Below are 132,906 nucleotides of genomic sequence, written 5' to 3' on the forward strand. Positions count from 1 at the left end.
TTGAGGCCAGAACTCCAAGATCAAGGTGTTGGCAGGATTGGTTTTTCCGCAAAGCTGCTCTCCTTTGCTTGCAGAGAGCCACCTTCTCCCTGGGTCCTCCTAGGGTCATCCCTCTGTACCTGTCTCGTAATAAGGATACTACTAGTCAGTGGATTAGGGCCCAGTATAATGACCTCATTTTAAATTAATTACCTCTTTAAGCACCCTATCTCTATAAATAGTCACATTCAGAGGTATTAGGGGTTAGAGCTTCAACACAGGTATTTAGAGGGAGTGGGGAACAACACAATTCAGCCCATAACAGTGAAGGTCCAGTGAGCAAATACAGCCATTTCTCCTAGTGACTTGCATTGCTACCTCAGAAAGGGTTTGGGTTTTTCGCTGCCTTAGTGCAGATAAACCAGGGAAACATTTCATTTGAGGAAGAATTCAGATTGTTTTCCTGGTGTGTGGTTCACTTTTGGTTTAAAAACTTACTAGATAAACATTTTTACTGGATAAAAATGCTGCCTAAGGATTCTAAGTTCTTTAACTCTACCTCTGAGACAAATACTGAATCTGGCCACTTTTCACCACCTCACTGCTATCTTGAGGTCCACACCATTGCCACATTTTGCCTGTTCCACTGCAGCAGCCAACTGATCTCTCCAGGTGGACACTCCCCCCAACCCCTGTAGCTCCTCTGCACAGCAACCAGAGGGTTCCGTGAAGCACAAGCCAGGGCAGGCATTTGGCTGTTCACCACCCCTGATCACACCTTACAGACCCCCCTCCGCCTTCTGCCCAACCCCCCCCCCCCCACCCCCGGTCAGCACACGGCACTTAATTGTTCCTTGTGGACTATGTGCTCCTTCCCCTACAAGGCTCAGGCTTCTTCATCCAGGTCTGGGCTCAGATGCTGAGGCCTACCCCACCTCCCTGCCCCCATTGCTGGTGCTTTGTTTTGTTTTTTAATTTTATTTGTCAGAGCACAAGCAGGGGGAGCAGCAGGCAGAAGGAGAAGCAGGCTCCCCGCTGAGCACGGAGCCTGATGTGGGGCTTGATCCCAGGTCCCTCGGATCACGACCCAAGCCGAAGGCAGACGCTTAACCGACTGAGCCACCCAGGCATCCCTGCAAGTGCTTTGTAGTAGTGCTTTTCAAACAGTACGTGTCATCCATTAGGTTGTATAATCAATTCACGGGGTCAGGGCCAGCAGTTTTAACTTTTTATTTTGAAGTAGTTACAGATTTACAGGAGGTTGGAAATAAAGATGCAAGGAGGGTCTGTGTGTGGTTCTCCCAGCCTCCCCAAGTATTAACATCTTACACACCATGTACAGTCAGTGTGAAAGAGACTAGAGACTGACACAGGCACAGCCCAGAATGCATTCGGGTTTCCCATTATGTCTGCACTCATCTGTGTGTACATCTAACAGTACACAATTTCATCACACATGCAGCTCTGTAGAGGTCGAGGTTCCAGTACCACAGGATACCCTTATGTACCCTAGCCACATCCACACCCTCCTTCCATCCCTACCCTTGGCACCATTAGCCATTCTCCATCTCTATTATTACATCATCTCACCAATGTTACATAAATGGAACTACGTCATATGCACCCATTTAAGATTTTTTAACTCGGCATAATTTGAGTTTCACCCAAGTTGCTGCATATACAGCAGTTTATTTTCAGTCGCACAGAACCGCAAATGTCAGTGTATCACACATCGTTCAGATAAGGACTGTTTTGTGAGGCTTGTTTCAACCATATATGCAGTATATAAAGTATATACCAGATCATAAAACTTGTTACGGGTTTTGTGCAAAAAATGTGAGAGCTGCTGCTCTATCTTCCCACTGCCCATTTTCTTCACAGCACTTACCATTATTTTATACTTACTTAATGAGGTTTCAATGTTTATGTCTGTCCCCTAAACTCAACTGGAACTCTTTGAAGGCAGCTTGCCCATTTCAAGACTGCAATCCCAGAGCCTCAACCCCCACCTGGCCATGTAGCGGTGCTCAGATGTTGTGACGGGTGAACACGAGCAGATGTAGGAACATTCTGTGCAGCAATGATTATCTGTCAGTGTGGAACTCATTGAGCAGCAGAGAAGGAATAAGACTTCCTAACACATCATTCAGCGGCGGGCAGCCTCCAGCCTTAAACAAGCACACAGAGAATGTGGATCCCTTGAGGTGAGCCCCTCAGGACTGCTGTGCTGGCTGCTACCACAGCCCCAGCCCGGGAACCCCAAGGGATCATATGCAGATTGCAAAATTCAAATGTCCCTTCCTGTGTTTCGAAGAGAATGCCTGTAGATTCCCAGCAGCCTTCCCTCTCTCCTTGGCCGGAAATGCTCCAGAAAGTAGCCACAGACACAAGGCAGTTACCCTGGCTGACTTAGATATCAAGGCACCCACCCTGGGATAGGTTCTTCTTTATACTCACCTCTGCTCCTGGGCTCCTATGTGCACACCTCCCACTACTCAGGTACACGCAGTCACAGGGAAGGACCTTTGGGGACCTGTGTGCAAACGCTCCCACCACTCAACAGGTACACACACACACACACACACACACAGGGAGAGGCTACTGGGGACTTATGTGCACACCCCTCACCACTCCTAGGGACAGAGTCACAGGGAAGGATCACTGGGGACCTGTGTGCACAACCCCATCTCCCCCCATTGACAGGTACACACAGTCACAGGGAAGGACCACTGGGGACCTGTGTGCACCCACCCCCTCTCCCCCATTGACAGGTACACACAGTCACAGGGAAGGATCATTGGGGACCTGTGTGCACACACCCCTACCACTCACAGGTACATACACAGGGAGAGGTTATTGGGGTCCTATGTGCAGATCCCCCAGCACTTAGAGGTATGCACAGTCACAGGGACTCTTGGGGTAACACAGGAGAAAATGCACACAGGAGAGGGCAACGTCTATTCTTTAATGTACGCCCTTCTGAAGTGATGGGATTATTTTGCCCCAAAGAATGAGTTAAAAGATGTCTGACCCACTGCCTGTGGCCAGGTTGGGGCCCAGTTGTGAGGGAGGTACTAAAATGGCAGTTGGAGGGCGCCTGGGTGGCTCAGTTGGTTAAGCGACTGCCTTCGGCTCAGGTCATGGTCCCAGGGTCCTCCGCGGGAAGCCTGCTTCTCCCTCTCCCACTCCCCCCGCTTGTGTTCCTGCTCTCGCTGTCTCTGTCAAATAAATAAATAAAATCTAAAAAAATAAATAAATAAAAATAAAATGGCAGTTGGTCCAGGAAGGAGCAGTGAGGCTTCAGGGCACACAGCCAGCCTTGCCCTTGGCCCCACACCACAGGGCCTGCTCTGCAGCCATGAGATGCTAAATCATTTTATTAGTGATAAAAAAAGACCTCTTCAAGAACTAGAGTTCTTGTTGGTTCATAAACATATATTTTAAAAACATCTACAAGAGTATAAGTATACAAAATTCCAATACTGTCCGAGCACAATAATGTCAGGTGCTAAATCTAACAATCTCAACTATTAAATTGTGGATTTAATTTTCAGCTTCTATTTGAAATCAAACGTGCGAAATGGCATTTGATATAATCTACATTTTCTAAAACTGACCAAGGGAAGTTTTAAAGGAAAGAGACTAAAATTCCACGTGTCTTGGGCTTGGGTTTCTTAAGCCAAGGGTCTATGAACCCTTTTATTTTTTTTTGTTTTTGTTTTTGTTTTTCTATGAACCCTTTTAACGTGAGGTTGTGTATTCTGTAGCTGTGTGCGTTTCTTAAAAGCCAGAGTCTTCAAGAGGGCCTGTATCCTACAAGGAGCAACACCCTGTCTGTGTCCACAGAGGAACTTAGTGAGTGGGCTAATAGCTCCGTGTAAGCACCAGGGGCTGGCAATGCACAGTGTCACCAAACCAGGACCAGGACAGGTGTTCACCACAGCACAACCATTTAGTTACCTCGTTCTGACCGCCCTATGTATCCACTTGGATCAGGGCTATCACTCAAGAGTTTACCTGAGAGTGCTGTTGTCCCCAGCGGGGAGCATGAACCAGCCTGACCTGGCTGCTCACCGGGCTCTGCAATGGTGTTTGGCATCCTGGAAGCTGTGCAGTGGGTGAAACTGTGTCAGAGCAAGGCAGCAGCAGGAGTGGGCAATTAGGGCTGGAGACCTCAGGCTCTGTGTTCTAAGCCGAGTGGAAGCTTCAGGGACCCACTAGACTGTTTGGGCCCGTCACCGTCCTCAGGGTCTTGCGACAGCCCCATTTAAAACAGATCAGAGGAAGCCGTTCAGGAGTGCTCATCACTGGTCTTTCTCGTCCTGTGGCAGAGGGAGGTGCCAGTCTGCAGGAGGGCTCTGCCTTAGGGCCCACACCAGGGCATGCTTCCGTGTAGCCTGGACTCTTGCACGCTCGCTCTCACAGAGGGACTGCTGTACAAAGGAGACCCCAGTCACTTCGGCTCACGTGGCCCCTGTACCTCCCTCCTCCTCAGCACCCTCCCAAACAAGCTGGACAACAAAGCGTATGGCACATACCACTCCAGAACTTGGCTGCTTCTACCTAATAAACCTTGGCGACTATTCCATACTAAAACACACAGATCTGTATCATTCTTTCTCCCAAGCTATTGTGAAAAACTATTGTGCAGATACCAGAATTTGAGTAAAGTTTAAAATGTCCTCTTCTGGGCCTCAGGACTTGATGTCTTCAGTTGACCTAACCAGATTTACCTGCTGGAACCAGCATGAGGCTGAGCTGAGAGAAGACAAGAATCTGATTTTAGTATATGTGCTGCCAAAGCGAGCACGAGACAGGAGTCTGAAAGAGTGGCCACAGTGGGGAGGATGAGGCAAGAGACACATGCCCAGGGAGCCCTGGACAGGCGAGGAATCCAGAGGAAAGACACAATAAGTGCCACTCAACCTGCGGGCTTTTCTCTGCCACTCTCCTCCCACAATAAACACTGGGCAGTACCTTATGACCATGAAAGGTGCACTTAGTAGGTGCCAAGCACTATGCTGGCCTTTTTACATATATAATTTCATCTTCTCTCTCTCATCTCGCTGTGTCTCTCTCTTTCAAATAAATAAATAAAATCTTAAAAAAAAAAAGATTTTATTTATTTATTTGACGGAGAGAGAGACAGCGAGAGCAGGAACACAAGCAGGGGGAGTGGGAGAGGGAGAAGCAGGCTTCCTGCCGCGCAGGGAGCCCAATGCGGGCTCGATTCCAGGACCCTGGGATCATGACCTGAGCTGAAGGCAGACGCTTAACTGACTGAGCCACCCAGGTGCCCCAGATATTTTGAACTTTTAACTGCACTGTTACCCAGTTACTTTCCTAGGATGGACTTTCAGAAGTAGAACTAGGGGGTCAAAAGGTATCCTTTTGACAGATAATCAGAACACGTAACACTCCATCAACACTGCACAAGTACCCCTGACTCTCCAAACCCTTATCGGCACTTCTGATATTTCACAGGGCAGAAAGCGCTTGTCATTTGACCTTGTATACCAGATCATTTGATTTTCTTTTTGAATGAATTCTTTCTTTGTGCCCTTTGCCCACTTTTCTTTACTTTTTTTTTTTTTTTAAGATTTTTAAAAAATTTATTTATTTCAGAGAGAGAAAGCAGGAGCAGGGGGAAAGGGAGGGGAAGAGGGAGAAGTACGCTCTCAGCTGAGCAGGGAGCCTGACACGGGGCTCCATCCCAGGACCCTAGGATCATGACCTGACCTGAAGGCAGACACTCAACCGACTGAGCCACCCAGGCACCCCTTTGCCCACTTTTCTATTCTGAAATCATCCCCATTTTTCTGATATGAGGTCTCTCTAAAAAACGTTATTAATCTCTTGCTATATAGGCTACAAGCTATCTTTCCCAATTTTTTGATTTCCACTTATAATGGACCTGTCATCATTTTCTTTTATACAGCAGCTTGCTTTCCACATCTGTTTGTTTGATAATCACATACATTTAACCATGCTGAAGCAGTTGCCAGTCCTGCTGGGTCCCCTTCCCCCTTCCCCATGAGCACTGCACCCTCAAGCTTCTCTTCATGTCCCCATCCACAACAGTTCCAAGGCACCACTGCCTATTCTAGACTAGAATGAAGGTGCCAGAAGGGCAGGGGCTCTGTTCTCATCACTCCTGTATCTTTAAGAGCTCCCAACATGATAAGTATTTGCTGAATGAATGGAAAACCAGAACCACCTCCTCACTGGTCTCTTTGGTCCTTCATAATACACTCTCCCACCCTGGCAGTCAAACTGATAAATATCTATATCTATATATTTTTAAGAGAGGTGGGGAGGAGTGGAGTGGGGGGAGAGGGAGAAAGAGAGAGAGAGAGAGAAAGAAAATGAATCCCAAGCAGGCTCCCTCACCAGCGTGGAGCCTGATCCCACAATCCAGAAATCACGACCTGAGCCCAAATCAAGAGTCAGTTGCCCAACCAACTGAGCCACCCAGGCACTCCCGGCACGGCCCCCCCCCCCCCTTTTTTTAACCATGCCCAGCCTGGCGCCCAATGCGGGCTTGAACTCATGACCTTGGGATCAAGACCTGAGCTGGTATCAAAGAGTCAGACGCTTAACTAACTGAGCTACCCAGGACCCCCAGACTGATCTTTTAAAGATATAAATCAAGTCATGCTTCCCAGCACACGTTTAGGCTGAATCTAAACCCTTCTTTAAGGCCCACCAGGTCCCTGGTACCTCTCCAGCCTAACCCCCTACCCCTCTACAGCCCACCCTCCTGCTCCAAGCACTTGACCCTTCTTTGTGTTCCTCAGATGCGCCCCGCCTTGGGCCGGGTGAAGGCTGTTAAGGCTGGTTCCTGGTCTTTCAGGCCTCAGCAATATCACCCCCTCCGCAGGCCTGCTGAGGACACTGTCACTGTTAGGGGATCTCTCCTTTCTCTCCAAACCACTCTACGTTCTCCTTTCTTTGTCCCTCAGTGTCTGAAAGCCCCGCTGATATACTAATTTTTGATATTTCTCAAGAGAAAGGAAGCACAGCAAAAGGAGGGACCCAGGCAGTACTCCTCTCCCAGTGTCCCGGGGCCTGGAATGTGGGGGAGGGTGTGGTCCGCGCACTCGAACGCCGGGGCAATGCACCCCCGCGGCCCAAGGGCCACCCCCGGCTCCCCCGTGCACCTGGGCCTCCGCGCTTCGGCGCTCCTCCCACTCCCGGCAGCTGGCCAGGTCGCGCCGCCACTGCTCGCAGGCCGGCCGTTCGCCGTGGACGTAGTAGTGGTGCAGGAAGTGTCTGGCGCTGCGGCAGAGTTTCCACTCGGCGCGGTAGGCCTCGCAGGGGCGCGGCGGCTGCAGCGAGAAGCACGCCTGAGCCGGAGGCCGCTGCACTGCCCGCCTAGGGAGCCCCATCCCGTCCCCTCCTTGGGAGAAGGCTCGGGTAACCCGGCCGTCGGGCCCAAGGAGGTTCCTGCACGTCCCGGGCGCCCCCCGCGCTTACCCGCCAGGCGCCGCCGTCCGCCATGTCCGGGCGACTGCGGAACCCCACCTCTGAGCTCGCTGGCCAGTGAAGATTGCAGACAGACGCACCGCGTGTTTGACGGAGAGGAGCCAATGAACTCCGAGATGTGACGCTTGACTCGGCACCCACCGTGACACGCGCCGATAAACAAGACATCCGGGCTGAGCCGCCAATAACAGCCGGGGGGCGGTGACAAGCGGAGGAGACGCCCAGGAGGGCCTAGGGACCGTGCGGGCGGGGGCGTGTCCGGAGGTAGAACGCCGGGCGTGCAGCCTGCCAGGCCAAATGGATGACAGCGGCCCTTCGCCTGGTGCCCGGCGGGCGTCCCGGGCTGCACAGCCACCTGAAGTTAGCTATTTCTGAAACCACGGGGTCCAGGCCGGTTTTCAGCAGTTTAATGAAATCTCAAAAGATAGGGTTCGCTTTCATAAGCACATACTGAGCATCAACGCCCTGTGGCAAAGCTGCCAAGTCTGCGGCTGCAGCGGACTCGGTGAGGGTGGCTGGGCGTGACCAGTAGGTAGTTGGCGGTCTAGGGCGCCGGATGATTTCCCGAGGGAACGCAGGATGGTAGTGGAGGCGAGCGAAGGGTTTTCTGAGCACAGCGGTGGGCTGGTCAAAGGCGTGGAGGCTGTGTGTGTCACGGGGTAGAGGAGAGAACCTTGCAAGTGTGGGGCGCCTTGCATGTCTGATTAGGAGTGAAGGCTTTACTCTGAGGCGTGGGAAGACACGGAACGTTTATAAACAGGAGAGGTGCACAAGAGGCAATAAAAAGCAAAGTGCCTGGTAATCTGCAGAGTAGCCCTGCAATACCTATGCAGAGGTTCTCCAACTTACGCAAACTTAATCCTCCACGGGGGAGTCCCTTACAACGCGGTTGCTGGGCCCACCCCAGTAACGAGACTGGGTCAGACTCCCTCAAGGTGGGCCAGAAAGATGCAATTTTACCAGGGCTCCTGCTAAGCTGGCTCACAGACCAAGCTTGAAGACAGAGAAGGCTGCAGGCCAGGGTGCAGCAGTAATGACCAGGATTTTTGCTCTGGGTTACCCCTCCCCGCTTGTTACCAGAAGCTGGCCCAGGCAGGGAAGTGTGGCTCAAGCAAAGGACCATGAGTGATTTCATTGCTTACACAGTAGGTGTTGCTTAGGGAAGACAAAAACCCAAGGCCAGTTAGTGCCTTCCTGTAAAATTCATTATGCATCAAATGACACATTAGCCAATGTGATCCTGCAAATGGAGGCTGCCCACCCACCAAGGAGGACTTCTGCCTTGGCTAGTGAAACAGATGTGCCTTAAGTGGAGGATCACGGGTCACAGCAGTGCTTCATGCCTCTTGAAACCTTGTCCATCATCAGTGGTGACTGTTTGGGCCATAGCCCAGCCCTCATCTTCATGACAATCACCTATGATCTTGATCTGATGACATGTGGGTGGACCCTGGGCCACCATCCTGAAGGGAACATCCTCTCTTGTGTGTTGAAGGAGCTCTATCCAGAGATGGACCCCTCTACCTTCAAGCAGGAGTCCTCCTACAAGAGGAGACCCTGCTCAGGCTGACCATCCCCAGTGCAGGGGTCAGAGAGCCTCATTTCTCCATACATTCTCCAGAAGCCCCCCAGAGGAGCTCTTTTCTAATGGCAGGATGGAACAAGGGACACCTGCAAGCAAGTCTTCCTCCAACTCCTGGCTGGTGGCCCAACCACCAACCCATGTTGATACCTAATCAAACATTTAGAGGCAATCCAGGTTTAATCATTGCCTGTTTTTATTTGAAATTCTTGATGTAAAATTCTTTTCAAGGAACAAAAGAGATTAAATTAGATTAACATGTCAAAAGATCTCACATTATAGAAAGTGATCTGAGACCAAATTAATGCTAATAAAAAAGGTAGGCCAGCAGAACCTTGGATAATTTAATACATTAACTGGGAGTGGGGGGTAGGGAAGGAGAAATTATCTTTAGCACTTATTTATTCTAATATTCATATTTGTGCTTCATCATGAAGTTGTTTCACTGTAGAACCGATTCATTAACGAGCAAGTTATTTCCATATGAAATCAAATTACAAGATGAAGTGTATTCAGATCAGGAATCCACCTTCTGAAGAATGGTTCTTTTGGAAAAAAAAAATATCAATATGTAAAATAAAAACACCCTTCCTCATACACTTAAATTGCAGCCAGAGTAATGGGATAACCACTATTTATAGAGCATGTCTCTATTTAAGCCACTTTTTTCTAGGCCAAAGGTAACGCTCTAAGCTATCGACCTGGAAAAACAAAGGATAAGTGAAAAAAAGGGAAACAACACCTCAAGTTAGAGCAATTCAATCCCTTCCATTGATTTTTATCAGGAATTAGGGAACTCTGCTTTGGCTAAGGCATTGGGAGCACCCCTCAAGGGCTGAAAGCAAGAAGGGGCAAGGAGGAGGCTGCCTGCAGGATCTCAGAGTAAGGTTTCTCCTTCCCAAAATCATCCACCAAGTCTGAATGTTCCACTTACAGGTCACACGCGGTAATTCTTAGGTAACTCTAAACAAAACCTAAAGTGACAGAGCATCCACTGCAACAGTCTCATCTCCATCAGAGCCAGTAACTAAAAGCCATTATGTTGCAATTGATTATTTTATTTTCCAATCAGCCAACAGTCCCAACTTATGGCTTTCTTCCCTTTTTACGCAACGACTGTCCTTCTCCAGAGAAAGCGACGAATCTGCCTCCAGCTTCATCCTGAGTATGAAGATAAAATACTATTTTCAGAAACTCCTTGGAGGCTTAGAATAAATGCTTGATTCTGTTGACTCATGTGCCAGCCACCAATTTACCTTACTTCCCCATTATTCATAATAAGAAATGGCTTTGAAATAGAAATCATAATCTATTGAATTGAGAAACAAAACCAGAGAATCACAACTATGCCTCTACCACAGCCTTTATTCTCAGATTGAATGTACATCCTTTTGCAGAAGTATCACGTTTTCAAAATGTAAAAAATATAAAATACACCTCTAAAAGAAAAATCATCTATAACTCCACCACCCAAAAATATTTCTAGCCACTTTACTATATATGCTTATGTAAATCTTTCTCATACTTCCTGAGTCTCAAGTCGATGAATTTCTTTTCTAGTACACTCTAAAGGCTACAGAGAATTCCATCATTGGGAGAGGCAATCTTCCACCATTGGACGTTACTTCCAGGTTTGTGATATTTTAAGCTGCTGTGGTGAGCAGCTTAATGTGTTTGCACACAACTCTGATCTTTTTCTTAGAAGTGTTATTCTACCATAAAAGGATTGCACAGTTGTTTTTATTTTTGGTGGTTTTTTTTTAGAATTGTACATATTTTTAAGGCTTTTAATGTTATGGTCACTAACCAGCCCTCAGAAACATTCTATCAAGCTATTTTCCCACCAACAGAAAGAGGGCCTGTTTTTTCTCAACTGAAAACAGCAGGTATCTTTAACGAGCTTGTATTGCTAATCAGTTGGAGGCACTCTACGGAAGAGGATTTCACACTCCCTGATACATAGCCCTGCACCTGCCCCTCCCCACCCCACGCAGGAGTGTATTGCTGGCGGGGGCCTGTACAGGGCTTATGTGGTGGCGACCATGTACATTTGGGTCATAGCTGAGCCATTCAGTCTTCCTTTCCTGCAGAGCCTTCGCTTTGTCCTGCTGTCCCTGTATCTGGCTTCTCTCTTCTGCACACTTTCAATCACAGCAGGCATCCTGCTGGTTTTGTCTACTTGAAGGTGTATATTGTAGGCCCTTTAAGCTGCCCTGCTTAGACTGGCCATCCTCTTGGTGCTGCGAATAGTTTCAGGGCTCCCTGTTTCCTGGATCTAGGGCTTTCTTATTTCTACTTTATGCCTTCATTTTAGTAGGGTATATCCTCCAAACGCTTCCTGAGAAAGGGTACTTGAGGAATATCCTTTTGTGAGATCCTACATGTCTGAAAATCGCTTTTTCTACTCTCACATTTCCCTGATACGTTGACTATTGTTAGCATGCTAGGGCTGCCATAACAAAATACCACAGACTGGGCGGCTGAAACTACAGACATTAGGTTTCTCATAGTTCTGGGGAATGGAAGCCCAAGATCAGGGTGCTGACAGGGTTGGTTTCTTCTGAGGCCTCGCTCCTTGGCTTGCAGATGGCTGCCTTCTTGTGATGTGCTTGCATGGTCTTTCCTCTGTACATCCAATTTTCCTCTTCTTATAGGAAGAGTCAGACTGGATTAGGGGCCACCCTACTGGCCTCATTTTAACTTAATCACCTCTGTAAAGGCCTTACCTCCAAACACAGTCACATCCTGAGGTGCTGGGGGTTAAAGCTTCAACAAAGGATTTGGGGGAACACAATTCAGCCCATAAGAGCTGAGTACAGATTTTTTTGTGAAAGTTTCCTCTCAGAATTTTAGAGACGCTGCTCCATTATCTCCTAGCTTCCTGTGTCTTGCGCTAAGATGATGCCATTCTTAATCTGGGCATAACCTCTTTCCTCCTTCTGGAAGCTTTAGGATCTTTGCCTTGATAGGGGGCTGTTTTCATTCATGGTGCTGGATGCTCAGGGGGCCCTCTTGGCTGCAAACTCATGCCTTTCCATTTGGGGAAATTATTTCCCTGATGGTTCCTGACCCTTTGGTTTCTCTAATCTCTTTTCAGAACTCTTCAGAAAGTAGAAACTTTCTGACTCCAGTCTCCACACTGGGGTGAGCTGTCTAGGACATTCCTCAGGGCTCGCCAGACTGTCCAGAGAAAGCTCCTCCAACTGCAGTGAGCAACCCTGGCAGCCAGTGTGGGAGCCAAGGGAAGGACACCAAGGGTGACAACATTCAGGATGCAAACTGTCACTCATTCTTTTAGTTCAGTCCTGCTATCCACTCTGCTGATGGCCCCAGTCTAGGGACCTGCCATGATGCCTCTTCCAGAAGACGAGCCACCAGCTTTTTTGGGGGTCAGGCAGGCACAGCCCCAACGGGGCCGGGGAGGGGGCGGGGGCGGTGCTGTGGTTCTAAGTTCTTTGTGACACACATTCCATCTTTAGCCCCCCATTTCCAGAGGTGCCTTTCAGAGCTCTATCTAAACCACAAGCAGCTCAGGATGCAGCTTCCCACGGCCTATGCGGTCTGTTACCACTTGTCCTTCTGTTCTGGGGCTTTCAAAGTTTTGTAGCAGTTGCCTCCTCTTCTCGTCAATGTCTTTATTACCTTATTACCTTGTGCCACAGCTTTGTGGGGGTTCAGGATGGGGTGGAGCTAAGCATGTACCCTCAGTCCCATCATTAGCCATGCATTTCTTCTTGAATACTTATGGATTAAACAGCTCCAGCTATGCCTGCCAGCCTCGCGCTCCCTCTCCAGTACTCAGGTCACAAGTCAGCCTGGAGGAAGCCCCTGCTGAGGCCTCTAGGCCCAAGGCAGCAAGCCCCAGCCTGTAGCTGGCAAAGGCCTGGAAAGGCACTCAAGGAGGAATCAGAGGCTGAGGTCTCATTGGGAACCACACTTGTTCCTCTGAGCCTGGAAGTTCCCCAACCACCGCACAGGTAGAGGGGAAGAGTTCAGTGGTCAAGAGGCTGATGATGGCCCTGCAGCCAGGAGCTAGCCAGTAACTGGTCCTAGCTAGCAGTCTATCCTGAATGTGCTCACAGAACATCTGCCTTCTAGCCTACTCTAGATCCCCAAGAGACTGAGCCTTTGAGAAAAGGAACCAGGAGAGCGGTGGGTCTAAAGTGTTGGTGTTCTAGAAATACACAGCACAATGGCCATGGCTGCCAGGTGGGGTGGGTGATCTGCAGTAGGGTGTGCTGGGTTTTCTGAGCTGGTTTCCAACACTTGAAAGAAGTGCCCACAAGGTGGGAACCTACCCTTTGCCAACACCTGCCCCCACCTGCAGCCTTCCCTTCCTGTTACAGGGGAACTCCTGGGCCGGGGGAGGCCCTTCCCCCTCAGGTCTCAGTGGAGACCACTTCTAGAGGGTGGTGGCACAAAGGCGGCCATGTATTGGTCAGGAGCTTACCCCTGCACCCTGGGTGCCCTCGCCTCCACACATCTTCATGCTCAAATCTGTAAAATGCAGACAATCACAACAGCCACCGCAAGGGACTGGCTGGGCATTAAATAGTTAAGTATAAAGCACCAACATGGGGCCTGGCACTTGGGTCAGGGCTCTGTGAGCTGGTATGGTGCTGATCACCACTACCAGGTGACACCAGAGCTATGGCCTGCACACACCCCACACAGCCTCAGCAGGATAATCAGGGTACCAGCGAGAGGAGCGCCCCGGGCATGGGGGGAAATAGGACAGAAACGGCCTCATTCAGAATGGAAAGTCGTCACTAACAAAAACACTTCTCCTTACCAGTGAAATAAACTCACCTCTTCAACCTTTTTGACCAGTGGACGTGAATTTCTTATGAAAGTGATCTTACCAAGTTTAAACTCATAATTGGGAATTCCTCTGTGGAAGGAAAGAGAGGAAGAAAAATGTTAGTTGCAGGAGAAAAGCATTAAAGTTCATTCCTGGCAATCAAGAGAAAAGCAAGCAGAGCAGACAAGCGTCATCCTGGCGACTCACTCTAGGGTATACCACTGTACCCATTCTGGCCTTGGGCCAGCCCTCTGGTGTTCCCCAGCATCCTTCCTGAAGTAATCAGAAGGCAACTGGGGCAGAGGCCTGTAGACCTGGTGCCTGGCCTGAAGTGAGGGGCCACCTGGAGGCTTGGGGGGCCCTCACCATCTCTGTCCTCTAGCCTCACAGACCCTGCAAGGGCTACATTCTCACTAAACTCTTTACACTCTCTCAAGACTGGGTAAAAATCACACTTCCAGGGGTACCTGGCTGGCTCAGTCGGTTGGGCGTCTGCCTTTAGCTCAGGCCATGATCCCAGAGTCCTGGGATCGAGCCCCACGTCAGGATCCCTGTTCAGCGGGAAGCCTGCTTCTCCCTCTCCCCCTGCTCATGTTCTCTCTCTCAAATAAATAAAATCTTAAAAAAACACCACACTTCCAGCATTCTCCTTTTGCTCTAACACACACAGTAGACAGGTGACATATCTCATCCCCACCACCTCAATGACGGCCACCAGAGCAGGAACCTGCTCTGATAGTCCTTGAGCCAAACGACAAAAACACATTAAGTAAGGCAGCTCCGGCCTCCTGTTTGAGGAAAGTTGACATAAGGGGACTTGATCAATTATTAGAAGTCACAAAACAGGAAAATGGAAAGATGACTAAACAGGAACCAGAAAGATCTGAAACAGGAGAGGAAGCTGATCAGGTACCACTTGGAGGCAGGCGGAGGCTGAACTGCGGGCACCGAGGGAGGCTGGACTGCAGTGGGAGAGGCTTGGCGGATGAGGCAGGGCACCAATATCCTCCCCCCTCAACCCCCACCAGGAAACATGGGCTTTGGTGGTGCTCCAGCCCACTGAGGAGAGCAGGCAGGGGCCATCCATCCACACCGCCAGCCTCCTTGGTCCAGGCTTTGTCTCTGGAGCTCGAGTGAGGTAGACCCACCCCAGGAATCTGGCACAGAGCCTCCCTGGAGGATGACAAAGCATCAGGGTGGAAGCAGAGCCAGAGCAGACCCACCTTTTAATGTCTCCAGGCTTGATTGGGGAGGGGCTGGGTTCTACACCTTTCTTCTTCCCATCCAGTCTATTCCCGGAGCCGGAGAAGGCCTGGATGAGGGAGCAGGAGAGTGCGCAAGAACTAGTGAGCACACATGTGCCCTGTGGCCAGAGACTGCTGCCAGGATGTGTGTGGGAGGTGCTGCTCAGAACCCTTAAGGACTGAAGCCCTCACTCCCCAGCTGCTGGTGGACAGACAGCCAAGAACTTTCCGCCGAGCCCCTCAGGGGACTGCTGTGAGATGAAAGGAACCTCCTGGCCCAAACAAAGCCACCCTACAAGGGCAGCCAGTAGCTAAGGATAGGTTGAAAGTTCTGCCCCAGCCTCTGCAGGGCCACCCAGCTTGCCCCCCCCCCCCACATCCCGGGGTGGGCTAAGCCTCTGTTGCAGCTGCCCCACACAGCTCAGCTCCACTTTCCAGTCCTAACTCCTCTGCTGCCAACACCCTGGACATCTCCACCTGCTTCCCAGGGAGGCTGGCGGGCCGCAGTGCTGGGAGGTCACGCTGCAACTTCCTTTTTTTTTTTTTTTTCCGTTTATATATATATTTTTATTAATATGTTAATCCCCATACATTACATCATTAGTTTTAGATGTAGTGTTCCATGACTCATTGTTTGTGCATAACACCCAGTGCTCCATGCAGAATGTGCCCTCCTCAATACCCACCACCAGGCTAACCCATCCTCCCAACCCCCCTCCCCTCTAGAACCCTCAGTTTGTTTTTCAGAGTCCATCATCTCTCATGGTTCGTCCACCCCTCCGATTTCCCCCGCTTCATTCTTCCCCTCCCTCTACCTTCTTCTTCTTTTTTTTCTTAACATATATTGCATTATTTGTTTCAGAGGTACAGATCTGAGATTCAACAGTCTTGCACAATTCACAGCACTTACCAGAGCACATACCCTCCCCAGTGTCTATCACCCAGTCACCCCATCCCTCCCATCCCACCACCCACTCCAGCAACCCTCAGTTTGTTTCCTGCGAATAAAAATACCTCATATCAGTGAGGTCATATGATACATGTCTTTCTCTGATTGACTTATTTCACTCAACATAATACCCTCCAGTTCCATCCATGTCGTTGCAAATGGCAAGATCTCATTCCTTTTGATGGCTGCATAATATTCCATTGTATATATATACCACCTCTTCTTTATCCATTCATCTGTCGATGGACATCTTGGCTCTTTCCACAGTTTGGCTATTGTGGACATTGCTGCTATAAACATCGGGGTGCACGTACCCTTTCGGATCCCTACTTTTGTATCTTTGGGGTAAATACCCAGTAGTGCAATTGCTGGATCATATGGTAGCTCTATTTTCAACTTTTTGAGGAACCTCCATACTGTTTTCCAGAGTGGCTGCACGAGCTTGCATTCCCACCAACAGTATAGGAGGGTTCACCTTTCTCCGCATCCCCGCCAACATCTGTTGTTTCCTGACTTGTTAATTTTAGCCATTCTGACTGGTGTGAGGTGGTATCTCATTGAGGTTTTGATTTGGATTTCCCTGATGCCGAGGGATATTGAGCACTTTTTCATGGGTCTGTTGGCCATTTGGATGTCTTCTTTGGGAAAATGTCTGTTCATGTCTTCTGCCCATTTCTTGATTGGATTCTTTGTTCTTTGGGTGTTGAGTTTGATGAGTTCATTATAGATTTTGGATACTAGCCCTTTATCTGATATGTCATTTGCAAATATCTTCTCCCATTCTGTCGGTTGTCTTTTGGTTTTGTTGACTATTTCCTTTGCTGTGCAAAAGCTTTTTATCTTGATGAAGTCCCAATAGTTCATTTTTGCCCTTGCTTCCCTTGCTTTGGCGATGTTTCTAGGAAGAAGTTGCTTCGGCTGAGGTCAAAGAGGTTGCTGCCTGTGTTCTCCTTTAGGATTTTGATGGACTCCTGTCTCACACTGAGGTCTTTCAACCATTTGGAGTCTATTTTTGTGTGTGGTGTAAGGAAATGGTCCAGTTTCATTCTTCTGCATGTGGCTATCCAATTTTCCCAACACCATTTGTTGAAGAGACTTTGTTCCATTGGACATTCTTTCCTGCTTTGTCGAAGATGAGTTGACCATAGAGTCGAGGGTCCATTTCTGGGCTCTCTATTCTGTTCCATTGATCTATGTGTCTGTTTTTGTGCCAGTACCACACTGTTTTGATGATGACAGCTTTGTAATAGAGCTGGAGTCCGGAATTGTGATGCCGCCAGCTTTGCTTTTCTTTTTCAACATTCCTCTAGCTATGCGGGGTCTTTTCTGGTTCCATACAAATTTTAGGATTATTTGTTCCATTTCTTTGAAAAAAGTGGATGGTATTTTGATGGGGATTGCATTGAATGTGTAGATTGCTCTAGGTAGCATTAACATCTTCACAATATTTGTTCTTCCAATCCATGAGCATGGAACGTTTTTCCATTTCTTTGTGTCTTCCCCAATTTCTTTCATGAGTATTTTTATAGTTTTCTGCATACAGATCCTTTGTCTCTTTGGTTAGATTTATTCCTAGGTATCTTATGGTTTTGGGTGCAATTGTAAATGGGATCGACTCCTTCATTTCTCTTTCTTCTGTCTTGTTGTTGGTGTATAGGAATGCCACCAATTTCTGTGCATTGATTTTATATCCTGCCACTTTACTGAATTCCTGTATGAGTTCTAGCAGTTTTGGGGTGGAGTCTTTGGGGTTTTCCACATAAAGTATCATATCATCTGCAAAGAGTGAGAGTTTGACTTCTTCTTTGCTGATATGGATGCCTTTTATTTCTTTTTGTTGTCTGTGCTGTGGCTAGGACTTCCAATACTATGCTGAATAGCAGTGGTGATAGTGGACATCCCTGCCGTGTTCGTGACCTTAGGGGGAGAGCTCTGTTTTTCCCCATTGAGAATGATATTCGCTGTAGGTTTTTCATAGATGGCTTTTATGATATTGAGGTATGTACCCTCTATGCCTATACTCCGAAGAGTTTTGATCAAGAAAGGATGCTGTACTTTGTCAAAAGCTTTTTCTGCATCTATTGAGAGGATCATATGATTCTTGTTCTTTCTTTTGTTAATGTATTGTATCACACTGATTGATTTGCGGATGTTGAACCAACCTTGCACCCCAGGGATAAATCCCACTTGGTCATGGTGAATAATCCTTTTAATGTACTGTTGGATCCTATTGGCTAGTATTTTGGTGAGAATTCTTACATCCATGTTCATCAGGGATATTGGTCTGTAATTCTCCTTTTTGATGGGGTCTTTGTCTGGTTTTGGGATCAAGGTAATGCTGGCCTCATAAAAGGAGTTTGGAAGTTTTCCTTCCATTTCTATTTTCTGGAACAGTTTCAGAAGAATAGGTATTAATTCTTCTTTAAATGTTTGGTAGACGGGCGCCTGGGTGGCTCAGTTGGTTGAGCGACTGTCTTCGGCTCAGGTCATGATCCTGGAGTCCCTGGATCGAGTCCCGCATCGGGCTCCCTGCTCAGCTCTGCTTCTCCCTCTGCCCTCCCCCCTCTTGTGCTCTCTCTCTCTCATTCTCTCTCAAATAAATAAATAAAAATCTTTAAAAAAATAAAATAAAATAAATGTTTGGTAGAATTCCCCTGGGAAGCCATCTGGCCCTGGGCTTTTGTTTGTTGGGAGATTTTTGATGACTGCTTCAATTTCCTTAGTGGTTATAGGTCTGTTCAGGTTTTCTATTTCTTCCTGGTTCAGTTTTGGTAGTTGACACATCTCTAGGAATGCATCCATTTCTTCCAGGTTATCGAATTTGCTGGCACAGAGTTGCTCATAATATGTTCTTATAATTGTTTGTATTTCTTTGGTGTTGGTTGGGATCTCTCCTCTTTCATTCATGATTTTGTTGATTTGGGTCATTTCTCTTTTCTTTTTGATAAGTCTGGCCAGGGGTTTATCAATCTTGTTAATTCTTTCAAAGAACCAGCTCCTAGTTTCATTGATCTGTTCTACTGTTCTTTTAGTTTCTATTTCATTGATTTCTGCTCTGATCTTTATTATTTCTCTTCTCCTGCTGCGTTTAGGCTTTATTTGCTGTTCTTTCTCCAGCTCCTTTAGGTGTAGGGTTAGGTTGTGTACTTGAGACCTTTCTTGTTTCTTGAGAAAGGCTTGTATTGCTATATACTTTCCTCTTAGGACTGCCTTTGCTGCATCCCAAAGATTTTGAATAGTTGTGTTTTCATTTTCATTGGTTTCCATGTATTTTTTTAATTCTTAATTTCCTGGTTGACCCATTCATTCTTCAGTAGGATGCTCTTTAGCCTCCATGTATTTGAGTTCTTTCCGACTTTCCTCTTGTGATTGAGTTCCAGTTTCAAAGCATTGTGGTCTGAAAATAGGCAGGGAATGATCCCAATCTTTTGGTACTGGTTGAGACCTGATTTATGACCTAGGATGTGATCAATTCTGGAGAATGTTCCATGGGCACTAGAGAAGAATGTGTATTCCGTTGCTTTGGGATGGAATGTTCTGAATAGGTCTGTGAAGTCCATTTGGTCCAGTGTGTCATTTAAAGTCTTTACTTCCTTGTTGATCTTTTGCTTAGACGACCTGTCCATTTCAGTGAGGGGGGTGTTAAAGTCCCCCACTATTATTGTATTGTTGTCGATGTGTTTCTTTGCTTTTGTTATTAATTGCCTTATATAATTGGCTGCTCCCATGTTAGGGGCATAGATATTTACAATTGTTAAATCTTCTTGTTGGATAGATCCTTTAAGTATGATATAGTGTCCTTCCTCATCTCTTATTACAGTCTTTGGTTTCAAATCTAATTTGTCTGATATAAGGATTGCCACCCCATCTTTCTTTTGGTGTCCATTAGCATGGTAAATGGTTTTCCACCCCCTCACTTTCAATCTGGGGGTGTCTTTGGGTCTAAAATGAGTCTCTTGCAGACAGCATATCGATGGGTCTTGTTTTTTAATCCAGTCTGATAGCCTGTGTCTTTTGATTGGGGCATTTAGCCCATTTACATTCAGGGTAACTACTGAAAGATAGGAATTTAGTGCCACTGTATTGCCTGTAAGGTGACTGTTACCGTATATTGTCTGTGTTCCTTTCTGGTCTATGTTGCTTTTAGGCTCTCTCTTTGCTTAGAGGACCCCTTTCATGATTTCTTGTAGGGCTGGTTTTGTGTTTGCAAATTCCTTTAGTTTTTGTTTGTCCTGGAAGCTTTTGATCTCTCCTTCAATTTTCAATGACAGCCTAGCTGGATAGAGTATTCTTGGCTGCATATTTTTCTCATTTAGTGCTCTGAATAGATCCTGCCAGTCCTTTCTGGCCTGCCAGGTCTCTGTGGATAGGTCTGTTGCCAATCTAATGTTTCTACCATTGTAGGTTACATATCTCTTCTCCCGAGCTGCTTTCAGGATTTTCTCTTTGTCTCTGAGACTCATAAGTTTTACTATTAGATGTCGGGGTGTTGACCTATTTTTATTGATTTTGAGAGGGGTTCTCTGTACTTCCTGGATTTTGATGCCTGTTTCCTTCCCCAAATTAGGGAAGTTCTCTGCTATAATTTGCTCCATTATACCTTCTGCCCCTCTCGCTCTTTTTTCTTCTTCTGGGATCCCAATTATTCTAATGTTGTTTCGTCTTATGGTATCGCTTATCTCTCGAATTCTGCCCTCGTGATCCAGTAGTTGTTTATCTCTTTTTCTCAGGTTCTTTATTTTCCATCATTTGGTCTTCTATATTACTGATTCTATCTTCTGCCTCATTTATCCTAGCAGTTAGCGCCCCCATATTTGATTGCTCCTCATTAATAGCCTTTTTGATTTCTACTTGGTTAGATTTTAGTTCTTTTACTTCTCCAGAAAGGGTTTCTCTAATAACTTCCATATTTTTTCAAGCCCAGCTAGTATCTTTAGAGTGATGATTCTGAACTGTAGATCCGACATGGTACTAATGTCCGTATTGAGTAGGTCCCTGGCAGTCGGTACTACCTCTTTTTCTTTTTGTTGAGGTGATTTTTTTCCGTCTTGTCATTTTGTCCAGAGGAGAATAGATTAATGAGAGAACAAAATGCTAGCAGAATAACAACGTCCCCAGAAAATATACTCTAAAGAAATCAGAAAAGACCTGAAGCAGTGGAAAAAGAAAGGGAAAGAGAGAAAAAAGAAAAAGAAAAAAAAGAAAAAGATAAAGATAAAAACAAACAAAAACAAACAAAAAACAACAACAACAACAACAAAAACCAGAATGTGATCAAATATGATCAGGCTGGTATATAGATCAGTGCCACGCACTAGATTTGGGGTGTATTTTGGTTTGTTAGTGACTCCCAAAATTTTAAAGAAAGAAAAACTTATATATGTACAAAAATAAGGGTTGATATGATGAAGGAATGGAATATGAGTGTAAAGATGGGAATTATAAAAAATTTTATAAAAGGAATTGATAAGAAGTTGTTTGAAAAAAGAAAGAAGAGGATTTAAAAAAAAAAGGGAGAGAACGTGATCAGGCAGGGGAGAAGAAAAAACCATATACTAGAGATTTAGGGTATATTTTAATCTGTTAGAAGAAACTATCTCAAAATTTTAAAGAGAGAACAACTTATATATATATGCCAAAAATACAGGTAACTACTATGAAGGGATAGAATATGACTCTAAAAATGAAAAATAGAAATGTTTTTTAAAAAAGGGATTGATGTTGGTTGAAAAAGGGAAGAAGAAAAATTCAAAAAAAAGAAAAAAGACAGTTAAAAAAAAAATTTAACTTTGAAAGACTAAAGAATCACGGTAAAAAAGCCATGAATTCTATGTGCAGTATTCCCCTAGCGCTGGAGTTCTGCTGTTCTCATTTATCGGTAAACTCGGTTTTGGCTGGCTGTTCTTGCTGATCTTCTGGGGGAGGGGCCTGTTGCCGTGGTTTCCAAATGTCTTTGCCGGAGGCGGAATTGCCCCGCCCTTGCCCGATCCAGGCTAAGTAATCTGCTCGGGTTTGCTCTCGGGAGCTTTTGTTCCCTGCGAGCTTTCCGTACAGCTTTGGAGGCGGAGAGTGAAAATGGCGGCCTCGCAATCTCTGCCCTGGAGGAGCCGAGAACTCGGGGCCCCGCTCCTCAGTGAGCCCCCAGAGAAAAGCCGTCAGTCACTCCCGTCTCCCCGGTCTCCAGCCGCACTCCGTGCTCACCCGGCCTGTGACCGTGCGTTTCTATCTCTGGCACCTGACCCCAGGTGGAGTCTCCAAACCCAGCAGATCCCTGCGGTGCACTCCCGCACCTCTCCTCCCGGGGCGAAGAAGGTGAGTCTCCCCGGATCTGCCGCTTGTTGGGTCCCTGCTGGAGGAGCAGTGGCCCGACTGTGCCCTGAATCACGGTTTATGGCAACCCCTGAGCTGAGAGCCCGCGCCTCGGCTCCGTCTCTGCAGCCGGCTTCCCCGCTCCGATACCTGGGAGCTCTGCCACACTCAGGCACCCCTGGTCTTTCTGTGACCCCGAGGGTCCTGAGACCCCACTGTCCCGGAGGGTTCCACCCCCCGCTTAGCCACCAGAGTGACGTCCCTCAGCGGAGCAGACTTCTAAAAGTTCCGATTTTGTGCTCTGCGGCTCTATCACTTGCCAGAAGCGGCCGATGGAGGCCCCTCCCCCGCCGTCTATCCTCCCGAATATCGCCTCGGATTCACTTCTCCGCACGTCCTACCTTCCAGAAAGTGGTCGCTTTTCTGATGAGAGAGTTGTTGCTATTTTTTTCTTCGATCTCCTGTTGAGTTTGTAGGTGTTCAGAATGCTTTGATCCTTATCCAGCTGAATTCCTGAGAGGAGACGAAATTCAGGTCTCCTACTCCTCCGCCATCTTGCTCCGCTCCCCCCAATGTATTTTAAACTGGACACTTCCTGTGTCTAAAGTGCTTTTTGAAAGATTTTTATGGTTCTTGTATTCTTAAGAAGGCACAGCTCCTTAGCCAGTTTCCAGAGGTTCCCAGCATAGCAGGCAGCTGCTTCCCAAATTCAGCTCTGCTCCCCTCCTCGGCAACTTCCTTTCAAAGAGTCACGTTCTCAGAGATAAAGCAAATGTGGTCACATCTGGTAAATCTAAGAGAAGGGTACACGCGTGTCCTATTTTAACTTTTTGGTAGGTTAGAAATTTTGAAAAAAAGAAGAAAAATTGAATTGAATTGTTTGCAGGATTCCAGGAGAAAGTGGATGTAAAGGACCATGTAACTGAGAAAAGTGCCAGATACATGCGTGCACAAAAACCGCAGGCCCAATCCCTGCAGAGGCCCCCAGATGGCACGGCGGGAGCACAGAAAGTAAAACTGTGGCCTGGTACTCACACGGAAGCCCAGGTCTCCAGCATAGCCGCTGTGGTCAGCTTCGCCCTCCTGATGGGGACAGAAAAACGGGTGATGAGCCTCTCAGCAGGGACACCCCAGCTTTTCTCTTAGGCCTCTCATTGCTACTGCTTTCCCTGCGCCCCCAACAGCTGGGACACACTGTGCCCCCGGGAGCAAGGCACGTGGCAGTGTCAGCATCAGCAGAGGCCAATCTCGACGTGTCCTCTGCCATGACACATACAGGACACCCTCCCACAGAAGCCCCGTTACTGAAGAGGGCAAACAGCATGGGGCTGCAGAGGGATGCTAGACAAACAACTTACGGCGGACTCCTCATGCTGGACTTGTCTTTCAGGCTCCTTATAGCCCAGGGGGGCATCGAAGTCCACCTGTGGTTCCAAGAGGAACAGTACAATTTTGGGATGTACTTAGACTTCCTTAGCTTTTCTGTTTTGACTTGAGACAACCGTAGGTTCATATGTGGTTGCAAAAAATGCAACAGAAAGCTGCTCCTGTATACTTGGCCCAGTTTTCCCAATGGTAACATTTTATAAAATTACAGAGTATCACCATCAGGATAGCAGCAGTGGCACCATCCCGCCCTCCTATTCAGATTTCCCAGTTAAGTTCTCACAATTTTATCATGAGTATAGGTCAATGTCTCCACCCCCACAGTCGAGATACTGGACTGTTCCAACCTCAAAGGGACCCCTTAAGTTGTCCTGTTATAACCACACCTGCCTCTCTTCTGGCCTTCTCCTAACTCCTGGTGACCACTATCCTGTCTTCCACTAAAAGCTCACCGATTTCAAGAATGTAGTAACAAATGGAACCAGACAGAATATAACCTTTTGGGATTGGCCCCTCTTGCTCAGCAGCATTCCCTGGAGACCCACCAGGCTGCGGTGGGTACCAGTAGTTGCTTCCTACAAAGGAGCTGAATAAGCTTCCTTAGCTTTCCAGAATATCCACGCTGTGGCCTGTCTGCAATGCTGGTGAGTGCAGCCACCTCAGAATCGGCTACAACTAACTGTGCCACCTCTCGGCCGGAGATGGGTCACCAGGTCAGCAGCCTCCTCACGGCGTTCTGGCATCACCTTCCTCCTTTCTCACCCACACAGTCCTAGGGGCTGCATGACACCCTGGTGGGGCAATGGCTTGCAGGGGTCATCAACTGCCCCTCTCCCCCCGGCCCAAGCGCACTGTAAGCAGCAGAGGTACTCACGTTCATGTCACACTCAATGATGGACACGGCCTTATCAGGCTTCGTCTCCATCACCCGTAGTTCATAGATCTGTGGGAAAACCACAAACATCAGCTGCATGGTTTCGTGGCAGCATCGGGGGCTGTCACCACTCATGTGACTGTGGCTCCCCACCTAGCTCCTGCAGACATACTGTTCACCCCCAGGACACCGTCCCCCAGCCGCACCTCTTGCTGTGACAAGGGGGCTGCCTTTTGCGGGTTTCGGCTGCTTTGATGCCTGCCCAGCACTCAACAGAGGCTGTTCCCTATAAGCGGTTCAAATCAGACAGGGTAGTTATACATCAAATTGCAAAAGACACAACCTTTATCCCAGGAAGTTCACTTCTAGGAATTTATTCTAAGTAAATAATTAGCTAAACACCCGAAGAGAAAATTCTGAGAAGGCTCTCTCCAACATTGCTAATAATAGTGCGTGCTCAAAATATCCACCGATAGATTGGTTAAACGAGTGATATTTGTCCACATATAAAGAAATTACAGTCACCAGGGGAATACTATGCAGCCAACAGGAAAATAAGTTAAAAAGTCAGTTATACTGCTGTGTTCCAAGATAATCTCAAGTATGTAACAAACATAGAAAAGTCCAGAAGGATAAGAGCTAAAAGTAGCGGAATCTGCTTTTTCCTGCACTGTTTTTGGTTCTTTTTACCTAGGGTATGTCTTGCTTTTGTAAAGAATAGTCCAGAGAGTCCCACCATGAAAAAAAGCCTAAGCATTAGTAAAGTGAGAGGGCTTCGTGTGCCCAGGCTGCTTTCTAAAGTTTTCTCATAGCAGCAAGGCATGCATGCCACTGTGTGGATGTAACCCAGTTTCTCCACTCAACATCCAGGCTGGCTCCACTAGTTTTGCCATCCCGTCTACACCACCACCCACACTGCCATGATATCTGTCAATGCTGGGGCCACATGTTCTCATTTTGTTGCAGTCGTGCTTTCAAACTGCAGGTCACAACTGATTAGTGGGCCATAAAACCAACTGTGTCATAACCAGAGCTGGGAAAGAAAAATCACGGAAGGAGCACAACAGAAATACTAGACTATGTTGCATGTGGTAACAAGAAATACTTCTGTGACTTTTTTTTAGTTTTTTGTATTGTCACACTGCATCTAAAACAGTAATTTTAAACTGTCTTTAAACACTCAACATGTACGTAGAATTCCCAGTTATTTTTACTGATTGAACATTTTCCCGGATTGCAAATAGAGAACACTTTCATTCTGAACAACTCTTTATTTCTTATTTTTTTAAAAGATTTTATTTCTTTATTTGACAGAGACACAGCGAGAGAGGGAACACAAGCAGGGGGAATGGGAGAGGGAGAAGCAGGCTTCCCGCGGAGCAGGGAGCCCAATGCGGGGCTCGATCCCAGGACCCTGAGACCATGACCTGAGCTGAAGGCAGACGCTTAACGACTGAGCCACCCAGGCGCCCCGTGAACAACTCTTTAGACTTCTTCTTTTCCAATATTTGAGATGTCCTCGTTTCAGGCTTACATGTTAAATACTATTACCGCTTTATGTGGCGATGTTTACCAATATTCACTTCGTATTTGCTAGTTTATTTGTTCACTGTTCCTTCTGGCATGCTGGTCTTTCCTTCTAGGATACTGCTTACTCCTGAAGCACATGCTTTTAAAGTTCCATTCGGTAAATAAACTCTCTCTGATTTTGCTAATCTGAAAGTATTTTGATTGCATTCTCTAAAGATGAAGATGACTTTGGTGACAGTTCCTGTCATCCTTTGAAGATACACTCGATCCTTGAACAACACAGGTTTGAACTGCACTGGTCCACTTACATGGGGAGTTTTCACAGTCTATTTTCTCTCGCTTGTTGACTCTTAGTAACATTTTCTTTTCTCCAGCTTACTCTACTGCAACAGCCCAGTTTATGACACACATAACATCACTATGTGTGTTCATCAGCTGTTCCTGTTCGTGGTAAGGCTCCTGGTCAACAGTAGACAATAGTGAAGTTTTGGAGAGTGAGACGTTATACACGGAGTTTTCACTGTGCAGGGCTGGGTGACCCTAACCCCATATTCTGCAAGGGTCAACTGTTTTCTGCTATTTGGGGCTGTAATGGCTGCCGTCCCTTTCTAAGTACCTGCTCTCTGCTTACCTCTCGGTATCTGGTATTTGCTGTCTGCAACTCACCCTGTGTGATATACCCTATACTCCCTGTAACTGTGGGCTGAAGGCCAGCTCTAAAACAATTTCACTTACTGTCTCTTCACAATATCACCACTCCTCTGCTCTCTCCTGCTGGCATTTTCACCGAGCATGTGTGATTTTCTCAGGATCCCCAATACCCTAGTCTCCCCTGTGCTCATGAACTTGATTCTCTGTGTAGATTTCTAAAGTACTTCTCCAAATTTAGCTTTCATTTCATGAATTCTTTGTCAGCTGTTATTTAACTCTTTGACTGTTTTTCAGATCTTCCTAGTTATTTTTGGTAGTCTTTTGCTGACTGCTAAATTTTATGATTCCATTTTTAAAATGTTTTTGAATATTTTATACATAATTACTTTATATTTGTATCTGAAAATGCCAATACTGGGGCCCCTGGGTGGCTCAGTTGGTTAAGCATCTGCCTTCGGTTCAGGTCATGATCTCAGGGTCCTGGGATTGAGCCCTGAGTCTGGCTCCCTGCTCAGTGGGGGAGTCTGCTTCCCCCTCTCCTTCTGCCCTTCCACGGCCCCCACCCCCACCCAGCTCATGCTCTCTCTCAATAAATCAAATCTTAAAAAAACCAAACCAAACCAAACCAAAAAAAAAAATCCAACGAAAATGCCAATACTGATTTCCTTAAGGGTCTATGTCTGCTTTTCTTGTCTCTGCTTGGGTGTCTGGTGGTTTTATTATGAATTCTTGTTTGCTTGTTCCATCTACAGCAGTCCTGAGGGCTTAAATAAACTGGGGCTGCTTTTCCCAGAGAGTATTTGGGTTCCTTCTCCTGGGATGAGGACAACATCCACCTCTGGATCTGTTTAAGCTCCTTTAAGGGTCTTACTTTAATGTGGAAGCCTCCAGTTCAGATCTCCCACTAAAGCACTGACATGGTCATTTGCACGCAGGACAACACTGTGAGAGATTCTTTAAAACCTCCTATGTTTTTAGCAAGACCAACAATGCATTCATAATCTAGACTTTATCGTAAATTAATCGGGTTTTATGAGAAGGGCCCTTTAGAGTACCTAGCCTTCCATACTTCCAGAAGTAGAAGTCCAAGCATTTCAATTCTATGTAACTCACCTTCCCTTTCAGTGCAAAAATTTCAATATTATCTTTTATCATCAATTTCGATTGTATTTAGCATTACTCACTTAATATTAAGAACACTAACATTAAGGCGGCCCATAATTAATTATGAAAGTCTCAAGTATTCAGTTAAGGTAGAGAGTACCTAAAATGTCCCCCACAAAGCTAAAGGGAATAAGATTACTTCTTAGTTGAGGAGAAAATATAAAAGTGTGATTCAAAACCCACAGAATGACAAATAAGGATTCTCAGCAACAGATGCCTCAAACAGAAGGAAACTCAAAGAACACACTGGATCCCTACATTGACATGGAAGGAGCAACTGGCTGAACCACAGGCACCTCTTCTCAGTTGTGAGCGCCCGAGTCCCCGATGGGATGGGAGAGTGTGTGAAGGAGCAGGGAGCTGGCTCAGGGAAAGGCAGGCAGGGGCTGTGGTCACTCCTGAGCACCGGGAGGTCTGCTCTAGCGGCAGCTCCACAAAGGTCACCATCCACTGTCACAGTGGGCGAGGCTATCCACGTGGCTGTGCTCCATGCCTGCGGCAGGATGGATTATCAGCCGGCTTGCCATCTATGACATTTTGCCTCAGCTTCTTGCCACAGATAACGGGGATGTGGATAATGTCTTGAATTTTGTGTCACTTAAACAGGACATGAATGAGAAATGGGAGGGTGAGAGATGACGTTAGCTTACGGCTAAACTGTCTAGATCCAGACAGCTGGGCAAGCATTGAATCACAGATGAACATATATGGCGTTCAGACCCAAAAGACTCATGTCCCAGAGGAGCTACTAAGGGAAAACCAGAGCTGAAGAAAACAGGAGGAAGAGGACATGTGCTCCCATGAGGAGAGGGCACGTGACCGCAGGCGACACCGTCCCTCGGCAGAGCCAGGCTCTGCTCTCCCTGTGCCCCACAGCACTTGGAGCACGTTGTAGGGCCAGCTCCTTGAGGGCCTGTCCAAGGGAATCACAAGGATGAGGACCCAGGCTGCTTTGTTTCTGTGTCCCCACAGACCAGCAAAGGGATTAGCTCAGATTACAGGTACAGTGGAGAGCTTCCTGAAAGAGGCACAATCGGCACCCTTGGCATCATGGGATACAGGCATATGATTAATAATGTTAAGCTCACGCACCTGTAAATGCAATCCATCAATTCTCCACACAGAGCTGCTGAATGAATTACTATACGACTCTAAACACGAATCCACGGAGACTTAAAAAAGCAAGCAAACAGTAGGCAGCCATCATGATAAAAGCCAGGCATACCCTGCCTAAAAAGAACCCCCATTCAAACCCCAGAATGGAGACACTCACACTGCTGGCCCCACGGTGGAAACGCTCACCTTCTCATTGTAGTTGATGGCAATCACATCCCCTGTGGTCAGACAGGCAAAGTTTCTCAAGGCGTTTTCTAATCTGCAGACACACACTGTCAAGGCAACGTGGCAACATGGGTACCTTAAATCTGAAACAAGTTCCATGAGGGGTTTAGATCACCTCCATCATAAAGTATACCAGACAGACATGTACCAAGCTGGTGCTAAAACACACGACTTTGACACAGTGGGATGATACTAAGCAATAATTATGGAAGGGTAAACTCATAGCATGCATGAATCTCGCAAACGCCGCTGAGGGAAAGAACCCGCCACAAAGTGTTCCCTCAAGAAAGCTCTCTGAGGGCTGGGAGGCACGGGGAGGCTCCTAGGGCTGGAGGTCAGGTGAGGACGGGCAGGCAAGGCCACAGAAGGACCTTTTGGAAAGATGGAAATGTTCTGGTTACACGGGTGTTCACATTTGCCAACTCATCAAACCGTGCATTTTATTGTATGTAAACTACATCTGAACAAGTTGATCTTAAAAATCCCATGGAAGCACAGAAGAAAAAAAGACTGAGTGAATGATAAATAGGCCCCCTTAAAAATCAAAGATGTTCTCTTTGACACTTTTGTTGTTTCTGTCTTTTGGGTGGTAACCCAACTTTAGGGGTATGTTTCAAAAGAAAAACTAAAAAAATAAAAATTAAAAAGGAAAAAGGAACCTGTAAACTTTTTTTCTAATAGTAAATAATAACTTCTTAAAAACTGAATAACCCAAATGCCCAGGCAAGGGAGTAACGCCTAATCACATGGAAGATTTTAACCACATCATCCTCATCAACTCAGAGAATTATTTAAATAGAACGGTCAAACATACAACGTGGCTCCAGAACCCAGCAACAGGACACGGCATAGCAGGTGAGGCTCTCAGAGTCTGAGGGTGCAAGACTCAGCCTGTCTAGGATCCCTTCTCTTACTCTTACTCTGTGTCTTACTCAGACAGCCTTCCGAGATGAGAAAAGCTTTGTGAAAAGGGTATTCTGTGCATACTGTCTTTGTCCCCTTGCATAAAATGCCCGGCTGTTGGGGTGCCCTCCCTTAACTCCTCCAGTGGCCCTTCAAGGCGAGAGGCGCTAAGCTGTCAAAGCCAGCCCACATGGCCTCTGCGGGTGGAGCCGGCTTCTGCCTCACAGCCCTGCGTGCTCCCCCTTCTCCCTGCTGTGCTGAGTCTGGCTTTACTAAGACTGCCTCTATTCTGTCAGCCAGACTCGGGAGCACCAGACTGCCTCTCAGCTGACAAAAGGGACACTCTTTCTCCGCGGGCTAAAAAGTTAACCATGCCTATAGAAACAGCCTCTGAAAACAATCTGGTAAGTCTGTACCACAACACACATGAAAATCCAGAGAAAGACCAGAAGGGGCTGCAGTCATGGAGGCAGACACCCCTGGGCACTGCCAGCCAGACAAGCACCTCCAAGGCAGAGCTCTGAGGCACCGGGCAAGCAGATCTTGCCAGAGGATGTCACCCTGCCTGTAAGATGGAAAGCATCCAACAATGAGAGCTGTGAGCACAGCTCCCCAGACGCCCACTGTGTCCAGGGCCCAGTCATAGGGGACTCAACAGGCTTGTCCACAGACATGGTCAGCAAAAGACTCAACACAGCCCACCCACATCCAGGACATGGCCAGCAGCAAGCTTGCTCCCTGGTTTGGGGTGGGGACAGGGGTGTGCAACCAGAGGGGGGTGGAAGCAGGGTTTTTTTTGTTTTGTTTTTAAACTGTCTACCTATCTGTATTGTTCAATTGTGTTTTTTTCAAGCCTTTTAAAAACAGGCGGTGGAGTGACCACTGTGTAACACGATCTGAACAAGCCAAGCTGGGGCCTCCAAGCCAGAGGTCTAGACCACAGACCACACACAACGTTCTCCTTGCCCACACCAGTTACTCCTTAAATTATCAACACACATGTCTGGCTTACGTTCAGAGAACATATCAAAACCCACTAAAACCTAAAATCTTTTCTTTGCTCTTGCTGACAGAAAATGTACTCTGTCAATGCTCCCCACTGGTTTGGAGTGCAAAGCGCTAACCCTGGGTAAAAGGTGAGGCTGAGTAGTGCTCATGGCTGAGCTGGGGCACCAGGGGCTCACTGGGGTAGGGTCCAGAGGGAGACCAGCCAACCTCTTTCCACCAGAACACACTGAGCTTTGTGCCAGGTGCCCCAGTCCACCTGGAGGAAGGGTTCCATTTTGCCCTCAAGGAAGTGCCTGGAGAGCATCCAAAAGCATCCCATAGAGTGCCCAGGGTGTTTGTCCAGGGCCACGCTGGGGTGGACGTGCTGGCCAAACGCCATTCTTCTCCATTCACTACTTCAATCACAAACCAATGTGTGGTCCTCAAAGTAGGCACATGCTCAACAAAGAGCTCGGTAGTTTATAGAATACCGGCACACCTCTCCTTTGTCCAAAGAACCCTTCTTATCTCAAAAGGATACACTGCTTTGGGGTTGGTGATGTCCAGGAAGTCAGGGCTCTGAGGCTGGAATTTGGAGTACGTGGCCACTTGAAGGTTGACACTCTCCACCTGAACCAAGCCCCCTTCTTCCAACAGCAAATTCTGCATCATCTAAAGGAAGAAGAAGGCTACATGAGGCTCCTGGAAATTAAGTGGCCAGCATTGAGCGCCATCTAACCACACACTCGGCAGGCCCAGGTCCGACATTCAGATGTCCTCTTCCTTGGGTCCCTGGAAGAGGAACCTGAGATGAGGTCCCCAAGTGATTTGATGTCAGGAAGGAGGAAAAAGCAAGCCAGCAAACAAGTCAAAGACATGAAAGGAAAGCCTTGGGGTGCTACCGGGAGGCTGCAGCTGGCAATGTGAGTGTCTCTGCCAGCCTCTGAGAAAAGATGGTCCACTGGGAGGGTCACCTGGAAGTGTGAGGTGCCAGCAGTGCCAGGTCTCCTAGGGGCACAGTGTTTCCCCAGGGGAGCTCACCCCCTCCCCCATACCTCTGCGCTGTCCCACACCCAACTTACAAGGCCTTGGGGCAAACAGGGCTGCAATGGAGGCAGGATAATGACACTAGGTGGGCTCACCTCACATGGAAGGGCCCTATAGCTAAGGCGCAGGGTGGTGACAAGTCCCCACAGGGGTCTGCTACAGGGGTCATATAAAACTGACAAAGACACCCCACACCTCTATGAAATCACCCTGCATGGTGGACACTGGCTGAGGAACAAGGCGGAGAAAGAAGAACATAGGCATGTGAGTACCTGGTGTGCAGCAAGTCAAGACACCACAATAAGGCTGACACTCGGGGGTCTGAGACAAGGAGGGTGGGCCAGAAATGAGAAACCCTGCACACCTTGGAATGGTTTTTTGCTTTTCTTGTTTTAGAGTTGTTGTTGTTGTTGTTTTAAGATTTATTTGAGAGAGCGAGCATGAGCACTCATGTGAGTATGAGCAGGGGGCGGGGAAAGGGAGAGGGAGAGAGAATCTCAAGCAGACTGCGTGCTGAGCGCGGAGCCTGACGAGGGGCTTGATCTTAGGACCCTGAGATCATGACTTGAGCCGAAACCAAGAGTCAGCCAACTAACCGACTGAGCCACCCAGGCGCCCCTTAAGAGTTTCTTTTTTTAAAGATTTTATTTATTTGACAGAGAGAGACGCAGCGAGAGAGGGAACACAAGCAGGGGGAGCAGGAGAGGGAGAAGCAGGCTTCCTGCGTAGCAGGGAGCCCGATGCAGGGCTCGATCCCAGGACCCTGGGATCATGACCTGAGCCGAAGGCCGACGCTTAATGACTGAGCCACACAGGCGCCACCCCCCCCCAGAGTTTCTTAAAGAGAACTTCAAACATAAAAGCAGACAGAACAGGGAGGGTGTCTACCTGGCTCAGTCGGTAGGGCATGAGACTCTGGATCTAGGGGTTGTAAGTTCGAGCCCCACGCTGGGGGTAGATTACTAAAAACAAACAAACAAAAACTTAAAAAAAAAAAAGGGCAGAGAGAACTGCACGAGTGAGCCTCTATACACCCACCCCTGGTTTCAACCATGATCAGGTCACAGCTGACCTCTACTCCTCAGTCACCGCCCCACTCCCTGGCCCCATCCCACACTGGGCTGCCCTGAAGCTGGTCCCAGGCACATCCCTTCAAGAACACTTCCCCCAGGTGACACTATTGAACAGTGCTGCTGACCACCTCTGTGCTGTCCACAGGGGTAGTTAGGAGGTGACTCTAAAAGCCCAAGGACAAGATGCATGTAAAAGGAAGGCAGGCCAGGACCAAGGTGGGCAGAGGTCATGAGCAAGGCTGGAGAGTGAGCAGGGCCCCACGGACAAGCCTGTTGAGGTCCCCACACACTCTTGTTGAAGGGTGCTCGCCAGGCTGGGGTGGCCGCTCCGACAAATGCTACAGGCAGGCTGAGTAGGATGGAAAGGCAACGGGCTTGGTAACTGGGATGTTCAGTGACCCTGGAGAGGGACGGTTTCATGGGAAGTGCTCTAAGGACTGGCAGTCAGTCTGCTGCAGCCCAAGCTCACAGTCCCTTAGGGATTTCCTTGGGAAATCTGCCAGAGAAGACGGAGGGTAACTGATGGCTAGAGGAAGGACACAGCCACTGGCAGCTCGAGGAGGAAAGGCAGGATCCCAGTCCCCCTGCTTGTGGTTGAATCAGCAGGCTCAGGCTCAGACAGGACTTGGGGAGAGAAGTGGCTGGTGGAAGAGCCCGAGGGCAAGGAGGAGGCTTGCTCCAGGTCTGGTCCACTCCTTGTGTGCACAAGCCCCTGGAGGGCCTTGGCCACCATGGGGCACAGGCAGTATGACAGGCACCCCGCAGGCAGGCATCCACACACTCCCAGTGGTCCTGGGCAGGGATCTCGATCTAGGCCAGTAGAGGAGCCCGCAGGTACTAGAAGAGAGGCCAGCATCTGTTCCAGCTGACTCGCCCTGAAGAAGCCTGGGAGCTCCGGGTGGGATGAAGCCTGCCAAGCAGCTAATGGAAGGCACCTGCTCACATACCCGCTGGGGGTGGAAAAGATCCTCAGGCCGGCTCTGCAGCAGCGTCTGGGAAACCCCAGGCAACCACCCACTCTAGTCAAGAGCTGGAAGACCGGCCCAGAAAGAAGCAGGTCCACGTTACCTAAAGAAGCTTCCCAGGGAATATGCTATTTCTCAGCAAAAGGGATCCAACTAGTTTTCTGATCCAAAATGGTCTGAGAGCCTGGACAAGGGGCCACCCAAACTCAATGTCTGTGGGTTAGAGAGAGAACCTTTGAGGTATGGTTTTCCCCAGGGTTACTATCTCCTCTTTTATCTCTTTGTAAGAGTCACAGAGGGCCTCTGAGGATCCAGAATGGCCCTGGGAAGTTGTCAGTGCCCAACACTTCAGCCACCCACAGCACTCTATCTGATGAATAGGACAAGGCCTTGGACCCATGAGTGGCACCTGTAAACCCACACGACAATAAGGTGCTGAGCAGGGCAAGTGAGCAGGGAAGCAAGTGGAGTCTGGGCTTTGAGGCACGAGTAAGAGCTCCCTGGGGGACTGAGGCTAGAAAACAACATAGGAGAGGCCAGGCAGGAGTGAGATGGGTGAGGTGGGGGAAGAGGCTGGCCCAAAGTAAGGGCCTAGTACTCAGGAAGGACCCAGGCTCAAGAGAAAGTCTGAAGGCAAAAAGAGAGGCTTTGTTTCCATGGCAAGGAAGTGACGTGCTTTGGAAAGACTCAGCAGCCAGCCTGAGGATCTTTCCCACCCCCAGCGGGTATGTGAGCAGGTGCCTTCCATTAGCTGCTTGGCAGGCTCCATCCCACCCGGAGCTCCCAGGCTTCTTCAGGGCGAGTCAGCCTGGAACAGATGCTGGCCTCTCTTCTAGTACCTGAGGCCTCGTCTACTGGCCTAGATCGAGATCCCTGCCCAGGACCACTGGGAGTGTGTGGATGCCTGCCGCGGGGTGCCTGTGATACTAGACAAGCATCTAAGTGCACTCGCATGCACACACACACGTGACAGAACTGGGGAGAAATTAGTAAAATTGGGGAGCAGATGTATTAAAACCTAAAATCCTATACTCAGACCACTTCAAAAATACTCCTGCTTTATTATTTTTACAAAAGCCTTACCCAGGAGATGGCAGGTAAATAACATGGCTGTGGTTTCTGGGCTACCGGGTGATCGACTGTCAAAGAAAAGGCCACCCCTCCGAGTACACAGAGCCTTGTTCCGAATCCCATCCTTGTAGCCATGACACACGCTGAGGGCTGCCCTTCTATGGGGCCCCAAACCTGAGACAGGCCCACAGACTCTCCAAGACCGGCGCGGCCCCACTCACCCAGTGTGGGAGGTAGCAGATGCCCTCATCGGCCACAAACTCCAGCACACCGCAGTGCGTCATGCGGTCCGAGTTCTTGTTGGTCAGTTTGAACAGCATGGGGTACGTAATGTTGAGTCGGCCTAAAAAGGGGAGAGGCTGAGGCACAGCTTCTGTGAGGGAGAAGTTCTATTCCCCAAATGCGCTCCTCTGAAAATCAGCCTCCCTGGGTGCCCATCATGGCTCCACACAGCCCCGCTCCTCAGAGCAGGCCCTCAGACCCATGAGGTGCTTCGGCCCCTGGGTGCCTGCCCATGCGCCCCCCCATGCATATCACTTGGCCCATAGCTCAGGAATGTTTGGTGACCCAGGGACCAGTACTGGCTTACACTTGAGGCTCTCTGAAATCCCAGTTTTAAAAGGTTGTATGTTAACTCATTTATTCATAAATAATTAATTGCCAACCACATGCTGGACAAAATCCCTGCCTGCAAAGGTTTCTTTCTTTTTTTTTTTTTCATTTTTTTATTCTTATGTTAATCCCCATACATTACAACATTAGTTTTAGATGAAGTGTTCCATGATTCATTGTTTGTGCACAACACCCAGTGCTCCATGCAGAATGTGCCCTCCTCAATACCCACCACCAGGCTAACCCATCCTCCCACCCCCCTCCCCTCTAGAACCCTGTTTGTTTTTCAGAGTCCATCGTCTCTCATGGTTCGTCTACCCCTCCGATTTCCCCCGCTTCATTCTTCCCCTCCTGCTACCTTCTTCTTCTTCTTTTTTTTTTTCCTTAACATATATTGCATTATTTGTTTCAGAGGTACAGATCTGAGATTCAACAGTCTTGCACAATTCACAGCACTTACCAGAGCACATACCCTCCCCAGTGTCCTGCAAAGGTTTCTAGTTAGAAAGGTGGGGACAAAAGAAACACGTGCACTGAGATGTTGCAGTGCTGTGGGAAGGGTGGTATGGGGGAGGCAGCATTCCTGTAGTCGTTCATGCCAGTCCTGGGCAGGCCAGCCAGGAAGGGAAGGCCAGAGAGGAAGCAGCCTGAACAAAGGCATGGAAGGAAGGGGAGCTCAGCCAGTTTGGGAATGGCTGGCCATCAGGTGAAACTGGGGCACAGGGAAAGGGTGAGAGTGTGGTCAGGAGGAGAGGGAGGCTGGGCCAGACACTATGCTGGGTGGGAGCATTCAGCAATGTGGGCTCTCAGCAAGGTCATGACACAGTACGCCCCCTCACTCTAGTGGTCCTGAGAGCAGGCGGCATGGACAGCCAGAAGCAGGCAAACAGGACTACTGGCAAGCTGACCCAGGAGGGCGGGAGGTGCAGGCAGTGTGAAGCAGGAGACCCAAGAGAGTCAGGGACCTGGGGGATGGGTCTGGGACAGACTGATGCAGTGACAAGTAAGTGTTTGCCATTTTCCAGGCTCTCGCTTACTCTTTCCAGACCAGTGAGGCAAGCACTATCATTACTACTTTTATCTACGGGGAACTAACATGCCCAGTCAGTGAGAAGCCCAGGATCACAAAGCCCAGGAGTGACAGATGCTGGGATTCAACCCAGGCTGACAGCCCAGGTCTGAGGCTTAACCACCAAAGCTCACTTTAGCCTGTCGGCTTAAGCAGACATGGCCACAAAAGCTCCATTCAGTGGCAGAAGGTATGGCAGACTCCACCTGGGATCTTCCTGGAAATTATGATGATGCAGATCAATAAGAAGCTTGGGCAGGAAGCCACAAATGGGGGAGAAGAGCCTGCAGAAGTGACAGCAGTGGGTATGGGTGTTCTCGCCCCATCGCCAAGGGTGACTTGGCTGCTGGAAGCCAGGCCCTCTGTCCCTAGCACATCTCTCAGCTGTGGAGTCGTGAGGCAGAATGGTGGTCAGTCAGGGTAAAGCAGATCAGGCTCCAGCCAAGGATCCAAGATTCTTGTGGTTGGAAGAAACCCTGTGCTCCTCAGTCTGGTGGTTTTCACACTGCATTTTCGGATTTAGAGAAGAGTCTCGGGGCTCCTGAGCCCTCTGCACCATCTCACCTCCTCCAAACTGAGCAGTGACCCTTTTATAAATTAAGACTCTTTGTAAGATTTCATTTGGACAAAGTTTCTTCCATAACTTAAAAGATTTGAACACTGTGATCTAAGCCCCCTGTCCCAATCCGAGTCTCTTCTCAGACACCTGTACCAAGGGTCACACCTGGCACTCAGTGCCTGGGTCAGCTCAAATGGAAAGGCAGGCTCTCTTGGGGGGAAGGGGGGGCTTGTCTCCTCCTCGATGTTGGGGCTATGAACCCCATGGGTCTGTTAACCCACTGGCTGTGCAGAGGCTAGAATTGCAGGCCGCTACCGGGTGTGGCCACTGCTGCTGCTGGCACTGGTTTAGCCCTGCTGGCTGAAGGCCACCTCCTGCCTTGACTGGTGTCACATGGGCTTGGGCTATTTACATACATACCACAGGGCACCATCTAGGAGGTACTCCTGCCACATAGCAGCTTTGATGGATGGGTGCTGTGTTTCCCTGTTTAAAGATGAGGACACTGAAGTTCAGAGGCCAAGTCACCAGTCTATAGCCAGGCCAGGTGCAAAGCCCAAGCTGGAATGATACCAGACCCACGCCCCTTCCCTATGGTGCTGCCCGACATGTACCAGACACTGAGTGTGGACCCGCCCTCCAGTGGCCGCCACGTCTCCTGCCTCAGATAGGAGGAACTCACACCAGAAACACTACTGAATCTCGAAAGGAACTGATTGTGCCTGTGGCTGGGGGCATGAGGTCTCCATGGGTTGTTCTCATGGGATGAAGGCTTGAGGAAAGAGGAAGTACGGCTGCTCTCACAACCCATGGGACTTTCTGGCTCCTGCTATAAGAGAAAGGACCTGATGAGAGAGGCAGCTTCTGGGGCAGAAGACAACAGCTCAGTTTTTGATGTGCTTTTCAATGCAATGGGGCAGACAGGGCCTGGAGCTGAGGAAACATGTTTGGGGAAGAGATGAGAAGCCTGCTACATAGCATCCTCCTTGGAGTCCACTGCCTCCTTTAGGAGAAAACCTAGTGAACCCAGCCAGTAGCATCAGAGTGATGCCCCAGCAGGGTGAAAAGCATTGGTGCTCGAACTTTCCTTTAGTCCTGATGGGATCTGAATAAGGTGTGTATGTGTGCTGGGGGTGGGGATTCAGAAGAGCAGAACCCCCTTCACAGGGGAGGGACCTAGAGCTGAGAACTTGCTGGCCCCAGCCTGGACAGCTGGCCACCACCAGCCACCACCTCACCAGGGCATCTGCAGGCCCAGCCAGCCCTCCAGTCCAGCACACATCCTCCAAGGACAATTCCCAACCAGACATGATGAAGGTTGCCTATGTCCGAACATACTGAAGAGCATGTGCCAAGTTTCTGATGTCCATACTTAAATGACCTCAGTTCCCTAGTCATGGAGAAAATACTTACTGAGTTGATCGAGGGCTGAGGGCGGCATAATTACTATGGAAAGAATATTTAAGAAACATTAAAAAAATAAAATTAAAAAGGCAGAACAAAAGCCAAAGTTTAGTTTCTGTCATATCTTTAAAACATACAAAACGATACTTATGAGGTAGCCAGAATTTCATAATGATCTTTCATAAGGAATTTTACTTGCTGTAATTCATTGTGGGGAACCAAATGGCTATTAGCCATAAATCTAATCATAATTAGGACTCTCCCTCCCACCCCCAGGCCCCCTTAACAAGTCTAGGACAAGTAAGATTTTCACTGTAACTAGCTTCTGGTTACACATGCAAAACAAGGGCTACTGAAGACTATAAGCACTGCAGGCTGAGGGCAGGAAAGGTTACTATTCAAAATAAAAACGAGCACATACTCTTCCCTCCTTTCTCCACATCTGACCTGTCATTAGGCCCTGCGAGCATGGACACGGAGAAGCAGCGGTACTGCGTAGAGAAGCGGTTCTGGAAGACCCGGGGAATTGGGTGGTCGAACATGTTGAAGGAGAACTGCAAGGAAGGAAAGAAATGCTGGAGTTAGTACAGAACAAAGGTCCATTTCTTCATGTTGAAAGCCCAAACAAGTCAGGGCAGTTAATGCTGCTGAATGTCCTGGAAGAACAAGATGCTCCGAAATCCTGATAGAGCAGAGCAATCTGCCCGAAGCACTTCCTGGGAGCCCGAGGAATCTCAGATCTGTTTCTACACACTTGGCCCTGCCCAGTCTCATCCCTCCTGTCTAGATTCCACTGCTTTTAGACGGTGCAATCTTACTAAAATACACAGTTGGCCACGTCAAGCCTGTCATTAACCACTTTCAGTCTCTCGCCCCTCGCCCAAGGACCCAGGACAGACCTCACACATACCTCAGAGACTTGTTACTGATGGCCCTGCAATCTCCTACACCTGCCACACCTGGTTCCTCCAACTGGAACACTTTCCCTCTTCTCATTAATTAAAAAAACAAAAACAAACTATTGAGTGCCCACTATCTGCTAGGCTCTGATCTAAGCACTAGCAAAACATCACTCTAGGATGTTTGCTCAGTAACAGGTACAACATCTGCCTCGGAGGAGCTGACATTCAAGACAAGGGAAACAAATAAGAGAAAACAGCTGCATGTCTGGTGCTGATAAATGCGCTGAGGACAACACAGGGTAAGGGACAGAGAACTCCTGGGAATGCTGTTTTATTTATTTTTTAAGATTTTATTTACTGATTTGAGAGAAGAGTAAGCGAGAGAGAGCAGAGCACAAGCCAGGGGCGGGGCAGAGGGACAGGGAGGAGCAGACTCCCCGTGGAGCAGGGAGCCCAACGTGGGACTCAGACCTGAATTGAAGGCAGATGCTTAACTAAATGAGCCACCCAGGCTATTTTAAATGGGTGGTCAGGAAGGGACTCTGCAGAGACTTGAATGCCAGGAGGGAGCCAAGCAAAAAACAGGGAATGGCATTCCAAGCAGCAGGAAGAGCAGGCACGAGGTGTTTGCACTCCTTCCCCTGGCTCCCATGACCATCCTTTCCTTGTTCCAGAAACCTTCCCTGCTTTGCCCAGGTTTTGGACTGGTGTCCCTCCAAGGTGCTCTCATGTTACACTGTGGTACTCCATCATGTTAATAAGTCAAGACATGGTGCCACCAAAAAGGTGATATCCCAGCTTTTAACATGAGGCTTAGAAAACTTGTGACACAGTAATCTGGAGTCTTCTCAAAGTATTGCAATGATGTCCCTCCTACCCGCCTCCAATGTAAAACTGCACAACAGGGTACATATCCAAAAGAACTGAAAGCAGGCTCTTGAAAAGATATTTGTCTGATGTTCGAATGTTCACAGAGCACTATTCATAATAGCTAAGAGGTGGAAACAATCCAAGGGTCCATCAACAGATGAAAGGCGAAAAAAATGTGGTCTACCCAAAGGAATATTATTCAGCCTTTAAAAGGGAGGAAAATCTTATCACATCCTACAATGTGGATGAACCTTGAGGACGTTATGCTCAGTGAAATAAGCCCATCACAAAAAGACAAATACTATTTGATTTCACTTATATGAGATCCCTAGAGTTGTCAAATTCATAGAGACAAAAAGTAACATGTTGGTTGCAGGGAACAGGTGAGGGGAAATGGGGGAATTATTGTTTAATGGGTACAGAGTTTCAGTTTTAAAGGATGAAAAAATTCTGGACATCCAATATACAACAATGTGAATATACTTAACATTACAGAATCTACGCTTAAAAATGGTTAAGATGATAAATTTATGTATTTTTTACAAGTTTTAAAAAATATCTCACAATGGACAAGTATTTCCTGACTTCATTCCAAATATACATTAAGTAGAGAGAAAGCCATCTACTGATAAGGTCCTTTACCAGCAATTCCAAAATTAGCAAGATGAATCTGCGGTCTTCTACAATACAAACACAGCGTGTTCTTGCTTAAAATTTCAAATGGCTCCTCAATCCCTGGGAGCTTCAGCATAGTAGTTTTCAAGCCTTTGTCTGTCCTTTTTTTAAGCAGAACTCTGTTCCACAGTCTTGGCCAGAAGGGTAACAAATGTGAAGGTAGAGCAGTGGGGGTTTCTCTAAGCCTTTCACTACACCACCCCATCCAAGCCATTTTTTCTCTTTGCTTTCATTCCTCCTTAAATCAGAAAATCCCCACAAAGTATTTAACACCCTTAACAATTTGCCTTCAGTCCACCCATATACCTGACCTTCTGCCCCTCTCTGCTGCTCCCAACCCCAAGTCCTACTTTCTTTTATAATCCCAATGCCTAACATATTGCCTAGACCTCTTCAGATATTCAACGTCTTTAAGTGGATGAACTTGAGAATGGAAACATGATTCAACAATGACATACTTCGGATAAAACCTAATAACCATTATTTCTTTTTGCTAAAATAAACAAGTGACACTGAGGCAATGCCGAACAATGGTAATGAGACTAAGCTTCGCGGCCAGACTTGGCTTCAAATTTGCACTCCCCACTTCTCTGACCTCGAGTAAACTACTTACTTCTTTAAATCTTGGGTTTTTTCATGGTTAAAATGATTCATCCTTGCCTCCAACGGCATTGTAGGGATTAAATGGGATATGGTGTAATAAGGGACGGTGGATGTTAAAAACTGTGTAACAGAAAAAGCGCCAGCAAAAACTAGCTACTACTGTTATCCTTAATGAATCGCTTAAACAGCCAAAGGCATCATTACAACGGAGGTATGACCCAGAAGTACCGCGCTGGAGGAACTGGGGCAAGGCCTGAGTGTTCCCTTCCATGGGAATGGCCCCCAAGTATTCTCGCTGGGGGGCCCCTGACTCGACTTCTCACCCCCAGCAACTTTTCAATTAATTTGGTGTTATGGAAACCTGTTACGTGCCTAGCACTTGTGAGACCCGTGGGTGGACCCAAACGTAGAAGATTCCTTTTCACCCTGAAGTAGTTTAAGTCCAACTGAGAGGAAAGTCGAACTATGCCCGGAACCAGCGAAGAGGAGCCAAGGCCGTTCGCGGTCAAGGGTCCGGCTCTTGCCCGGCCGGAGTGACTCGGCATCTCCGCGGCGGTCCAGTCAGCCCTGCCGGACCCGGCCTCGGCCCCTGGCCCCAGCCGCCAGCCCCAGCTCCCAGCCCCTGCCAGGCCGCGCTCACCATGGTGGACACCCCTGCCTCGCAGATGCCGCTTCGCCAAGAGAACGTTAGGATGGGAACCAGCCAACCCTCTCTGCTCACAGGAGCCACCGCCGCCGCTTCCGCTCCGACGCCCTGGGAGGCTCACCGGAAGTGCCGGACCTGCGACCCGGGGGGAGATGAGGAAGACAGGGGTAGGCTGCAAATGAGAAAAAGCCAGGCAAGGACGCTAGGGTCTAAAATTTCCCTGTAGTATAAACTAAAATACCATTTCCTAACTTTTTGTCCGCTCTAAAGTATTTTTTATAATTATTTTAAATTACATTTTTTTAGTACTCCCCTCTAGACGAATTTAGTGAGGCCCACTCTCCTTGTCGACTACACTACCCAGAATGCAGTAGACCTTCCGGCTTTTGCGGCAGCCATCGAGGATGCTGGCGGAAGTAAGCTACACATCCGCCTTCGAACTACGCCGAGAGCTTTTTGAAAATCGTAAACTGACGACTTCGTTCGATGTATAAGTGAATTTAATTTATGGCGAGGTTTCTTTTTCCTGGAGTTCCCAGTGGGAGGCAATAGGCTTCTCTTCCCAAACTAAAGATGTCCACCAAGTGTTGGATTTGTGGGTAAATGGGAGTCAGGATTGAAATGGGCGAACGTGCTTGCGTCCCGCCTGTGGATGACGCTCCTCTTGGAGCGGGCCTGACTTTTCCAGCCAGAATGGCCGAGTGCTAGTGCCCGCCTCCAATGTGACCCAATCAGAAAGAGGGAAAGGCTGGGAACTAAGTAGCGATTGGTTGGATCCTGGGCCAATCGGAAGAGTCCTGATTTGGCGGGAGTGTTGACCGCCGCAGCAGCTCTTGGAATCTCTGCCCTAGCTCTCGGGGTCCGGCCGCCGTGGCCATGTTCGTGTCCGATTTCCGCAAGGAGTTCTACGAGGTGGTCCAGAGCCAGGTGACCCCTTTTCTTGGACCTCGTGGCCTTGTCGGGGGGAAGGGATGAGAGGGAGCGGCCGTGGGAGGGCACCAGGGGCCAGTGTTCGGGTCTCTGCCTTCAACAGGCCCGCTCTTCTCCCGACAGAGGGTTCTTCTCTTCGTGGCCTCGGACGTGGACGCTCTGTGCGCTTGCAAGATCCTTCAGGTGAGCCTTGCGTACTTTGGAAGGGAAGGGCCGGGGCGAAAGGTGAGGATGCAAGCGGGGCCTCAGGAGGAATTGGGTGCGGTGGGCTGGGAGTCGGGGCTGGAGGTGAGGAGCAGGGAAGGGAACCGCCCCTCTCCCCACCCCCCACGGTGCGAGCGCAAGCTACCTTAGTGGCTGGAGCAGAGGAGAGCTGGGGAGGGGCACTCTGAGAGATCGTCTCGCTGGCAGGAGCATTGGGTGGGTTAAAGAAGTATTCGGCAAAAGATAGGGATACTAGTTAGTATTTTTGCAATAACCTGGGCCAAAAAAAATGGTTGCATTGGAAAGACCCTTAGACCTGCATGGAGTGGCTTTGCAAGTGTGGGGTTTCAGACAGAAGAGTCTGTGACAACTGAGGGCACAGTGGTGTCATAAGCAATACCGGAAATTCAGATTCCTTCGTCTATTAGGGAAGATCACTGGTTCTGTTTTGAATATAATGCAGTGTTTACATGACCTTTGTTCAGTCCCTTGGGTCAGGAACTACTTCTCAGAAGACCTAGAAATAAGATCAGCCCCCCCCCCCCACTTCCCCGCCGATGTTTTCCTTTGGTAATTTTCAAAAATTAGGCAAAGTTGACAGAATGATACAGTGAACAGTCATATCACCATAACCTAGTTTTTCCCATTAACGTTTTACCATTCTTACCTTATCACATGTCATTTGTTTCTCAATCCATCTTTTTTTTTAAAGTGCATTTCAAAGTAAATTGAAAATGTCCTAAATTTGATAGGTTTGAAATTAATCTCTCTCAGGCCCTGTTCCAGTGCGATCACGTGCAGTATACCCTGGTTCCAGTTTCTGGGTGGCAAGAACTTGAAACTGCATTTCTTGAGCATAAAGAACAGGTATGAAAGAAGTATTTTAGAATAATTAGTCTTATTTTATTCAGTTGCAATTTCTTAATTCTTAGTATTCTTTCTATGTCCACAATACGTTGCATGTATATTTAAGTATCAGCTATATTAGACAGCATGGAAGGAAAAAATGAGCTATACAGGGTGACTTATCCTCAAGTTGTGGAGACAAAATTGACAACCAAAATAAAGAGAGTGAATGTGAACACCCTCTAACTTTGAATTTGTGTTGCGGACCCTTCATTGTAAGGTGCTTAGAGCTTAGCAGTTAGTTTTTGATATGGCCTAGTTACAATTATGTTAGACTACACCGTTATTATACATTCTCTCTCCAAGAAAAAGTATCCCAGTTTCCAAATGTTAATCCAGGAATATATTTTCTCCCTTTGCAATTTAAACAGTAGAGGCCAGGACTTCTAGTACCTCTGCATGGGGCTATATTGAGAGATGGGACATTTTAGATCCCACAGGGTAGGGCTGGAGTAGGGAAGAGGGTTTTGGGGGGTCTGGAGCCACATTTAGGACTGTATGGCAGAGATAAATCCTTGCCTGGAGCTGCTGTCATCACGGAAGGAGCGTACTGGTGCCAACTTGGTATTTATAAGGAAGGCATTCTCTATAGTGATAGGACATAATAAGACTTAATTTAATATTACGTTCCCATTAAGTATGGGCTGCCCAAAACTTGCTACCAATTTAAACCTGTATAATGCTGTTAGTACAGAGAGACAGCACAGTCCTGTAGGGGACTGAGATCTGAAGAGGCTCTATTATGCATTTGAAGTCTTGGTCTGCTGCTCGTCAGCTTCTTGGCCCTTTGCATGAGATTGAGTCATGCTGAGCCTCCATGTGCTGTCTCTGCAAAGCACAGACAGCCACAGGGCCAGCCATGGGCCTGTCTCATGGTGTCATCATGGAAAGGGAAGAGCCTGTGGAGTACAAGCACTAACACAGGCCAGCGCTTGCCATTTTTGGAGCCTCTCACTGGCGGGGCCTTGTCTGGTGTCAGGGGCTCGATGTGTCTCAGCAGAAGGACTCAGGGGCCTAGTATGCTGAAGTGAAGGACCTCCTCAAGGCACTTACTTCACAATGTCTCTCTCTTTTTTCCAGTTCTGTTATTTTATCCTCATAAACTGCGGAGCTAACGTAGACCTATTGGATATCCTTCAGCCTGATGAAGATGCCATATTTTTTGTGTGTGACACCCACAGGCCAGTCAATGTCGTGAATGTATACAATGATGCCCAGGTAACTCAGCCTTTGGGGCCCATGTCTTCCCTGAGTTCTCCTGTCCATCTTTCTGTACCTTTTACGCCATGAACAACATCGCACCTGATGTTCTAAGCAAGGCATGTATCCACCTCCGCTACGGGAGGTGGATATCTCTGCTTATCTCTGGTGAGAAACATGGTGCCTAAGTCTTGGAGGCGCTCAGAATACATTTTGGAATTCACTTAACCTGGGAAGTGTAGGGACCAGAACCCTGCACTGAGCCTGCCCTCAGAGCTCAGGCCCAGCTGGCATCATTGAATAAAAGGATCTAGAGGCATTAGCCCTATGAGTGGGGCTAGCACTCTCCCTGCCCATCCGAAGGGTGGTGTGAGGACCAGAAGACGATAGTGTAAGAGGCCACTGTTAGCCTAAAATGGCCATGCTGTGCTTCCTCCTTGAACTCCAGCAGTAAGCATGGAGCCTGGCACAGGGCAGCCACCTAACCATTCTGAGTTGACCCCCCCGCCAACCCTCCCACCATGTTATCAAACTGTTGGCCCTGAAGTTCTCTCTCTAAGCGAAATAAGCTTGGAACTGCTTTTAGAGACAGCAGTATTATTCACTTAGGTGTCACACATCTTCATGTCTTCTGTCAGAGTCCAGGTTGCGGGATATTCATTTTGTTTGTGTGGTGTGTGGCATAAGAGGGAGCTTTTTTTCTCAGACTTAAGTGACTATGGATACTTTTTAAAGTTTTGGAATTTTTGCATATCATGCGGTACAACTCCAGTGCCTCAGTGAGTGGAAAGGAAAACAAGAAAATGCTTGAGAAGTCTGAAATTCTTCTCTCAAACAGGAGACCCTTTGTACAGAAAACTGAACGAGTCAGCTCATTGGGAAATAAGATTCTACAAGAGAAAAACATGTGGTGGAAAATTTTCTGTCAATGAGAGAGGAGAGTCTTGATTGCTTTTTGTTTTAATCGTAGATCAAACTACTCATTAAACAAGATGATGACCTTGAAGTTCCTGCCTATGATGATATCTTCAGAGATGAAGAAGAGGATGAAGAGCATTCAGGAAGTGAAAGTGACAATGGGTCAGAGCCTTCTGAGAAGCGCACACGGTTGGAAGAGGTGGGTTTGGGCTTCCCCACAGTCTTGAGGGACTTATGTTCCCAGAGGTCAGAGCTCAGACTGGAGCCTGTGGGGCCCAGGGTTAGCTGGGATTCAGCAGGCATGGGGTGTTGACCCTGGGCTCTGCCATCCCCTGGCTGTGTGGCCTCAGGCAGGTTACTGAACTTCTCTGAGCTTTGACATCCTTCTCTGTATTGTAGAATTTTGTCAGAGGAGATGAAACTTAGGATGGCCCCGCTCTTCGCTTAGAGAGCATACATTTTTAAAAAGTGATACAGAGGGGTGGCTGAGTGGCTCAGTCGGTTAAGCGTCCTACTCTTCATTTTGGCTCAGGTTATGATCTTAGGACCCCCCCTGCGTCAGGCTCCACACTGAGCGCAGAGTCTGCTCAAGATTCTCTCTCCCTCTCCTTCCCACTCTGCTCTTCCCCCTGCTCTCTCCCTCTTTCTCTCTAAAATAAATAAAAATAAAGTCTTAAAATAAAAGCGATACAGAGAAACAATAAATAGCATCGGCTCCCTTCCCCCCTTTCTCAAGACTCGCTCTCTGCAGTCACCGTGGAGGAACAACATGGGTCTGTGGCGCTCAGCCAGGCTCAGTCCCCCATGGTCACTCCAGGGGAAGCATCTTGTGTGCAAAGGTAAGAGTGGTTTCAGCCTCGTGAGTTTTGGATCCGAGATGCTTGCCCAATCTGGGGCCTGGCCAACAGGAAGTGGCCTACCCAATGCAGTGGCTTCTGCTCCATGGAAAATTAAAGGTGGCAGGTGGTTGTTCCTTTTATTTATTTATTTATTTATTTATTTATTTATTTATTTATTTGAGAGAGAGAATGAGATAGAGAGAGCACATGAGAGGAGGGAGGATCAGAGGGAGAAGCAGACTCCCCGCTGAGCAGGGAGCCCGATGCGGGACTCGATCCCGGGACTCCAGGATCATGACCTGAGCCGAAGGCAGTCGCCCAACTAACTGAGCCACCCAGGTGCCCTGGTTGTTCCTTTAACAGGAGGGCCATGTTTATTCTAGTGTTCAGTGTTGTGGAAGAGGCTGATGCCCTTTGGCTCCCATTCCTTGGTGTGCGTGCTGAAATTTGCCTCTGAAATGTTTTGGGGTCTTCCCTTCATCCTTGGCCTGACGTTTTCCAATAAGGTGCTTTAGCAGAGCTCTTTTGAGCCATTTTGGGGACATTCAGGACATTCTGTCCTTCTAGGGGGCATGTCCTACAAAGGTAGGAATGTTTTCTCATTGCCTTCCCTGCCTTTGACCAGTCCCTTCTCTAGAGTTTTGGGTGGTCTGATCAAGAACCTCAGGCACATTCTTAGATTCTCTTTCCTCTTGTCCAACTCTTTATCTGCTCCACTCTCTAGCCAACTTCTGGTCTTCATCTTCTAATCTTTGATTTCTAAGAGCTCTTTTTTTGTTATCTGATGCTCCTTTTTTTAATAGCATTCTTTTACCTATTAATGAGCTGCTTTCCATCGGGCCCCAAATATCAGTATTTGGTGGGATTTTCTCTGGGAACATTCATGTTCTGCAGATTAGGGTCTTGGAATTCTCCATCCTGATTAATAAGTATATTTCAGCACCTAATACATACCGGGTATCAATTAGGCTCTAGGGTCCCCAGGGGAGAACAAAGTCCTGCCTTCACAAAGCTTCCTTTCCAGTGGGTCAGACATATGGAAAGTGTAAATGAGCACAGTTCAAGGATGGTTTCAGGTGGAGAGCTGTGTCAAATGAGGAAAACTAAAGCAAGGTAAGGGGCTAGAGAGGGAATGGGCTGCTTTTATGAATGTGGCCGTGGACACTTGACCTGATTGAGGAAGGGAAGAGCTAGGAAGATCCTTAGGATCTTCTCTGCATCCAGTGCAGTGTCCGCAGATGCAAGGGCTCTGTGCGGGGAACAGGCAAGCGAGAACTGACCAGCGGGTTTGGCAGTAAAGAGAATGTCGATTGTTCATGATGAGATGTCAGAACATGTCAGAGCTCCCATTAACATTTTTAGTGCATCTATTTGGAATCTGAGTTTGTGAATGCTTTCTATAATACTCATAAAATATACATAATTTCCCACCAGCTTTTTTTTCTTTTAGAAGTTTTATAATTTTAGTGTTTTTTTTTTTAATTCTTTATTTAAATTCAATTTAGTTAACATATACTGTATTATTAGTTTCAGGGGTAGAATTTAGTGATTCATCATTTGCATATAACCGCCAGTGCTCATTGCTTCAAGCACCCTCCTTAATGCCCATCACCCAGTTACCCCATTCCCCACCCACCTCCCCTCCAGCAACCCTCAGTTTGTTTCCTAGAGATCAGCGTCTCTAATGTTTGTCTCCCTATTTTTATCTTATTTTATTTTTCCTTCCCTTCCCCTATGTTCATCTGTTTTATTTCTTAAATTCCACATATGAGTGAAATTGTATGGCATTTGTCTTTGACTGACTTATTTTGCTTAGCATAATACCCTCTAGTTCCATCCACATCATTGCAAAATGGCAAAATTTCATTCTTTTTGATGGTTGAGTAATAATTCCATTGTGTGTGTATATATATATTTACATATATATATCTTACATCTCCTTTATGCATTTATCTGTCGATGGACATCTGGGCTCTTTGCATATTTTGGCTATTGTGGACATAGCTGCTATAAACATTGGGATGCAGATGCCCCTTCAAATCAATATATTTGAATCCTTTGGATAAATACCTAGTAGTGCAATTGTTGGGTTGTAGGGGAGCTCTATTTTTAACTTTTTGAGGAACCTCCATATGTTTTCCAGAGTTTTTATTCTGATATTTTTCTAACGTATACAACATTTAAAAAGATAGTAGAGTGAATACCCATATACATTTCATCGGGATTCAGCAATTTTTCATATTTTCCACACTTTTGCCAGTTTGCCTTCTTTCTATATATGCTTTTTTTTTTTTGCTAGTTCATTTGAGAATAAGTTGCAGACACCATGATGCTCCCTGACAAATTCTTCCATATCCATCTCCTAAGAACATTCTCCTCTATAAACACAGTACCATTATCATACATAAGAAATTGGTAATGTCATCTAGTCAACCCATATTTCAATTTCTTTAATTGTCCCCAAAATAGATTTTGTAGATGTTTTTGTGTACAGGGTTGGCACATTTGCATTTAGCTATTCTCTTAATTGTCTTTTAACCTAGACCAGGACCCCATCTCTTTTTTTTCTGTTTTGTTTTGAATGACATTGGAGGCCAGTCCAGTTTTCTAGTATTTATCACTTGTTCATGGAATACTTTTACTTGCTCCCCTAACTTTGCATTTGCTGTCGTCCAAGTTTAGGCCTACATACCTGATTTTAATAAAAGTTAACACTTTTTTTTTTTAAGATTTTATTTATTTGAGAGAGAGAGAGGGAGGGAGAGCAAAAACGGAGAGTGAGAGTGAGAAGCAGACTCCCCGCTGAGCAGAGAGCCCGAAGTGGGACTCGATCCCAGGACCCTGAGATCATGACCTTAGCTGAAGGCAGACGCTTTAACCGACTGAGCCACCCAGGCACCCAAAAGTTAACACTTTGGAGAATACTTCAAATGTAATTAAATCTGTATGATTTGTAAATACACTTGTATCAAAGATATATTCTCAGAAATATTTTTATTGATACGGGTGCACACTCAGAGATTTAGAGAAAACAGACTATAAATATAGAAATCTTAGCTTCCTTTACTTCCCTTACTCTCCTCTATTTATAATGTAAGTTTCTTAAAAATAGACTCTGTACATTTAGATTCACACTATATAGTGGGATAAATTTTGCTTCAACAACAGAACATAATTATAAAACTCAAGAGGATAAGGGAAGCCTATTATCTTTACCCAGTTTCTACTCAGTATGTTCTTTCTTCCATCCTGATATTCCAGCGTTTTTTCTTTTGTCATTTTCTTTCTGTTTTTAGAAATGCCTTTAACTATTTTTTTTTCTTTTTTTAGAGGAAATCTGCTGGCAGTAAATTCACTAGTTTTCCTTTTTCTGAGAATTTCTTGATTTTTCTCTTCTTTCCTGAAAGATATTTTCCCTCTGTGTGGGATTCAGAGTTAACAGTTCTTTTTTGTCTGCACTTGAAAACGTTACACTCCTTCTTCTGGCCTCTGTGGTTTCTAGTGAGAAATCTGCTGCCATTCAGATTGTTTTATCCTATAGGTAAGACATCATTTTTCTTTTGCTCTTTTTGAGATTTAAAAAAAATTGGGGGCTCTAATGGTCAGAAGTTTAATTACAGTGTGTTTTGGTGTGGATTTCTTTGGGTTTAACCTATTGGGATTCAGTCAGCTTTTTGAATCTGTAGGTTTCTCTCCCTTGCCAAATTTTGAGCCATATTTCTTCATTTCAGCCATTATTTCTTCAAGTGTGTTTTCAGCCAATCCTCTTTCTCCTCTCCTTCCAGGACACCAGTGACATGAAGGGTAGGTCTTTTGTTGTAGGCTCACATGTTACTGAGGTTCTGTTTGTTTTTCCAGTCTGTTTTCCCTCTCTTGATCAGACTTGGATAATTTCTATCATTGTCTCTGCTGGTTCTTTCCTCTGTTCCTTCATTCTGCTCTTGAGCCCAACCACTGAGTTTCTATGTCAGTTATTGTACTTTACAGTTGTAAATTTCTCTTTGTTTCTTCTCTGTTTTTCTACTTATTTGCGAAAGCTTCCTTTTTTTTATGTGTTTCAGCTGTTTCTAATTGCCCATTGAGGCATTTTTGTGGTGGCTGCTTTAAAATCTTTGTCAGATAACTCTAACATCTTTTTATCTTGGTGTTGGCATTTATGGGTTTCCTTTTTTTGTGTTCAGTTGAGATCTTCCTGGTTCCTGTGGTATGATGAGTGCTTTTCACATGAAACCTGGACATTTTTATATTATGTTTTGAGATTCTGGGTCTTATATAAGCCTTCTGTTTTATCTGCTTTCTCTGACATCACTCTGGCAAAGGAGGGGGCGGGCAGCCTGGTCCCTTTATAGCCAGGTGGAGGTAGAAGTTCAAGGTTCCCTACTTGACCTCCATTAGCCAGTGAAAGGAGTGACTCTCTGTTACCACTGGGCAAGGAAGGTCCAGGCTCCCTACTTGGCCGCCTCTGATACCACCCCATTGAGCATGTTGAGAGGTGTTGCAAGTGAAAGGTGGAGGTGTTACATTACAGCTGGGAGGTGTTCACCAGGGTGGGAGTCTGGCCTCCCACTTGGTCTTTGCTGGGTGCGCAGGCGTGGGGCCACACTGTTTTTGGTGGTGGTGGCTAGAGTAGACCAATTATTGTCTAAAAGTTTTCTGTCTTTCAAGGCTGCTTCTCTGGGTCCTTGGCTTTTGTTGGGGATTTTTTCCTCTGTGCCTGTTGGTGTTTCCAGGTTGCCGGCTTCTTCACCTTTAAGTCTGGGATATATAAGCCAAAACGAAAACCCAGGGAACTCATCTGCATGTCAGTCCTCAGGTCCTAGGATCCCCAGCTGGTTGGCCTTTCTCTCTACCTTCCAGAGTCTTACTTTGTTTGTTTTATATATATCGACAGGGTTTTCAGATATATTTAGTGGACATATAGGGAGAATTGGATGGAAAATTTCCATCTTTCTGGAAGCAGAAGTCTTGGGACCATAGATCTGTAAACCCGCCGTACTACCTCATGCCTTTCCTGTGAGAAATAAAGGGATTGTGCCTATAAAATTAGAATAGTGGCTGGCACGTGGAGGGACATAGGAAATATTAGTGTTTATTAATCTGGTGGGGAAGCCAGTACGACGTGATGATGCACTTATCCTGGATCACACAGTGGTGGGGGCAATGGAAGGCTGGACTGGACAGGTGGAGCGCATAGATGGTGTAGCCAGAGCAGGCACTGGGGAAGCATCTGCTCCCGTCCACAATCTGGTGTCCTCAGTGCCAGAGGGGTCCTGGCCATTCCCTACCTCAGTTCCTCCCTCCTCCAGGACCAGCCTGAGCTCAGGACATGGGAATGAATGACCCATGTTTTCCCTGGTGGGTTCTGTGCCCAGTGGTTTCTGCCTCATCAGAACCTTCTCGGGCTACAGGGATAAATTCCTGGCTTCTTTGTTCAACCCTTTGTTCTCTTTGTCCCACCTCAGGAGATAGTGGCACAAACCATGAAGAGGAGGCAGCGAAGAGAGTGGGAGGCCCGGAGGTGAGTATGCACTTCAAGCAATACCCTGTGCCACGAAGCCCGCAATCCCTGTGGGATACCTGTGTTTTCCATGGGGCCTGGATACATTTTTTTTTTTCCATTTGAGGAGAATTTGTTTAGTTTAGAAACTTCAGGGTCGGTGGCTCCAGGAGTGAGCATGTGGCCCCTGCAATGGAGAAGAGCTCTAGGTCCCCTCTGTATCACCCTGTGGTCTCACAAGTGGCAGGACTGGGCCCAGAGGTCACCCAAATACATGCTGTTAGGGGTGAGAGCCCCTTGTCTTTTATTTTTGTAGTTTTCCAGATGTACTTTTATTTGTAAGTTCTTTATAAATGAGATAGATGCTAATTGTGTAAAGGTTTTCATAGAAAAAAAGTATGTGAAAAGGAAACCGAATTATTCATAATTCCTCTCCATATTGCAAATTTAAAAAGTAAAGTACTCTAGGGGCACATGGGTGGCTCAGTTGGTTGAGCATCCAACTCTTGGTTTTGGCTCAGGTCATGATCTCACGGTCATGGATCAAGCCCTGCATCTGGTTCTGTGCTTGGTAGGAGTCTGCTTCAGATTCTCTCTCCCTCTCCCTCCTGCTCACTCTTTCTCAAATGAATAAATGAAATCTTAAAAAAAAAAAAAGTGAAATGCTTAAAAAAAAAAAAAAAAGGGCTCCTGGGTGGCTCAGTTGTTGGGTGTCTGCCTTCGGCTCGGGTCATGATCTCTGGGTCCTGGGATCGAGCCCCGCATCGGGCTCCCTGCTTGGCAGGGAGCCTGCTTCTCCCTCTTCCCCCTGCCTGTGCTCTCTCTCACTATCTCTGTCTCTCTCTCTTGAATAAATAAAATCTTTATTTTTTTTTTTTAAGAATTTATTTATTTATTTGACAGAGAGAGACAGAGCGAGAGAGGGAACACAAGCAGGGGGAATGGGAGAGGGAGAAGCAGGCTTCCTGCTGAGCAGAGCCTAATGCAGGGCTCGATCCCAGGACCCTGGGATCATGACCTGAGCCAAAGGCAGACGCTTAACAACTGAGCCACCCAGGCACCCCGAATAAATAAAATCTTTTTTTTTTTTTTTAAAGATTTTATTTATTTATTTGACGGAGAGAGACACAGCGAGAGCAGGAACACAAGCGAGGGGAGTAGGAGAAGGAGAAGCAGGCTTCCCGCGGAGCAGGGAGCCTGATGCGGGGCTCGATCCCAGGACCCTGGGATCATGACCTGAGCCGAAGGCAGACGCTTAACGACTGAGCCACCCAGGCGCCCCTAAATAAAATCTTAAAAAAAAAAAAACAACTGGAAAGGTTAGTGTAGCTTGAGGTGACCATGCAACAGTGCTGTTGAGCTGAGAATTCCTTGCTGGATCCAGTCCTTGAAGGTCTCAGCTGTTCCAGCTGAGGGTGTTGTGCTCAGCCACCCCCTCATGGAAGGACAATGAAATACCATTTTGGGAAGTATAAGGAAAGAAAAATGAATATAATCCACATTCACCGACTGGAAGAGATTCTGACTTTGGATCAATCTTCCTGGGGTATCCATACTTGTGCATATTTTATATGATCATAATAGGCACCTAGTTTTGCATTTTTTCACTTAATATAACCATTTTTGATAGTTCCAAATAATCTGCACTGTGCTTACTTGGCCAGTTCTCTTCTTTTTTGAACTAGAGTTTACTTCCAGTATTTTGCCATGACAAGTAGAGCTGCAGTGAACAACCTTGTACACACAGTGCTTTCTTTCTTGTCCCTTTGAACTGTTGTCTTAGAATAATTTCTTAGAAGTGGGATTCTGGGACTGTTCTATGCTGTTTTATGTCTTTTATTGCCACAAGCCTTTTATGTCAACATTACTCCCTTCCCTGCCCTGTACACGTACACTCTGTGAAAGAGTCCTTAAGTGGATGACTTAATCTGTCTCTGAGTACTGTCAAGTTTTAGCATTTTCCAAATGTTGGTCTTCCTTACACTGCTTCCTGTTGAGGACCTGCCTTTTATGTCGTTACAGAAGAGACATCCTCTTTGACTATGAACAGTATGAATATCACGGGACGTCGGTACGTACGGATAGGTGTACTTCACCATAGAATTCTGGTTCTAGGGGTCAGTGTGCTAAAACATGAGGAGGAATGAGCATAGGTTTTAGAACCATGAAAGCCTGGTTTGAATCTGCGCCCCACAACTTTCACTGTGTGACCTAGGGCAGATGGGGCAGCCTCTCTGAGACTTAAGCTTCTCCTCCGTAAAAGGAAGAGAACTACCCTCATTTCCAAGGCAGTTCTTAGGCTGGTCCTGCACACCCAATAGGTGCCCATAGGACAGCAGCTATTATTTTTGTTCATCATCAAAAATACAGAACAAGTCTGTTTCAGTCTCTGTGCAAGAAGATAAAGCTCTAGAATTACAGAGGCCCATCACTGTGTGTTACAGAACAGAATTTCACATGGGAAACAGGTGTTGACTCTGGTAGTGTTGAGCAGAGCTCAGGGCTTTAAGGAGCCCTAGAAAATAAGTTTCCAGTAAAACATCATGTGTTTAGTACTAGCATTTGGCCCTGGGACCTTGAATTCTGAACACCATATTTCCAGTATCCCTTTTACTGTCAAGGTCCCACCATCCTTTGAAGGATCGTCTTTTGCCCTCTCTGTTCTGCCCCAGGACATGGAAAATTCTAAGCAGTGGGTGAGGCGGGTGGGGAGGCAGATGCCTGGCTCCCACCAGATTTGTGGACCATTCCCTTGGAAATCCTCTCTGGTGGGCAGCCCAGTGTCACACAGCTAATGGGACTTTAGAGTCTTCTGGTTGGGCACCGATCCCCCTTGTTGTCTCCTACCAAAACCCGGACTCTGCTCACAGGGAGCTAGATGCTTCTGCCTACAGACAGGCCTGTTAGAAAGATCTTCCTCACAGAGGTCCTGAGGCATCCTCCCTCTTTAATGTCCAGGTAATGGGAACCAAGGCCCTGCCTCACCCAGCCTTCCTGGGAGTGTGTGTGTGTGTAAGGCCACCAGCCAACTGGGAAGAGCATGTGGACATAGGCCCCAACCTCCTGGCTTCAGTGCCTCCCCACGTATCACCGAGGCACCCGGTGAGATGTATAGAGGCTCTAGCACAGTGCTGTACCCAGATGTTCTCCCTTGCATGATGAAGTGTGCACACAGGAATGACTAGTTAGCAGAGGAGACCGTGCAAGTCACCTGAGTTACTCTGTCTTCTATCCTCAGTTTGGCCTTCCCTATCCACCCATGCTTCCTTCCTAGCTGGGAAGACCTTCAGTCTGAAGGGGCTTGGCTGGGATCCTAGACAGCTCAGGTCTGGCCCAGCTGTGCAGCCCAGCGCCCCCTCTCCCCACCCTTCCGTGAGCACAGCTGCCTCGGACCTCAGGCTTCTTTCTTTCTTGCAGTCAGCCATGGTGATGTTCGACTTGGCGTGGATGATGTCCAAGGACTTGAATGATATGCTGTGGTATGTAGGCCCCATCAAGACCAGTGCTATGTAGAGCTTTCCTTCTCCAAGTAGCTCTGTCCTCCCACAGTGAGAACAGGCTCTGGAGGAAGACATCACTGTGCGGTTCCCACCAGGAATATCAGATACAGCCCATTTCCAGGAATTTGCATAGCTCTGGTTTTCTTTCTATGAGACTCTTGGCTGCATACGAACTCCTGGGGGAAATGGGAGGGAGCACTGTTGGGTGCAGAGGGTCAAGGGTGGGGCCTGACTACAGCTCTGCCTTTCCCACCCTACCACTCAGCTTTGCTGCCTGGTAAATTTGGGTAACAGAAGAAGCATGAGATTTGAACAAGACAGCCTTTGCTAGGCATCTTTGCACCCCTGATGTACGGTGAAATCTGGTACAGGAATACCCATTAGCCCACCTCTGAGTTTGCTACATGGGCCGTAAGCACAAGTGCTCAACACAACCTAGGTTGGTTTAGAAACTAAAACCAGGGTCTGAGCAAAGGAAGTCGAGATCTGGCCTGCTCCACCCCCTCAGCCCTCTGCTCCAGTCCTGGTTTTCTCCTCCAGGAGATAAGGAGAAATCTCCTGGCCCTGAGCCCCCGGTGGGAATTGTAATGGTATTTGCTGAATCAGGGTTTTAGGACAGCCCGGGGCTGGGGCAGGACCGAGGCACTGGCCACACCTAAGCCCAGAGGTGCTCTGTACTCACCCTGAGCTGGTGCCCAGCTGTGGGCCCACTTGTCATCCTTGGACACCTGGCTCAGCTCTCTTTGCCTCAGGTCCTTCTCCATGGTGTGGACTGACAATCCCATACCCTGGCACAGGGGCCAGCTTGTGCATCAAGAGATCTTGCAGTAAGGTCAAGTGGGAGCCCTGTACTGTGTCCTGTAGCCACAGCATGTGACTGCCACGTCGGCATTGGGGAGCCTTTGGTGAGCACCTGCTGTATGCTCAGGTGCCCACTCACGACAGCCCACTCACAACAAGCACCCCCAGTTTAGCATTGATGTCAGAATATGCCCCTGTGAAATGTCTCCAGAAAACTCCAGAAACAGCACAAGGACAAATGCAAAGTAACCTGGTACAAAATGTATGCGTGGAAAGGTTGGAAGGAGGAAGGGTGGGTCGGGGAAGACATAGCAGGGTGGCATTTTTTTAAGAGGACCCTCTGAGGAGGGGCTCACTGCACTGAGAGATATGGTGCTTAGACACCCTGCCCCCAGGCGAACCTTCCAGGGCCTCTCCTGCCTCACTTGCACCCAGCATCTCTGGCTATTCTCAGCTCTGGCCCCAGAGGAGGGTCTTGAAGGACGCGGCCTGGGGACTGACCTAGGGTACACACCTGAGGTCCTGGTCCCTCCTGCCATGGGCTGGCCGTGACCCAGGTCAAGCCAACATGGGTCTCCATTATCATCTCATGCACAACAGATGAACTAAGAGACAGGACCTTGGAAGGGTCTTAAGAGGCCTAAATGCTGTTACTCTGTGTGCCATCATTTCAAGACAGGGAGACATGGGCGTGATGAGGTCTGCTGTGCTGCAGGGCACATTGCAGAGAGGGCAGGTGGCACGAGGGGCTTGGAGGTAGAATGACACGCCAGGACCCACCAGCGCCTGAATATGGTGTCTGCTATAGTCCCACTCCAGCAGGATGAGGGTGGAGAGTGGTGGGGTCAGCCAGGACACAGTGACAGCGTCAGACCTGCCGTCCTTGCCCTGGGAGATCTTCCTCCTGGGTCCCGCAAGCTCCCACGGCAGTGACACTGTGCTGGGAGCCCAGAGTTGGCCCTGTGACCTTTTTACCCTGCAGAGGAGAGACTGCCTATCCGACGGTGGGCCTGGGCCGGATACTCCTATGAGCTTTGTTGCTCTCTTCTCTTCCAGGTGGGCCATCGTTGGACTAACAGACCAGTGGGTACAAGACAAGATCACCCAGTAAGGATGTGCTCCCTCGGGCTGTCCGAGGTTGGCCTGTGCTATGGCCATGTGCATGGCCTGGCTGCAGCCCCAGTTTGCAGTGGGAAGATGGGTGGCAGAGCCCTGTTGAGGAGAGAGCTGGCCTTGGGCCTAGGTCCTCGTCACTGAGGAAGGGCTTAGGACCTGTGGTGGAGTGGTGTGTGGCCTGGTGTGGATGCTTTGTCCACCCTTGGGGCGCCCAGCAGATGGAGCCAGAGGTGAGAGGAGGGAGCTCGGTCTCCTGGCTCTCCATAATGCCCTTGCACAGGGCTGGGAGGAGGAGGTGAGGGCCCCAGGAATCCTGCCAGGGAGGGTGGATGTGATCTCAAAGGCAGGGGAAGGTTGGCAAGGACAGCCAGGAGGACTGGCATGGAGCTGAATCCTCTTTTGCCTCTCGGTGGGCAGGCTTTGGTGCTCCCTGTCAACCCTGATGGAGAGCTGAAGGGCTACCCCAGAATGTAGACACTGGGGAGGCATGGGGTACCGGCACCCCCTCTCATCCCCATTCTGGTGGCCATCAGGTGGGAACTCCAAGGGAATCAACAGGGATCCATACCCTAACCCTGTCTAAGGGCACCCTAGCCTGTCACCTGGCACAGCTTCTGTGCATACTGGACTCCTTGTGCAGTTTGCAGAGGCCCCTGTGTCCCCATTTCCTGCCTCTCCCATCCCACTCTGCCCACCTGAGTCCTGCAGTATAGCCCAGGGACCAGGAGGGTTCTGAGTCTCACAGGCCTGGACACGTTGCTGGGCCTTGCTCCCCCTTCTGTGTTAAGGATGGCATGGGGTATGTGCAGTGACGGGCACCATCCTTGACCTGTGGCAGCCCCTCAGGTGAGGCTCTACTGTCACTGTCCTGCTCAGTGGCCACCTGCAGGTGGACCTGGACTGGGGTTCTGCCCTCCCCTGCTGTGCTCCGGAGCACTTCCTGTGCAGGATCCACACCTTCTGCTGGGATTGCTGACACTATGTGATCTGTCCACTTGACCGTGGCTGGTAGACGAGGCCATGGCCTCCACAGTGCCCGCCCTTAGGAGGCCTCAAAAAAGTAAGGACAGCTGCCGCCCAGAGGAGACTGCAAAGGGGACAAGGACACAGCCAGAGCCCACCCCTCCCAGCTCTGTCGCCTCACACCCCCGGCCGCCAGGCCGTGGTGCTAGAGCCACACTTGGCTTCTCCACAGTGGTGGTGGAGCTCCGTCAGTCCTGGCAGGAACAGCCCATGTGGTGGGCCAGCCCCTGAGCCTGGGAGGGGGGGCCCCACCCCCCGAGGGAAGGAGGGAAGCCGCGTGGCCGGCTGTGAGAGGAAGGCGCCCACCTAGGCGGCTGGCGGGTCTTTCTTTCCAGGATGAAGTACGTGACCGATGTCGGCGTCCTGCAGCGCCACGTGTCCCGGCACAACCACCGGAATGAGGACGAGGAGAACGCCCTCTCTGTGGACTGTACGCGGATCTCCTTCGAGTATGAGTATCCTTGCAGCTCAGGCCTCGGTTTTGCTCAGCAGTGCACCCGTTTGCTGTGTCACGGGTCTGTGGGCCCAGCCCACGTCCCCCTGTGGGTGGTGTGGATTATGCTGCTAGGGCTGCCACGAGAGAGGGGCACTGGTGTGCCCTCCAGGCTGGGCAGAGTACCAGGGACTGGGGAGCAGCCTCTGTCCTGGCTTTTCTGTGGGGCTTTGGCTCCTAAATGCCAGTGCTGGGCTTGGGAGCATCATCTATTTATTTAGGGCTCATTGTGGGCCCGGTGTGTGTGGGCAGGTGCATATGCAGGGCAGGTGGTTTAGCAATGAGCGCAGACTCTTGCCAAGCCAATCAGGAAGAAGTAAGCCAGCAGATGATCACAGAGCATAAATGTTTCATGAGAAGAAGGTAGGGCATTGATAGAATAACCAGGGGCTTGTTGGGTGGCAGTGCTCAGGAAAGACCTCTGGGAGGCCACTTCTCAGACTGAGACTTAGCCATACTCCATGGGAGGGAGGACAGCCTGGGCCAAGGCTTTGGCTGTGCAAAGGCCCTGAGGTAAGCTTGAAGAAGTGGCTGGAAAAATGGGTGAGGTCTGAGGGTCAGAGAGCCTAGGGCAGTGGGTGGTTGAGGGGGTTGGGGAGTTCAGTTCTTTGTGCTTAAAAGGTCCCTGGGCTGCTGGTTGTTGGGGAGACAGACTGTGGGAGCCACAGGTGCAGGGCATGGCTGGGGCCTGGTGGCTTCAGTGGTGAGAAGTGATGGCAGGGATGATGCTGCCCTGTGCCTGCTGCGATGGATAGGGACCAATAAACATGGGTTTGGACAGGCCAAGTAGGAGGTGGCCATGACACGTCTAGGAAGAGGTGCCAGTTGTGAGCCGAGCTCACAGGAAGGGGGACCCACCAGGACCTGACATAGCGACGTCTGGGGATCAGGGCCTGGCCATCAGGAGGGGTAGCCCAGGGCATCAGATGCAGGCAGAGCCAGCCGGGCCTCCTGCTGAGACCCTTGGAGTAGGAGACGAGAGGCATGCGGGGGACAGGACTATCCTCACACACAGCCTCCCTCGCAGCCCCACCAGCAGTAAACAGCACGTTTGGGGTGAGGATGGGCTTTGCTCAGGGGGTCCCGGCAGAGGGACGGGTGTGGGGGAGGGCCGAGCTAGTTGTAGCATGCAGGGAGCAGAGGGGATGACAGCCTGGAGGCCATGAGGACTCTTCTGTGTTACCACAGTACATAGACTCTCAGAACCCCTCCGCCTCGGTTTCCCTGTCAGTCCACGGGGGATAATGGTGTGTGCGCACCCCCTTCCAAGCTCTCTCTATGGGTCAAATGAAGCTAAGAAAGTCAAAGAACGCCAGCTTACCCGTGTGGTGAGTGGCTGTGTAGGCAGGCTGCCCCGGGACGGGTGGGGCCGCGCACTGTGAGCTGCGGGGTGCCACCCAGCCACAGCCTCCTTGACTGGCCGCAGCCTCCGCCTGGCGCTCTACCAACACTGGTCCCTCCATGACAGCCTGTGTAACACGTGCTACACCGCGGCCCGGTTCAAGCTCTGGTCTGTGCACGGGCAGAAGCGGCTCCAGGAGTTCCTCGCCGACGTGGGGTGAGTGACCCCCAAGGCCCCCAAGGGAAAGGTCCCTCCCCTTCCTTGTGACCGATATCCAGCGGCTACCTGTTTTGACCAGAAGCGCCTCACCTGGAGACCCAGGATATCATCCGAATATCATCCCTTGTTTGCATGTGCTGGGTCCCCTCAGGGTGCTTTTCGTGCTGCTGGCGTTTAGTGATCTCCCATCTGAAGCCAGGTCGCCTGTGTAACCAGTGCTTGTCATCTTTCCAGCCTCCCCCTGAAACAGGTGAAGCAGAAGTTCCAGTCCATGGACATCTCCTTGAAGGAGAATTTGCGGGAGATGATCGAAGAGTCTGCAAATAAATTTGGGTAAACATGTTTTTCTGGTTAAGCTTCGTTCAGGCTTCAGCTTTAGCCACACTGCTAAAATAATGCAAAAACAAGAATGCACAAATGAGTGTGACCTGTCTAGCCTTTCCCAAAGTTTTGAGTTCTCTTTGGGTTAAAAGTAGGTCCAGGGCTAGAGAAGTCCAGGTCCTTAAATCCTGGGGCTGAGGTGCAGAACCTCTAGTTTGACCTGGTCACTGAACACAGGAAATGGCCCTGGGAAGGGCCTACTGGGGCCAAGTTCAGGCAAGCTCTGCCTAGAGGGTTCTGTGCCTGCTCCTAGCGTCCTGGGACATGGGAGGGGGCCACACACATATCCCTGCTTACCCCCCAACCAGTGGAACAGCTTTGGACAAGGCACTCAGTGCCCTGGGTTACAGTGCTGGGATGTCAGGTCTTCTGACCCCCTGCATTCTGGGACCAGCATAGTCTTGCCATGAGCATTAGCAGGGGCCAGGGAGGGACAGTAGTACATCGCCTGGCCTGGCAGTGAGAGCTCACCCACAACTTGAGAGTAGGGATGACAGCCGTGTTGCTTCCTCCCACTGCAGGATGAAGGACATGCGTGTGCAGACTTTCAGCATTCACTTTGGGTTCAAGCATAAGTTCCTGGCCAGCGATGTGGTCTTTGCCACCATGTCGCTGATGGAGAGTCCCGAGAAGGACGGCTCAGGGACCGATAACTTCATCCAGGCTCTGGACAGTCTCTCCAGGTACTGGGTGTGGCTATGGGCTGCTGTCCCCCCCCCCCCCAACAAGCCATGTCTGGCCCTCAACCGAACACTCTTCAGGGAGGCAGGTCACAGGGACCCCAGGGTGTGGTGGTAACTGTGTCCTGCAGAAACTGAATCACAGTCCACCAGAACTAGGGGTGCATGTGACACATTTCCTATCTATCTTCAGTGTGCCGTCATTTCCTCTTGAATCCTTTTAATCTTCTTTCTTTTTGATTTAAAAAAATTTTTTTTCACCTCCTTTTCCCTCTTCAGTCATTATTTGTGACGTTTATTCATCCTTGTGTTTTTTCTAATTTAATCTTCATTTATCAATTATTTTCCTTTTATTTCTAATTTTTTCTTATCTCATTCCCTGAGATATCTTGTTTTATTATTATTATTTTTTAAAGTCTCTTAGCTTGCTTTGAAATAGAACAATACAATGTTGACCTTTTGGGGACGTATCTTTCTAGAGTACTTTCGTTGTCGATAGAGATGCTCTTCTGCTCCTTAGTCCCTTTTTTCTGATAGTAACTTTGAGAGGATTTGACCTTGGTCCATTGCTCGTTTTTGTGTGTGAATTTCACTTCCCTGACTTTTTCAGAGGAGGCATGACTCAGACAGCTTTTCTAACTTCAGAGAATTGCCACTCTGTCCCTTTTGTGCAGTGTTAAAAAATGTAGGGGTCTGCTCTCTGGGGGTTCCTGGCCCTGTTCCCTAGCATACTTTTTTTAAGTAGCTTTACTGAGCTATAATTCATACACTATATAATTCGCCCATTTAAAGTGTACAATTCAATGGCTTTTAGTATGTTTACAAGGTTGTGAAATATCACCACTACCTAATTTTAGAACATTTTCATTGCCTCAGAAAGAAACCCTGTTCCCCTTAGCCATCGCCTCCCAAATCCCCCATCTCTCCCAACCCCAGACAACCACCAATCGACTTTCTGTCTTCATAGATTTGCTATTTTGGACATTTCATATAAATGGAATCAGACAATACGTGGTCCTTTATAGTGATAAATTTGAGGCTCCTTTCCCTTGAGGGAAAGGGAAATGTTCTCAAGGTTCCTCAAGGTTCATCCATGATGCAACATGAAGGAATTTCCTTTTTATTGCAAATAAGATTCTCTTGTCTGGACATATACCATATTTTATTCATCCAATGATCAGTGAACAGATATTTGGTGGTTTCTACCTTTTGACTGTTAACGAATAATGCTGCCATAAATACACATAGATGCATTGTGTGGACATATGTTTTCGTTGCTCTTGGATATATGCTTAGGAGTGGAATTGCTGGGTCATATGATGAGTCTGTTTAACCTTTTGAATAACAGTGAGACTGTTTTCCAAAGGGACTGCGTCTTTTTTTTTTTTTTTTTTTTTTTTGACAGAGAGAGACACAGTGAGAGAGGGAACACAAGCAGGGGGAGTGGGAGAGGGAGAAGCAGACTCCCCGCAGAGCAGGGAGCCTGATGCGGGGCTCGATCCCAGGACCCTGGGATCATGACCTGAGCCGAAGGCAGACGCTTTAACGACTGAGCCACCCAGGCACCCCATGACTGCATCATTTTACATTCCCATCAACAGTGTATGAGAGTTTGAATTTCTCCACATCCTCAACAATGCTTGTTATTGTCGGTCTTTTTCATTGACAGCCATCCTGGTGTGAAGTGGTATGAAGTGGTGTGAAGTGGGAGCTCGTGGTTTTCATCTGCATTTCCCTCATGGCTTAATGATATTAAATAGCTTTTCATGTGCTTATTGGCCATTTGTAGGTCTCATTTGGAGAATTGTCTATTCAAGCCCTTTGTCCATTTTTATTTTTATTTTTATTTTTTAAAGATTTTATTTATTTATTTGAGACAGAGAGAATGAGAGACAGAGAGCATGAGAGGGAGGAGGGTCAGAGGGAGAAGCAGACTCCCTGCCAAGCAGGGAGCCCGATGCGGGACTCGATCCTGGGACTCCAGGATCATGACCTGAGCCGAAGGCAGTTGCTTAACCAACTGAGCTACCCAGGCGCCCTGTCCATTTTTAAATTGAGTTGTCTTTTTATTATTGAGTTAAAAGAATTGCTTCATATATTCTAAATATAAATCCCTTATCAAACATATGATTTGCAAATAGTTCCTCCCATCCTGTGGGTTATCTTTTCAATTTTCTTGATGCTATTCTTTGAAGCCCAAGTTTTTGGTTTTTTTTATTAACATACTATGTATTATTTGTTTCAGGGGCACAGGTCTGTGATTCATCAGTCTTACACAATTTACATCACTCACCATAGCACATACCCTCCCCAGTGTCCATCACCCAGCCACTCCATCCCTCCCCACCCCTCCAGCAACCCTCAGTTTGTTTCCTGAGATTAAGAGTCTCTTAGGGTTTGTCTCCCTCTCTGGTTTCATCTTGTTTCATTTTTCCCTCCCTTCCCCTATGATCCTCTGTCTTGTTTTTCAAATTCCTCATATCAGTGAGATCATATGATAATTGCCTTTCTCTGATTGACTTATTTCGCTTAGCATAACACCCTCCAGTTCCATCCACATCGTTGCAAATGGCAAGATTTCAATTTTTTGATGGCTGCATAATATTCCATTGTATATATATACCACATCTTCTTTATCCATTTATCTGTTGATGGACATCTAGGCTCTTTCCATAGTTTGGCTATAGCATAATACCCTCTAGTTCCATCCACGTCATTGCAAATGGCAAGATTTCATTTTTTTTTTACGGAAGCCCAAGTTTTTAATTTCGATCATGACCAAGTTATCTTTATTCTTTCATTTCTTATGGTTTTGATGTCATATCTGAGAAGCCATTTAAGAGTTTTATAGTTTGGGCCTTTACATTAGATATGATTCATTTGAAGTAAATTTTTGTGTCTGGTGCAAGGAACAGGTTCAGCTTAATTCTTCTGCATGTGGACATCCAAGTTGTTCTAACACCATTTGTTGAAAAGACTTCTTTCCCCCACGGAATCATTTTGGCACCCATGTTGAAAATCAAAATTGTGGGAATTTATTTCCAGACTCTCAACTATGTTCCATCAATTGGTATATCTACCCTTGTGGCAATACCACACTGTTTTGATTACCGTCGCTTTATAGCAAGTTTTAATTATTCTGTGTTCCTTGAATTTCCATATGCATTTTAGGATCAGCTTGTCAATTTCTGCAAAGAAGTCAGATTGCATTGAACCTATAGATAAATTTGGGGAGTATTGCTGTCTTAACAATATTAAATCTTCCAGTCCATGAACATGGGCTATTTTCCCATTAACTCAGATCCTCTTTAATTTCTCTCAACAATGTTTTATAGTTTTTAGAGAATGAACTCTTCTTGTACTTCTGTGTTAAATTTATTCTTAAATATTTTATTCTTTTTGATGCTCTTGTAAATGGACTTGCTTTCTTAATTTTATTTTTGCCTGCTCATTGCTATTGCATAGAAATACAGTTGATCTTTGTATATTGATCTTTATCCTGCAACATTACTGAATTTGTTTAATAGCTCTAATAGTGTTTTAGTGTATTCCTTGGGATTTCATGTATACAAGATTACGTTATCTGCAAATAGAAATGGTTTTACTTCTTCCTTTCCAGTCTAGCTGCTAGAACCTCCACTACTAACCCAGTGCATTTTTATCTATACCTTCTTTTTCCCTTTGTATATTGTCTCTGTCTTACTCAATTTTTATTCCATTCTCAGCACTTTTTCCTCACTGTGGAAAGGAGCCCTGGCTGGCCAGGTGGGACGCTGGAGCTAGACTGCTCTGGCCCCCTCATCTTTACCATGGCCCCTTGCACTGTACCACAGCTCCTTGCACTCACCTCCTCTTGGACAGGGCAAAACTCTCACTTTGGGCTGCTGTTTCCCAGTTGCCTGGAGTTTTTCATCGTTCTTAGATCTTGCTGCTTCTCAGCTCCCTCCCACACTGACTCCAGTGATACACCAGTCTTGTGGCTAGTGGTGGTCTGTTCCCCCTGCTTATATTTATTTTGGGGTCTGTAGTGTTCCTTTATTCTCTTGTTTTGTTGTGAGAATCCTAGATTTTTGGTTTGCAATGTGGTTGCTCTATGTATGTTTATCTAGAAATTTGAGGAAATGCCATAACTATAGTATCAGCTGTTGCTGCCCTCATCCCAGAGTTGATGGAGCAGTTTTAGACATTGTCTACTGACTTCTTGCTATGACAGGACATTTATTCCTCTTTTGTGCTCCTCCCCCTCCTGTGGGTACAGTTATGCCACTATTTGTAGCTCCTTTGTAACTGTAACATACTTACACCTTGTTCTATCGCCGTTGTCTCTTGTCTCCCTACTTTGTAAGAAAAAGATACTAGCATTCTTACTTTTCTCTTTCCCCATGCCTTTCACTTTGTGAAATTTATGCTTTTACATTTTCGTGGTTATTAACACTTAATCTTGGGTTAGAGAATAAAATGCAAGTCATCTCATCCTTGGCTATAGATAGAGTCTAGAAGATGAAAATCAATAGTGTTAGTTTGTTGTGTTAATAAAATAGTCACTCATGTGCAGTGATTACCTTACTTTCTGGTACTGCTCTTTGCTTTTCCGGGAGATCTTAATTGCCTTCTTTATCATATCCAGTTTTTTTCCAGCTCTCCTTCCAGGAGGTATTCCCTGAGTCCCTTTTGTCTGGGAAAGCCTGGGGTTCTGTCTTCTGACATTAGCCTGGACCTGCAGTTCTCTGTGCCTATTGTTTGCTGCCACCACTGATGGCCCTTGACTGTGCCCTGGATTAGAGCCAGTGTTTCTTAGGATCCTTATCTTTGGTTTTTTCACTCTTTCATTTTGTTACAGCACAATTCCCAAGTAACTTTTAAAGAAAGAACACATGTGAAATAAACGTTCTTAGTTCTTGCATATCCGACAATATCTTCGTTCTGCCCTCATCTGGTTCCTGGTATAGCTTATTTACAATTCAATGCTGAAGGTAATTTCCTGTTGAATGTGGATTCCATTGCTCCCCTGTCTTCTAGCAGCAAGTATTGCTAATTGAAATCTGAGCCATCTTGGTTCTTGTTTCTTTGTAAATGCACTCCCATCCCACCTAAAGAAGCTTGCAGGATTTTTTCTTTTCTTTTCAGTGTTCTGTGATTTCATCGTGTTGTGTCTAGGGTGGATTTTGCTTCATGGATTGTACTGGCTTCTCAGGCGAGCCCTTTCCATCCAAAGCCCCAGATTTTTCAGCTTAGGCATGCTTTTGTACTATTTCTTTATTACTCCTCCCACACATACATCGGTGTTTTTTATTCTTTCTTTCCTGGCTTCCTGGAACAATGCTCTGTCTCTGATTTGTGCCTTATGTTTTCCATGTCTGTCTTGTTACTGATGCGAAGGAAGCTTCTTGACTTTATTCTCTAGTCTTTGAGTGAATTTTTAATTTTTTTGCAGTCACTTTACTTTCCACAAATACTTCAGTTTCTGATTATTCCTTTCTCATGGCATCCTGTTAGTGGTTTACAAATTTCTTTTTTTTTTTTTTTTTAAGATTTTATTTATTTATTTGACAGGGAGAGACACAGCAAGAGAGGGAACACAAGCAGAGGGAGTGGGAGAGGGAGAAGCAGGCTTCCCGCCGAGCAGGGAGCCCGATGCGGGGCTCGATCCAGGACCCTGGGATCATGACCTGAGCCGAAGGCAGATGCTTAACGACTGAGCCACCCAGGCGCCCCTTTACGAATTTCTTAGTTGCCCAGTCTCTTTGAAGATATTAATTAGAGTTCATTTTAAGTTTTCTTTTGTTCTCCAAATCATCTCTGTTTCATCTAGGGTCATTTTTGCAGGGCACAGGCATTTCCCAAATGTCTGGTGGTCCTCACTTTCAAAAGGGGGGCTGTGGAAGCCTGGTGAGGCCCTGGGTCTTGGGGCATAGCCTGCTGGCTACAAGGCATTGCTTCATCTTGGTGGGTGGGGAGCCAGTATGACACTTTGGGACTCTTAACTTCTGGATACACTTCTCCACAGAGAGTTCATTTTAATGTATTTAGAGGAGAACCCTCCTTTCTTGGGGAGAATAAAAATCCACCCATCAATGGCGGGGGGGGGTCCCTGGTCCTCCATTTGGGCCTTGCCCTGGCCCCTCTGTCAGAATCCTCTGGGTACTTTCCAGGACCTGCTGGGCAGTGTCTTCCCTCTGTTGGCTTTCAGTTTCCTGTCTTCTGATGCCAGGCACCCCTCTCCATCTTTTATACTGGTCACTGTAGGTTTAGACATGTTTTAATCATCTTTCTTTCTTTCTTTCTTTCTTTCTTTCTTTCTTTCTTTCTTTCTTTTTCTTTCTTTCTTTCTTTTTAGAGAGAGAGAGAGCATGAGCGGGGGTGGGGGGTGGGCAGAAGGAGGAGAGAAAATCTTTTTTTTTTTTTAAGATTTTATTTACTTATTTGAGAGAGAAGGAGAGACAGTGAGAGAGTACAAGCTGGGAGGAGAGGGAGAAGCAGGCTCCCAGCAGAGCAAGGAGCCCAATGAGGGGCTCAATCCCAGGCTCGATCCCTGGGATCATGACCCGAGCCGAAGACAGACGCTTAACTGACTGAGCCACCCAGGTGCCCCAAGGAGAGAAAATCTTAAACAGGCTTCACACCCAGCATGGAGCCCAATGTGGGGCTCAATCTCACAACCAAAACCAAGAGTCAGACGCTTAACTGACTGAGCCACCAGGGACCCCTAATCCTTCCTTGCATATGATAGGGAAGGCAGGAGGAAAAGAATGAAACTCATCCCCACACACCCCCCAGGAACCAAGTGTTCTGTTTGTGACTCTGTGCCAAAGTTGTGTGTCTGCCCCGTTACAGGAGTAACCTGGACAAGCTCTACCATGGCCTGGAACTCGCTAAGAAGCAGCTGCGAGCCACACAGCAGACCATTGCCAGCTGCCTCTGCACCAACCTTGTTATCTCCCAGGGGCCCTTCCTCTACTGCTCCCTCATGGAGGTCAGGCTTCCCATGGATAGATGGGTACCAGGCCACGCCTGCCATCAGCCCCCTCTGACTATCTCTATGTCCTCCCCCTGCAGGGCACTCCGGACATTGTGCTATTTTCCAAACCAGCGTCCCTGAGCCTGCTCAGCAGACACCTGCTCAAGTCCTTCGTGTTTTCGGTGAGGAGCTGGGTAGATGGATGCCAGAAGGTAGAGCCTCAGAGCAGAGCTTGGACTGGGCATTAGAAGCTGGCCTTGGGGTACTGTGGCTATGTACCAGCTGTGGGGTCTGGGAAAAACTCAGTTTTTCTGAGCTGTGTTTTCCTTAGCTGACCCTTAGGATCTCAGTTCCTGTAAGCTCTGATTTCATCAGTTGGTCCTCCTGGTCAAGTACAAAGGGACCTCATGGAGTATGTGGGGCTAGGGCTAGGTTCAGCTGTGGCAGATCAAGGAAAGATGAAGCTGGTGATAGCACAGACTTGCTTCCCAGCAAAAGCTTGTTTTCTGGTCTGGCTTTCCCTTTTGCATGTGTAGTTCTGTCTTCTGTACCACCTAACACCCTTCTTTGCCTTGGCCTGGGACACCCCTCCGCCCCAACCCAGCTAACATCAGACTCCCCACTGGGTATGATCACAGAAAGGATGATCCCTCACATTTCAACAGTCAGAGTCTTACTTTGCTTCCTGGATGAGGGTTTACACTAGGGGCTACTTTAAACAAATTGTTTAATAGGAGGTTGACATCTCATATTGCTGAATTGACCTATAAAATGATTATCTGAGGATTATGTGAAGACAGTCAAATAATGACAAAAGATGGACTAGGGACAAAACATGAGCTCGCAAGTCTTCTAGGCTCTGTTCAAATCTCAGCCTCTTCCTTTACCAGTTGTGTGATATGAGGTCAATTATTTGATCTCTGAGCCTCAGTTTCCTCATCTGCAAAATGGGTGAATTTTTCCAGAGGGCCTATCATTTATCAGACTTTTTTTTTTTAAAGATGTTATTTATTTACTTGAGAGAGAGAGAGCACGAGCGGGGTGGAGGGGCAGAGGGAGAAGCAGATTTCCCACTGATCAGGGAACCTGACACGGGGCCGATCCTGGAATCAGGACCTGAGCTGAAGGCAGAAGCTTAACCAACTGAGCCACCCAGGTGCCCCTCACATTTCTTAAGCAACCACGACAAGCCAGGCTCTGATGTCATAGGATGACCAACTACCCTGGTTCATGTCCTGGGATGCCCTTCAGTCCTGGACAAACCAGGATAGTTGGTCACCTTTGTTGTAGGGTGTGGGTGCAATGGGTACAGCAGTGAGGGAAGCACCTGAGTCTCCATGTTGAGGGAGTATGCATGGGGCAAAGGGGACAAATGAGGAAAGATTATGTGCAGTGTCAGATGGTGGCACACACCATAGACAAGCTGAAGCAGGATGAGAGAGAGGGTTGGTTGGGGAAGGCCTCCTGGAGGAGGTGACAACCGAGTCAGGACCTAAAGGAGGTGAAGGAGGGAACAGCCAAGGGACATTGGCACAGAAGGAGGCTGGGAACGGTGTCATAGCCTGGGGGGGCAGCTGCATGGGTACTTGAGCATCTCTGGTGAGAAGAAGACCCGGGAGGCTTTTGGGGGGTGGGCGGCTGGCCCTTTTCGGCCTCCTAGGTGCTGAGTGGTGCGCTCCCTCCGTGGGGCCATGATGAAGGGTGCACTTTGCCTCTGCAGACAAAGAACCGGCGCTGCAAGCTGTTGCCCTTGGTGATGGCTGCACCCCTGAGTGTGGAGCAGGGCACCGTGACTGTGGTGGGCATCCCCCCAGAGACCGACAGCTCGGACAGAAAGAAGTGAGCCAGGTTTTGCGTCTCCTGGGAGTTGGGAGCGCCAGGCTTGTCATTGGCCTGTGGGCTCTGCTGAGTTGGGTGATCTGGGCCCTCAACGCCACACCGAGGACAGCCTCTTCCACCATGCAGCAGGACTTTGAGGGTTTAGATATGTGGGCTGCAGGTTAGCCATTGAGCTGCTACCTTACCCCTTGACTGGACTTTTGAATGCTTCTAGTTTGTTCAAGGCCTCCTGGGCAAGGGTGTCTGGCTCCCCAGGAAGACCAACGTCATACCCACCTAGAATAGGCTACATACCTACAGTGAGGTGTGATTAGGTGTCCTGACTCTATGTGGCCTTGGGCAAGAACCCCAGCCCTCCCTGGGCCTAAACCCTCTTCTAAAGAGCAGCTTATACTGAAAATCTGAGAGGTTTCGGGTCACCCACCCCAGAAATTAGGCTTCCCCTGCAAAGTTCCTCGAGACCAGCTCTGCGATGCCTTCAAAACCCTCATGAAAGATCATTCCCCATCTTGTTTGGGCCTCACACTAACCTTTGAGGAGAGCTGGTCAGTGTCTCCCATCCTCGCCCCCACCCCTGTGAGTCAAATTCATTGCTCACGGAATCCCAAATTTAGGCATTTGCCAAATACGTTTAAAAGTTCAGTTACGAGCTGACATACAAGAAACTGTTCAGTGTTGTGTGCAGGGATGTGCACCCCCAGACTGTCTGCCTGCCAGAGATTGCTACCGCGCCCGAAGCTGAGCTCACTTGTGCCCCCATGGTTTGGGCGGCAGATGGAGGGTCCAGCTCCAGCCGCGCAGAAGCTAACACAACTGCTTAGTCACTCAGACCATGGGGTTGTGGCTGCCTGTTCTCCCTCGGCCTTTTCTTTATTTAGCATCTAGGAAACATTTTGGACTTCTATCGGTGGTGTAGTTCTGTTTTGTTTTCTCACCAAGCATCAGGCCTTTGTGCACATTTTTACGAAAGTGACTTCTAACAGTAGGAAGCCTGTTAAGTGGATGATGGTTTACCTGTCATCTCCTATTGGACGTTCAGGCTGTTTCCAACTTTATGTTTATAGACAATGTACTGGTGCGTTTGTGAATGCAGAGGCTCATCTTGTACTTTTGAGAAGCTTCTCTCACTGTCTTCCCAATGTTTCCCCTCCATCTGTTGGCCTGAGTTCTCGCCCTCTTCCTGTAGCAAGGTCAGGTTTTCTCCTGCCCACTCCCATCCACACCTGGTGTCAGCCAGCAGGCTGGACCTTGAGGGGCTCCCTGGTTCTCCCTGTGGCTCCCTTCGTGCTCTGCCTGGCCAGAGAGCCCCCTGACTAATCCCAGGGGCTAATGTCACCATCCTTGGGGGTCTTTGCCTCCCTGGCAGAGTCAGTGCCCCAGGCTCAGTGCTCCCCAGCAACATCCCAAGAGGTGACCTTGGTAAGATACTGACAGCTGGCTGCAAGACACCCCACTCAGCTGCCCAGTGCTGTGGCTTGGGGGCCAAGGACCGCTCAGTGTCCTGTGCCTCTCAGTTTTCCCAGTTAGCTCTTATTGGCCTCTGCTGTGGAAGACACGGGTCTTGTATCTGGATCAATCCTAGCCCTGCTCTTGTGAGCTTTGACCTCCTTGTGTCTGCAAAGGCCATTTAGTAGCAAGTTGGGAGAAGCAACGGACTTTTTTAAGATAAGTGCTTCCATGTTGCTGGGCTGCTTTCCAAAGCTATGCCGTGGGTCTTGGATTCATAGTCACACGGGGTGGAGCGGGCCAGGGGCTCCTGGCCTGGGTTTTCCAGGCAGCCAGCAAGCACTCCCCCCAGGGGCCAGCACGGCCGCCTGCGTCCTCACTCCAGCCATCAATTTGTTGCTGTACGTGGCTGTGCTGGTCAGTGGTTAGCTCTGACTGGTGTGCACAGTCTCGTGTGAGAGTTACTGTGGGGGCCTGAAGCACATGCCCCTCCTCTGCCTCTTCTCCCGGCCCAAGAGTCCCTTCCCCATGATGCTCTCCGTCCACTGCCAGCCCTTACTACCTGCACAGCCCGGGGGGTGGGTGTGTGCTCCTGGCCGGCTCCCTGCCCCACACCTGCGCCCTCAGCAGCCCCAGCTGGGCTGCACCCTGGCCCTGCAGGCTCCTCCCATTCCCCACCCTGCTGTGTGTGACTCAATCTCATCTGAAACCCCCATCCCAGCACGCTTCCCACTGAGCCTCTGCCTCTCCTGTCCCAGCTGCCAACACGGTGCCAGGCACGAGGGAGGCTGCAGTCAGGGTGCACCGTGGGAAGTGCCCAGGGACGCTGGTGCCCTGAGGGCTGCGAAGCGGTCTGCTGGATGCAGGCGGGAGCCGCAGTGAGAGATGGTGACTGTCCAGGAGTGGGGGTGAGACCTCAGAAGACTGGGGCCCAGGCAGGGGTACCAACAGGAGTGCCTACAGGCAGAACGGGTGGCCAGGGAGGAGTCTGGACCAACTCCAGTGTCTGTCCCAGGGATTTAGGGAGGTCCATTACAGTGGGCGGGCCCCCAACACACCTCTTCTGTGTCTACAGCTTTTTTGGGCGGGCGTTTGAGAAGGCCGCAGAGGTCACCAACTCCCGAACGTTACACAACCATTTCGACCTCTCAGGTAAGAGTCTGCGGCACTGGGGCCCTTTCAAGGTCAGCACTGGCCTCGAACCAGGGAAGCTGGCATCACCAGAAATACCTTGTCAGCGCCCCTCTCACTTTCCTGGAGCCAGCCCCCGGGCCTGGCTGCTTCAGGTGGCTCAGGGAGCTCTAGGATGCGTGGGGCCCTGCGCCTCCTGTCTGGGCCCTGATGGGCTCCCAGGGCGAGGGGGAGCAGGTGTTGTCCATAGAGCCATAGGCCTGGCTTTGGCCTTAGAGTCTAGCCCTTGAGACCACTTCACCAAGGAGTCTGCAGGACTGGCCACTAAAGCCTCCTGGGCCAGCGTCACCCAGGGGTCACCTGCCCCTCCTGTGGGTGTGGAAATAGCAGGGCCTGCGGCAACCCCCGGACACGGCCTCCGAGGCTGTGCTGGCCGCCACTGCAGGCCAGCAGCTCCTGTCTGTGTTGTCGTGAAGGGGCCCGCCTGAGGCTGCCACGTGGTCCTGTGTGACGGCCTGGGCACTGGCCCTGGCCTGATGTTGCATGAGTCCAGGGAATGGAAGAGCCCAGTCCAGGTGGTGGCTTTGCAGGCTGGCCAGGGCTCCCCGCGACTCCCCACAGCTTCTCCAGAGGCCAGCATGGAACATGGCTCACATTGGGCCACATTTGCTTTTTATTCTAGCTGATAGACTTTTAAGTAAAACAGACGTAGTGACCCCTCACGGCTTTGTATTGGTGTGCTTGGGCTGCCCTAACAACATACCATAGACTAGGGGCTTTAAACAACAGAAATCTTATTTCTCACGGTCTGGAGGCTGAAGTCCAAGATTAAGGTGTACACCAGGGTCAGTCTCTTCTGAGGCCTGAGACCTCTCTCCTTAGCTTATAGGTGGCTGTGTTCTCACATGGTCGTCCCTCTGTGTCTGTGTCCTAATCTCCTCTTCTTATAAGGACCCCAGTCAGATTGGATTAGGGCCCACCCATGTGATTTTGTTTAACCTAAACATCTTCAAAAGCCCCATCTCCAAATACAGCACATGCTGTCTGAGGTGCAGAGGGTTAGGCCTTCCACACATGAATTTGGGGAGAATAGTCCTCAGCCCATAACCCCCATCTGTCAGAAAGGATAGTTTCTTATGTCACATCAGCTGATTTGTTACAACGAGTCCTGGCATCAGAGACCCAGTGTTCACCCCAGCTGCCTTGGCATCTAGAGCTGCTCCTTCATGCCAGGCCCACTTGGGCTACAGCTCTGTGTTGGGTGGGTTCACCCCCAGCAGCAACACCCCCATTCCTACTTCGTGCCCAAGATGTGGGAGAGGTTGGTGCTGGCCAGGCTGCAGGATGTCCTGGCTTCTCAGAGGGAGGATTTATGGGCTGGAAGGTGCTTGGCTTCCCATGTGGGTGGAGAGCTGGGGGAGGGGGGTTGTACAACAGAGGGCAGGCCAGCCCCCACCTGGGTAGGCTGGGCCTGGGGTTCCTGGATCCATGGCCTGTGGCACAGATGGCTCCTAGGACCAGGCTGGCCTGGTTTTGCCCTGTTTGATGAGGGCCCTTGGAAATGGGGGCAGTTCACGTCGTGTTTCCCTTCTACAGAGAGACTGGCCAGAGCAAAACTTCAGGCTAGCCTCCTGCCCGACCTCAGGGCCCCAGGCAACCCACGATGGGGCAGGGCTCTGTGTCCACCAGGGAGGGAAGGCCTGTCTTTGCCTGGATCTGTTCTAAACCATCACATCCCTGTGTCCTCTCCACTGGCTGTCACTGCTGGTCCTCTAGCGGCCTGGAGGGTCCTCCCCACAGACTGTAACCCCAGCCAGCCTCACTAACAGGGCAACCAGCAGTTTCTGTGGACTAAATACAGAGGACAGAGAAATAGAGCCTCTGAGTTCAGAATATTCCAGGCCACCAAGGGGCTGAGTACATTTTGGAATGTGCTGGAGGGTGGTTCCCATCTTGGATGACTGGGAAGAGGGAGTTAATACACCCTGACTTGTTTCTCCTCCTGCGCCTCACTCTCAGCCCCACTCCTCCACCTCACGAGATGTTTTTCTTTCATTACCTCAGTAATTGAACTGAAAGCAGAGGATCGGAGCAAGTTTCTGGATGCACTTGTTTCCCTCCTGTCCTGAGGGTGAGATGTGGGGGAGGGGTGGGGTGCTGGAGAGTTCCAGTGGGCACTTCAGGGGGGCAGGGGGGCACTGCCACAAAGCTGGCCCTGCTGAAGTGTAAAGAGGGCCCCTCGTTCCCTGCTTTGCTTTCCCTGCTTTTTCCCTCCTCAAGCCAAGGCTTCTGCTTGCATTTCAGACCGAAGCAGGGCTCCTGAGGAGATTTGGGGTTTTTCCCAAGGGTGTCTGTGCCTGGGCTGGCGGCGGTGCCACAATGGGGCGTTTTTGAAGAAGCTAATTTCATTAAGCTCCTGGGACCCCTTCAGCAAGGGCTAGCATTTACCCTGTCCTGACCGCGCTGTGGGCTGGGCATTACGAGTGACACGCACGCCTCCTGGCACTGCTGGGAAAGGAGGCGACCCTTGGCGGGGGCGCGGGCCCTGGAGCCTTGCCACCCTTTGCAGCCTTAGATCAGGCCCTGGGCTAGAGCCCACAGAGGCTTCTACCCAGACTCTTGCGTGCTTGACTTAGGAGAAAACAAAGCTGTTGGCAGCCACATGGCTAATAACTAGAAAATGTCGTCTCTGTGGGCCTTGCCTGAGCGTGAGGCCGTCACTGGTGGTCCACAGCGATGCTCCCCGGCCAGGGCTCTTCCCAGTGCCACACATACCAGCTCTTTCTTGAAGGGCCCCTCAGCAAATGAGCCGGGGGGCCTGTTCTCTACCTAGTGCCCATTTCTCAGCCCAGGCCCCCCCCACACACATACATGGTGGATGCCCACACCCAGCCCTGCATCTCCTTGAGCCCTGGGCTGGAGCCGCTGCTGAGGCAGACCGGCCCTATCAAGGCTCTGATGTAGAGGGTCCCCTCATGCCAGCCCAGGGTCCTCCCACTCCCCTACCGTCCATAGTGAGCTGGAAGGTGTGGGGGGCAGGTGCCCTTCCCCTGTTGGGGCCTCAGTGGGCTCTGCTGGGAATGGTATAGGGGACCTCAGGGATCCAAAGTCCCTCTTTCAGGGTCGGCTAGGGCATATAGGGCTCGTGTTGGGGTGAAGCTTTGGGCTCAGACCCTTTGGGTCTTCAGCAAGGTGTGTTGGGTACTTCACCAGGCTGTGGCTGTTTCCTCAACTGAAACAGGGCTGACACCCCTTGGACAGTGAGTGCTGAGCCTTAGGATGGGGGCAGGGTGTAAGTTTATGACCCAAATCAAAGGTTACAGGCAGGGGCTCTCGGGCAGGGGGCTGGTGTTTGAGGCCTAGCCCTTCCCTGCAGCCTGCTCAGAGATGACACCAGCACTGCTGTGTGTCCTGCCACCAAGACGGTGCAGGGTGGGCCAGCTGGGCAGGGGGAGGAGCAGTTTAGGGGAGATGCTCCAGGCAAGGGGAAAAGCCTCGTGAGGGCCCCATGGGGCTGAGGCAGGTTCTGCAAGGTGATATGGTAGTGGAGGGCCATGAGGCCCTAGGGGTTCTCAAGCAAATGACAGCCTGGACCCAGCCAGCGGGGTGCAGTGAGGCCGGTGGGCCACCTCAGTGGTTCTGGGGTGGCCCTCTACCCATGGTCACCACCCCTCTCCCCTGTGAGTGGTGACAGCTACTCAGAAGCAAGCCCAGCATGTCAGAGGGAGGGCCTGGACACTTTATTTGTTTAATTCAGAGAGACATCAGAATTGTTGAAATTTACTTATTTTTTCTTTTCTTTCTTCTCTAGAGTTTGATCTCTCCAGACATGACCTCCTCCTTATTTATATTAACTGGGTTTTATTTAGACTGTAAGTTATGGACATAGTTTTAGATGCAGGGACAGTTGGTTTTTAATGGAATAAAATGTTCGTTTTAGTTTTGGTGCCTCAGTCTTGGCTGTGGTCATAGGGCCAACACTTGTTTTTGTCCTGAGGTTTCTGTGGGTGCAGAGGAGCCTTTTCCTGTGCCCTGGGCGACCTTGAGGCCCAGCAGTAAATAAGCATGGGGCGCGGCCTCCAGGCTCCTGGGAGAGCAGTGGGTGGAGGCCGGGCACCTCAGCACGTGGCCCTCCGCACGGCTCCTGCACCAACCACTGCCCAGTGATGCCATCCGGTACCTGGCTCTGCCCTCCCACCACTTATTCCTGTCCACCTGGCCCTGGCAGCAGCTCAAGCCCACCCTCTTGACTGTGCCTCCTGTCCCAGTACCCTCCCCATCCCCACAGGCACACTGTACCCCCAGGCTACTGGGAGAGTTGGGCCGATAGCAAGGGCAAGGTGGCTGAGGGGCCCCAGAGGGAGATGGCTTCACCACATCCTGGTCACAGAAGGTTAAAACTGGACAGAACCTTGGCAACTTTCAAAGTCTTCAGAACAGCAGTTCTCAGGGGAGGTGTGCGATCAGCTGGTTCCACTCTCCCAGATGTCCCCAGAGCCCCTGCGAGGGTTGAGAGGATCTGGAGGCAAGGAGGATGCCATTCCTGCCCTTTGGGGAGGAGAGAGCTGTTCACACAGGTGGTTGAGGCCATCTGGCTGCTCTGCCTGGAGTAGGGATGCCAGGGAAGCAGGTAGGCTGGAGCGACACGGCCATCTGGGTGTGGCACCTGGGGCCTTGGGCAGGAGGAAGCAGAGTGGTTTGGGTAGGCTTTAAGCTGGTAAAAAGCCCAGAAACAGTGGCCTGGAACTGAGGAGACAGATGGGTGGGTCCAGGTCGCAGCGTGGCCCTTGGGAAGGGGTAGTGGGCACAGTGGGGTTGGCTGCACTGGAGGTCAGCTCCTCTTGCCTGACCTCTGGCAAATGGAGTGTGCCCCTGGCCTTCCTGGCATGAGTCAGGCAGCAGCAGCCTGACTCCCCAGGGCCCTAAAGCTGCCCAGCTTGACCATTTGCATCTTTGGGACTGTGCAGCTTCCCTTCGGAATCCTGCTGATTCCTGGAGCCTGAAGGAACTGGAGAGCTCTGGGTTCGTGTGGGATGCAGCCTTGGATGTGTGCTCCTGGCCAAACACCAGCCTGGCTGGCCTCAGGACCTTTGTTCCAGCAGCCCCACCAAGGCCCCAAGATCACACACTCTTGCACTTGAGGGCCGTTCGTGAGCCCTGCTGCACAGGCCTGAGGGGGGCTGCCATGAGGGGCTGCTGAGGACCTCTGTGCCATGGGACCCGTCTCGCTGCAGCTCATCCCATTGCGAGGAGCTCAGGCTATGGGATAGTTCATCCTCCCTTGAAGTCCAACTCCCTGGCTCTGCTGCAACTCCTGGGATTCAGGGCAGTGTTCATTGCAGCCGTCCTGAGCCCATGTCCTCAGGCTCCTCCCCTTCCTCACCGTGGGGAGCCTGGCCAGGCCTGGGAGACTCCTTGCCACTGGATTTGGCCCAAGCATTTCTGGACAGGGCCCCCAAGGCCAGGTTTGGGGGCAGATGCCAAGCCCTGCTGGCTGGGTTTGGAGCTCCTCCCGACAGGCCCCACCTCCAGCCACAGCTCTCTTTTGTCCTAGCCTTTGGCAGAAAGTAAAACTGCATTAATTCAGAGTGCCTAGAATGGGGCTGGAAGCAATGAGCTCTCAGTGACTAACATAGCTCTGGTGTGCCCTGCTCTCCTGTGACCCCTAACACCCAGGTTCCTGGCCCAGGCCAGCACTGGCTCCCGGGGGCCCCACTCATGTGGGAGGAAGGTGACACAGGGCGCTTCCAGCAGCCTGTGACACGGAGGTGCTAATGGTCAGCACAAGTCTGGGCTGGCTGCCAGGCCAGCAAGATGAGCACAGGCCCTGCACAGAGCTATGCTGAGACTAGCAGAAGAGCCAGGACCAAGGGGCTGGAGCCCTGCCCAGGCACTCTAGGCAACCTGCACAAGTGCCTCCTTCCCATAGCAACGTGCTTGTGGCCCGCCGCTAGCTCCGCTGGAGCCCAGCACACATCCTGGATTCGCCCCTGTTCCTGCTGCACCGTTAGCCGGAAGGTCCTAGTCAGTGTTTTACAGATGTCTGGCCATTTGGTGCAAGCCACAGATAGGCAAGCCCTGAGAGGGCAGGGGGAAAACACCCAACCTGTGGTGCATGGAGCCAGCCTCTTAAAGCCAGCAGCCTGGCAGCCCACCCTCAGCACTTCCTGCATCCAAAGACTCCACACTGGCTAGTGGCTGGGTGATGGGGGGTGGATTTCCAACCTGCATCCTCTCCTGGGGTCTGTGTCGTCCTCTCCCCAGGCTCTTCTGACTACAGATCTCACCTTCCTGGGTTGCCGCAAACTGTAGCTGTGCTTCCCACCCAGTAGGAAGGTGACTGGATGGCAGGGAGGGCCAGGGATCAGGCCATGAACCTTCTGGAACACAGGGGGAGTCCTGGGAGGTCTCAGAAAAAGGCTTTCAGGGAGCAGTTGGTGGGCGGGTGGATGAAGGGGGCTGCTGGGCACAAGTGGTGACTGGACAGAGGACAGGACACAGGTGGGAGGGTATTCAAACCATTTACTAAGCAAACTCTTACCCTCCCCACAAGCTGCAAAGGAGGGCAGGGCCCCAGCTCCACACTCAGGATCTGGTGCCCATAAGCATCTCCTGGGGAGCTCCTGGGGTGAGGCAGGGAGGTCCAGGCCAAGTCTTTTAGTCCCCCTGGGCTCAGGCCCCACTGATGCGGTAAAGGCCAGCTGTATACATCCCTCTGGCAGCCCAGGTTGGGGCCCCTGGGCTCTCGGTCTGCCCCGCTGGAATCAGCTGGAGCCGCTGGGGAGGATGACGGCATCCAAAACCCTGAGGGTCCAGGAGGGAATTGGCGTTTCAGTCCATTGTCCACTCAGCCAAAGGGACACGCGCCCCACCCTCATCAGAGCAAGCTCTGCGCACAGAAAAAGAAACCCAGCAAGTTCTCCCAAGTGCGTGGCTCCTGTTCAGGGCAGGGCGCGGCCCAGGGCCCGGCTAGTGGCTATTGGAGAGAACGGGCTGCGGGCGCGAGCAGGGTCTCAAGTCAGTCGGTGCGCCACGTCCAGGCACAGAGCCGGTCGTTCCTCCGTGCATGCGGGGCTTCCCTAGCCAGTCGTCCGGCTCATGGGAGTGGCTAGCGCGAGGGGCCCCGCCGAGTCTGGCGCCCTCAGACGTAGTTCTTCTTGTCATAGTCGCCGGTGGCCGTGGGCCGCCGCGACGCGGAGTACTTGACTGGGAAGCTGAAGTCGGGGCGGCCAGCGCAGACCCAGGCGCCGCAGCACACGAGGCCGCCGCCGCACATGAGCAGCGCGGAAGCCGCCCAGCCGATGTACAGCGCCGCGCCCAGCTCATACTTCTGCGACATGGGCACCGTCGGGTCGTAGAACTCGCGGACCACGATGTTGGCGAACCAGCAGAGCGGCACGAGCGCCAGCAGCCCGCAGAGTGCGTAGAGCGCGCCGCCCGTGAGGGCCACCCGCGCCTTGGCCGGGCCGGGGGCCACGCAGGTGGTGCACTGAGCGCCCGCCAGGGTCACGAAGAGCGCGACGAGCGCCAGCAGCACTGCGCCCACGGTGAGCGCCCGCGCCGCCTGCACCTCGGTGCTCAGCGCCAGCACCGAGTCGTACACCTTGCACTGCATGTGCCCGGTGCTCTGCACCACGCACGACATCCACAGCCCCTTCCAGGTGGTCTGCGCCGTCACGATGTTGTGGTCCAGGAAGGCAGTCACCTGCCACATGGGCAACCCGCACGCCAGGATCAGGCCCACCCAGCCCACCAGGCACAGCACCAGGCCGAGGATCTCCAGCGCCGCCGACCCCATGGCTGGAGGCGAGACGGGCGCCCGACGGCCCCGAGCCTCCGGGCGGGGCGCGGCGGTGCCTCGGTGGAGCGGCTTGGCGCCCTGAACGGGCCCTGGTGCCTCTGCGCCCCGGCGCTCGGCTCACCGCCTCCTGTCCCCGGCCCCAGCAAGTCTGCAGCACAGCCTCGGATCTGCGGGAGCCTATCGGGGGCTTCCTATTTGAAGGTTCGGGGGCGGACTCTGCCCCGCGGGCCCGGCCCCTGATCCCCGAACAGCCAATCCGCGCGCCGGCCATCGGCCCTTAGCCAATGACAGGCGCCCCCGGCAGCTGGAGTTAGGGAAACCGCTGGCCTGGGCGGGTAGCCGAGGGCCCCGGGACCGCTCCCTGCCCGGCCGCCGCCCCGAGCCCTTCACCCGCTGTTGTCTAGAGCTCGTTCCGGACTGACCTGGGGTGGCTGGGCGCGCGCTCCCCGGGCCACCTCCCTGTGTCCCAGCCTCTCCATTTCAGGAGCCGCATGACTGCACCAACTTCCCCCGCTACATCCCGGAGTTGAAGAGAGTGAAGGTCTTTACCACCCAGGCCAGCTCCGCTCTTGCCTGGCTAAGGTTTGCGGGAGCCCCCCACCATCACCGTCGCGCGGAGGTTTGCCTGAAGGACTCTTGGGCCCCTTTTCCTGGGTTAGCCAAGCACAGCTCGGCCTATTACTACAGGAATCTCGCCCTGGAGTCCAATCCCATCCCTGACCCCTTCCCCGCGCCCTTACTGCGCGGTTCCCCTCTGAGTCCTGGCATTATGTCTCCCAGAGGCCAAGAGGCCAGCTGTGCGGGTCAGGCTGAAATCTCCAGCCCGCGGTCCTGACCAGCGCCACTGCCCAGCCGATCACCGCCTCGCTGGGGTCTGAGGCCCCAACAGGAAGCAGGTGGAACAGGGGCCTTACCACCACCTCCGGAGACCCTCACTCTGCACCCTGCCGCCGGGACTTCCCAGACCTCTCAACCTCTGCACTGCTGCTCTTCTTCCTGAGATGCTTCCCATCCCCCCATCCTTTGAGGCCCAGCTCAGGCGACACCACTTCGGGAAGTCCCCAGTGTTCTCCACTGACTCGACAAACTGGCTGTCCTCCTCAGAGCAGCCCGTGGCCCCAAGCTTGGGGGCCTACTCCAGCCCTCAGAGAGGAGAAACACAAAGGGACACCGAGGTGCTGTGCTCTGCCCTCCCACCAGTGGCAGTGGGACTCCTGGCACCCCAGGCCCTAGGCCACCCTCCGGAAGCCAACTTGGAGTTTCCTGGCCAGAAGGAAGAGCCCCCATCCTCGCTGGAGGCAGGAGGCTCGGGATTTCCGGGCATTCTTCTGCACAATGGCCCAGCCGTTTCTCGAAAGGCCCGCTGGGATGGACATTGAGCCCCCCTGAGACTCAGGTGGGGGCACCAGACCCTGCAGCCCAGAACCCCATGGGGCACCAGCCCTGTTCTAGCAGCTCCCTCCCCACTCCCCATCAGCCCTTTTGTTTCCAGTAAAGTCTGTACCCTGTCTTGGACTGAGGTGGCTGGGACCCTGGTTCTTTCCTCCGGTCCAAGGTGCTTGGCTCTGCTAGACAGGGCCCTCCACAGAGAAGGTCTGACATCGAGGTCAACCACAGCCTAGGAGTTTTGATAAATCTGTCCCTCCTGGGACCCGATTCCTTCTCCCTCTGCCTATGGCTCTGAGATAAGGCCAACACCCTGTTCATCCAGCATGGGGAGGCACCCAGGGCAAGTTTGCTGGGCCCTGAGTGTGAAGGTGGGGGGAGGGTGGAAGTTTCACCCCTTTCCTCAGCCTCCAGCCTCCTTGATCCCTGCACAGGATGGGGCTCTGGGGACCACTGGCTCCTCCCAACCATCACCTCACTGTTTCCCTCCTGCTGCAAACACCTTGGTCATTCTCCCTCCACCTTCGTGGACGTCTCCTCCTCTTGTCCACTCCAGCGGGCTCAGCCGTACCACCCACACAACCCTCCCAATCCTGCTCCCTCCTGGCCTGAGTCCAGGGACCTTACCCGAGGTCTCCCACCACACTCCACACTGCTCTCTTCCCAGGACGACTACTGTAGCCTCCTCAGGCCAGCTGGGCCCCATCCTTGCCCACTGAGGCTATTCTCCTCAGGGCAGGTAGGCCATTCTGGCAGGCCCCTCTCCTGAGTCACACTCTGCCTGAAACCTGCATCATGGTTCGCACTGCCCATGGACAAAGTGCTGACTCCTGGGAGCTGCCCAGGGTGACGTCTGCCTGCCTGCCTGCCTTGGGCCTGGCCAGTCCAGCAGCACACACTCCATGCTCTCTCCAGACTTGCCTTTCTCTGGGCCTCAGGCTGGTCTGGCTCTCACCCATGGCCTCTTCTGCCTGCAGTGTGTCCCTCAGGTGGAGGCTGCTCATCTAAGTTGTGCTGCTGAGATCACTTGCTCTTGGATGCCTTTCTGCCCTCGTCCCCCAGCCTTGCTCTCAGAGGTCCAAGTTGGAACTGTCCGTCCACTTCCTGGTTTTCCCCAACACTACCCAGGAAGGAGTTTCCACACAGGGGCCATCTTCACGCATCTGCCCCTGGCGAGGGGCTTCCTGTGATTCACGGCTGACCTCTGGCTGTGCCATCCCTTCTAGCCAGCTTGGAGCTGCAGCCAGCACGAGGACTTCCCCCTTTACCTGCCCACCGGCCCCCATCCCTCCACCACCTAGGGCCTATCCCAGGGTCACCCCCAGGCTGGCACCTCGGGGTGACCTCAGCAAGCCTCTATCTCTTTGGGGACAGCTTCACAGTATTTTGGGAACTTGACGGAAAGGCCTTAGTCTCCACCTATCACAATCTGATTTCTACCCCAACACAACTGTGTTGGTTGTGGCCCAGGCCTGCAGTGGAACCCGAGCCACTGCAGAGAAGCCCAGCCCAGACCTAGGAGGGGCTTGAGGATGTGCCTGCCCTTCCTTCCACTCATGGTGGTCTCCTGACCTCCTGCTTCGCACTGAGCACTGTCTCTGGGTGAAGGACACGCCCAGCCAACTCCTGCCCTAAACCACTAATTGCGTAGGGCCTTTTCAGGTGTGCCCATGGCCATGGGGTAGGGAGATGGCAAGGTGATACAGAGTGTTAGAGCCCTCTCTGAGGAGGTGAGAGTTCAACCAAGGTCCAGGAAAGAGGTTCCATGCAAGAGTCCGGAGGTGGGAAGGGGCACGATGACTGGGGGGCACATGGAGCTCCATGAGGCTGGGGCAAGACAGTGGGCAAGGGCCTGCCAGCTGAGGTCAGAAGGGTCTAGGGCTGGGCAGGGCCATGACTCCCTGATCTCTGGAGAAGGGGCTCCCAGGCCAGCGTGCCAGCCAAGGCCACCTGCTCATCTACAGCTATTGTTCTTCTTTCCCAGGGGAAGTGCGGCAGGATCTCATTAATTGTGTGAGGGAAAGGCCTGAGTCAGCAGAAAAGCCAAGTTTATCTTGAGCAGCTGCCGACTGACCCTGCGCCAGGGTGATCCAGTGACCTTCCAAGGGCAATCTAAATTTAGGCTCCAGATTCCTGGGGATTGGGGTTTGGGAAGCTCCTAGGAGCCAATTTCATTTCAGAGGAAATGAAAAACAACGTTCCTTCTATCTTTTGGCTTTGTTTTCCTCCAGTGTAGCAGATGTTTGTAGAGTCTGATCACAGAGCACCTCCCGGTGCCCTTTCTTGGTGCTCCCAGAGACAGCATGAATCTTCGCATCACTCGGCCCTGCTCTGGGGGCCTAGGAGGGGTACAGGGGTTTGCGATGATGGGCAGAACACCCTTTGACAAACAGCCAGTGAATTCACAATTCAGACTAGTGAATTGACCTCTCCTTGCCTTGGTCTCCCTGTTGGTAACAAAGCCCTCCACAATGGAGGCTGTGAGTTTGGAGGGAAGGCTGTCACCAATCTCAAGCCCTCTGCTGCCATTCCGGAGCACACTGTGGGGTCCTGAGATGTCCTCTCTGGCTCCCTTGACCTTTGCAGCTCATCTGACTTCAACCCCCAGAACAGGTGCCACTGGCTCTTTGTCCAAATTGGAGGACATTGTGCCTTTAACTTCCCCAGTGGGTAAAGGAGTAAGGGGCAGGGAGCTCTGGTTGACAGAGACCTAGGGTCCTGTAGACCCCTCGTGCCTTCATGGACTGTCCCAGATGGTGGTCTCTGCATAGTCCAGGCCCCCTTTGGGAGCCTGGAGGAGCTCAGCCAATGGCAGCAGTGCCCTCAGGAGCAAAAAGTGGCCCTCCACCCCACTCCCACTCCTCACCCCTCATGTCTGCACTGCTTCCATGGCCTCTCTGTCCACCTTCTCTCCCTAAACTCCTGCCTTCTCTGATTATTCTCTGATTATTTCCTTCTCTGCATGCTGCATTTTGCAACAATTTTATATTCTTCCCACTTAAAATCATAAAGTGATTCTAGATCCTCATTTTTCATTTAGCATCATATTATAAACATGTCTACGCTTTGTTAAAAACACCCTCGTGGGGGCACCTGGGTTGCTCAGTTGGTTAAGTCTTTGACTCTTGGTCTCAGCTCAGGTCTTGATCTCAGGGTTGTGGGTTCAAACCCCTCATTGGGCTCCACACTGGGCATGAAGCCTACTTAAACAAAACAAAACACCCTCATGATTATTATTGTTTCTAACTGGAACATGGAAGATGTTCCTGGAAGATGACCTCGGGGGTTGGACAGAGGCAAGATGGAATCTATCTCTACCATTCCCAGTGGTGGGGTGTGACTAGGGCAATGTGTTCTGAGGTTCTGTAAAATGGGGATGATAAAGGGCTTAACATCAAAGGGTTGTCAAGGAACTTAGTGGACAGGATTCCCTGGATCAAGGTGAATGCTGAATTAACATTAACGATGATGATTAATTATACAACCATCTCTCAAGACATACTTTGATAAAAGATGATTTTTCTATTATCAATAATACTGCTACCGAAGAAAGCCTTGGTATTTTGAAAGATTTCCTCAGGAAAAGTTCTCAAAGAATTTTAGCTCACATCTAGGAGGTTGTATCACATAGACCCCTTATCTGAGTATGCATTTTCATTGCCTGTCACCAGCATTGGGTATTCACAGTTTTAAAAGTATACTTATTGAGTAGGTAGAGAATGGTGTCTTTAATTCTCATTTCTTTGAACAGTAATTTGGTTAAAATTTTTTTCAATTTATATTGCCTATTTTTATTTCCTCTTTGGTGAATTGTCTGTGTACCCACATAAATACAGAGCATTGATGTTTTTCTCACTTTATATGTTAGAAACATTAATTGCTGTCACAGATCTGTCACGTACCTTTTGCCACTTGCTACTTACTCTATTACTGATTTTTTTTCAGGTTGTTACAAAAATTTGAGTATTTGAATCTATTAAGGTTTTCCCTCTGTGACTTCTATATTTTTAACTGTTAAAAAGTCCTTCTGTATAAAGAAGATATAAGTTAAATTATATTTTCTTATAGTTTTCTTCTGCTTCTCCTCATGCCAGGAAGGGCTTCCTAGTCTGACAAAGATGGATGGGACTGGACGCCTGGGTGGCTCAGTTGTTAATCGGCTGCCTTCAGCTCAGGTCATGATCCCAGAGTCCTGGGATCGAGTCCCACATCAGGCTCCCTGCTCTGCGGGAAGCCTGCTTCTCCCTCTCCCACTCCCCCTGCTTGTGTTCACTCTTTCGCTTCTCTCTCTCTCTGTTGAAAAATAAATAAAATCTTTAAAAAAAAAAAAAAGATGGATGGGACTAAGCAGGTTAGAGTTCTGCTCAACAGCAAAATGGAGGGGATAGAGGAAGGAATAAATAAATTTGAACCTAGAACAAGAAGATTATTTCATCTCAACAAGAGAGAGAATGTGGAAAAAATAAAAAAAGAACAAAGCCCTGGGGAAATGTATGATGATAACTAAAGATTTAACATCCATGTCATTGTAGTCCCAAAAGGAAAAGAAAGAGGGTAGGGATTTTTAAAAAAAAGTATTCAAAGAATTAATAACTGAAAATTTCCTACATTTAGCAAACAAAACCAAAAATCCTACAGTTTCAAGATGTTGCCTGAATCCCAAACAGGATAAACCCAAAGAAACTGACACCAAGACACATCATAATTAATTTTCTGAAAACAAAAGACAAAGAAAAATATTGAGAAGAATCAGAGAAAAAGGACACCTCACCTGTAGGGGAAAAACAAATCAAATGACCAAAGATTTCTCATCAGAAACCATGGAAAACAGCGAAAGTAGCACTTCTTTTTTTAAGTGCTGGAAGAAAAAAAATGTCAACCCAAAATTCTATATCTGAATAGATTCTTCAGGAATACAAGGGAAATAAATATATTCTCAGATGTGGGAAAACTAAGAAACTTATCACCAGCAGATGTACCCTAAAAGAATGGCTAAAGGATGTTCTTTAAACAGAAAGGAAATGGTAAAAGGAGGAATCTTGAAATATCAGGAAAGAAGAGCATGGTAAGCAAAATCCTGGTAAATATAACAGACTCCTCCTCTTGAGTTTGCTAAGTTATGTTTGATGCTTGAAGCAAAAATTATTGCACTGCCTAAAATGATTCTCAGTCTGTGTAGAGGAAATATCTAAGATAATTATACTATAATTAAGGGAGGGTAAAGGAACATAAAGGGAGGTAGGTTTCTACATTTCATTCTAACTGGTAAATATTGACACCAGTAGACTTTGATGTGTTATGTGTATTTAGTGTAATTCTAGATCAATCATTAAAAAGCTATACAAAGAGGTACACTAAAAAACACTGTAGATAATTCAAAATGGAATTCTTTTTTTCTTTTTTTCTTTTTTTAAAGATTTTATTTATTTATTTGACAGAGACAGCGAGAGCGGGAACACAAGCAGGGGGAGTGGGAGAGGGAGAAGCAGGCTTCCCTCTGAGCAGGGAGCCCAATGTGGGGCTCGATCCCAGGACTCTGGGATCATGACCTGAGCCGAAGGCAGCCGCTTAATGACTGAGCCACCCGGGTGCCCCTCTTTTCTTTTTTTAAATTTTATTTTATTATGTTATGTTAATCACCATATATTACATCATTAGTTTTTGATGTAGTGTCCATGATTCACTGTTTGCGTATAACACCCAGTGCTCCATTCAGTACATGCCCTCTTTAATACCCATCACCAGGCTAACCCATCCCCCCGCCCCCCTCCCCTCTAGAACCCTCAGTTTGTTTCTCAGAGTCCATTGTCTCTCATGGTTCCTCTCCCCCTCCGATTCCCCCTTCATGTTTCCCTTCCTACTATCTTTTTTTTTTTTTTTTAACATATAATGTGTTATTTGTTTCAGAGGTACATGTCTGTGATTCATCAGTCTTACACAATTCACAGCGCTCACCATAGCACATACCCTCCCAATGTCTATCACCCAGCCACCCCATCCCTCCCACCCCCCACCACTCCAGCAACCCTCAGTTTGTTTCTTGAGATTAAGAATTCCTCATATCAGTGAAATCATATGATACATGTCTTTCTCTGATTGACTTATTTCGCTTAGCATAATACCCTCTAGTTCCATCCATGTTGTTGCAAATGGCAAGATTTTGTTCAAAATGGAATTCTAAAAGATGTTTAAGTAAGCCACAGGAAGGCAGGAACAATAAACAGAGAAACAAAAAGAGAGAGTGTGCAAACAGAAACAAAAATCAAGTGGCAAACTTAAGCTTTACCATATCAATAATTACTTTACTTTAGATATATATGGTCTAAATACAATTAAACAACAGGGATTGGTAGAGTAGACAAAAATATATAACCTAAATATATGCTATTTAAAATTAACTCACTTCAAATACAATGCCATGCATAGGTTGAAAGCAAAAGGATAGAAAAAGATGTACTAAGTACTAAGATGTACTAAGCAGAGTAGCTGTATTAATGTCAGATAAAGTAGACTTCCTAAGAAAATTACTAGGCACAAAGGAAAACATTACCGAGTCATAAAAAGGGTCAATCCATCAAGAAGACATAGCAACCACAAATGCATATGCACCAAACAAAAGAGCTGGAAAATAATGTGAAACTGATAAAACTGAGTGGAGAAATAGACAAACGGACAATTATAGTTGAAGCTTCAATACTCCTCTCTCAACAATTGATAGAACAACTGGACAGAAAATCAGGAAGATAGAAGAACATTCATAATAGCACTACCCAACGAGGCAGAATACACATTCTTTTCAAGTGCCCAGAGAACCCATGCCTAGACAGACCATATTCTGGGCCATAAAAAAGAAAAAACAAACAAACAAACAAACAAACAAAACCCTCAAAATTAAATGAAAGCAAAAGTTGATTCTTTGAAGTCAACAAAATTAACAAAAGTTTAGTTAAACTGGCCTACAAAAAGGGAGAAGACTCAAATTACTAAAATCAGGAATGGAAGATGAGATACCACTAATGAATGACCTTACAGAAATAAAAACTGATTATAAGGGAATACTATGAACAATTGTCTGCCAACAAAGTAGATAACCAGGTGAAATGGACTGATTCCTAGAAACACAAACTACCAAACCTGACTCAAGAAGAAATAGGAAATCTGAATAAATCTGTAACAAGAGATTGAGTTAGTAAAAAACAAACAAACCAAAAACTGCCAACAATGAGAAGTAGAGGACCAGATGGACTCACTAGTAAATTCTACCAAATATTTAAAGAACTAACACCAATCAACTTCAAACTTTACCAAAAAACAGAAGAGGTGGGAACACTTCCTAACTCACTCTATGAAGCCAGCATTGCCCTGCTCCAAAGTCAAAACTAAATCCAGTTATATATATCTATATATAGACTATATATATATAGACTATATATAGAGAGAGACTCTCTCTCTCTCTCTCTCTATATATATATATATACATACACACACAACACGACCAACTCCAAATGGGATTTATTCCAGAAATGTAAATAAAATGTAAAATGGGTTTAACATCTGAAAATCAATTAATGTAGTACATCATATCAATAGCATCAAGACAAAAACAATATGATCATCTCAATAGACACAGTAAAAGCATTTAACAAATCTAATATCCTTTCTTGATAAAAACACATAGCAAGCTAGGAATGAGAGGGCTCCTCCTCCCACTGATAAAGGGCATCTATGAAAAACCCACAGCTAACATCATATTAATGATGAAAGAATGAACACTTCCCCCCCTGGGGTCAGGAATAAGACAAAGATGTTTGTTCTCACAACTTCTGTCTAATATTGTACTGGGGATTTCAAAATAGGCAATAAGGCAAGTAAAAATTAGAAGGCCAAGACTGGAAAGGAAGAAGTAAAACTATCACTATTTGTAGATGACATGGTATTGTATATAGGAAATCCCAAAGAAGCCACTAAAAAATTATTAGAATTAACAAACAAGTTTATCAAGGATACAGGACACAAGATTAAAATACAAAAACAATTGTGTTTCTACACACTAGCAATGAACAATATGGAAATTAAGAAAATGATTCCATTTGCAATAGTATTGAAAAGAAAAAATACTTAAACAAATAAAATAATTAGTAATTTAACAAAATAAGTGAAAAACTTACACTCTGAAAACTACAAACATTGTTGAAATAAATTAAAGAAGACCTAAATAAATGGAAAGATATTTCATGTTCATAGATCACAACACTTACTATTGTTAAGATGGCAATGCTCCCCAAATTGATGTACAGATTCAACAAAATCCCAGATGGCAGAAATTGACGAGTAGGCCCTAAAATTCATAGTGAAATGCAAAGCATTCAGAATAGCCAGAATGATCTTGAAAAAAGAACGAAGTTGAAGGACTCCAAGCTGATTTCAAAACTTACTACAAAGACCAGAGACAATGCAAGAATTCTGCTTTTACCACTCTTGTTGAATATAGTGCTGGAAGTTCGAAAGGCAAGAAAAAAAATAGAAGAGATACAGATCAGAAAGGAAGAACTAAAATTATCCTTATCCAGCTGTAAGCTAAATAGGTTCTGGGGATGTAATGTACAGCATGGTGACTAAGGTTAACAAGTATTGTTTTGTGTGTTTGAAAGTTGCTAAGAGAGTAGGTCTTAAAAGTTCTCAACACAAGAAAAAAATTGTGACTATGTGAGGCATGGATGTGTTAAGGCAACTTATTGCGGTAATCATTTTGCAATATTGGTATCAAATCATTATGTTACACACTTTAAACTTCTACATACAGTGTTATATGTCAATCATCTCTCAATAAAGCTGGGGAAAAAACTGTCCCTTTTTGCTCTTGACATAATTGTCAATATAGTAATTTCAAGAAATCTTTTTTAAAAGGCCTTAGAACAAATAAATGAATTCAGCAAGATACAAAGATTCAAGATCAAAGTACAAAAATCAATTTCCATATCTATATACTAACAATGAACCCATGAAAACCAAAATTAAAAATACAACATTTACTCTCAAAAACGGAAATACCTAGATGTAAATCTAATAAAATATGTACAAAAGTTGTATTCTGGAAACTGCAAAGCACTGATGAAAAGAATCAAAGATCTAAATAAATGGAGAGGCATTCTATGTTCATGGATTGGAAGAGTATGTGATAAAGATGTTTATAATGCAATTCCCTTCAAAATCTCAGCAAGATTTCTTATGGATATAGACAAGATTGTTCTAACACTTAAAAAGGAAAAGAAATTAAAATAGCTAAAACAATTCTGAAAAATAAGAATAAAGTGGTAAGAATCACTCCATTTCATTTCAAGACTTATATAGATGATAATATATTGCCTATTAGCAGACAGAGACATTGTTCAATGGAATAGAATAGAGAACCCAGAAATAGCCTCACACAAGTAAGTACAGTCAACTGATTTTTGACAAGCATGCAAAAGTAATTCAAAAGAATGGAAAGCAGAAACTCGAACAGATATTTGTATACTAATATTCATAGCAGTGTTATTCACAATAGCCAAAAGGTGGAAACAACCCAAATGTCCACCAATGGATGAATGGATAAACAAACAAAAGTTGTATATCCATATAATGGAGTATTATTCAGTTTTTAAAAAGGAAGGAAATTCTGACACATGCTACAAAATGGATGAAATTTGAGGACATTATGCTAAGTGAACTAAGCCAGACACGCAAGGAAGAATATTGTATGATTCCATTAACATGAGGTATCTAGAATAGTCAAATTCATAGAGACAGAAAGATTCGGTGGTTGCCAGGGGGTGGAGGAGGAGGTAATGGGAGTTGTTGTTTAATGGGGACAGAGTTTCAGTTTGGGAAGATGAAAAGTTCTGGAGATGGATGGTTGTGATGGTTGTGCAGGAATATGAATGTACCTAATACTACTGAGCTGTAAAAATTGTTAAAATGATAAGTTTTATGTGATGTAAATTTTACCACAATAAAATAAAAAGCAACTCAATGGAGGAAGAATAATCTTTTTTTTTTTTAAGATTTTATTTATTTATTTGACAGAGAGAGAGACACAGCAAGAGAGGGAAACAAGCAGGGGGAGTGGGAGAGGGAGAAGCAGGCTTCCCGCCGAGCAGGGAGCCCAATGTGGGACTTGATCCCAGGACCCTGGGATGACGACCTGAGCCGAAGGCAGACGCTTAACAACTGAGCCACCCAGGTGCCCCAAAGGATAATCTTTTTAACAATATGCTAAAGCAATTGGATATCAATAGGGAAAAAGAACCCTCAATATAAACCTCATACCATTAAAAAAAACCTCAGAATGAATCCTGTTTTAATTGTAAAATGTAAAACTAAAGAACTTTTAGAAGATAACTCAGGAGAAAATCTTTGACACATAGCCATGATACCAAAAGCATGCTCATAAGTGGAGAAATGATCAATTAACTTTACCAAAATTAATTTTTTCTTTGTGAGACACTTTTAAAAGACTGAAAAAACAAGCTACATGCTGGGAGAAAATATTCGCATTCCACATATTCAACAAAAGACAAATATCCACAATGTGGAAGAACTCTCAAAATTCAGCATCAAAAAAACAAGCAATCCAATTAGAAATGGGGCAAAACCACGCAGAAACCTTTCACCAAAAAGATGGCAAGTGAGCAAATGAAAAGATGTTCAAATCACTATCCATTAGAGAAATTAAGATTTTAAGAATGGCATGATCATTACATATTTAAGGATGAGATATCATTACATTTATTAAAACAACCAAAATAGGGACCTGGATGATTCAGTCAGTTGAGCGCCCCACTCTTGGCTTCGGCTCAGGTCATGATTTCAGGGTGGTGAGATTGAGCTCCATGTCAGGCTCCACGCTCAGCAGGGAGAGAACTCTGAAAGGTGGTAAGAGGTAAGTGAACTGGTTTGGGGCTCCAGAACTGAAAGAGCAACATAATGGTAGGGAACTGTAAGTCCCCCACCCACTAGGAGAAGGTGACACACATCTGGTGTCTCCCAACCCCCAACATAGCAACAGAAGAGAGCCAAGGTGGGCTCACTTCCCTGGAGCTAATGGGAGGCCCTCTGACAACACCTAGCACATTCATAGCACCATCAAAGGGAAGAAGCCAGGGGGAGAGCTCTCTTTCTCTGCCAGAAGATACCAGGTAGCTGGGGGTCACTGGCAAGGGCGAATGCCACAGCAAGCAGCCTGGCCTGGGAAGCATCTTTGAGGATGTCTTATAGTAGCAAAGTGGAGAAAATCTCTGATTTTGAATTTGTTTACTTAAAGGAACACAAAGCCAAAGAAAAAGTCTTATCCCATTGGCCAGAGTCTCATTGTACAATGATCAGACTTGAGAGAATTTAGGGTAAAGGCTGCTTGGGCTCTGAGGAGGGGCTGTGGGCCCCAGAGTTGGATTGACCCACACCATATGGGAATGAACTGGAATGGAGGCCAGAGGGAATGTATGTGAACAAGGTAACAGTGGTGAGTTCATTTTATTTTCTTTAATTTTGTCTCTTCTGTTAACTTTCCTAGCATCCATGTGTACCATGGGTACACTGAAGCAATGAATACCAACAGGAGGCAGGGAAGCCCAGTGGCTAGAGCCCAGGTTCTATGGCTGGGCTGTCTGCACCTAAATCCTCCCACTAGGTGACCCAGTGCTAGGTGGGTATACCAGTTCACTCAGCCACAAGGTGGAAAGATAAGGACAGCTTCCTTTTGGGATTTGGTGAGGATTAAACCAGCTCATGGATTAAAGTGCTTAGACAGTAATGGCCCATAAGAAGTGCCTACATTTTAGGGCTACACTTTTTTTTCTTTTTAATTAGATTCATTCCTGGATTCTTTATTATTCTTTAAAGATTTTTATATATTTATTTGAGAGAGAGAGAGAGAAGGTCGAGTTGGGGGAGGAGCAGAGGGACGGGGACAAGCAGACTCTGTGCTGAGCACAAGCCTGAAATGGGGCTCGATCCCACAACCCTGAGATCATGACCTGAGCCGAAATCAAGAGTTGGTCGCTTAACCCACTGAGCCACCCAGGTGCGCTCATTCCTGGATTTTTTAATATTTTTGCTGCTGTTTTAGATTGTATCTTTTTAAAATTGTATTTTCTAAGGGATTTTTGCCAGTATATAGAAATGCGAAAGAATTTTGTTTCAAATCTAGCAAACTTATTTAATTCCAATAACTTACTTACAGATGTCTTTGGATTTTCTTTTCTTTTCTGTGTTTTTCTTTCTAAATCCAGTCTCTTTTATTTCCTTACCTTGCATTACTGCACTGGTTAGGATGTCCAATAGCTCATCATATAGAAGTCTTCATTGTGGGGGCAACGGGGTGTCTCAGTTGGTTAAGTGCCCAACTCTTGATTTCAGCTCATGTCATGATCTCAAGGTTATGAGATCGAGGCACGTGTCTTGTGCCCAGCATGGAGGCTGCTTAAGATTCTCTCTCTTTATCCCACTGCCCCTCCCTGCCTCTAAAAAAAAAAAGGTCTTCACTGTGGGCATCAAGTCAGGTTTCTGGCCTTGCAGAGAATGCTGTCATTGCTATGTTTTCTGCTATAGTTTCTTAGGAGGTGTCCTTTATTAGCTTCTATTCTTTTTTTTTTTAAAGATTTTATTTATTTAATTGAGAGAGAGAGAATGAGAGACAGAGAGCATGAGAAGGAGGAGGGTCAGAGGGAGAAGCAGACTCCCTGTCAAGCAGGGAGCCCGATGCGGGACTCGATCCCGGGACTCCAGGATCATGACCTGAGCCGAAGGCAGTCGCTTAACCAACTGAGCCACCCAGGCGCCCCTATTAGCTTCTATTCTTATTTTCATTCTTTTTAAAATTTTTTATTATGAATGAATTTAATTTCATTGAACAGTTTTACAAATATTGACATGCTACTGGGGTTTTTCTCCTTTATTCTGTTAATGTGGTGATTTTTTTAAAAGACTGTATTTATTTATTTGACAGAGAGAGAGCACAAATAGGCAGAGTGAGAGGGAGAAGCAGGCTCTTCACTGAGCAAGGAGCCTGATGTGGGTCTTGATCCCAGGACTCTGGGATCATGACCTGAGCCGAAGGCAGACGCTTAACTGACTGAGCCACCCAGGGGTCCTTACATTAGGTAGTTTTATACCAACCTTGCATTTTGAGGATAACTCACTTGGCCACAATGATTTATCTTTTTGATACATCATTAGATTCAGTTTGCATCAGTTTTCATGAGTGAGATTTACCATTAATTTTTTCCTTGTCCTATTCTTGCTAAGATTGTATATTAAGGTTATATTTACCTTGTAAAAATGAGGTGAGAATATTTCCTATTTTTCTGTTCTCTGAAATAGTTTGTATAAGATTGAAATGATCTGTTCCTTGAAAGTTAGAATTTTCATGTAAAGCTATTGAAACATTTAGGGAGGAGGGGTAGTTTTTAAATTAATGATTACATTTCATTAATTGTAAGACAGTTCAGGTTTTTTATTTCTTTTGGATTTCCATTCTGGAAAACTGTATTTTTCCGAGAAATTACCCAGTTCATCTGTTTTCAAATTTGTTCCCATATACTTGACAAATAGCTCCTTGTATTTCTGTTTACTTGCTGGAGCATTTATGGTTAAGTCTCCTTTTCTTTCCTACTGACTGGGTTTATTATTATTATTATTATTATTATTATTATTATTTGTGCTTTCTCTTTTTCTTGTTAATATTACCAGAGCTTGGCTTTATATTTGTATTTCCAACAAATCAACTTTGGGCTTTGCTGCCTTAAATGGCATTTCCTCTGATACTGACGTAGCTTACAAGTTCACTCTTGGTTAGTCTGTACAGGGTGTATCTTTCTCTCCCATGAGCTTCAATAGTGTGTTTATGTTTCAGGAGGGTCTCCTGTAATTGCAGAAAGCTGGGTTGTTTTTCATATAATGTCGGCAATCATTTCCTGTATCTGGAACAGTAGGTCCCTTTACATTTTTTTTAAATTACAGGTATATTTGGATTTATTTGTAACAACTTATGTCCAGATCCCCCTCTCTACTCCTCCTTTCTGTCTTCTTTTGGATTGTTTTTGTCTTTTTCTTAATTTTTCGCCTTTACTTGTTTGCACATGATACCTTCCTTGCCTATTTCAGCAGTCACCTTCTAAAGTGGATAACCTCTAGCATTAATATCTCTGCTCTCCTCCCACCAACACCAAAACCTTAGAATACTTTAACACTGTTACCTGCTGCCAGCTCTCATGCTATTGTCCCCGCTGCCCTGTGATTGTTTCATACACTCAGGACTGGTGTGCAGGGCCCACCGGAGGGCTGGGTGGGGATCCCCCACCGCCTCAGACGGTGGCCGCACCCAGCTCACCAGACGGAGAGCCAGGGCAGGAAGCAGCTGTGATCACAGGCCGGGTACCCACACTGTTCCCAGGAGCTGGCCCTCAGATCCTATCTTGTTACTCCCCTAGCCTTTGTCAAGCTCTCAGGACTTGGCACCCAGGCCAGCATTTTGCCCAAACAAGGAGTGAGTCAGAACTGGACATCCAGGCTGGCCATGCCAAGGACATGGGGACACCCTCCCAGCCCGCCACCTTCCCAGGATTGAGAGGATGTGGGGCCTCCCAGCCTGCCCGCTTGCCTGCATGCCCAGGGAGTCTTGCAGGGCCTGGAGCATGCAGACTCACCCTTTATCTGCCCTTGTTTGTCCCCTGCAGACACCCCCTTCTCTTCACACTCTCACCAAGGAGGCAGAGCTGGGGGTGCCCGGTCTTATGATTGACCTCGGCTGGGCCTGCCCCCTGCAACACATGCTGGCTGAACATCCACAATGTGAGGATGTTGCCTGGGACTGTGACTTCTCTGGCTCTCATTCCAGATCCCATAGACTGAGCAACAGTGGGTAGAGAAGCGCTAGGCAGAGGAGACCAGCCTCCTCCCTGAGAGGCTGGGAGGTTGTAGAGAAAAGCTGCCCTTTACATGGGTTTAGAGGACTGAGTAGGAGTTCACCAGGGTGAAGGGTGAAGATGGTAACAGGCTTTCTGGGAAAGGGGAGACCCTGGGACAGAAAAGTAAGAAGCACCAGTGGGGTGGGCTGGGGGAAACAGCGGTAGAACAATGGAAGAACCAGTATGGCTGGGCTCGGCCTGGGTGGTGCCTAGAGGAAAGCTCAAGGGAGCAATATCGAGGTTCCACCTTTCCAGAAGCTGCCATTCCACAATAGTCACATGGCCACACCTAGCTGCCAGGAAAGGTGAAATGTAGTCTTTCAGCTGGGTGGACACAAACTCAGCAGGCCTCTTATTCCCAGCGGGCAGGGACCATCTGCCATGCATGCTGGGCTCTCAGGGCTCACAACCTCGGGGCCTGAGAGGCAAGAGTGAGTCAGAGACCCTGGGCTGAGGACGGGGTTCAAGACAGCAGACAGAACCCACCCACGGACCTCCTCCCTCCCACTTGTGCACAACAGTAACTATATTGAGAGTTAATAAACAAACCCATGGCAATATGGAAAATAATTTAAAATTTCATCAGTGGACCAGAAATTTTGAGAGACTTTGAAGAATTTTTGGAAGAGAGGAAGGAGTTAGGATCAGATGGAGGGATACACTGCAATGGAGGTAAGTATGAACCCTGTGTGCAGACCAGGAGCCATGAACCGGGAGAGAGGGCTGCAGCTTCCAGGGAGCCACTTTGTCCTGGGAGGGCCTCCCCCAGGGGGGCCATGGCCTGGTAGGATGCAGAGATGCACCTCTGCAAATGTCAGCCTGCCCCTGAGCAGCTGGCAAGGGGGGGGAGAAAAGCAGGCTTTTCCAGGAAAAAACAAACAAGTGGGGTCAGTTAAATGTCTCCTGGCAAGCTCGGGGTGTCAGGGAGGAGGTGAAGAAACAGGTTCTCTCACACACTTGATGGGGGTGCGAGTTGGTACAACCACTTCAGAAAATAGTTTGCTGTTATCTCAAAAAGTTGAATGAGCATCTATCCATGAGCAGAGAAACAAGTGCCCATGTGCACTGGGGTACAGGGGCAGGAATATCCATAGCAGCATTGTTGTATTAGCCCCAAGCTGGAGTGCCCCCAGATGTCCATCCACAGAAGGGATAAATATGGTGGCATATCCACATGGGGGAACAGTACGTAGCCCCGAAAACTTAGCAACACAAAACTTGTGGGGATTTTACTGACTCAACGTTGAGTAAGAGATACAAGACTCCAAACTGTCAGTTGTATGATGTGGTGGCAGATTTTATTTTCCAAAGATGCCATAAATGCAGAGATAGCCAAAGATATTGTTTATCATACATTCTCTTCTTTTTAAAATTTAAGTTAATTTTTTAAAAATTGTGGTAAAATACACATAAAATTTACCATCTTAAATTTTGGGGTGTGCATTTCAGCAAAGTTAAGTACATTCACATTGTGCAACCATCACCACCATCCATTTCCAGACCTTTTCATCTTCTCAAACTGGAACTCTATACTTATTAAACAATAACTCCCCATTCCCTCCCCTGGCCCCTGGCAACCACCACTCTACCTTCCATCTCTATGAATTTGACTACTCCAGGTCCCTCATATACATGGAATTAGACAGTATTTGGCCTTTTGTGACTGGCTTAGTTCACTTAGCATAATGTCCTCAAGGTTCATCCATGTTGTAGCAGGTGTCAGGATTTCCTTCCTCTTTATAGCTGAATAATATTCCAGTGTATAGATAGACCATACTGGACATCTTTTGGCTATTGCAATATGCCACTATGCACATGATCTTCTTACAGGTTGTTGATGGGGGTCTATGTTTCTTCCCGTAGGATCTGGGAAGGCCACAACAAGAATGATGCTGTGTGACTTCCAGGCTAGGTCCTAAAGGGTGATACAGCTTCCTCCCAGTCCCCTTCAGCAGCTCCTTCAAGGGGTTCCAAAGGTGCCCCTCACCTCCATGACCATACGCAAGGCCTTGAGCAGGAATCACCCACCCTTGGGGTGCCTGGGTGGCTCAGTTGGTTAAGCGACTGCCTTCGGCTCAGGTCATGATCCTGGAGTCCCAGGATCGAGTCCCGCATCGGGCTCCCTCCTCAGCAGGGAATCTGCTTCTCCCTCTGACCCTCCCCCCTCTCATGCTCTCTCTATCTCATTCTCTCTCTCAAATAAATAAATAAAATCTTAAAAAAAAAAAAAAGGAATCACCCACCCTGAGCCCAACCAGCACAAGCTCTTGAGAGAGAATAATAGAATTATCCTTGTTTCAGGCCCCTGCAGTTTGGGGTATTTGCTCTGCAGGGATAGATAACCAGATTTTATTTCTATAAAGTTTAAAAGCAGGCAGAATTAAACAATATTGTATAGGAATACATATACACTTTGTGAAACTATAAGGAAAAAAGAAATGATTACCATGAAAGTGAGGATAGCCTTTACTTCTAGGGAAAGGTGAGTGGAAGGACATATGGAGACCCTGAGGTGATAGCTGGGGAGTGACTACATGAATGTTCACTTTATAATAATTTGTGAAGCTGTTTGTCTATGTTGAATGTTATCTTTCACAATAAAAAAAAGCATGTTTTTTGTTTTTTAAAGAAAGTAATATTCTCCGGGTTGGATGATGTGGGGCATAGCCCCCGCCAGCACTCCCACCAAGCATCTTATAGAACAGCCTGGCCTGGGACAGGACCCCTGCACCCCAGCCACCCTCCCACACAGGGTGCAAGCCCTTGGGAGCGGCAGAGCAGCATTACCACGAGGGAAACCCATGCCAGCCACCACAGTGACTGTAGAGCTGATCTGGAAGTCTCTGATAGAAGCCAGCTAATGAGAGAACAAAGGCAAACATTGGAATCCTTGACAACATGAAATATGGTAAAGCCCTGGCAACCACTATTCTACTTTCAGTCTCTATGAATTTGCTGGTTCTGGACATTTCATATAAGTGGTATCATATAATATGTGGCCTTTTGTGTCCCTCTTCTTACACTTAGCATCATGTTTTCTAGGTTCATCCACATTGTAGCCTGTCAGTACTTTATCTCTTTTTATGGCTGAAAAATAGTCCACCATATGGATATACAGTTCTCCCTTCTTCTTGGGGGATATGTTCCCAGACCCCCTGTGGATGCCCGAAATGGTGGAAAATACCAAATTCTATATATTCTACGTTTTTTCCTATGCATACATACCTGTGATAGAGTTTAATTTATAAATGAGGTGCAACAAGAGATTAACAACAGTAACTAATAACATAACAATTATAACAGTATACTATAATAAAGGTTATGTGAATGTGGTCTCTCTCTCCAAATATCTCATTGGACTATACTCACCTTTTCTCTTGTTGTGATGATGTAAGATGATAAAATGCCTATGTGACGGAGATGAAGTGTAGTGAATGATGTAGGCGTTGCGATGTAACGTTAGGCAACTACTGACCTGACACTATTGTTTCCAGACTGCAAGTGACCATGGTAACTGAAAAGAAAAGAAAAACCACAGATTATGGAGGACTACTATACCTCATTTGGTTATCCATTTATCAGTTGATGAACATTTGGTTTATTTACACTTTTTAGCTATTATGAATAAAGCAACTATGAACATTTATGTACAAGTTTTTTTGTGTGGACATCTGTTTTCATTTCTCTCAAATAGCTAGATGAGAAATTGCTGGGCCATACAGTAATTATATGTTAAACTTTTTAAGGAACTGCTAAACTTCTCCATGGCACCTGCACCATTTGGCACTCTCACCAGCTACGTATAAGGGTTCCAATTTCTTCACATGCTCACCAACTCTTGTTATTGTCATTACTTTTTTATTAAACCCAGTCAGGTGGGTGTGAAGTGGTGTCTCATGGCTTTGATTTGCATTTCCCTGATGACCAATGATATTGAGCATCTTTTTTTTTTTAAGATTTATTCATTTATTTATTTGGCAGAGAGAGACACAGCAAGAGAGGGACCACAAGCAGGGGGAGTGAGAGAGGGAGAAGCAGGCTTCCCGCTGAGCAGGGAGCCCCATGCAGGGCTCGATCCCAGGACCCTGGGATCCTGACCTGAGCCCAAGGCAGACACTTAATGACTGAGCCACCCAGGTGCCCCATTGGGCATCTTTTCATGTGCTTATTGGCCATATGTATATCTTCTTTGGAGAACTGTCAGTTCAAATTCGTTGCCCATTTTAAAATTGAGTTGTCTTTTTTTGCTGAGTTGTAAGAGTATTTTATATATTCTGTATACTCAATATTTACCAGATATAGGATTTACAAATATTTTTTCCCATTTTGTGAGTTGTCTTTTCACTTTTTTTGATAATGCCCTTTGTGTTTTGTTTTTTTTAATGATTAGAAAAAATTTTTTTTAAGTAATCTCTACACCCAGCGTAAGGCTCAAACTCACAACCCTGAGATCAAGAGTTGCATGCTCCACTGACAGAGCCAGCCAGGTGCCCCTGACAATGCCCTTTGGTGCACAAAAGTTTTTAATTTTGGTGAAGTGCAATTTGTGTATTTTTTTCTTGGATTGCTTTGATTATGTTTTTGCTGTCATATCTAAGGAGTTGTTGTCTAATCTAAGGTTATACAGATTTTCACCTAAGTTTTCATCCAAGAGTTTTTTGGTTTTAGCTCTTACATTTAGGTATGTAGTTCATCTTTAGTTAATTTGCATATATGGTATGAGGTAAGGGTCCAAGTTCATTCTTTGGTATGTGGATAATCCAGTTGTTCCAGCATCATTTGTTAAAAAGACTCTTCTTTCCCCATTGCAAGCTTTGTCAAAAATCAATTGACCATAAATGTATGGATCTATTTTTGTACTTTCAATTCTATTCCTTTGGTCTATATGTCTAAATGCCAGTACCACACAGTCTTGATTACTGTAGTTTTGTATTAAGTTTTGGAATCACAAAGCATGAGTCTTCTAACATTGTTCAAGACTGTTTGGGCTCTTCTGTATCCCTTGCAATTCCAAATGAATTTTAGAATCAGCCTATTTTTTTTTTTTTAAGGCAGAGTTTGGATAGGAGTGCACTGAATCTAAAGATCAATTTGGAGAGTACTGCCATCTTGATATTTTCTTCTAGTCTACGAACACAGATCTTTCCGTTTTCTTTCAACAACATTTTATAGTTTCCAGTATACAATACAATCCTTGCACTTCTTTGGTTAAATTCATTCCTAAGTAGTTTTATTCTTTTTGGCACTGTTGTAAATGGAATTTTCTTTTTTTTTTTTTTTAAGATTTTATTTATTTATTTGTCAGAGAAAGAGAGAGAGAGCACACAAGCAGGGGGAGGGGCAGGCTGAGGGAGAAGCAGGCTTCCCGCTGAGCAGGGAGCCGGATGCAGGACTCCATCCCAGGACCCTGGGATTATGACCTGAGCTGAAGGCAGACGCTCAACTGAGAGAGCCACCCAGGCATCCATGGACCTGCTTTCTTAATTTCATTTTCAGATTGCTCATTGCTAGTGTTTAAAAGTGTAACTGATTTTGTATATTGATCTTATATCCTGCAACTTTACTGAACTCGTTTATTAGCTCTAATAGTTTTTTGAGGTGGTTTTTTTGTTGTTGTTGTTGTTGTTTTTTTGGTAGCTTCTTAGGATGTTCTATATAGAAGATCATGTCATCTGAAATATAGTTTACCTCTTCCTTTCCAATCTGTATGCCTTTATTTCTTTTTCTTGTCTAATTGCCCTGCCTACAACCCCCAGTACAATGTTATAGAAGCAGTGAGAGTGGACATCCTTGTCTCAATCCTGATCTTAGGGAGAAAGTGTTCAGTCTTTCACCATTAAATATAATGTTATCTCTGGGTTTTTCATAGATGCCCTTTATCATATTGAAACGTTCCCTTCTTGTCCCGGTTTGTTGCATGTTTTTTTTTTTTTTTCATGAAAGGGTGTTTGGCTTTGTCAAATGTTTTTTTCTGTGTCTATTGAGATGATCATGTGTTTCCCCCCCACTTGGTATATTGTATTGACTGATTTTTGTATGTTAAACCAAATTTGAATTGCTGGGATAAATCCCACTTGGTTGTGGTGTATAATCTCTTTTAATATGTTGTTGGATTCAGTTTGCTAGTATTCTGTTGAGGATTTTTGCATCTATATTCATAAGACGTACCAATCTGTATTTTTCTTTGATGTCTTTGTCTTTGGTGTCAGGGTAACACCACTTCATAGAATGAGTTGGGAAGTGTTCCCTCTCTTCTGTATTTTGGATTGGTGTTAATTTTTCTTTAAACGTTTGATAGAATTCACTGGTGGAATCATTTGACCCTGGGCTTTTCTTTGTTAGGCATTTTTTTATTATTAACTAAAATTCCCCAAATTTGGGGAGAGTTCAGTCTGGATTTTTTAGTAAGAATCAGCCTTTTTTCTTTTTGATATATAACACTTTACATTTCCTTTTTTTTTTTTTAAAGATTTTATTTATTTATTTGACAGAGAGAGACACAGCAAGAGAGGGAACACAAGCAGGGGGAGTGGGAGAGGGAGAAGCAGGCTTCCCGCTGAGCAGGGATCCCGATGCGGGGCTCGACCCCAGGACCCTGGGATCATGACCTGAGCCGAAAGCAGATGCCTAACTGACTGAGCCACCCAGGTGCTTCTCACTGAAGTATGGTTAACACAGAATGTTACATTAGTGTCAGGTGTACAACATAGTGATTCAACCACTCTATATGTTATGTTATGCTCACCACAAGCGCAGCTACCATGTGTCACCAGACAATGCTATTACAATACCATTGACTGTATTCCCTATGCTGTACCTTTCATCCCTGTGACTTATTCATTGCATCAGTCATTTTTCTGGAATAAGTTTTTCCTAGGTTGGTGCAAGCCTTTGGTTAATGTTCTGAATTCCAAAAAAAGGTTGATCCTGAAATTTTCTGCCCATGTTTTCATTGCTTTATGGTGGGGTGGAATGTGGAGTTCCTTACTTCACCATTTTTGCTGATGTCACTCCTTAGTTGGGTTTCTGATAGACAAAAGCATCCCATCTGATAAGAGATGTATTTAGTTATAAAGGTAGGTATTAGGATGATGGTTCTCAAACTGTAATATACATAAGAATTAACTAGAGATGATGATGATAAATGCATATTCCTAGGTCCCATCACACATTCAAATAATTTTCCCCAGGGACCTGTGGGTCTGTATTTTAGGCAGGCACTCAGTGGACATTTTGGAAGTACTGCATTTGAAGAATGAAAAGTAATAACAAGCAGAGGTCATGTAAACGTGTTCATTTCACATTTTTCATAGATCACAGCCAAGAGAAACTGTTTACAGCTGAGAAACCAAGACATGGGTGTACCTGTTAGAGTTATGGAGGTAAGAACTGGAACCAGAAATGGTGAAGGGAGGTGGCCTTCAGGGAGGGGACTGGAGTGAGACAGGGCAAGTTTGACTTTTTTCTTTACAGTTTGAACTTTCGTTTTCAAATGCAACTGTTTTCTTTTTCTTTCTTTTTTTTTTTTTTCTTTTCTTTTAGAGAGAATGAGAGAGAGAAAGCACATGAGAGGGGGGAGGGTCAGAGGGAGAAGCAGACTCCCCGCTGAGCAGGGAGCCCGATGCGGGACTTGATCCCGGGACTCCAGGATCATAACCTGAGCCGAAGGCAGTCGCTTAACCAACTGAGCCACCCAGGCGCCCCGCAACTGTTTTCTTTATAATAAAACAGATAAAAACAAAAGCGACAGGGAAATCAGTAGGAGGGGGCTACTGGCCAACAACCCTGCCTTGCCTTCTTGGTACCCCGGCCAGCCCGGTCCTGCCCACTACCCCTTGGCCAGCAGCTGTGGCTGTACTGGGCAGCCTGGCACCTTGAGCAGAGTGTCAGGGAGTAGGGTTCCTCTCCTTTAGCGTGGACCATGCCCTCACCGCATCCCTCCAGAGAAGAGGGCGCTGGGCACTGCACACCAACGAGGTGAGGAGAACGCTGTGATCCAAGGAAGCCGAGTTACAACCTGGAGTCACAGACGCTGCAAAGGGCCAACCCAAGGTCACCCAGTGACCCAGTCCTTCCCAGAACCAGTAGTCTTTTGGGGCTTAAAAACATAAGCATAAAAATCAAAAACAAACTTTGCTTGGAAGCTGTCCGTGGGCAGTTGGCTTAGCTTACACCATGGGTTCACCAGCCAACTGTTTCAGAGGCCTGGGCAGGGGGCCACCTGACAGGATATACTGGGGAGCCAAGCGGGGACGGCTGCTTCTGGGGAAGGGATGGGCGATGACAGCCGTTCCCCTGCACGGTGGAGGGATGTGGCTCCCCCAGCGCCCTTGCTCTGCAGGGCTATTTTCAGGGTGAAGGTTATCTAGACTGTCCAACCCAAAGCCCTCCGGTCCAAAACAAATGCCAGAGACACGTTGTCCTTTCCACGGTGGAGGTGTTTCTCCCTTCCCAAACATCCTGTGCTAGTGTGGGAAGCACCTCCAAACAGAAAAGTCAAAAAGCTTCTCTATTTGATGGAGTCCACAGTCTACCCAGGAGCAGAGATGGGGAGGGAGGGATTGATGGAAGGTGAGACTGGGTCCAGAGCCTTCTGACACCCCCCAGCCAGGGTGATGCTATGCTCTGATGAGCTAAGCAACAGACTTGAGGAGTTAGTGTTTGGGGTTTCCCATGGTGCCATGAGAAGTCAGGCAAGGTCATAGAAGAAACAGAACATGAGCTGAGCCTAGCAGCTGGGCAAGCTCTGGATGCAGAAGGCAGAGGAATGTTCCTACTTTAAGGGGCAGAAAGGTGCAGTGACATAATGTGGCTTGTTATTCAGGCCAACCTTGACTCTTGCTCTATAGGACTCCTGAGATGAGCTCAGGGAACCTGGGGCAACTGTACAGGCATCGCTGGGTATGACCCCACCTAGAGGTCCCTGCCACCTTCCAGTCCACAAGGCAAACACTATGTGTTTTTTTTAAAGAATTAAAAATTTTAAAAAAAATTTATTTATTTAGGGTGCCTGGCTAAGTCTCAGACACTTAAATGGCTCAGTCATTTAAGTGCCTTCGGCTCAGGTCATGATCCCAGCGTCCTGGGATCAAGTTCCGCATCGGGCTCCCTGCTCTGCAGGGAGTCAGCTTCTCCCTCGCCCTCTGCACCTCCCCACCGCTCATGCTCTCTCTCTCTCAAATAAATAAAATCTTTTTTAAAAAAAATTACAATTTATTTATTTAAGTACTTTCTACACCCAACATGGGGCTTGAACTCTCAAGATCCTGAAGTCAAGAGTTGCATGCTTTTCTAACTCAGCCAGCCAGGCACTACCCCCCCCCTTCTTTTTATTTTTATTTATTTAATTTATTTTATTTTTAGTTTTTTTTAAGGTAGGCTACGTGTCCAATGTGGGGCTTGAATGCATGACCCTGAGATCAAGAGTCATAAGCTCTACCAACTGAGCCAGCTAGGTGCCCCGAACACTGTGTTTTAAAAAGAATTCATGTTTGTGTTGGTGTTAATTCTTCTGCTCTCATCCGTGGCTTTGAGGATGGTGAGAACCAGCTCTGGCTCTTCCTCAGTTCTTGGCCAGATGAGGCTGGCATCTCCTACCTTCAGCTCCTTTACCTACCTGCCCAATGGACCTATAGGTGTGTCCCTGGTGTCATCAGCACAATGCCAAAACCCATCTGAGCTGACGGCTAGTGACTTAATGATGACAGTAGCCACAAGCATACTCACCTGGCACTGCTATTCCGAGTGATGCATATACATGATTCTCTGATTCTGCTCCCAATTTTGACATGTGGAGTTTTCCCCACCCCCAAGCAATTCTCCTGGGTGTCCTACAATTTAACTCAATTCTGACACTATCTACCTGGAGATAGCATCAGATTCCATAGGTTGGGGGCTCAGTCCTGTGAGACTGCTTAGACTGCCCCATCTTGGATGCCAATCACAAGTCCAGGTTGCCACCTGTGCTTCTGATCCACGGGCTATAAATCAGAGGTTCCCATGACCCCCCTCCTGAGGTTTGATTATTTCACTGGAATGGCTCGCTGAACTCAAAGGAACATTACACTTACTAGATTACCAGTTTAATATAAAAGGATATAAATCAGGGACAGCCAGATGGAAGAGATGCACAGAGCAAGGTCTGGGGAAAGGGTGTGGAGTTTCCATGTCCTCCGAACACACCACTTTCCCCAAATCTCCTTGTGTTCACTCACCCCGAAGCTTTTTGAATCCTGTCTTTCAGGGGGTTTGTGGTGGCTTTATTACATAGACACAACTGATTAAATAATTGGCTATCGGTGATTGAACTCAATCTCTAGCCCCTCTCCCCTCCCCGGAGGTCAGGGGCATGGCGCTGAAAGTTCCAAACCTCTAATTACAAGGTTGGTTCCCTTGGCAACCAGCTCCCATCCCTAGGTGCTTCCAAAAGTCACCTTAGTAACATAACAAAAGACACATTTAGTACTCTTCTCATTTATGAAATTCCAAGAGTTTTAGGAGCTCTGTACCAGGAAATGGATGAGACCAAATAAATATTTGTTATAAATCACAATATCACAGACTCTAACCCTTGGGCACAGCCATCAGTACACCCACCGAGAGGACACAGTGACATGATACCGGGCTAGGGAATGGCACAGCTGGGACCTAACCAGGCCGTTGCTCTTGGCCACTTGCTGTTGTGCCCCTCCATGAATCCACGAGAACATGACTGCTCCTCTCTATAGCCATGCGGCCCAGCAAAACACCAGATGCTTAACCCCAGTAAGTGTTTGCTAAACTGAAGAATGGAAACAAGGTTCCACCAAACCTCCAGTACATAAAATAGACTGTTACTACAACGGCAAGGGATGCAAGTAAAATTAACAGGTTATCAACATGTCCTAAGGAGCCACAATAAAACAAATGGTGACAAGTGCTTGAATCCATGTGGCAAGCTACAGCCTTCATATCACAATTGGAGGGCTGCATAAAGATGTGAGACATTTGGAAACAGTGTGTACACGGAAGAGGTGGGAAATTTTCCCTTTCTTCCCTTCTAGCTTCATTGGCTGGTCTACTAATTAAGCTGACATAAGACAGATTAACAGAAGAAAAACAAACTTAATTTCATGCATAAAGGAGCTCCAAAGGCGTGAGACTCAAGGGCAAGTTGCACAGTTGAGGCTAATTTGGCACCCTGAGCTCAAGAACGGGATAGGGGCCTGGCTGCAAAAGGGAGGAGGGTAATTTGCAGGACTGTACAAAGAGCAGACGTTTGGTAATTAGATGTGTGCCCTGCCAAGCAAATTGGTCTTTCAGGTAAAAAGTTATCTCTGGAAATAGCTCTCTTTCTGGGCCAGGCCCCCATCTAAGTTCTTCTAAGTAATTAAGAGAGAGGTAAAAGCTTTTCTTGAGTCGGCTAGGTCTTGACTGACTTCAGCTCAAAAGAATCCACACGCCAAAGTGGCACATTTTGGGATGGCATAGTCTGCCCCCTTCAACACTCAAAAGGCACAGCTGGCACTCAACTTCGAGTTTCATGAGGGTGAAATCAAGGCGTTGGCAAGGCCACGCTCTTTTCTGGGTGCTCGGGGGATGTATCTACTCCCACACTCCTTCAGGTTGTTGGCAAAATATAGTTCCACGAAGCTGCAGAACTGAGGTCCCTGTTTCCAGAGATGGTCCAAACTCCCTGACTCATGGCCCCCTCAAAGCCCCCAATGGCAGGTGGACTCCTTTCACTCCTTGGTGGCTCTCTCTGAGAGTCCTTCTCATCCACTGTCTCCTCCCTCCCGCTGCAGCTCTGGTTTTCTGCCCCTTGCTGTTGCTTCTAGGGGCTCTTGTGTTTCCATTGTGCCCCAAGCCATCCGGGGTGAGCGCTCTCATTTGAGATCAGCTGATGATCATTCCATCTGCCGAGGCCCTTCACAGTAGTACCAGGAGTACTATTTGACTGAATAACTTGGGGAAGGGAATCTCAAGGGTCTGCCTTCCGAGCTCTGCCTGCCATGTTAGGTCTTTGGGAAATTGAACCCAAAGAACACAGAAAAGGGTGATTGAAACTAACTAATGCAGAAAGAGTTGTCAGCAGCAAACCTGTTGCTCCCCACCCAAAAGAGAAGCCCAGCACTGGCCACAAAAGTGGCATGAGTCTTTCCTAACGATTGGACAGCACAGAGTATTCCGCGTGGGGTGGTGATTTGGAAGTGTGGCAGGTCATGGCTGCAACCTCCAACATCACGGCCTTCACTAAAACAGGGGGAGTTCCATCTCAGCAATAATAGAAGGGAACCACACCTGACGGGCGGCCTGCTGAAGGTGGAGGGAGCAGATGAGCATCCAAAGAAAAGAGGAATGGGGAAGTCGTAGAAAATTAGAGGCAAAAAACAGATGCTCTCAGATCCAAGGTTTTTAGTCTTCACTGTATCATATTTTGAAGTCTTCATTTTAAAAGTTTTAAATTTCAGAAAATAAGTCCATCTTGGTGAACCATGTTCTGGGGAATTAGCAAAGGAAGTGGAAGTAAAAACATATTTTTATAATTGCTCATTTTTGTTTCTCGAATACAGTGGACCCCTGAACAAGGCAGAGGTTAGGGGCACTGACCCCCACGCAGTCAAAAATCCACATATAACTTTTAACTCCCCCCAGAACTTAACTACTAACAGCCTCCTGTTGACTGGAAGCCTTCCTGAGAACACACAGTCGATTAGCACATATTGTGTATGTTATACATAATATATACTGCAATATATACTTACAATAAAGTGAGAGAAAAAAGTTTTTTATAAAGATTTTATTTATTTATTTGTCAGAGAGAGAGAGCAAGCAGGGGAGGCAGCAGGCAGAGCGGGAAGCAGGCTCCTCACTGAGCAAGGAGCCTCATGCAGGACTCGATCCCAGGACCCTGGAATCATGACCTGAGCTGAAGGCATACAATCAACTGACGGAGCCACCCAGGCATCCCGAGAGAAAAGAAATGTTATGAAGAAATTCCTAAGGAAGAGAAAATACATTTACAGTGCCACACTGTAAAAAATCTGCATATAAATGGACCCACGCAGTTCAAAACCTGTGTTGCTCAAAGGTCACCTGTATAACTCAAAGAGCGTCCCCAGGACATGTTAGAGCAAACATTCTACAACTGTTACATTGGTAAGCAAGCCCAAAGTCATTGCCGACTTTTTCACCTCATGTAAGAAGTGGGATGTGTGCTGATTTGTGGGGCCTCACAGTGGCCTTCAAGCAGGGAACCTAGCCACATGGACTTCAGGGAGGCCAGAGCCTGGCTGGGAAGGGGTCCTTAGGATGAACAGAAGGAGCCAGATTCTGCCCTATGCTTGGTGGATGGGTATACAGCCTTGATTTCCCTTTAGAGTTCTTGTAGGGCCCAGCCTGTAGCTGTCATGTGGCCCTGGAACACCGACAGGTGCATACCTCACCCACTCACCCCCCTCGCCAAGCTCGTGTGTGGCCCTGGTGATGGCAAGTCATCTTCCTTTTCTGTCTCCTGGCCACATGGCTGCCCACTAGGAGCCTGGCTCTAAGAGCACCCCCCCCCCCGCCACCGGCCCTGGGCCCTTCCCACTTCTGCATTAAGCACATCCTCATTCGACACCAGAGCATCAGCTACACTGCCGTGTGCCTCTCATTTCGGTCACCTTTGCATGTTTCAGAGGCCACTAGCATAGTAGTTATGAACTTGGGCTCTTGAGTTCAACAGGCCTAGGTTCAACCCCACTCCCAAGTCTACTATTTACTCGGTAAGTGCAATTCTCTTAACCTTAGTGAGCTTGTCTCCTCACCTGTGAAATGAGGATGGCAGTACCCACTTCATAACACTTAAGTGTTTACTTACCTGCAAATATTTACCAAGCACCTTCCAGTGTTCTAGGTACGGGGGATACGGCTGGATAGCCACAGTGACTGGTCAGCCTGTCCAGGGCCCACGGGTAGCAGAGCAGGTCAGACTGTGCTCAGAATCAGAGCCAGGCTCCCAAACTCCTGATTTCTTGAAAAGCTCTTTCCTTGTAATGTCCACAATATGGCACTATCCTGGTTCTTCTCTTCTTCTTGACATCTCCAGTCCCCAGCAGGATCCATTCCCATTCTTGTTCCCAAAGGACTATGACCAATGCTCCCAAGGACACGGGCTCCTTTTTACAGACAACACTTGGGGGCGGTGCTCCCCGTTATAGCAGTTACACTTTCAGTACCTGCTGATCAAGAAAATATATAATGACAAAGGTATGAGTTCAGTAATATTTTAAGTGATTTCGTATTTTATTAACAGTGACAGCGCCTACGTACACTTGAAAAATACCATTAAAAAGAAAACCACAGGCCCAAAATGGAGTCACTTATGTTAGGCCATGTCACCAAACCAGGGCTTAAATACCTAACCTAACTGCAGTTTCAACCTCCCCGAGAAATGTAGTCTTTACTGGTCTATCAGGAATTTTCTGGTCAGCACCAATAAGGTAACCAGTCCTTTGGGCCCTCTCCATCCCCCAAAGGAAGATGAGGTAATCGAACTAAGACCCTATTTTCCCCAAAGGAAGGTGACCTCACTCAAAATAATCCTTTTTTTCTGTTTATGACTTCCTTGTCCTGCCTTTAAAAACCTTTCCCTTTCTGTGGCCCTTTGGAGTTCCCGCTACTTGCTAGATGAGATGCTGCTCAATTCAGGAATCATTTCATAAAGCCAATTAAATCTTTAAAATTTACTCCGGTGAATCTGGTTGTTTAACAGTACAGTTATATATGAGTTACACATTATACGTTCTGTAGGTTTATTAATTTAATAACATATGCAATCAAATGATTGAACTATCTCCTCACAGGAGGCATATAAAATTGCTTTCTTTAATTGTTGCCTTCTATCAATTCTTGTCAAATTTCCCACATTTCCCCTTAATCATATTTTGGGCAGAATGTATAACTTTCCAATGCTTGGCAGTTATTCGAAGTCCAGCCAGTTCAATCTCAAATACAAGGTAAACCTTTGCCCACTCCCATTGCCAGCCAGACTTAGGACCTTAAGAGGAAGAGTGGGATGTGGCTACCTCTTGATTACCCAACTCCCCCCTCCACCTGCCTTAGGATCTTGCTTCTCTGATGTTGGGTCATGGAGAATGAAGTAGGGAAAAGAGTAAAGATCTCTCTACCTAAATGGCCCATTGCTTGTAGTTTCCTCTCAGACCAACACTAACTGGCTTTTTAAAAAATTCAGGTATAGGGGCGCCTGGGTGACTCAGTCGTTAAGCGTCTGCCTTTAGTTCAGGTCATGATCCCAGGGTCCTGGTATCAAACCCTGCATCAGGCTCCCTGTTCAGCAGGAAGCCTGTTTCTCCCTCTCACACACCCCTGCTTATGTTCCCTCTCTCGCTGTGTCTCTCTCTGTCAAATAAATAAACAAATAAAATCTTTAAAAATAAAAAAAATTCAGGTATACTTCGTTTACAACAAAGATCACCCATTTTAAGAGCATAATCCAATGAGTTTTGACAAATGTAGTCCTGTAAACACCACAATTATGATACAGAACATTCCCACCACCCCCAGAGTTCATCTTGTGTTCCTTTGCAGGGGATTCTCTCCCCTGATTCACAACCCCTACCTACTGATCTGCTTTCTGTCACTGTAGTTTTATCTTTAGAATTTCATTAATAATGAAAGGATGTAGCCTTTCAGTGTCTGGCTTCTTCCACCTAGCCTATCAAATTTCAGATTCATCCACATTTTTGCATGTATCGGTAGTTTGTTCCTATTTTTGCAGAAGAGTATCCCATTGTATGGAACTACCACAGTTTGTTTACCTATTCACTAATTGATAACATTTAGGTTGTTTCTAGCTTTTCACTGTTAATATTGCTTCTGTGAACAATTTAGTACAAATCTAGTGTGGATACTTTCATCTTTACTGGGTAAATGAGGAGTAGGATTTTTGCTGAGTTGAATGGTAAGTGTATGGCAACTTTATAAGAAACCACCAAAATGTTTCCAAATTGATAGCACCATTTTGCACACTTACCAACGATGTATTAGAATTCTAGTTGCTCTGCATCCTCAACACTTGATGTTGCCAGTCTTTTTAATTTTGGCCATTTGAGTGGATGTGTAGTGATTTAGTGAGTGGTGTTTCACTGTGGCTTTGTGTTTCCCTAATGATCCTTCATGTGTTTATTTGCCATCTGTACAATGTCTTTGTGGGAGTATCTGTTCTACTTGTAGTTTTATTACAGGGTTAAGTGAGTTCTTTATGTATTCTGTATAGAATCCTTTATCAGATGTGTGTTTTGATTTCCTCCCAGTCTGTGGCTTGCCTTTCATTTTCTTAATGCGTCTTTTAAAAAATTCTCTTCGGGTTTATTGATGTTTAATTTGCATAAGTAACACTCACCCATTTTAGGTTTAGAGTTCTACAAATCTACCATGACAATCAAGATACAGAATATTCCCATCACCTTCTCCAAACTCCCCTATACTTTCTTCTGGCAGGTCTGGTTCTACAGCCCTTTAATAAGTTCTGCTTATATGTCCGGTATTGTCTTTACTGTGTGGGAACTCAACACCTCTGGGTCATCTTTGTGCCCTGACTCATAAATTCTAGGGTAACAGGAAAAGGTCCATTAAACATCCTGTTACACACAGCTCTAATAAAAAACAGTAATAATAACACCCACATGCTCATATAGTGCTTGCTAGGCACCAATCTCATTCTCTTATACTAACTCATTTGATCTTCACAACAGCCTACCCTGTGAATAAGATCCCTAACCCCTTTTTCCAGCTGAAGAAATTGAGGCACTGAAGAGGTAAGGTAAACTGGCCAAGCTCTCGGGGCTAGTGAGCCACAGAGCTGCAATCAGACTCAGGGAGTCTGGCTCAAGTCCGCAATGCCAGGCGCTACCTGGCATTGCTGCCTTCCGCGTGGGAGAGACAAAGCCGAAGTTTCCGCAAGAAGGTACGAGTCTCAGCTGGTCTCTCTGCTTTGGCGGCGGCAGCGGAGAAGGAGCCCCGCGCACCCCGACCCCCAGACGCTCGGTCCACTGCTCCGCAGCCCGCTCACCTCCCGCCCTCTGCCCGGCACCCCAACCCGAGGGACGCACGCGCCCATCCTGTGGCCGGGGCTTAGGGCCGGCCGCCCAACCCCACACGGAGCCACAGCCTTCCCCTGCGGAGTAGAGGAGGCGGGCACAGCGACCGCGCTGACCTCTCCCGCCGCCTGGCACCCGGGCATTCCCCGGACCGGGGACCAGCTCCCGACGACGCGGGCTGCACAAGCCTACAGGCCGCCGCCGCAGAGCCGGGGGCTGCGCATGCGCGTGGCGTGCGTGGCGTGCGTGGCGTGCGCGGCGGCGCGAGGTGCGCGGCCAGAGGCTGGAGGCGCTACCGGCCCGGGTGTTGTTGTGCGGTGAGCTCGGCGGGGCCTTGTCCTTGCGGGCGCGGGACCGTAAACAGCGACTTTTCCCCAAGTTCTGGGAGAGACTAGTTCCAGGCAGTCAAGTGTGGGAACGAACACTGGGCTCCGCGGCAAGGGAGCCGCAAAGGGGAGGACCTGAGACCCCACGAGCGCCGGTGGCCCCCATGCAGAACAGCTGGGGCCCTCTCCCCGCCCTCCGTCGTTTAACTGTTGGTAAATAAGATTTCTAATCAGAGGGTCTAGGGCCCAGCTCTGCCCGAACACGGTGGCGTTGGGCCAGGCACGTCATATTCCTGAGCTCTTTATTCCCATTGTTAAAATGAGGAGGGTGCGCCACTCTTAAGCCTCCATCGCAAGTTATTAAATTGAAGGAAACGGGATGGCCACTTGACTGACTTATGCACGCGCTTGCGTTGATGTCAAACCCTGTGTCTGGCCTTGCTCACCTGCAGAGGATCCCGTGAGAGATGGAATAGCCCGCAATTTGTGGTGACCGAGTAATGTTAAGAGTGCAGTAGAGGACAGGGTGGAGGCCGGGTGTGAGTTACGCATGGGAGGGGGAGAGTCAGCGTAGGTTTCACCCAGGAGATGACCTCTGAGCTGAGCCTTGAAGGATGAGCGGGGTGCTCCTGGCACAGGGGATGCCTGACAGCCTGCATAGGCAGGCTATCGATGTGTCTCGAGAGTTCTGGGAATAGCAGCGAAGTAAGTGTTGGGTGTGTGGGGAGTCAGTAGGTGGGCTGGAAGGGGAGAAGTGGGGGAAAGGTGGAGGGCCTTTGAAGCCCCTGTAGGCTGGGGAGGGGGAACTACATTGGGTCTTTAGGCATGGAACTGACATCAGATGTGTGTTTCAGTAAAGTAATTCTGGCAGGAACCAGACAGGAATTGTAATTATACAAAGGGGATGTTGGAGGAAGGAAGTTAATCTCATAGACCTGGGAGTAATGAGGGCCTGAGCCTGGGAGCGCAGTGGTCATGGAGACAGAAGCAGGATATCAGGGAGATTTTGAAGATAGTAATTGACGGGCTTCAGTGGCTCCCTGTTATACCCTACTCTAGGATAACCCCAGGGTCTAGAAAACCAAGGAGGAATGAGTCATTAAGGTATCTGAGTTTCTACCAAGTGCAGACCTTTTGCCAGGCATTCAGCATCCAAGATAAAGACCTAGTCTCTGCCTTCTAGGTGTTCATAGTTGAATAGAGAAGATGGACATATAACTAGCTGATTATATCTTTATCCATGTGGTGTAGAGCATTACAGGTGTCCCTACCTGAGCCTGAGGAGGGGGTGAGGGCAGGGAGGGCTTCTTCGAGGAGGGAGGCCTGCGCTTCAGGGAAACGGGAGTTCCTAAGCAGTATGGACATCCAAGGTACAGAAGATGCATGGGTGGGAAGGCCAGGCCGTTTGTGATATGCTTAGAGCACTAGACGCAGATGCTCGAATATGAAGCTAGATAAAATAGTGGAATTAGCTGCTGGAGTGTGAGATGGGAGGTAGAGCTTGAGTTTTATTCTCTGTAGACTGGGGAGCCATCACAGGACCTCATGCTTGTTCAGATTCTCTTGGGATGGCTTGCCCTGGGTGCATTGTGGAGAACAGCTGTAAAGGGGAGAAGCTTGTGGGGTGAGGCTGTTGCAGGAAGTACCAGTGAGTTAGAGTGGGGGCTGAAGCTAGGCATGGTGGGGCACGCAGGGAGAAGACTGGTATGGGGGCAGTGGAGTGGGAACTGGAAGTTGGGGGCGGCGCATGGGGCCCTGGGGAGGAGGACTAGAGATACCTAGTGGCAGTTTACTAGCTAAGTGGAATGGCAGTTCACTTAACCTTGGTAAGCTTGTCTTCTCATATGCCAAATGGGGATGGCAGTACCCACCTCATGATGTTGGGGTGATTCACTTGACAAATATTTACTGAGCACTTTCCAGTGTTCTAGGTACCCAGAATACAGCTGGCCTGCTGTGGTGTAAAATACACAGGAAATACATACAAATCAAGTTCAAAAGTGAGGGCACACTTAGAGGTGCAGATTTGGCTATGATCCACATTTAGCTCCCAGAAAAGAGGCAGATGAGCACTGAGTGAACAAGATTCCCCCAGTTGCAGGGCAAGATGGAGGCTGGCCCCCGGGAGAAACTGAGTGCTGGTCTATGTCTGAATGGTCTTTGCAAGACCAACTTTAAAAGGATGGTTTGGGACTGGATGATGTCTAAGCTCTTGCCTTGTGTCCTAACTTCTGGTGATCACCTGTGTGCCTCCATTTCTGTGTGTGGAGGAGCTGACTCTGAGTTTAGCTTCGTGGAACCAAGATCGTAGAGGTCTACTGGGAGGACCCTGGGCCTGTGGAGCTCTGCCAGGGGCCTGCCTTTCTCTCAGAACATACTGAGTGTTTTCCAAGGATAGTGTATTTGCTAGGTGCCTAAGAGGGGAGTATTGACTTTTATCACTGTTCTTCAGAGTAGGCTAATTGTTGTTCTGCTTTATAGTTGAGGAAATTAAGGGATAAAGAGATTAGGTACCCTGCCAGAGGCTACACAGTTATCTGAAGGACTTTTTCTTTTTCCTTGACTATCTGAGCTGTGTCCCAGAAGTATTTCAAAGCTCTGGTTGGATCAATGTAAACAACACATCAGTGTGATGTTTAAAATGAAGTAGCAATAATAATTTATCCTATGTTAATTTATAAATAAAGTTGGAGTTTTTATTCATAATTTTTAACCAAATTTAAAATCTTCAAAGGCTAATAAAATAGTGGTTAATATTTATTGAGTGCTTCATAAACAGTACAGTTGACCCTTGAACAGTGTGGGGGGTAGGGGCACCAACCCCCCCATAGTTGAAAATTTGCGTGTAACTTCAGACTCTCCCAAAACATAACCACTAATAGCCTACTGTTGATTGGACGCCTTACTGATAACTTGAACACTTAACACATATTTTGTATGTTATATGTATTATATACTGTATTCTTACAATAAAATAAGCTAGCGAAAAGAAAATGTTAAGAAAAGCATAAGGAAGGGGCGCCTGGGTTAAGCATCTGCCTTGAGCTCGGGTCATGATCCGAGTCTCGGGATCGAGCCCCACGTCGGGCTCCCTACTCCACAGGGAGTCTGCTTCTCCCTCTGCCCCTCCCCCTGCTTGTGCTCTCTCTCTCTCTGTCAAATAAATAAAATCTTTAAAAAAAAAAAAGCGTAAGGAAGAGAAAATACATTTACGGTACTTTCCTACATTTATCGAAAAAAATCTGTGTAAGTGGACCTATGCAATTCGAACTTGTTCAGGGGTCATATGGACATAGGTACTTCATATGTATTTTCTCATGTAATCACAACATCCTCATGAGCTGGTTGTGATCATTACCCCATTTTTACTGATAGTAGAGTTGGAGTAGAGTAAGGTTGGAGTAAGCTTACCGTAAGGTTGGAGTAAGGTGGAGTAAGGTTAGAGTAAGGTTGGAACAGGTGGAACAAGGTTACAGTAAGGTTAGAGTGAGGTAGAGTAAGATGGAGTAAGGTTGGAGTAAGCTTCGTAAGTTTGGAGTGAAGCGGAATAAGGTTGAAGTAAGGTGGAATAAGGTTGAATTAAGACGGAGTAAGGTTGGAGTTGAGGTGGGGGAAGGTTGGAGCAAGGTGGAGTAAAGTTGGAGTTGAGGTGGAGTAAGGTGGAATTAGGTTGGAGTGAGGTGGAGTAAGTTTGGAGTGAATTTGGAATGAGGTGGAATAAGGGTGGAGTGAGATATAGTAATGTTGGAATGAGGTAGGGTAAGGTTGGAGCGAAGTGGAGCAAGGCATACAGTAAGGTTAGAGTAAGGTGGAGTGGGCTGGAGTGAGGCGGAGTAAGGTTGAAGTAAGGTGGAGTAAGGTTGGAGTAAGGTAGAGTAAGGTGGAGCAGGGTGGAGCAAGGTTGGAGTGAAGTGGAGGAAGGTTACAGTAAGGTTGGAATGAGATAGAGTGAGGTAGAGTACAGTTGGAGTAAGTTTGGAGTAAGGTAGAATGAGGTTGGAGTGACGTGGAATAATGGAGTGAGGTAGAGTGAGGTAGAGTAACTGGCCCAAGGCATTTGGTCAGTGAGAGGCAGAACCAGCTATTGAACTCAGGATGTTAGGCCTAGAACCTCAGCTCTTGACTACTAGGCATATTGCTCCTGATGTGATTTGTCTTTGAGATCTTACTAGGAACAGTGGTAATTCAGTAGCCAAAATTGTTTTGTTGTTTGCAAGATTTTGTACATCTTCTTACCCTTCTTTGTTGTTCATGCTAAATAAGGGACAGCTTTTCGCCTCAACTTAATTGAAATGGGAATGTGCTGGAGGACTTGAGGCTGCGCACAAATTGTACAGCTTTGGGTTTGCCAAAATTGAGGCAGTGAGTAGCATTGGCCTCTGCCCCTGGGAGGGAAACACAGCTGAGCTGGCATCCCAAGGTGGGCCTCAGTGTGGTCGGTTCAACAAATGATGTTAGTGTGAAGACTCATAAAGATCTGGTATGTGCGTAGAAGATAACTTTCTGAAATTCCTTTTTTTTCTGAAAAATAAGATCCAGTGACTCAAACACCTCTGAGTTTCTTAGCTACTGGCTTAATCTGGGAAGGCTGAGGGCCACCTGCCTTCATTACCTTCACTGACCATGTGGCTGTCACTTGCCAGTGTCTGGTCTTCCAGAATTCTCAGGTGTGATGGTGGTAGAGAGGGAGCCCATTGGCAGTTGGGGTGAGGGGGTCTGGGGCAGCACTCGGAGCAGGGTGTTGAGGGAAGCTGGGGCAGGGGCTCGGGGATGGGGGACACAGGAGAAGCACAGACACTGTTAAACTGGGCTTCTTTGCGGTGTTCTGGGTAGTGTCCTGCTCGATATATCTGGTCAACAGATTTAGTGGGATGCGGCCATGTAATCTGGATTGGTAAGTGGATAAGGCATTGGTGCTAATACATCTCTGAATTTATTATTGGACTTAAAAAACACTTTCACATGCTTTTAAATATTGACTATTAAAAAATCTTGATACCGGGGCGCCTGGGTGGCTCAGTCGGTTAAGTGTCTGCCTTCGGCTCAGGTCATGATCCCGGGGTCCTGGGATCGAGGCCTGCGTTGGGCTCCCTGCCCAGTGGGGAGTCTGCTTCTCTCTGCCCCTCTGCCCCTCTCCCCGCTCATGATCTCTCTCAAATAAATAAATAAAATCTTTTTAAAAAATCTGGTTACTTAAGCCTCTTTTTCCTTCAATTACGCGCCTTTGGCATACGGGATTTTTGCCTGAGCCGATGATGATGAAGATGTGTACCATGAGCCCGTACTGGCTCCAAATTGATGGCTGCCAAAACTAACAGCTGTGAAATTATTTGTGACTGTTAAGGATAAACTTATTTGTCCCTATTCGTTATATGATCAGTAAGTGCTAGCAGTTCCTATCTGTGAAACTGTGATTTATTCTCCCCAGTGTATTTCTTAGTTTGGAAGTGGACACAGAAACCATGGCATCGTTTGTTTTCTTTGGGATCGGAGTTAGGAGTTTGGGCCCCATTATCAGGCAGGCCTTGGCTCCTTAGTCTCTGTAAGATCGGGCTTTCCTGTTTTTGTCATTCTCAGTTTACTTCATAGGCATGCTTTGTGTGGGGAAGAAAAATACCCGCGAAGGAAGCTTCTCAGAGGGCGACCAGGTGCACAGTTCAGCCAAGTAGGTGACTCGATGGGATGCGTCTCTTTGTGTTTGTTTGGGCCGGGAAGGGTGTGACAGCGCACTGGGAGATATTCGGCTCACAGCCAAATAACTTTTCCACCTGAGGTACGAGGCGGCTCTTCCGAGGGGTCCAGCTGCTTGAGAACCCGAGTGTGTGGGAAGCAAACAGCCCTGCGTGGCGCTCCCAGTGTACCTCGTGATGGCCGCCCACCCACCGGCTGTGCTCCAAGCAGATACATGGGGCTACGTGCGTGTGCACATGTAAAAGTGTCACTGTGTACACACCGGAGTTTCCATGAGTAGGACAAGAAAAAGAACAAAGAAGCGAAAAGGTGTGAGGGGTGGAGAAAGAAATGGCAGCATGCTGATAGCGAAGCTGAATGGCGGCCACACGGAGATTCCTTGTACTCTTCTCTCTGCTTTTGTATATATTCGGAAATTCCAAACGAAAAAGTTTAAAAATATGTGCAGTATTTAAACCTTTGTGTAAATGTTTGTCCACACAGTACTCGTTGCACCCTGGTTTTGCTGCAAATTCTGTGCTGGGTGTTTGGGTACAGGGAGAATTCTCTACTTTCATGGTGCAGAGCTGATGGGGGACAGGTGTGAGTCTGACATCACACAAATACTGAATACGAAACAGAGAGACATTCTCTGAAGCACAGAGAGGGGGTATGAGGAAAACTTTGAAGAGAGGAAACTTGAAGAATGGGAGGGAGGATTCCTTCACAGAAGGGTTGACCAAGCTGAGGTCTAAGCATGACTAGGAACCAACTGAATGCCAAGAGAAAGGGAGAAGAAAGTTCTAGAAGGTGGGTCTCGCCAGGGATGTTAGGCACGTCAGGGTGATGGAGCCCAGAGGGAGGGAGGGGATGGTGGTTGGGAGGGGCGCCGGGGCATGTTGCTTGGCCTTGTTGAGGAACTGCCCTTGGTCCTGGGAGCGACGGATCGCCAGTGAAGAGCTGAAGCAGGACGTAGCTGTGGGTCGACCTCCCCTTCTCAGACACCATTTTGGCTGCAACACAGAGGGTGAGTGGAGGGCAGGAGTTGACGTGCAGGTGAGACGCTGAGGCTTTCTGTGGTGGAGGTGGAGGTGGGGACAAAGGTGTGTCTAACAGATAGAATCTAAGCTGGTGACCGAGTGGCTGCGGGTCAGGGAGGGGGAGGGTCAGCGTGATGGTGGCAGGCTGTCATGTGCTGAGATGGGACACCAGAAGAGAAGGCCTGGAGTGGAGGAGAAGTCCTGCGTTTGGTCTGGTGGAGGTGGAGGGAGATATTGCTAAGGCAGTTGGTCACATGGGGTTGGAGCTCAGGGCCGAGATGTGGCAGAGGAAAGAAGCCGGCAACTCCTCACGTGTGCATGGTGCTGGGAGCCAGAGCTGCTCGGGAGAGACACCGGTGGCAGGAAACCAGGACAGGACAGGGGTGGCCAAGTCCAGCCCAGCTTGGGTATTTTCCTTTTTAAAATTAAACAAGTTATACTTAAGCATGCTCGTCATAAAAATGTTAAACCATAGCAAACGCATCCGGGTACATACCCTTACAGACTCTGGACCGTTATATATATATGTACGTACGTCTGTGCACACATGGCTTTCTATTTTACCTAAATTTTACCTATATTTTACCTATTTACCCATACCACCAACTCAGCAGCTTGTTTGCTTCGCATTTTTCCCCCTGATTTTTCTGTATTATAAAGTCTCCTCCTAAAACCCTGTCTTCCAGAGGGCATTGCTGTTAACATATTCCTTCAACGTTTTCTCCTGCTGTTAACATATTCCTTCAACGTTTTCTCCTGTGCCTATGTGGTATCTTATTATACAGATGCATCATTATGTATTTAATTGTTCCTCTCTTGAAGGACACTTAGGTTGTCTACAGAATTCCTGCTATTAAAAGCAGTGCTGCAGTGAAGGTCCTTGAGGGCATGTATTCATTTGTGTGCATTTGGGAGTATTTGGGTAGGCTGGAGTCCTCCAGGTAGAATCACTGGGTCAAAGAGCATGCACATTTCAGAGTTTTAGCAGATGTTGCCTGATTGCCCCAGCAGGCCTATCCCCCCACAACACACAAACACACGCACTTTAATCAGCATTGGATTTTACCTTTCTGAGTTTTTTCCTAGTCTGTTGGGTGAAAAAGCTCATTTTATTGATACTTTAATTTACATTCCATCTATTACTTGGAAATTTAAGCATCTTCTAAAATGTTCACTGGCTGCAGTCAATTTTCATTAGAAAATTGTATCGTTTTCCTATTTTTCTTTGGGGTTTCTTTCCTGTTTTTAGTTCTTTATATGATACGGGTATTAATTCTTAGCAGTTTGAGTCTAAGGATGCACCCAACTTACCAGCAGTCTGAGAAATTCCCCTTCTTCTGTATCACCCCAGCACCCTGTGTCAGTTGTCACCAGGCCCTGCTTGCTCTCCTCTGAAGCTTCTTGACAACACTGTTCTTGGTCCCTTAAATTTGGGGTACACTACTGAGCATCCTCTGCAGTGTACACACAGGGTAAGACAACCTGCTCAGGGGCTCATACCGAGGATAGAGCCCTGGTCTCTGCTTCTACAGCAGCTTTTGGATGATGGGATGGAGGATGTCGGGCCCAGGAAGCCTCCCAGGTCAGACTTCACCTGGGCTATCACGGATGAGCATCTCGGGACCCTTCTACACTGCTGTCACAAGCTTCACCCCTGCTTGTGCTGGTGGTTCAGTTTTCCAGGTGACCAATGGGGAAAAAAGTGACTATCCACATGTCATAAGGATGTTCAGTTTGAAAATGCAGGATGCAGTTCTCAAGAATGCTCCCAGTGCTCGGTGCTTTGGGCCCTTGGCCAGTTCATTCAGATCAGATGCAGGTTGTGTAGTATGATTTCAGGAGTGGGTGAGCCATTGCTAGAAGCTTCTTAGTGTGGGGTGTTGCGCTTGTTGGTTCCACAGAAGGGAGACCAGGGTTGCAGTGATTATCGTGACTGTGTTTGCTCTCTTAAGCTTCTCTGGAGGGTTTTGACATTCATTTTCATTCATTCACATCTTAGGGTGCATAATTTAAATCAGGCACGTCCGTCTTAACACCTCAAAGAAACCAGTTTAGTGTGCTTAGAAGTCCCCAGCCAGGGCACCTGGGTGGCTCAGTTGGTTAAGCAACTGCCTTCAGCTCAGGTCATGATCCTGGAGTCCCAGGATCGAGTCCCACATTGGGCTCCCTGTTTGGCAGGGAGTCTGCTTCTCCCTCTGACCCTCCTCCCTCTCATGCTCTCTGTCTCTCATTCTCTCTGTCTCAAATAAATAAATAAAATCTTTAAAAAGAAAAAAACTTAAAAAAAAAAAAAAAAAAAGAAGTCCCCAGCCATCTTAGTTTTGGTAATTGGCTTCAGAATATACTGAGAACCCTGATTCCCTGGCATGTCAGATGCTGTGCTTGGGAAGCCCTGTAGGAAATATGAGCAAAGTCAGACAGATCTGTTGTCCAAGGACTTTCTCTCCAGTTGTATTCAAGATAAGACATATAAAGACATAACTGTACGGATCTTGTTGCCTCTGCGCACACCTCCTCCTATGGCCTCCTCAGTGACAGTGACTCTGGCCTATGTGACCTGCTGCTCCTCCACTCCCACTGGCTGCCTCGGTCCCCAGCAAACTGGCATGTTCCTGCCTCAGGGCCTTTGCAATGACTGTCCCTGCTATCTGGAATGGGCCCTGTCCCCCACTCACTTCTCCCAGGTCTGCTCAGATGCTCCTTTCTCAGTCCCTAGCACAGGGCCTGGTGATCAGTAAGTACATACTAAGTATCTGCTGGAAGAAGAAGTGAACGGCTCTAGAAGGAATGTGGAAAGTGAGGTCCCCACTGGAAGAGTCCCTAGTCTCACTGGGCCTCGGGTTTCTATCATCAAGAGGACTGTTTGGCAACTTCATGCACTTGGCAGTTCTGACATTACTGGAGTCCAGGAGAAAGGGGGCCCTGAGCATCAGCCTCTGCCCCCTTGGGCTTCTCAGAGGGTGAACCTGTGCAGGGGGCTGGAGGCCAAGCTCCCTCCTCCTGCTACTGCAGAGCCCAGCTCTGTACCCCGGGGATGGCCTGTGTCACTGCCTTCCTTGGGCTGGTTGCTTGGCACCTATTGCCTGCCAGGCTACAGAGAGGGCCAGAGCTGGGTTCTTCCTGTCTTCTACCTGGGGCTCTAAGGCCCCAGTCGGGTGGAGTCCCTCTTTATCCCTTGGGAAAATGGTAAACTGGGGTTAGGGTGTGGTTAGTGATTAGTCAAGCATGTGTAAAGGCAGATGTCCATGTCTCCTAGATGAGTCATTTCTGCTGAGATGATCACTCTTTAGTTTTTGTCGAGAGAGCATTATTAACATTTGGATACTTAGGAATATTTAGATATTTCCTCCAAGGAGGAAAAAAGGGATGAAGCTTCTTTTTAAAAACAAATTTGTTATAGAAAAATATAAATATATGCACAGGCAGAATAGCATATTGACTGCCCATGAACCAGAGAATACAGGTTCTCTGACCATAACAAAATATATGCACAGGCAGAATAGCATATTGACTGCCCAGCCCTAACATCCCAATTCACACCCATCCTGTTTCATCCAGCCCCGCTGTCCTCACCCCAGATTAATTAGAAGCAAACCACAGATATGCCATCCTTAAGTACTTCAGTTTGTAACCAAAATGAGGCTTCTAGAAATTAAGCCTGAGGGAGAGATGAACTGCTAATTCCCATATTCCGCTGGCCCAGTGGGATGGTGCCCAGCATTCTGTGTGACCCACCCTGAGTGGGTGTGTGTGCTGTTTGCATGACATCCAAAAGAGGCAAGCCTGGCTCTAGCCATTGCACAGGTGTCTCCATGGTCATTTCCTTCCTGTGCTGGTCAGGGACCCCATCACCAGCTCAAAAACTCTGAGGGGTTTTCCTTTTTTCCATTTCCTTTCATGGTTTTGAAACAGGAAGAGCGGTACCTCGATCTGATAACTGTTCATTTACTATCAGAGTTGGTGCCACATATTTATAAGAAAGAGTGGTCAAAGTCATGAATATCATTAATTTGAGGAATGCTAATGTTCCAGTTGGATAGAAAGAAACCGATTTTGTTTTTAGGTTATATACAAGTTGTTTTCTGCCACATTGCTAAATGTGGATTCTTACATGAGTGATGGAGAGAAATGTAACTCTCATATTTCTACACATTGAGTCACTTCAGTGGAATGTCAATAATTGTTAAAATTTGTGGTGCTGAATGGAAGAAAAAATATGTCTTTGAATATGACATCATTTTTTTTCTTTCAGCTTCTGATGTTCAAAATAAAACATCTCTCAGTCAGCAAAACCAAGATAAAAGGTGTTTAAAAAAAAAAAGAATGTTACTCAACAACAGAAAACCAAGCAGCCAAACTGAAAAATAGATAAAGTAATTGAACAGGCATCCCTCCAAAGAAGACATACAAGTGGCCAATGAGCACATGGAAAATGCTCAACATCACTAGTCATTAGGGAAATGCAAATCAAAACTATGATGAGATATCACCTCACACCCCTTTAGAATAGCTACTATCAAAACAAAAAATAACAAGTGTTCAGAGGATGTGGAGAAGTTGGAACGCTTATGCATTGCTGGTGGAAATGTAATATGGTGTGGCCATGGAAAACAGTTTGGCAGGTCCTTGAAAAGTTAGATTTAGGATTACCATATGACCCAGCCATTCCACTCTTGGGTATGTACTGAAAATAATTGAAAGCAGGACTCAAATAGATACTCGTACACCCATGTTTAATAGCAGCATCATTTACAATAGCCAAAAGGTGGAAACAACCCAAATATCCATCAGCAGATGAATGGATGAGCAAAATGTGGTTTATACATAAGTTGGAATTCAGCCATAAAAACGGAAGGAAATTCTGACACATGCTACAACATGGATGAACCTTGAATGCATTATGCATTATGAACTAGAGCAGTCAAATTCATAGAGACAGAAAGTAAAATGGTGGTTGCCAGGGATGGGGAAGGGGATGGGGATTTATTGTTTAAAGAGTACAGAGCTTCAGTTTGGGAAGATGAAAAAGTTCTGGATATGGACAGTGGTGACAGTTGCTCAACAGTGTGAATATATATACTTAATATCACTGGATTGTACACTTTAAAAAATACCAAAAAAGGTAAAGTGATGGAGTAAGATAGATCATGCAAATGTGAATTATGGGAATACTGAAGTGCCTATATTTCAGAGCAAGGACCATTACTAGAGAAGAGAGAGAGAGAGATTTCATACTGATAAAGGGGTCAACTCACCAAGAAGACATAATTATCCTAAATATATATATTATATATATACTTAAATATATATATACCCAATAGAGAGCGAGCACCACCCGAATACCGAAACTTGACAAAGAGAAGAAATCTACAGGCTGGTATCTCTCAGTAAATAGATATTAAAATTCTTTCAAAATTTTAACCAATTGAATCCAGCAACACATAAAAAAGACTATAAACCATGGACAAGTGGAGTTTATCCCAGTAATGCAAGATTGATTTAACATTTAAAAATCAACGTATTTTACTATATTAACAGACTAAGAAAAAACCATGATCATCTCAATAGTTGCAAAAAAAGGGGGGGGAGCGGGCATTGACAGAACCCAATACCTGTTCATGATTAAAAACAAAACAAAACCTCTCAGCAAACCAAGAAGGGAAGAGAATTTCCATAACCTCATACAGGGCAAATATTAAAAACCTAGAGCTAGGGCGCCTGGGTGGCTCAGTTGGTTAAGCGACTGCCTTCGGCTCAGGTCATGATCCTGGAGTCCCGGGATCGAGTCCCGCATCGGGCTCCCGGCTCGGCGGGGAGCCTACTTCTCCCTCTGACCCTATCCCCTCTCATGCTGTTTCTCTCTCTCTCTCTCTCTCTCTCTCTCAAAAAAAAAAAAATATTAAAAAAAAAAAAAAAAAAAACCTAGAGCTAATATCATAGGACAGAATGAAAACTTCCTCCTGAAGTCAGTAACAAGACAAGGATGTCTGTTCTTGCTATTTTTATTCAACATTTTAGTGGCAATGCTAGCCAGCTGAATAACGCAAGAAAAAGAAAAGCATCTAAACTGGAAAGAAGTAAAACTATCTTTATTCACAGACAACATGTCCATCTTAGATAGGACATGATCATATACCATGAAAACTCCAAGGACTCTACAAAAAAAGCTACTAGGATTAATACGTGAATTAACATAGTCACAGGATACAAAATTAATATTCAAGAATCAGTGTTCAAATGCTGGCAATAAGCAATTGAAATTGAAATTTTAAGAAATACCATTTACTGGGCGCCTGGGTGGCTCAGTTGGTTAAGCGACTGCCTTTGGCTCAGGTCATGATCCTGGAGTCCCGGGATCGAGTCCCGCATCGGGCTCCCTGCTCGGCAGGGAGTCTGCTTCTCCCTCTGACCCTCCTCCCTCTCATGCTCTCTGTATCTCATTCTCTCTGTCTCAAATAAATAAATAAAATCTTAAAAAAAAAAAAAAAGAAATACCATTTATAATACCATCAAAAACCACAAAACATTTAGGGAGAAATATAACAGAATGTATGCAAGAGAGGTATGCTAAAAATTACAAAACATTGCTGAGAGAAATTTAAAAAGACACATAAATAGAAAGATATGCCAAGTTCATGAATCAGAAAACTTAATATTGTTAAATTTTCCAAGTCGCCCAATATTAATCTGTAGATTCAATTCAATCCCAAATAAAAATCCCAGCAGCTTTTATGTAAAAAATGTCAAGTTCATTCTAAAATGTGGAAATGCAAAGAACTGAAGCCAAATTTTTAAATAGAAACAGTTTTGAAAATTAAAAACAAAGTTGTAAAACTTACACTATCTTATTTCAAAACCCACTACAAAGTTATAATTATCAAGACAGTGTGGTACTGGCATAAAGGTAGACATACAGATCAATGAAACAGGATAGAGTCCAGAAATAAACCCACAGATACATTGTTAATTGATTTTGACAAAGTTGCCAAGGGAATTCAATGGGGGAAAGGATAGTTTTTTCCAACAATTGGTGCTGGGACTGTTGGATAGCCACATGGGAAGAAATGAACCTTGATCCTTATCTGATAAAATATACCAAAATTAACCTGAATTGGACTGTAAACCTAAATGTAAAAGTTAACATTATCAAACTTGAAGAAGAAAACACGGAAGAAGATATTTGCCACCTTGACAGATTTCTTAGGAAACAAATAAATAAAATCTTTAAAAAAAAAATGTGTATTGCAAAACAATTAAAAAAAAGCATAAACCATAAAGGAAAAAAATTGATTAATTGAACTTTATCAAAATGAAAAACTTCTTTTAAAAGCACCCTTAAGAAAAGGAAAAGATGAGCCAAAAACTGTATATTTGACAAAGGGCTTTAAGCAGAATACATAAGGACCTTGTAACACAAAAGTCAGAAGACAAACAAAACTTCATTACGAATTAAAAAATTTGAGCAGATGTTTTACAGAAGATATACCAGTGGCCAATGGGCACATGAAAAGATGTTTAATATCTCTCGTTATAAGGGAAAATTAAAATCACAATGAAGCAGCACTAGACATCCATTTGAATGACCATATTTAAAAGGCCGACCATATCAAGTGTTGCCAAGGAGATATACATTACTGGTGAGAATGAAAAATGGTATGATTGGAAAAGCTGGACAGTTTTCTTTCAATATTTATGTACTGTTTACAACCCAGCGATTCCACTGCTAGAAAATACACAATAGTAAACATCTGCGAAGATTCATACAGGAATGTTCACAGCAGTTTTGTCTAATAATAGCCCGAAACTGAAAACAATTTAAATGTCCACCAACATGTGATAAACAATTGTGGTGTAGCCGTGCAGCGGAATGCTAAAAGGAATAAACTACTGAAGATGCCACAGATGGATAAATCTCACAGATATTATGTTGAATAAAAGAAGACCAAAATTTACAGACGGTGTGGTTCCATTTATAGAAAACTCTAGAAAGGACAGATCTAATCTGGAGTGACAGGAAACAGGTCAGTGGTTCCCCGGGGCCTGGTATGGAGGGTGAGGGGACTGACCAGAAAGAGTCACAAGGGAACTTTTTGGGTGATGGAAATGTTCTGTCTTGATTGTAACAGTGGTTACTTACACAGATATACACACTTGTCAGAACTCATTAACTTAAACTAAGTGCACTCTATTGTATGTAGATGATACCTTAATAAAGTTGATTCACAAAAATCCTTTATGTAACTAAGGTAAAACAAGAACAACAACAACAACAACTGATGTACAGTATACCTACCCTGTGTTTTCTTTCTTTCTTTCTTTTTTGTAAAGATTTTATTTATTTATTTGACAGAGAGAGATCACAAGTAGGCAGAGCAGCAAGCAGAGGGAGAGGGAGAAGCAGGCTTCTTGCTGAGCAGGGAGCCCAATACAGGGCTCGATCCCTGGACCCTGGGATCATGGCCTGAGCCGAAGGCAGACGCTTAACTGACTGAGCCACCCAGGCGCCCACCTACCCTGTACTTTCTAAAATAACCACAGTTTATATCAAAAAAAGAATGGAGAAGCAGAATGGTACATAAAGATTGCTACCATTTTTAAAGGATCAATTCACCCATATGCTTGTCAATGTCAATCAGGGCACACAATCTTGTAAAGACCCACAGCTGCCCCCACTGATGGGGGATAGGTGGAGTAGGAGAGACACTTGACTTTTTCATCATGCGCATCTGTTTCCTAACAGAAACCAAAACTTGTGATCGATCTATAATTGATCACACTAAAAAAGGTGCCATTCAGCTCGGGACTGGCAAATAAATGATCTGGAAATAGTATGAAGGAAACCAGAGTGCTGGGTAGTGCAGTCCTAGGCTTCTAGTCTGAGTGATGAAGGTGAGTCTTCCCAGGAGTGGCCTCCTGTGCCCCTGAGGGCCAGGGGGCAGTGTGTGTCCCGGCACTGCCACCAACAGGCTGTGTGGCTCTGGTCAACTCCGTGTCGCCCCCATCCACACTTTCCTATACACACGCAAGTCACAGCAAAAATCCAATTTGTTTGAAGATGAGGGTTAAACATAAGAGTGTTCACATAAGCAGAGGCTGTGTGCCTCCCAAAGCAAGATGCTGCATTTGTCCCCTTACATTGCTGGCTGCAATGCAGTTATCCCAGCATATGGTGACTCGGTAAAATCTAAAAGAACAATTATCCAAGAAACGAAATTTTGGTAACTTCAAGAATGCAATTGAATTTATTTAAGAGAATGGGATGTAAGGAAAACCTTACAGATTTAGAACCACATGTATGTGTTTTTTAAACCTTAAACTCATTAAGTAATAGATTCATGAAGTAGAGATGCATGTGATTGCAAAGCTTTGTCACTAGTTCAAGTCCATGACCTTCTCTAGGATAATCCCTCCTCCAAAGGAAGAGAATGCATTTACTTAAAGTTCTGATTTTTAAAAAAATTTCAGATCAATTTATTGAAGTACAATTCACATACAATGAAATGCATTTGTTTTATTTTTTTTAAAAGATTTTATTTATTTATTTATTTGACAGAGAGAGGAATAGTGAGAGCAGGAACACAAGCAGAGGGAGTGGGAGAGGGAGAAGCAGGCTTCCCGCCCAGCAGGGAGCCTATGCGGGGCTCGATCCCAGGACCCTGAGATCATGACCTGAGCCGAAGGCAGACGCTCAAAGACTGATCCACCCAGGCACCCCTAAATGCATTTGTTGTAAATGAACTGGTCATTGTAACCACCATCACCATCAAAATCTACAACATTTCCATTACCTCAGGAAGTTTCCCGGTGCCCCAGTCTTCCTCAGCCTCCACATTCACAGCCCCAGGCAAACACTTGTGATCAAATTTGTGACACCGGGAATTAGATTTATCTTCTTTGAGAGTTTTATATAAATGAAGTCATCCAATATATACTTGCCTAGCACCTTTCTCAGCACAATATTCTTCAGATTTATCCATGTTGCTGCATGTATTCCTTTGGGCTGCTGAGTAGTATAGTATTCCTCAAAAAAGTTTTTAAAAATCATTACCTGCTTCCTCATCACCTGCTAATAACTTCTGGAAAAATGATGAATGAGAGCTTCTTGGATAGCTACACCAGCGCGCAGAGCAGTCACCTGTCCAGTTGACCAAACCAGAAACCTAGGGATTATTTTTGATCCCTCCTTCTGTTTTCCAAATCCAAGAACCACCATGTCCAGTCAATTTTAATCTCCTGATCTCTCTCAAATCGATCTTGTCAGCCACTGTTATAAGCAAGTCTTCATTTCTCACCCATATTACTGCAGAAACCCATTTTGCTTTAGTCTTGCACACCCCCCGCCATTCTCCATCTTTAAACCAGAATGAATTCAACTGCTCTAGGGACCTCATATAAGTGGAATCATGAGGTATTTGTTTTTTTGTGTCTAATTTATTTCATTTAGCATGTTTTCAAGGTTCACATCATAGCATGTGTCAGAATTTTCATCTATCAACCTATCTATCTATCTATCTATCTATCTATCTATCTATCTATCTATCTATCTATCTATC

General features: G+C 47.3%; 4 protein-coding genes and 1 long non-coding RNA gene across 10 annotated transcripts; 1 reads left to right on the forward strand and 4 right to left on the reverse strand.

Moving 5' to 3' along the window:
- Window positions 1–3,341: 3,341 nt before the first annotated feature.
- Window positions 3,342–7,684, reverse strand: CUNH22orf39 (chromosome unknown C22orf39 homolog). 4 transcript variants are annotated; one of them, XR_004676319.1, is made up of 4 exons: window positions 7,456–7,683; window positions 7,140–7,307; window positions 4,635–4,737; window positions 4,331–4,412 (listed from the first exon to the last, which is right to left on the reverse strand). XR_004676319.1 is itself a non-coding variant. In XM_034989119.1 (3 exons), exons 1-3 carry the CDS (start codon window positions 7,477–7,479, stop codon window positions 4,284–4,286), a joined length of 318 nt encoding a protein of 105 aa, XP_034845010.1. In that variant the 5' UTR covers window positions 7,480–7,608; the 3' UTR covers window positions 3,342–4,283. The 4 variants fall into 4 exon arrangements, 2 of the variants coding, with proteins under 2 accessions (XP_034845010.1, XP_034845009.1); XR_004676320.1 differs by having other exon boundaries at window positions 4,360–4,409; window positions 7,456–7,684; XM_034989119.1 differs by lacking the exon at window positions 4,635–4,737 and having other exon boundaries at window positions 3,342–4,409; window positions 7,456–7,608.
- Window positions 7,685–9,226: 1,542 nt separating this feature from the next.
- Window positions 9,227–42,789, reverse strand: UFD1 (ubiquitin recognition factor in ER associated degradation 1). 2 transcript variants are annotated; one of them, XM_034989121.1, is made up of 12 exons: window positions 42,676–42,789; window positions 39,433–39,539; window positions 38,995–39,027; window positions 35,563–35,684; window positions 31,727–31,857; window positions 29,257–29,329; window positions 24,610–24,678; window positions 23,708–23,773; window positions 23,385–23,432; window positions 15,071–15,159; window positions 13,856–13,937; window positions 9,227–10,207 (listed from the first exon to the last, which is right to left on the reverse strand). In XM_034989121.1, the coding sequence occupies exons 2-12, from the start codon at window positions 39,437–39,439 to the stop codon at window positions 10,133–10,135; spliced, it is 795 nt and encodes a 264-aa protein (XP_034845012.1). In that variant the 5' UTR covers window positions 39,440–39,539; window positions 42,676–42,789; the 3' UTR covers window positions 9,227–10,132. The 2 variants fall into 2 exon arrangements, with proteins under 2 accessions (XP_034845012.1, XP_034845011.1); XM_034989120.1 differs by having other exon boundaries at window positions 39,407–39,539; window positions 42,676–42,786.
- A 717-nt stretch (window positions 42,790–43,506) lies between these two features.
- CDC45 (cell division cycle 45) lies at window positions 43,507–78,122 on the forward strand. The gene is made up of 19 exons (XM_034989122.1): window positions 43,507–43,608; window positions 43,735–43,794; window positions 44,590–44,682; window positions 45,802–45,939; window positions 46,892–47,038; window positions 53,141–53,196; window positions 55,198–55,246; window positions 56,593–56,654; window positions 58,533–58,583; window positions 59,951–60,070; window positions 61,535–61,666; window positions 61,904–62,002; window positions 62,572–62,733; window positions 69,565–69,703; window positions 69,787–69,870; window positions 71,409–71,527; window positions 74,049–74,125; window positions 76,169–76,235; window positions 77,916–78,122. Exons 1-18 carry the CDS (start codon window positions 43,558–43,560, stop codon window positions 76,231–76,233), a joined length of 1,704 nt encoding a protein of 567 aa, XP_034845013.1. The 5' UTR covers window positions 43,507–43,557; the 3' UTR covers window positions 76,234–76,235; window positions 77,916–78,122.
- A 2,487-nt stretch (window positions 78,123–80,609) lies between these two features.
- Window positions 80,610–83,204, reverse strand: CLDN5 (claudin 5). Its single transcript, XM_034989123.1, is given in 2 exon segments — window positions 80,610–82,049; window positions 82,051–83,204. Coding segments are annotated over 2 exon segments (930 nt in total). The 5' UTR covers window positions 82,177–83,204; the 3' UTR covers window positions 80,610–81,245.
- A 28,207-nt stretch (window positions 83,205–111,411) lies between these two features.
- LOC117999775 lies at window positions 111,412–115,518 on the reverse strand. 2 transcript variants are annotated; one of them, XR_004676322.1, is made up of 2 exons: window positions 115,434–115,518; window positions 111,412–112,434 (listed from the first exon to the last, which is right to left on the reverse strand). It is a non-coding gene; the product is annotated as an uncharacterized LOC117999775 (long non-coding RNA). The 2 variants fall into 2 exon arrangements; XR_004676321.1 differs by having other exon boundaries at window positions 111,412–112,437.
- Between the last annotated feature and the right edge of the window lie 17,388 nt (window positions 115,519–132,906).

The sequence above is a fragment of the Mirounga leonina genome, unplaced genomic scaffold (genome assembly GCF_011800145.1).
Source record: "Mirounga leonina isolate KUSES-001 unplaced genomic scaffold, KU_Mleo_1.0 Mir_481, whole genome shotgun sequence".
NCBI lineage: Eukaryota > Metazoa > Chordata > Mammalia > Carnivora > Phocidae > Mirounga > Mirounga leonina.

Bases quoted from the DNA above. Each gene is read 5' to 3' on its own strand.
- CUNH22orf39 (XM_034989118.1), bottom strand. From the start codon at position 7,479: ATGGCGGACGGCGGCGCCTGGCGG. The intron at 7,308-7,455 runs GTAAGCGCGGGG...TTCTCGCTGCAG, and splicing joins CGGACGGCGGCGCCTGGCGG to CCGCCGCGCCCCTGCGAGGC. The intron at 4,413-7,139 runs GTGCACGGGGGA...TCCTTTGTACAG, and splicing joins GCCGAAGCGCGGAGGCCCAG to CAGTCCCTCTGTGAGAGCGA.
- UFD1 (XM_034989120.1), bottom strand. The intron at 24,679-29,256 runs GTGAGCGTTTCC...GTTTTCCCACAG, and splicing joins CCATCAACTACAATGAGAAG to ATCTATGAACTACGGGTGAT. The intron at 10,208-13,855 runs GTGAGTTTATTT...CTTCATACTCAG, and splicing joins TGGTCAAAAAGGTTGAAGAG to GATGAAGCTGGAGGCAGATT.
- CDC45 (XM_034989122.1), top strand. From the start codon at position 43,558: ATGTTCGTGTCCGATTTCCGCAAGGAGTTCTACGAGGTGGTCCAGAGC. The intron at 55,247-56,592 runs GTACGTACGGAT...TCTTTCTTGCAG, and splicing joins ATGAATATCACGGGACGTCG to TCAGCCATGGTGATGTTCGA. The intron at 60,071-61,534 runs GTATCCTTGCAG...GACTGGCCGCAG, and splicing joins CGGATCTCCTTCGAGTATGA to CCTCCGCCTGGCGCTCTACC.